General features: G+C 39.1%; 1 protein-coding gene across 2 annotated transcripts; it reads left to right on the top strand.

Annotated features, from left to right (window-relative positions):
• The first annotated feature begins 28,084 nt into the window (after nucleotides 1-28,084).
• On the top strand, nucleotides 28,085-106,936 carry RAB38 (RAB38, member RAS oncogene family). Of its 2 annotated transcripts, XM_055146558.1 has the most exons (4): nucleotides 28,085-28,322; nucleotides 55,907-56,187; nucleotides 84,997-85,082; nucleotides 105,996-106,110. In XM_055146558.1, exons 1-4 carry the CDS (start codon nucleotides 28,121-28,123, stop codon nucleotides 106,003-106,005), a joined length of 579 nt encoding a protein of 192 aa, XP_055002533.1. In that variant the 5' UTR covers nucleotides 28,085-28,120; the 3' UTR covers nucleotides 106,006-106,110. The 2 variants fall into 2 exon arrangements, with proteins under 2 accessions (XP_055002533.1, XP_004619095.2); XM_004619038.2 differs by lacking the exon at nucleotides 84,997-85,082 and having other exon boundaries at nucleotides 105,996-106,936.
• The last annotated feature ends 37,243 nt before the right edge of the window (nucleotides 106,937-144,179 follow it).

Genomic DNA, 144,179 nt, shown 5'->3' with positions numbered 1-144,179 from the left:
AGACTGGACTGGACCAGTGTTTCCACCCCGGAGTCTTTTCCTTTTGCTCCCCTTGTGACAACAAAAGCATATTCCATTTAGTTTTTCTGCTTTTGGGAATCATTCACATATTCACTGATTTCTTCAACAAATATTTACTGTCTACATAAGAGCTCCCACAATGTGGAAACTGGTCAAACTGAATGACTCCTATAGGGTGGAGTGAAAGGATAGAGTGGCAGGTGAACTAGTCAATTTCATTGGTTATTAAATTAACTTGATTATTAAAGTAACCAAGTTTAATAACCAACTTAATTTAATTGGTTAGATATAACAGGCTTAAAAGGCATCCAGTCAAAATAGGAATTGGTATGGGTGCAGGTGGGGGTGGGCAATACCAAGAGGCAAAATGAAACCCCCTCTCTCCCAGGCAATGCTCTCACTGTTCCCTCACCTACTCCCACAGTCGTCAGTGTAAGATTCTAAATCACACATGTGGCTTTGGTAAGAGATTAATAAAAGCCTCGGAATGGGAGCTGATGGGAGAGAGTCTTATGGAGGCCAATGACAGGTTAGAGAGTAGCAAGACTCAGCAAGAGGAAAAAGTGTGACAGGGTTCCAGCTACAGATTTCAGAATCAAACAGTTTGTGCTGGATAGAGAACTGTGTAGGCAGAAGAACAGGCCATTGTGCATTGGCGGTGAACACAAAACAGTGACACGCACAGGATTTTGTGCTCTGGATTAGACTGTGAAGGAGACAGTGATGTCATACATAGGCAATAGGAGAAGCCTGGGTGCTGGGGAGGGGTAAAGATGCATCTATTGAGACTGTACAATAAACTCAATTCTTAAGCATCTAAATTTTGTGTGCAAATCTTTCATCAAATTTTAATTATTTTTAATTGAGTAACTGAACGCACAGTTACAAAGATGTTATATTTGAGTTTTAGTCATATAATGCTCTAACACCCCTCCCTCCCTTCAGTGTACATTTTCCATCACCAGTGTCCCAAGTTTCTCTCTAGCTCCCCCCCACACAACCTGATTCTATGGCAGTCACTTTCCTTCTCTTTTTTTCTTTTATTCTGTTCTCTTTTTGCCTTTTAGTATAGTTGTTTGCAACAGTGTTACAAAAGACTATCATGCATGTCACTTTACCTCCTTCCAGCACCAAGTTCTTGTCCAAAGTGCTTATTTCTAGTTATCGTTGTCCTGTTCCCTTCTCTGTTCTAATTGCCCTCCCCTGAACCTCCCTCTTCCTACCATGGACCAGTTTTTTTTTATTGTCCTTGATAATAGTATTTTAATCATATCATCATCATGCAATTGATGGTCAATTTTCTCGAGCGGTCTCAGTAATGTCTCCGTTCATCCTAGCCCTGAAATTTTAGAAGCCTCACTTTACGCATCCTTCCCAATGGTGCCACGTTGGAGGCTCTTTCAGGGTCAGGAGAATGAGACCTATCATTATTACTGGTTATGGCATACGAATACACCACGGGGAGCTTGCCAGGCTATCCCATGTGGGCAGGAAGGTCTCAGTAGCTTGCCAAGTTTTCTGAGAGGGAGAAGTAGGCTATAAGATGTCCCTTCCGGGAGTTTGGTTTTATAGTCTCTGGATGTTGGCCGTTGATGGGATTACATGGCGCTGGGGGAAGTTTCTGGGTGTGACCACCTAGCTACTGGAAAACGGGGATCTGGCTGTAAAAAAGAGGTCCAGTCCTGATCTGAGCAGGCTTGGAGATCTCTGCCCCGGGTCCCACACACCTGGGTTCCTCTGCCAATTCCTTCATGCGTGAGGCTCATCGAACATGTGGAGAGTGGCCTTGAGCATGGCTGTGGCTGGGTTCCGGAGGTCTTCAACTGCTTGGGGCGGGAGGGGAAACTCAACCCACCTCCTCTGAGGGATTTTTTTCAATTATCCTTGAGTGTTATTTCAATACTTTTTATAATATCTCACAAACTCTGTCATACAAGCAAATTTCATGATTTCGTTTTGTCTAATAGCTGCATAGTATTTCATTGTGTAGATTGTGTAGCTGTACCATAGTTTCTTAAGAAACCCTGGGCTCAGTAATAAATTCAGTTTCATTATAACATTCCTACAAATCAGGCAAGAGTAAAACTCATAAAACATTCAGGCAATTTCTAGAAAATTAAAGTGAAATTTTGAGAAGAACATGTCTTTAAAGTCAAACGCTATTTAATTTAAAGTCCAATTAATTACTTTCAGGGTGGTTAATTATGAAATTAAACTGCAATTTTTTCATCTTTGAAGATTTAGGTAAAATCTATACTTTAATGTTCATGATAAAGTGAGACAAAACAGTATTAGTGAAAGTGCTTGGCGCAGAATAGGGTTGTAAATAATATATTTTCTTCTTTCCCTAATTTGTTTTCTAGGTAAACATATGAATGGCTATTTCCAATCTCCAAGAAAACAGATTCTAACACGTTTTAGCATAAGTGCACCAGATAATATGCTCTTTAATTAATTAAATATAATCAAAATAATAAGTAAGCTGTAATGATGATTACAAATAAATTTTTTTTAATTTGTCCTCCATTTCTGTTGTTAGATCCAAGGGTCACATACATCCTTGATTAGAGTTCTTGTATGTTTTATAATTAGTTCTCACTAAAAATTGCAAGGAAGCTGTAAGGATTGTATAATGGGATGTAGTGCACACCGGAAGTCAAAACCCTTCAATTTGGGCTCGCCACATCCTGGGTGTAGTGCTTGTCAGGAGACAATGAAGTGGGGTTACATCTGTGCTCTCTGGAGGTTGCACTCGTTTATGCAGTGCTCATACATTTCTAGTCGTAGTTCTTTCTGAGTACTTCACCCTTTAACTGTGATGTTTACAAGAATGTGACTGTAGACTGGCCAGAAGTTGTTTTGGGTACCCCAGGGATCTCAGATAGCAGAGCTTCCAGATACACACAGCCTATTGCCAGGATCACACTCAGTGTATGCGACAACACCGATGACCAAACTCATGGCCTCGTGCTTGCAAAGGAGACACCTGGGGGCATCATATACTGTTTAAGTAATCACTGTTTCAAGAAGACTTTACTCCCATACATAAATATGTACCAAAGACAGGGACAGCAAAGTTTACAAAGCAACTTCTAACAGATCTGAGTAAATACATTGGTGGTAGTGATTTGGAAGGAATTGGTGGAAAATTTCAATATCCCATAGATATGAACTACCTCTCAAGTCTCTAAAAACATTCCTTATGTGATCAGACTTACTTTCTGTACTTTCTTTACTATGTTACTGTATTTTCTTCTTCTGTCTCTAAATTACTGTCCAGTAGGACTGATGCTCAGTGCCACTTTCAGGAAATATTGTTTATAAATGTTGCTGATAAAACATAATTAGAAATTCCAAATAATCATCCCCAAAGCCCAAAAACTAACAAAAAGTGAAATACTATTAATGGAAAACTAAAATAAAAGAGTATTAGGTAAAGTTTTAAAAGTTATCTAGGGGCTGGAGCGATAGCACAGAGGGTAGGGCATTTGCTTTGCATGCGGCCAACCTGGGTTCGATTCCCAGCATCCCATATGGTTCCCTGAGCACCGCCAGAGGTGGTTCCTGAATGCAGAGCCAGGTGTAACCCCTGAGCATCGCTGGGTGTGACCCAAAAAGCAAAAAAAAGTTATCTAATTTACTATTCTTCATACAATTGATATTCATATTTTTTAGTACTCCAAAATTTAAAAAATATTTGGAGTATTAAAATAAACATGAATATCAATTATATGAAGAATAGCAAACTTTTGGAGTATCACGTTTCACTCAAGTGAGAGAAGGAATCCGGAGTTCGGACCTCTGTTGATGGTCAAGAATCAGGGACCCTGTCTCGTTTGCCAAGGCATCAAAAATCAGATGGGCCGGACACATAATGCGATTTAGAGATGACCGCTGAACTAGAGTTGTTACCAACTGGATTCCATAGGATGTCAAAAGACCGTGTGGCCACCCACCAATGACATTGTCAGACTTCTTCATCCGAACCCTGAACGAATGGTTTGAGGCTCTTCATGTTCCTGGAGCGAGCAGATACCATTGGACTACACTAGCACACGACAGGGACAAATGGAGATGTTACTGGTGCCTGCTCGAGCAAACCGAAGATCAACAGGATGACAAGTGATACAAGTGATTTATTTTAATAAGTAATTATGTGGCATTGGTGGTTCAGTGGGATTCCCGGCTAATGCATGACTCATGTGATTTTGGGCTGGAGCGATAGCACAGTGGGTAGAGTGCTTGCCTTGCATGCGGCCAACCCAGGTTTGATTCCTCCGCCCCTCTCAGAGAGCCTGGCAAGCTACCTAGAGTATCTAGCCTGCACGGCAGAGCCTGGCAAGCTACCTGTGGCATATTGGATATGCCAAAAACAGTAACAAGTCTCACAATGGAGATATTACTGGTGCCCGCTCGAGCAAATCGTTGAGCAATGGGGTGACAGTGACAGTGACAGTGAAATAATTATAATAGGTAAAAGTTAAGATAAATGAAATTTGGCTCCATTTACTATGCATTCATCTTGTAACAGAGAATTTATTTCAGTGTTCCATAAACTGAGTCAGTAACTATACATTACATGTAGCTTCTTACAAAGTATATTTTTATAGACTTTCTTTGTTTAATAGCACCCCAAATTAAATCTTTAATTAAAAAAACTTTGAATCTTTATTAAGATGTGTGAAATACTTTGATGCACTCGAGATAAGAAGTGCTAAGTGCTAAGTATAATTAGATGTAGGAAATTTGCATGTGCTAAAAAATATGTTCAAAGACTACATTGACTTTTTTGTAAAATTTGCATTTGGATGAATTCCCAAGTATAAGAAATATAATTTGTATAGCTCAAGAAAACTATTTTTATCACTATTTCCTATTTCCTTCTGGAAAAAACAGATGCTTTATATATTTTTAAAAGTGAAATGTGACCGGAAATATAGTACAGTAATTAATGCTTTTGCCTTGCATCCTGTTGGCCCCTCCTTAAATCCCTGGTACCAATTATGGACCCCTAAGCACCATCAGGAATCACTGTAAGAAAGAGCCAGGAATAGGACCATTGTGTGTGTGTCTCTTCAAAAGGAAACCAAAATATGAATTTTTTCTTAATATGGTATTTCTTTGTAAATTCAGGAATGTGTAAACACACAAAAAAGAGGAGAGGGGCACCACACCGGGCACAGGGCATGCCCGCATTCGGTAGTCTCCAGCCGCTTCCCCCACACTGGGGAGGTTGATGGCGATGATGAGGCAGGCGAAGGAAGGAAGGAGGGCCAGGCTGGTTGGTCTCAGTTGCAGTTTATTCCATTCCCATCTCCATTCTCCCCTGATTCTCCTCCTTCTTCTTCCTCCCCCATGCTACTTCATTCTCCTTCATGCTCTGGATCTGGATCTCGATCTGGCTTCTCCATATCTGGCACTGGTGACTGGCACCCCAGCCCACTCTTCTAGCCTAGTTAAATCCCCCAGCATGAGGGGTTGGGGCTTACACATAGGTGTGGTCACAATCATTAGGGGTAAAATTCTTTCCCTCAGGGGATGCTTCTTCTAGGACAGATTCTCTTTCAGCAGGACACCCACCCAAGAGCAGAGTCCCATGGGTGTGTTTCTCCTCTCCTTGTCTAACTAACATATAAGCATTCATAATATTAATATTTTGTATGGACACAGAAAGAGATGCATTAAGCTTATAGAATTGCTCTCCTGGGTTCATCTCGATCTCAGACTACAGTGCTCAGGCCAGATTAGTCTTTCCTATCCCTAGCAGGGTCCTAGTCTCGTCGTTGCTTTTATATCATGACAGCATTTGTCCATGACCAAACTCTTAACTTATGGTTAAGCATTAGGCACTTTGGCCAGGCCCATCTCGATGCCAGGGTAGCACATAACTCACCGCTTGCCCTGGGTCTGTCCTGTCCCTCGTTGGGACCCTGCCTTTGGGGTGCTAGGAACTAAGGGCAACTGAGGCTTAAGAAAGTAGATGCCCGGGAGTGAATAATATTCGAAACCAATTAAATCCCATGTTACAAAAGCATATTAACAACTGTCTTTCTTTGTCCATACAAAAAGGACATTGCTTTAAGGTAAACTATTCAAAAGACATAAGGAGAGGAGAAAGGCAATATTAACTTACAATACAAGTTCAGTGTCCTAGAAAGGACTGACCTTACAAATTTTTTTTTTTTTTTGCTTTTTGGGTCACACCCGGCGATGCACAGGGGTTACTCCTGGCTCTGCACTCAGGAATTACCCCTGGCGGTGCTCAGGGGACCATATGGGATGCTGGGAATCGAACCCGGGTCGACCGCATGCAAGGCAGACGCCCTACCCGCTGTGCTATTGCTCCAGCCCCTGACCTTACAAATTAACAGAGTCTGATTAGGGGAAAAGCTGATTAACTTGTTGGGGAAGAGAGCATAGAAGTGGTTACAGATAGACAAAGGAATGGAAGTGACTCAGGATCACTTTGATGGGTGTGGCCCGATATACCTAAGCTCCTTGTGGCAAGGGGAGCAGGACATACCAATGTTGTTTAAAAATGTTTAGAGATTATTACCAGATAAACCTAAACTCTGTGGCAAGGGAGAAAGGACAAACCAATGATATCCTATAAGGAAAACATGTTAAAATTAGAGAAATATGATCACGTTTTCAGTAATGATGTTATTCCTGGAAGACCCTAAGTTCAAAAGTCTTAGTTTACTAATAGAAGATTAAAAAAAAGATAGGGAGGGACATTATATACTGGATAAGTAGTCACTGTTTCAGGAAGACTTAACTCCCATCAACAAATTTATATTAAAAAAGGACAGCAAGATTTTCAAAGCAACTACTAATAGACCTGAGTAGATACACTGATGTCAGTGCAATAGCAGTGGGAGATTTCAATACCCCATTTTCCTCTCTGTACCGATAAGCTAGACAAAACATCCATAAAGAAGCAAGAACACTAAATGATGAACTGATGGACTGCTTAGATCACCACCCCCCAAATAAAATAAAATAAAAAGAATATTCATTCTTCTCCAGTGCACCTGGAAAATTCTCCAGGATAGACCACATTCTCCAGTGTAGGGCCACATCCACAAAATCACAAAAACAAAATCATACTAAATACCTTGTCAGACCACAAAAGTAGAAATCAAATCATACTAACTACCGTGTAACCTGGACAATCCATTGCATATGTCTCTGTCATTAGTTTTGACTAATCCTTCTGGACAAAGGTCAAAGGTGCCAATCTGATGGGTTTTATTGTGGAAAAACATCACACGAGAGAAAGATGAAATATTTGAAAAATTGAAAAAATATTAATGGTAATTGGGTCAAAATGGAAATTAAAGAAAAAAATATCCCTTGAAATAATTGAGAATAAAGACACTGACTTCCAGAACCAATGGGTCAGAGTAAAAACAATACTAATGGGCATGTTATTCGCTATTCATGCTTGTACCAGAAATAAAGAAAAATTTCATATCAATACCCTTCTTTCACAGCTAGAGAAAGTCGTAAAAGAACAGAAAGTAACTACTCTATATCAACAAAAGGAAAGATAAAGATAACAGAAAGATAAAGATTGGTTAACACAGAGAAGTCTTATGACAAAATCCAATATCCATTCATGATTTTGAAACACCCCTAAAACAGGGATACAAAAAACATACTTCAAGAGAGTAATGCTTAACTACAGCAAACCTGCAGCCAATATCATATGAAATGATGGACTCAAAGCCATTCTTCTGAGATCAGGCAAAGGGCATGGATGCCCATTGTCACCACTCTTACTCAATATAGCTTTAGAAGTGCTCCCCAAAACAATCAAAGTGGAAATAAATATCAAATTGATGTAACTTGGAAAAAAATTTGAACTATCACTATTTGCAGATGACATGACAATATACATTGAAAAGCCCAAAGACTCCACCAAAAACTTTTAGAAACAGTAAGCCAATACAGTAAAGTAGCAGGTTACAAAATTAAGACACAAAACTCTGCAGCATTGGTGTATGCAAATAATGAACCAGAAGAGAAAGAAACTGAAAAGATGGTCCCTTTAAAAATAATAACCACACCATCAAAGACCTAGGAATCAACTTAATAAAGGAGTTGGAAAACTTATGTAGTGGAAATAACAGTAACTACTAAAATAAATACTAGAGGGCACCAGAAAAATATTTCCTGTTCATAGATTAGATAAATAAACATTGCCAAAGTGACCTTCCTACAGAAATATACACATTCAATGCAGTGATCATTAGACTAGGAATAAATTCTACAAAAATTTATATGGAACCATGAAACTCTCTAAATAGTCAAGGCAATTCTAAGAAAGAAAAGAATATGGGAGGTATTTTTTTCCCAACTTTTAATTGTATTAAAGCTGTAATCAAACTTCATGGAACTGGAATAAAAACGGAACTTTAAGCCAATGGAACAGAGTTGATGGTGCTGAGTTAAACCCTCAGCTTATCTCTCACAAAGTAGCTAAGTTCATTAAGTAGAGAGAAAGGAATGTCTTTAGCAAATAGTGATGAAAAAACTGGATAGTCATATGTAAAAAAAAATGGCAAGTAATTTATACCATTCACAAAAGTAAATTCAAACTGGATTTGTTAGACCAGAATCCACAAAATACATTGAAGAAAACATTGGCAGAACTCTCAAGGAAATGAACATCAGAAGTGTCTTCAATAAGACAACCACAGAAGCAAGGAACGAAAACAAAAACAAGCAAATGCAACTATATCAAATTGAAAAGCTTCAACACAGCTAAAAGTAAAATTTAAAAAATCCTTCAAGCTAAAATAAAGACACCCATTGAATGGATAAAATATTTGCACATAGTACATCAGATAAAGGGCTAATGTCCAGATCTATGAGGCCTTCACACAGCTCAATAGTAAAAAAATCCAAGATTTCTATCTAAAAGTAGATAGAGAAGATGAACAAACACTTCACCTAAGAAGAGATACAGAAGGCCAATAGGCATATGAAATGTGCAACAAGAAAATATCATTCATAGAAATATGCAACAAGTATTAGATATCAGAAAACAGCATCTATCAAAAAGTCCTGAAACCACCAGTGTTGATGGGGTTCTGCATGAGAAAGGAGCCCGCATTCTGTCTTGGTAGGAGTATCATCAGATTCCACCTTATGGAAAGCTAAAAATGTAAGAATAGAATTATATCCCCCAATATAAAAGCATTACTTCAAAAGGATATATGCACACCTGTGATCACATAGCGTAATGCAATAGCCAAGATACAGAAACAACTCTAGTGTACAACTACAGATAAATGGATGAAGAAGTTGTGGTACATAAACACAATATAATGCTATGAAGCTGCAAGAAAGTACAAATCCATGCAATTTTCTGTGACAAGGGTAGAACTGTGAGTATTATGATGAGTGAAGTCCAGTCTGACGTAAAGGGATAGTTACAGAATGATGATCTCTAACATGTGGAATTTAAATATACATAGTTAGAGGAGCAATTAAAAACCAAACAACTGAGTTTTCTTGGAGGAATGCATGAAAGATTGAATGGGAAGGACCTTTGGAAACTTGTTCAGGGAAGTAGGTACTCTGGTGTGGTGTTGAAATGATGTTTTCATGAAAGAATTATTAACGATGTTGTAAATCATAGTATCTCAATAAATACTTTAAAATCATAAAAAATTGAGAAAGAGAACTGTAAGTGAAAGTTATCTAAGCTGTCTCTTAAATATACTTCTCAAGGCAATCAATTTGTCTATTTGGGGGGGGCTGGAGTGATAGCACAGCGGGTAGGGCGTTTACCTTGCACACGGCCGACCCAGGTTCGATTCCAGCATCCCATATGGTCTCCTGAGCATGGCCAGGAGTGATTCCTGAGTGCGTGATCCAGGAGTAAACCATGAGCATCGCTGGGTGTGACCCAAAAAGAAAAAAAATTGTCTATTTGGGGAAAATGATTTCATAATTTTAAAACAAATCATTACATAAACAAGTAGAATTAGAATAATGAAGTCAATGTAACAGGGATCAGAGCAATAGGCAGGTTCTTGTCTAATAGAACAGGGTGAACCCAGGTTCTATCCCTGGCACCTAAGAATGATCCCTGGGCATAAAGCCATCAGTAAGGCCTTAGCACCACTCTGCTGGCACAAAAAAAAAAGTCAAATGAAAAGAAAAACTTCAAAATACTTACGTTGCATTATATCTATACATTATTTAACTTTAAAATATAAATATATCGGTACACCCCAATAAATATTTATGTATTCCAAAGAAATAATAATAGGTGCCAGAGATATAGTACAGGAATTAAGGTGCAAGCTTTGATGTGGTCAAACTCACTTCACTGGTACCCCCTGGTCCCCTAAACATTGGCGGCTACAGCCCTAGAAGCCACTGAGGTCTGCTGCATATAACCCTGCAGGTCCTTGAGCAGCAACAACAGGCTTGGCCAAGTCATCCCCAACACCCTAAGGCCTGAGAAGCACCATATCAGCAGACCATTGTATCGAACCACCATTGGCTTGGTTAGCTGAGAATTAGCAGGGCTAGCCTCCAGGTCTTATGAGCACTGTTTGCGAGGCCCGTTATACCCTCTGAATTTAAAAATAATTCAATAAATGTTGGGTTTTATGTCAGATGATGAAGTTATGACTACTTTGAACTCGAGAAACATATTTTTAGTGACTCTATTTAGCTTTTTCATAAAGAGCCTTATAAAACAGATTAGTGAAGAAAATTTATGTAACACAATTGGTATTAATGAAGTATTTATTAACTCAGTGCTCAAAACAATTCTATAAGGTAGAGGCAGACTTTAAGAAACAGCAAAGTGAAGCATTTAGCAATAGTCACACATTTAGTAAGTGGTGGAGCAGACCAAACCCGGCCAACTTAAATCCTGTACTCGCTATTTTGCTTGAGCTTACTTGAATACCTATTACATACTTTGAGCTTTTATTAGATCTGGATGGTTTGGAGTTCAAGTCTCAGCTCAATATGTATATGTGTGTGTGTGTGTGTGCGTGTATATGTATAAATATATTAACTGTCTTTGGAAAAGGTACTTAGTGTTGTCTTTTAGACTAAACTTTTCATAAATAAATAAAAGTAAAAATATTTAGAGAGTAAAAATGAATGGGATAGACTAACATAATAGATTCATATATGACAATAAACTCCAAGACAGACCATTAGGTTCTTTTCCAGTTTAGTTTTTTTCTGAGCCCTACCCAGCAGTGCTTAGGGGCTAGTCCCAGTTGGGAGGCTGGGTTTGTTCTGGGCAGTTCTCGAGCATCCAGCCCTGCCTGCTTGAAGGCCAAGCATGAACTCTGTTCTCCTGAGTTGCCTCCTTGGTTCTCTAAGACACATGAAGTGGTTTCCCATCACGACACACAGTGACTGGTAGTGACATTATTTAAACTCAGTTCCCTTTCATTGATGAAGGGGCCCAGAACTGGCTTTCCTCACTGTGCTCATGGATCACTCCCAGTGGCCTATGACCTTGACTTGGGCGGCCACATACAGTGCCAGGGCTTGATCCAGGTGGGCGGCATGCACAACAGAGTGCCTTACCCTGTCCTATCTCAACTGTCTGTGGAATTTCCTTTTTATATAAAAAAAAGATTATTTTATTCACTGTGGTTCATAATACTGTTAAGATAGGGTTCCAAGATCGTCACATCAGCATCCCTCCCCAGAGCCACGGCTGGGGGGAGCCAATTACCTGAGCCTTTTCTCAGGCTCTCAGGACTATGTTCCCCTTCCTCTATAGTAATAGGCTCAATTAAATAGGTCAATTCTGAGACCAGTTCTCAGGTTCTGTTGCCTTTGGCCATTTTTATTCCCTCACCCTGCTTTATAAAAAAATTCCACATAGGAGAAGAGTCATTCTGTGTCTCTTCCTTCCCTTCTGGCTGATTCATACCAGGTGTTACAAAGTTTCGAAGAGGGACAGGGAGTTGCTTCTAGTTGAGGACAGCTGGAGACATACTTTTTTTAAAAATGGCATGACTTTAGTTTTACGGTTTTTACAGCATGGAAAATAGAGCTCATTTAACTGCCATTTAACTGTCTTTAGTCTTATAGAAAAAATTAGTATCCAGTCTTACAAGAGACTTATTTTAATCTGACAATGTAGGCAATAGAAGTAATGAGAAAGGGGCCGGAGCGATAGCACAGCGGGTAGGGCGTTTGCCTTGCACGCGGCCGACCCGGGTTCGATCCCCGGCATCCCATATGGTCCCCCAAACACTGCCAGGAGCAGTTCCTGAGTGCAAAGCCAGGAGTAACCCCTGAGCATCGCTGGGTGTGACCCAAAAAGCAAAAAAAAAAGTAATGAGAAAATACAAAAACAAACAATAAGAAATACCTAATTTTTGTATAGTACTCTTTAATTTCCTAAATGATTTCACAGTCATTTATCTGTTCAGATTTTTATACCTAGGTAGAGTGAAATAATATTCACGATATTTTATAATGATGTAAAAAATTTGAAGATAAGAGAGAACCAATGATTGTTTAAGTCATGGTTGAAATGATTTGCATGTCTAGACCAAATGGATCCCACGAGACTAGACTAACTATTTGTCTTTGTCATGGTAAATTTACGAGTTATTAGTTTTTAGTGCAATGTTAAGAATGACCATTTATCTTCCAGGTTAGTGTGTCCCAGGAATCTACTATGTTTCCTGCTATCAACAAGCCTACCGTCTTGTCCCTTGCAGGGACTCATGGTTATAGGCTTCTTAGTAATGCTTGTCAGCCCAGTGTTCCAAACCCTGCATTCCCCAGTTCTACTGATGTCCCTGTCTAAGAAACGCCAGGAACACTGACTAGTTAGCAAACAGCAATGCACACTGATACATAACTCTTACTTTCAACACTTTTCTTTGCTGCCAATGACTTGTGACTTCACTGTGAACCCAGGGGACAATAAAGTTACCACTGTGATTAGATATTTGTAATCTTCTTCACCAGGGAATAAACAGTGAAAATCCTTTCATCTTGAATTATCCATTTCTATGGAGGGCAAACTGGGGCTCTATAATTCCTTGGGCAGAGTCTCAGGAGTCTGTAGCAACAGAAAAGCAATCCATATCTGTATACCAGGAGGGAGTCTGTGATCTAGGCTGGGGAGACCTTGATTGTGATGAAGTTAGAAACGCCTTCTAGTGAGTTTCCAAGTGAGCTACTTTAAACATGACTCAGGATAAGATCATGGCAATTTTGAATTGCTCTAAGTGGAAAAGAATTATCATAAAACAATGTTTTACTAAAAATTAATAAAACTATATATGACAAGATAAACTGAGATACAGTACGTTTTTTGCACACAGTTGACCTGGGTTCTATCCCTGGCACTACATAGAGTTCCCTGAGCACAACCAGGAGTGATCCTTGAGCACAGAGCCGGGAGTAAGCCCTGAGCACCACCAACTGTGGCTCAATCCCCTCTCCAACGAAAACTGGAAATGACAAATGTTAGCAAGGAAACGAAGATAACAAAACCTTGGATCACTGTAGGTGGAAATATAATTGGTGCAGAAATATAACTTAGAAAATGGCAGAAATATTTCTTTAAAAAATATTGAGATATTTATGATCCATGATACCACTCGTAGGCCCTGATTCAAAGGGCATACAGGGGACTGGAGTGATAGCATAGCGGGTAGGGCGTTTGCCTTGCACGCAGCCAACCTGGGTTCAAATCCCAGCATCCCATATGGTCCCCTGAGCACTGCCAGGAGTAATTCCTGAGTGCAGAGCCAGGAGTAACCCCTGTGCATTGCCAGGTGTGACCCAAAAACAAAACAAAACAAAAATCAAAGGACATACAAAATACTAATGCAGGAAGATATTTGCACCCTTCTGTTCACAGCAGCATTATTCACAAGAGCTCGAGCAGGGAGTAGCATGAGAGCACATCAACAAATGACTGAATAAAAGAGCTGTGGAATATTGCTTTGTAATTAAGAAAAAATGAAGATGCATCATTTGGGACTTGGTGGAAACTGTGATGATTATCAGAGGAAAAAAAGGGTGGAAAGAGATATAGGTAGAAGAAAACAAACGAAAAACCATCGTCAATTTATACTCTTAATAAAGAACTCATTTAAAAATAATAAACACTATACAAAGTCCACATAATTTTCTTTAATAACATAGATTATTGCTCAGAGATGAGAAATATTAAAGCAGCATATAATTCCTGAGCTATTTAAACATTTTCAATATGGGAGGGAGGTGGTGAGATGTCATGGAAAATAATGTTTCTAATAATTTTTGGAAGCTTTTAATGATATTATTTTAAAAATTGGTGAAAACATCTAAATTGGTCAAGTTGAAACTGTTCCTTTAAAAAATAAAACAAAGGGGGCCAGATAAATAGTACAGTAATTAGGGAGATTGTCTTGAACGTGGCTGACCTAGGTTCAATCACCAGACCCATACATAATACCCTGAGTATGACTAAGAATTAAGTCCCGAGAACAGCCAGATCTGGCCCAGAAATTGAAAAAAGAAGCACTGTAGCACTGTAGCACTGTCATCCCGTTGTTCATTGATTTGCTGGAGTGGGCACCAGTAACATCTCCATTGTGAGACTTGCAGCTTGCCAGGCTCTGCCGTGTGAGCGGGATACTCTCGGTAGCTTGCCGGGCTCTCCGATAGGGATGGAGGAATTAAACCCGGATAGCCTCGTGCAAGGAAAATGCCCTACCCACTGGGCTATTGCTCCAGTCCTAAAAAAAAGAAAAAAAAAGAAAAAAAGAAAGAAAGAGAGAAAGAACGAAAGGCAATTAAACCTATTTACAGAGCTCTTGGAATTAAAGCAGCTAATAAAAATCTTTTAATGGAAGCTTTGCTAAAACAAGTTAAACAAATCTTCCAGAAAGTAGCATAAAAATGGAAAAGAAGTAAAACTTCTCATAACTGTTAATAATGATGCTTTAGATTTATATTTTTGAAAATCAAGCTAATAAAAAGACAGAAACTCATACAAAATATGAATAACACAAGTTTCTGAAAAAGAAAGGACAGGTGTCAGAGATTATGTGACATTAATATAATCATAGTTTTGTAAAATTTCAAAATACAGGAGTAAATAAAAAAGAAGATTCTAAATATTTTTCAAAATAATTGCACTTTAACTCTATAAAATTTATATCTTGTAAGTTATATATAATGGTGCAAAATAGTACTTATTAGTATGATATCACTGGCTATAAATTACTTTTATTGACAATCCTTTGTCTTTGTGGGGAGGTATCTGAGCCCTACCTGGATGTGCTCAGGACTTACTCCTGGCTCTGTGCTTAGAGATCACTCTTGACAGTGCTCAGGAGACTGTATGTGGTGCCAAGGGTTGATCTTGGGTCGACTGTGTGCAAGGTCAGTGCCATATCCCCTTGGACTATCTCTCTGGCTCCCGATTTTATTCTTTTTAGCCAATTTTCTAATGACTTAAACTTGGTTTGCTACAAAAAGTAGAACTGCATTAAATGTCTTGTGCATAATTCTTTTTAAAGATCTGTAAAAGAGGAACAACTGGGTAAAGGACATTTGCCATTTGTGTTAGATAATTATGTCTATATTTAAGACTCAGAACATAAGAACAGATTTTGCCAAGATCTTATCAACTTATAGAAACCATTCAAAGGGGATTGGAAGAGTATGCAGTGACATGCCAACTTCAGTGACATTATAAATAAAGAACACTCCCTGCTCATTGCTCTCTTGGAAGCTGAAATCTATGATAAAGTTCTTTGTAGAAAAAAAATAGGCAGAGGACAGCATATAGGTTTCAGCGTGGTTAACAATAACTCATGAGACCTGTGGTCAAATGTTATTCATATTTTCCAATGTTTAATGAGTATCTATGCAGGTCTGAGTACAGACATAACCTGGCCTGAATGAAGATAGAACATGTCTACAGCCCACAGGTATGCTAAAGATGATATACACCATGCAGATTTTTAAAAAAATATTGAATCACTGTCAAATAAACCATTACAAAGTTATTTGGTAGAGTACATATGTGGTAGAAAATGGATTGGAGAGAATTAATTCAAAGGAATTCTCGGAACACATAGTCTTATGACAAGTTTGACATATAAGCTACTGTTTTGAAGGTACACAGGAAGAGTAGTAACGTCTTTGTACTGGCTTCACAGAAAGTTTGATGAGGATTTATTGAAACCCCACTGGGGCCTCCATCGACTCTCCACCAACCAGACGGGTCATGAGAGTACTGAAGGATGCAGTTCAGCATGGGTCCTGTGGTATCGACCTGGTGGTGTTTAGGGGCCTCTAGGGCCATCCTCTGAAGTATCCAGGGCTGCATCACTTGACCATTGCATAACTACAAGTGATAGATATCCAACTGGGATTGACTTCGTGCAAGATATTCTCCTTTACTCCTGGACTATTTCTCTAGCCCAAGACTCACAGAAATTTATCTCATAGGATTGGTTTGGTAGCATATAATGGAAATCACAACTCGACAAAAAATTGAATGGGATTATTTCTCTCTCACAAAAACTACCTTTAGAGTCTGTGAGCAGAGACTACTGAACCAATTTATTTTTGAGGAAGATGAGAAAGGAATAGTGACAAGTGCAAGCAGGGAAAATGAATTTAGGGAGATTTCCTTAGGAAGCAATATCTGGTGAGCTGCTAAGAGGGACCAAAAAAGAATAGCATGGGTTGGAGAAATAAAAGAAGAATAGGAAAGAAGAGCATAAGAAGAAGGAAGCATGATAAAGAACAAAGCTTTCATGCTTAAGACCTGGGTTCTATTCCAGCAATAAGTAAATAAGAAAATAAGAGTTTGGAATCAAGCCTTTGGAAGGCTGTGTATCTGGGTGGAGACACCCTGCTTTCTTTCAGACACACAGAGCATCAGGGCATAGTTTCTCTCTGCCAGTCCCTTGGGCACCAAGCCTGGGCTCTCAAGATATTCAAAATCTGTGTATCTCGAGTACTATCATTTGAAAAGGCAAAAAGTTCAATGTTAACAGCAGTGAAATTAGGAAGAGAAGGATTGACTGAAAAATACAGAAACCTCAGCACTGAAGCTGAGTTCTAGTATAGGGATCTAGGAAGTGAGTCAAGTTCAGGACTGAGACTCCTGGATTTCCTGTAAGACACTTTCCATAAAGTTATCATTATCCTTAACATATTTTGTATTCTTTTGAAATAATAAGTGTTCTTATTAAAATATGGAATATTAGAAAAATGTCATGAAGCAAAATAGCCTTCTTATCATACAGAGACAACTTCTGATAACACATGGCATATTGTTTTCTATACCTTTATTACATATATGTGTATATATGTGTATAATATGTGCATTTATGTTTATAAAATAATGTATTTATGACAAAGTAAGTATTATACCTTGTAATTTTTTCCCATTTAAGAATTATGGTGGAACATACTTTGAACATCTTTCCAGGCTTCTCAATATTTCTTGAAACATTATTTGTAAATAAGTAATGAGTTATTAGATATTTATAACAACATGATACTTATCCTAAAGTTTATTTAGAAATTTTTTTTCTATGATAGCAAAATAATGATATGCACTTCTGAAGTCAAATATGTGTAAGGTTCTTTCTTTCTTTCTTTCTTTCTTTCTTTCTTTCTTTCTTTCTTTCTTTCTTTCTTTCTTTCTTTCTTTCTTTCTTTCTTTCTTTCTTTCTTTTCTTTCTTTCTTCTTCCTTCCTTCTTTCTTTCTTTCTTTCTTTCTTTCTTTCTTTCTTTCTTTCTTTCTTTCTTTCTTTCTTTCTTTCTTTCTTTCTTTCTTTTCTTTCTTTCTTCTTCCTTCCTTCTTTCTTTCTTTCTTTCTTTCTTTCTTTCTTTCTTTCTTTCTTTCTTTCTTTCTTTCTTTCTTTCTTTCTTTCTTTCTTTCTTTCTTTCTTTCTTTCTTTCTTTCTTCCTCTTCTTCCTTTTTGCTGTTTAGGTCACATCCGGCATTGCACAGGGGTTACTCCTGGTTCATGTGCTCAGGAATTACTCCTGGCAGTGCTCCAGAAACTATGTGGGATGCTGGAATCAAACCAAGGTTGTCCGCATGCAAGGCAAATGCCCTACTTGCTGTGCTATTGCTTCAGCCCCTATGTAAAATTCTTTCATGTTTTTAATTTTTATTTTTTTTTTGCTTTTTAGGTCACACCCGGTGATGCACAGGGGTTACTCCTGACTCTGCACTCAGGAATTACTCCTGGAGGTGCTCAGGGATGCTGGATGCTGGAAATTGAACCTGGGTCAGCCGCGTGCAAGGCAAATGCCCTACCCACTGTGCTATTGCTCCAGCCCCCTTTCATGATTTTTAAATAATAAATTTCTACAAACAGAATTGTTAGGTCAAAGAGCGCATATATTGTTAAGGCTCTTTTGATGCATATAACTAGTTTTTCTCCAATAGCTTATCCTAAATTATGATCCCACAAGTATTAAGTATTAATAGATTTTTTTTATCTTAGTTAATATTGGGTATTTTTGATATTAAAAATTCATCGTTTGAAAGCAGAGATGCCTAACTTCTGTTCAATTTTTAAATTTCTGTTGTTATCAAACATTTTTTATATTAGTTTTTATTTTGTGTCTGCTTTGTTTTTTCATATTCTGTCCCTTTATATACTTTTATATACCTGGATGTTTTGAAATAACTAATAATTTGGGAGTTGGCCCACACATGGCCATGTTCAGGCCTTACTTTTGGCTCTGTGCTCACATGTCACTGCTGGTGGGATCATGGAACTACACGGAGGGCTCTGGATCAGACCTGGCCAACTGCATGCAAGGCAAGCTCCCTGCCCACTGCACCATGCATCCCTGGTTTTGAAATACTTTATAAAAGATTTATACATAAAATATGTTCCTTTTGGCCTATTATAAATGTTGCAATGCCCTCTACCATTTTGATTCTGGTGACTTTAGTGTATATGCACTCATACACATTTTATGATTTTTGCTTTCCATATGAAGCCTAAAAATCTTTTTATCACATTACTATTTACTATGTATTTGCCTTTCTTGTCCATAGCAATTTGAAGGACCAGAGAAAAATGTATGGAATTTTCAGAAGCTTGTTTGAGAAGGATCAAAGAGCATGTGGGAAATAGAAGAGAGGAGTTGGAGTGATGTTAGATTTTAGGCTCAGTAAACTTCTAAGAGGGGGAAACCACTGACTAAAAACAGGAATACATGAAAAGGAGCATGTCTGTGTGGGTAGATAATGATTTCAGTTTTGCACATGTTGTATTTGAAATTTCTGCCAGAGAATCTGATAGAAAGGCCCAAAAGACTGTTGGAACAAGGGTATGGAATGCAGAAGTGAGGCTGCATCAAATACAGACCTGGAAATCATAAGCAGACATCTGATATTTTAAAAACATTTTCTTTTCCATGCATACCCCTGGCAAATGCTATGCTGAGCACTTTACAACATTATTTTATTTAGACTTGCTAACAACTTTAGGAAGTAGGAATTAATATCCTCATTTACACAAGAGAGCACAAGTTTAGAAGATTCTAATCTCTTTACTGAGGTCAGAAAGCTAGCCAGTGATAGAATTTGAATGTAAAATCAAATATGCCCGTGTGATTTCAGAGTTTATTCTCTATCTGTTATGCTGCTATGAGAGCATATGTTCTAGCAGGAAAACTCAGCATCTTAGGAATGGAGAGTTAAATTATATGAAGAATAGCATATTTTACTGTAGGCAGCAGAGAAGAAGGCGCAGTGGCGGTATCTGAGGGGGAAGCAGAGGGTTATGTGTCTATATGCCCACTAACAACTTTTGGTTTGTCTTTGGAGCCACAGCTATGGTGCACAGGGGTTCTGCCTGGCTCTGCACTCAGGAATCACTCCTGGCAGGTGTGGGGGACAGTGTGGCGTGCTGGGGGTCAAACCCAGCTTGGCCCCACTCGAGGCAAGCATCCTACCCTCTATCCTATCACTGGCTCCTGCTCACTGACCATTTAATCAGAAAGCAAACTTGGGGTAGGGACTTACAAATTTTACATTCTTTAAGACAAATTTCAACTCTATTCCTGATCTGCCCCTCAAATTTGTTCTAGTATTGTGCTTTGTGTGTATTTCTAGATCGAAACAGTTGTGGTCTGTAAGTACATTTGTTTTCTTCTGAGTTTTCCATACCAGCCCCTGAATCCTTACAAGTTAAGCACTAGAGGTTCATTTGCAGGGGAGCATCAGCTTATTAAACTGTTGCCCTCTCAAAGAGCAAGGAGGTTGGGACTCTTGATGGATCCTCTCTGCATATACTGGGTGTGTTGCCTTTTGCCAGAATTGTTGAGAGAGTATAAAATTATATACTTTTTATTATTAAATTACAGGATTTTGTCTTCCTCCTGTACTGTTTTTCTCCATATTAGGAAATCAAGCTCTTTCATTCAGAACTTAATTTCTAGTAAAATAGTAAAAACAAAGCTAGAGCATGAACTAAAGGAGTGTGATACAGTAGAAAAGGCTTAGGCTTAGAAATCAGGGACTACAACTTGCATTCTTTTCTCTGGGTGAATTATTTATTTAAGTCATATTTTCATTATTATACTGTGTGGAGGGGATACTTAATAACAGGGAGGTTTGTGAAGGAAAGCTAAATTAGGCAAAAAGAGGACTTAGTCTTTCATGGGCATCCAACAAGGAAGCTAAAACTCTCGAGTTCATGAGAATTAGTTTTCTCCATGTTCTTCACAAGTGCTTGCCCTTAGGCTACTCAGTAGCTCATTTCCACTAATTTCAACTCATTTTCTGTGTGAGGAGGTAATGAATTCCAACTCAGCCACATCTGTCTAATGCAAGTCTAATATAGGCATCTGTATTGCATAGTTTTAGTTGGTAATAAGTCTGCTGAGGTGGTTTAGGATATAATCTGGTTTCCCTGGTTGAGATGAATGGTAGGTTTACAAACCCACCTGCAGCTCATTTCTTGTGATAAGTAGAGATATCCTACTGTAGAACTTCTTTTTGGAGAAAAAAATTCAACATCAAAATCCTTATAAACTGAAATGTATGTATTTCAAATGCTTCCCATACAGAATCCATTTTGGTCTTTCTCCAAATAACCTAAACATTATTGATTACTTTCAGACGACTCCTATAGTTCTGAATCAATACTGGCTATAGCTCCCAATGCAAGTCAGCACAGGATTCATAAAAGGCTTATAGATAAAAGATGACAAAAGGATATGAGTAAAGTCTCTGTTGTTCTTTGTCTCTTTTCTTCTGGAGGTAATGGATAAATACCCAGAGGTAACGGAGGGCCACACTCCTGTTCAGGTTCCTTCTGGTGTGCCCTGGGTACCCTGAAGTGCCAGGGATCAAAGTCAGAGTTCCTCCAGCAAAGTAAAGTATGCACACCAGCATACTTTCGGCAGAACTATTTATGAAACTAGTGATCTAAATTTTTCCAAATACTACTTCCAGCTGTACATCTCATTTAAGAACTCTGACCCTCTGCTTTGGGAATGGTAATTCCTTATAACAGTTCTGCTTGTTTCTGTGGTCTGAAATAACTACTAGATAAAGTCCCTTTTCACTTGCTAGACTCCTGTTTAGATGATAAACTTGTTATCATTTCTCCAAGCTCTTTCCAGAATAAAACTCATATCATTGTATTAATCTGACAATCATGACCTTACCTTTTAATAGTCTTTGGCACCCATCTTACAATTGTTTAATATTTCTTCAACACAATAACTAAGAATCACAAAGAACATAGCAGCTCTAGAAGCGAAACACAGAGCTGCCAGTGTGTCTGAAGAGCCACATCCAATTATTTAGATTGATTTTCTATTTTATAAGCACCTTAATAAATATCCACAAAGGTGGCCTGGAATGGAGACTTAGACGATTTGACTGTATAGTCTCTGGAACACCGGAATTCTTTATGTCTCATGTGACTTTTACACGCTAGATCCACCTGGCTTTCTGTTCTTCAGGAGTAGGCGTGCTGTGTTTCAGCCATTTAAGGGCAACAGGATTGCCATTGCCAGAGATACTTTGAGGGTTACCACAGAACATAGACTTTTATGGTTCAAGGCAGATTCTGGAGAGAGGAGCCTTGTGTGGAGTAGGGTAGACTTGACGGCTGAAGATGCATACCCTTTTAGAGAGTATCTAGGCGGCAGAGGGAGATGGATGTTCAGATAGATGGATTAGACTATCTAATAGACTATTAGATAGGTTGGTTATTTATATTTATTTTCAATTTTTAAAGTCATACAAAGTTCTCTTCCATGTGCCAAGTAAAAACAATAAAGCCAAACTGGATAGAACCACAAAGAAGGAGAAACATGCGTGTGGTAAGGACTGTCCTTGGAGTGAAAGTAACAAAACACAAAGATGACCTTCTGGGTTCTCAGGAGAGACAAAGGACAATCCTAATCTTCATTTACCCTCTGCTTTTGCCTCCCCTGGGGGTCTCCTCGTGAAGCTTGCTCCATAAACTCCAGGTCCCACTCTCGTCTTGGGGCCTGCTCCTCCTTTCCTTTCGCCAGGGAATGTCCTAGTTGCTTCTGGTGGAGTCATAAGAACAAAATCTACCAGGGAGCTAGAGAGGCAAGGCATGAGGACTGGAAGTTCCCAAGTGATGAACAGTTTGGTTCTTATGAAACCTCATGATCTGGCAGTAGAGGGAGGACAGGAGGTAAAGGATGGCTCATTTTTTGCATTGCATTTTTAATCTAAGAATGCAATGCCTGAATCTCATTTATAGTCTGTCCTCAGCTAACTGGCTTCTTGTTTGTAGCCTAGATTTGACAGAAGGAAAAAATTCAAAATAGGGCAAGAGATTCCAGAAGAGTTTTCCATCCAAAAATGTGCTTATAGAGTCCTTTCTTTGGGGAAATACATGTAGCAGCTGAGCAAATAACAGTCATGTAATCATAAGGGAATTACAACAGAAGCTTTGCTTTGAAATGGCCTTTCCACAACCAATGCTCCTAAGAGGAGGGCAAATGGGCAAATGGAACACAAAGCAAGACAAAACTCCACTTCCTGTAAGCCAGAAGAAATATAAACAGAGAATGATATCACTTATATGTGGTATTTTGAGTAACGGAATGAGGAAAGACAATGTTTTGTGTGTGTGTTTGTGTGTGTGTGAGTGTGTGTTGCTTTTTGGGTCATACCCGGGGTTACTCCTGGCTTTGCACTCAGGAATTACTTCTGATGGTGCTCATGGGGCCATATTGGATGCTGGGGAGTCGAACCCAGGTCAGTCATGTGCAAAGCAAATGCCCTGCCCACTGTACTATCACTCCGGCCCAATATTCAAACTTTAATAACCAATTTTTAAAGGATACAGTTGAGATCACAGGCTGGGGTAGGGTAGGTAGGACGGGAAATCTGGGAACATTGGTGGAGGGAAGTTGACATTGGTGTCAGTACAAGTGTTGCAATATTGTGTGTCTACAACCCAAGTATGAATAACTTTTTAAGCCATAGTGCTTCAATAAAATAAAGTTTGGAAAAAGATCCACTTCTTGTGTATTTGTACCATCCTGGGGTGCTTAGAATTGACAGAGTATCACTCCACCCAGAGGATGTCTAGAAGGCCCAGAATACATATATTTTAGCAACGAAAGTACTCCTAAAGATGCTGCAAGCCAAATTCCTCATTCCTCATACCCTGCCTGGTAGACCCTTCCTGGAATTTTCAGATTCAGAGAAATTAATTGTCTTCATAGAGATGTCACTGGACTGCTAGCCTCATGTTAATCAAACTTTTTGTTTTCTTCTGTTTCATATTGTTTTTGTGCCATGCCCAGTGGTGCTCATGGGCTACTCCTGGCTCTGCAGTCAGAAATACTCCTGGTAGTTTGTGGGGCCGAATTGGGATACCAGGCATAAAATCTTGGTCTGCTATGGGAAAAGCAAGCACCCTACTTACTCTAGTATCTCTTGGCCTTTCCCAAACTGTTTTACTTTAAATGATTAGACTAAAATATAGATAGATGTCATTGGACTGCTAACCATGTGTTTACCAAACTATTTTAGTCTAAATGGTTCAAAATTTGATCCTAGGGCATTTTTATCTTACTATGAATATTTTTAAAAATAATTTATTTTGAAAAAAAAATAATTTTTGGGGGGGTCACACCCGGCGATCACAGGGGTTACTCCTGGCTCTGCTCTCAGGAATGACTCCTGGTGGTGCTCAGGGGACCATATGGGATGCTGTGAATCAAATCCGGGTCGGCTGTATGCAAGGCAAATGCCCTACCTGCTGTGCTGTTGCTCCAGCCCACTATGAAGATTTTTTTGAAAGCAAATCAGATTATTTCCTACTTGGCTACCATCATCTGTCGCTGTCCTTGACAAAAAGGCCCTTGAAGAGCTAGGGAAGTTAAGATTCAAGAATCACTCTTAAGTTTGTATTCTTTAGCTTGAAACCACTCTTTCCCCAATTTACAAGCTGTAGGTCCCAGGTCCCAGAATGGTGGCCAGTCTGATACAATAAATTGAAACATCTGACGCTCCCACACACTCCTGAGGAGAAGCGGGGACAGGTACGTGTGATGGTGACTCAGCCTGACTGGCTGGAAGCAGGATAGGGCCTGTGAAGAAGCTTCATGCGTCTCTGACAACACAACAGACTTCCACCTCTTCCTGTTTTTGTTTTGTTTTTGTTTTTAACCATTAGCCCTTTCTCAGAGCAAATTTGTTTTATAGATCTGGAATGTTAAGGGTGGCAAGGTTCTCTGTGTTTTCATGCTCCCATTGCTGAAACACCTCCTACTTACTCAAAACTCAGCGTTTTATTGTTACATATAGCCTTCTTAATAGCTCTAGCAGGAAGATATAATTATTGGCATGCTGCTGCAGAAACAGATTCTGAGCGAGACGCCGTGTCCTGCGCAGGTGTGCGTGGCACTGCTCCTCTTGTACAGGGCTTGTGGAAGCACGGGACGGGGCATGCAGTGCCTCAGAAGGAAAACAGTCGACTGCTAAGCCTGCGGCCCTGTTCCAGGAGATAACTAAATCCCAGTTCCAGCACTGTGGCCAGGCTTTGGGAAAGTGCTGTCTGGTTTTTATCCATATAAATTTAGCAATTGATAATGTGACTGGAAGAGTGAAATGAAACAACGTGAACGTTGCTCAATTCCCAACACGTTCAGGCGCTAAGCAGCTCCTTTTAGCACAGAGTACTCACCCCTCCATCAGCAGGGCACTTTCTCGCCAACGTCAGGTTTCTCAATAAGGCATCCTCTGATTGCCCAATCCAAAAAGTCAACCCACTCTCACTCTCATTCTCCACATCTTCTTTTTCTAAAACTAACCACTATATGACAAATTGTACTTATTTTTATCCTGCCTGTCTTCACCCAAAAAAATAGAAAATAAGCTTTTTAAATCAGGAATTTTTGCATTGAAAGAATGACTATTAAGAAGAAAAATCTTTGGCACATGAATTTGGGTTTAAAAAAGCATTAAGGGGCTAGAGCGATGCTACTGTGGGTAGGGTATTTGCCTCAAATGCAGCTGACCCAGGTTTGATCCCTGGCATCCTATATGATCCCTGAGAACTGCCAGGGGTAATTCCTGAGTGCAGAGCCAGGAGCAGCCCCTGAGTATACCAGGTGTTGTTCCCCCAAAAAATAAATAAATAAAAATTTAAAATTAACATAAGGGCCAGAGAGATGTTACAAGAGGTAAGGCTGACTCTGTTTTGATGCCTTTTATAGCCACCAAACACAAAGCAAATAAATATTTGCTCACACTGGGCCACCTCTGATGTTAGGGTCCCTGACTGGCCTTGCTCAGGCCACTTCTATCTATAATGTCAAGGGTCGAGCTGGAGTTGGTGGCATGAAAGGTAGACAGCTTACCCCCTGTAGTCTCCTATGACATCCCCTCACACAAAACCATTTATGTATTTATTTCTCTCTTCCCTTCCCTTTGTTGCTGTTATTGCAATGATCAGGTGTCACATACATGTGGTTGTGGTGCTCAGCAGCAGGTACTGGAGGTATTCATACACATACCTGCCAGAGGCTGTACCCGGTGGTGGAATTCACATACCTTTGGTTGTGGGTCTTGCAAGCAAGCTTACTGGGTTAGGATCCTGAATGCAGAGCTCAGGTGCACTGCTCGGCAGGGGATTGACATCACACACTGTTCCTGTAGGGCTGACACAGTCTTTGCTTTGCCTCACACTCTGTTGTGAGCTGAGGTCCCAGACAGTCCAACCACCAAGTGGGGGCTGAGTACAGTTGGACAAGGCGTTCCCGATCAACTCAGTGCACCTGGCTCCATGAATCAAACTTGTCCCAGCAAGTATTTAGAAGGCAGGCCCTTTTTAGAAGGCAGGCCCTCTTCACCACCATCATCCAGGTCCCTTGAATCCGCCTCTTTCCTTACTGGCAGCTTGACCCTGGCTGTATTACTTGAAAGGCCTAGACCTTGCTTTTTCATTGGCAAAATGGGAAAAGATAATGCCATCAGTTGTTGAGACAGCTGAGATGATTGGCATATGTAAAAAACCTGGCACTCAGCAGGTGCTGAGTAGTATTACTGAAACCAGTACGACCTGTTGTTTAAAATTCCGTTCAACTTTTTTTCACCGGTACAACAGCACCCGCAGCACACGCTGGTCCCTGTACCAGCAGCTATAGCTGAGTGGCAGGCCAGAGGGCTGTTCTGCCCCTCTCCACCTGCAGTGCTGATAATGAAATGGGGTACTCGCTTGGGTGTCTACAGCACTCCTGTCTTGTGAGCACCGTGTCAAGCCCATGCCTGGGCAAGCAGCGCCAGGGGAAGACAGGGGGACGGAGGACAGCTGCGCTTCCCTCCTGCCCAGACATAACTCTCAGCTAGAACACTTAGTGTGGCGGAGCCCAGGGAGAGCTTTGGACTTGAGGTCAAGTACTGACTGCTTTAAAATGTGTTAGGGAGCTGCTGCAAGCCTTTAGGGTATGAGAAAGGGTGGCTAAAAGCCCTCAGCACTCTCAGGTTTTTTTTTTTTAATTGAATCACCATGAGACACATAGTTACAAAGTTGTTGATGATCCAGTTTAGTCATACAATGTTCCAACACCGTCCCTTCACCAGTGCACATTTCCCACCAGTTTCCCTCCTGCCACCCACCTTAGCTTATCTCTATGGCAGACATTTTCCTTCTCTCTGTCTCTGTCTGTCTCTGTCTGTCTCTCTCTCTTTCTCTCCCCCTGTCTCCTCCTCCTCCTCCTCCTCCTCCTCCTCCTCCTCCTCCTCCTCCTCCTCCTCCTCCTCCTCCTCCTCCTCCTCCTCCTCCTCCTCCTTTTGGGGTTTGCAATACAGAAACTGAGAGGTTATCCTGTTTGTTCCTTTACCTGTTTTCAGTTCTTACCCAGATTTCCAACTATCTTTGTCATAGCGGCCTCTTCTCTATCCCAACTGCCTTCCCCCCACTGCAACTGTGGACCAATCCTTCTGGCCCGTGTTTCTACTGTCCTTGGGTATGGGTCATATTTTATATGTGTGTGTATATATATGTATGTATATAATATAAAATAGCCACAAATGAGCGCAGTTTTCCTGTCTGTCCCTCTCCTGGTTCTCAGCGTTTTTAGCCCAACTGTGCCCATGGTGAGAGATAAAAGCCCCGCTCGGCCCCTGGCTGCTGATCATTAGCCCCCCAGAGCAAGGGGGACCAGGCAGCTCAAACACTGGCCCTGTCCCCCTCGCACAAACCGGGGCAGGCGCAATCCCACCCGGACACGACACCGCCTGCTAATGTCTTCTGCGCCAGGAAGGGGGCGTGACCCAGGCAGGCCCTGTCCCGCCGGCCACGGCACGCGGGCGCCCAGTGCACCGCCCCCCTCTCAGATCCCGGGCCCAGGGGAGCGGCCCGGCCGGGCCGGGTGCCTCCCCCGGGGTAGCCCGTCCCTCCGCGCCCGCCTCGGTCCCTCCCGGCCGCCCCGCTCCCGGCCGTCCCGTCGGTCCCTCCCGTCGGTCCCTCCCGGCCTCGGTCCCTCCCTCGCGTCTGCCCCTCCCTCCCGTCTCTCCTTCGCGTCGGTCCCTCCAGTCCCTCCCGTCCCGTCCCTCCGGCCGCCCCGGCCGCGTCCCCGCCGCGCGCCCGTCGCCGGCATGCAGGCCCCGCGCGCCGAGCGCCTGTACAAGCTGCTGGTCATCGGCGACCTGGGTGTGGGCAAGACCAGCATCATCCGGCGCTACGTGCACCAGAACTTCTCGTCGCACTACCGGGCCACCATCGGCGTGGACTTCGCGCTCAAGGTGCTGCCCTGGGACCCCGACACCGTCGTGCGCCTGCAGCTCTGGGACATCGCGGGTGAGCAGCGGGCCTTCGGGGGTCCCGTCCCGCGCAGCCTCCCGGACACGCGGACACCCCGGGCGACCACTCCTGACGCTCTGCCCCTGTGGCCAGGCCCGGCAGGTCGAGCCACCGCCCCCTCCGCCCGCCCCAGCCGGCCTGCCCGCCTGACAGAGCAAGGGCCCCTCTGTGCAGAAGGGGCTGCCGAGGACGCGATTCCCTCCTCTCTCTCTCTCTCTCTCTCTCTCTCTCTCTCTCTCTCTCTCTCTCTCTCTCTCTCTCTCTCTCTCTCTCTCTCTCTCTCTCCCCTCCTCTGTCTCTCTCCACTCTGTCTCTACTCTCTCTGTCTGTCTCTCTCTCTTCTCCCTTCTCCCTTTCCTCTTTTCTCTCCCCCCCCCTCCACCTCTCTCTCTTTCTCTGTGTCCCTGTCTCTCCCATATGTTGCATATATTGTAAGGCCACTTTTGTCTAAGGGTCCAGGACATTAGCCGCGAGTTCTCTTTATTTGATTCTTAGCTTTTCACTGAGAGGCTTGGACAGAAACACTTCTCTAGACCGTTTGAAGCCAGCATTTGCTTGGAGAGTTCTATGGAGTTAGTCTCAGGCAACCGGCAGAGTCCAACACTGCCAACTGCAAGGGTAGATTCCTGAAGCCCGGCTGGGGCTAACCCCTCATCGCAGATTCTGGCTCTGTTGCTCTCTGTTTCCATCCATGGCTTCAGACAAGTCCCTTCAGTGGACAAGGATGGGGAGCTTGGGGTCCATAGCTGGCACTGGATGTGCTCCTAGCCCCAGAACTGTGTAGTGTGGCCTCCCTTATATCAATTTGCAAAAGAATTAACTTGACTCAACATGACACCTTGTATTTCCATCCATGTAGTGGCAAACTGCATGATTTCTCCTTCTCTTATAGTCGAGTAATATTCCGTCATGTGTTAGTCAGAAAGAGGGCCCAGATACAGAATAGTGTCTCTTATAGGTGAGATATAAAGGACATAATAAGAAAATAATGATAATGAACAAACACAACAGAGCCTAAGAACTTCCCTACAGAACTGATTTTACCAGGGTGGGTGAGATGGTAGAGAAATAGGAGTGAGCCCTGGGACCCTGGTAGTGGGAATCAGACACTCTGGTGGTGGGTGTGGTGTGGGAATGTGGTATGCATGGGACCCTTCCATGAAGAGCATTGCAAGTCACAGTAGCTCAAATGGAAATTTAAAAATAAGGAAGGGTGAGATAGTGACAGCTCAGCTCTCCAGCTAACAAGCGTCAAGGTCCTTTAAAGGTCTCCTTGAGCTAGTTCTAACAGAACTGTTTCTCCTGTTTGAACCCCAAGAAGCTTTTCTAATGCTGGATCCAAACTCACCTCTTCTTTTTCACAAAACAGATTAATTTTAGCTGATATATTTGACTGCAAATAATTTACAATACTTGAAGCAAGAATAACTATAAAAAATTTTTTGAGGGAACTTCTTCTGTTTCTAGGGACTCCATGGCTATGTCTTAAAAATCTCTAGACATTTAAAGTCATCTTCAGCAGACCCAGGAGCACAGAGTTTATCAGAAACTGAAAGATATCATATCATCGGCTACTATCTTTTGGGGCTTTTTGTGTAGAAACACACCAGACATGGAATCTGTTGTATTTGTTGGTTTTATAGACATCTGTGGGACTCCAGTTTAGGTTTAGTTTACCATTTGAAAGAAGCAAACTGTAATTTGTGCTTTTTTTGCCAAATGCAAGTAATGTTATATATTTCATATAACTTCAGGTATATTATCTATTGGTGTCTGTGAGTCTCAGAGTTCTCATAACTGGAGAGCTAGAACAACAGTGATTAAGAGCCTAAACTCCTGAGTCCAAAACTCTGTTGAATTTCTTTATTGCATAAATCCAGGACTTTCTTAGGGCCAATTTCTCTAAGATCCCTAGCTTTTCTTTGTCACAGTTCCTTTATCTGTAAGTAGGTTGAGTACTTTCCTCCAACAAATGGGAAAATGAGCACCAGAGGTTGAGGATTGCCGCGAGGGTGTGTTACACTAGCATTTCTTACCTAAGTGAGAAAGTTTCAGTGGGGCTGAACTAAATAATGAATTTCTCTTACGCCTTAAAACAAGGTCCAACTTACAAGGAAACTAGTTTCCTGTAGGGCACATTAGTACTATTTTCCATAGCTAAGGCTGATGACTAGGAAACTGGATGATGAGGGACAATAACTACCCAGATTTAGGAACCCTTGGAAAACAATGGCTTTGAGAATTATCTGGGGTATATTGGTGTGTTGTTTTATTTAATTACTTATTGACTTTTGCTTTGGGGATGCACCCAGTGATACTTCGGACTTTCTTCTGCGTCTGTGCTTAAAGACACTCTTAGTGTGCTTAGAGGACCATATAGGATTTGAGGGAACAAACCCACCTTGGCACATACAAGGCAACCACCTTACCCTGCTCTAATATCCATAAGGCCCTGGTGTGTTATTTTAATATTTGCAATGGGTGTTGCTGTTTCTTCTGTGGTAAGGGTTTAGACTTGATCACCTCTTCAGTAACAATTTCTGAAAGACTGTAATCCTCAAGGGGTTTTAAAAGTGTGTTAAATATCAGTGAAATAGATATAGAAATGTGTAAGGAACTAACTCTGGCAATCAAGATTTAGTTAAATCAAATAAATAAGAAATGCGTAAGGAACTAAATCTGGCAATCGAGATTTAGTTAAATCAAATAAATAAGTAAATAAATATGTATGTGAAGTCTGGGAAATTCTCTTTTGAGAAGTTTATTGCCTTGTTTCAAGGATTATTAATTATAGATGCTGTAAATACCCTGTGGAATAATTCAGTATATGTTGTTTTAGATCAATAATGTGTACACTGATCAAAATTCACGACTATTTAAAATCAGATGAGGAACATGTAGGGCAAGCACCTCAGGGATTATTGTAGGGCGATTGTTAGACTCTTATGTGCCAAGGTATCTTAGGCAATTGAGACATGCTCCATTTTTCACTGGAGATCATGCAACAGCTTGGCCAAGGAATGCTAAATTGTTTGAGTGGAGGGGGAATGGAGAGGAATGGCTCTTATATGTGTGGTTTCCTCGGCAAATACGCATGTTAAGTGCCCAATATATGTGAGACACTGGGCTGGATAAGGGGAAAGCAAACAAGGTTTAAGGTTTAAATAAGTCGTGATTTCTGACCTCAAGGAGTTCACATGAATTGACATTCAAAAGGAAGGCAAATAAATCACTGCAACCATGCATAAAGTATATTGATACAAGTTACTTCAAATCACTTTTGGAATGCAGAAGGGATCCTATTCATGGTATCCGGTCACTTTCTGAGATTAGATTTGGGTATGTAGAACCAACCCCTGTGCTGTACTTAGCACCTGTTTACTCCCTGTGTGTGTGACTTCAAGGCTGTACAACTTAAGAGAGAACTTATTCTCTCACCCTGTTTAATTTGGTCTCCTTTCCTTGAGGATCTTATAATTGCAGAATTTAAAATTCTATTCTATTCTCTGTTCAATTTTAACTTTACATGAATTTCAGTTACTACAATTTTAGTTGTTTGCTGGTCATCACCTTTATGATATCTTGTGTGTGCTGCAAGATCAATATGTCACAGAAAGGTTGCATAAAATTATTGTTTTCATTAATGAGGCAGTGCATGCTCCACATAGCAAAACTGGAAAGTACAAAAGAAAAAATGGCATCAGAAATGTAGAAATGCAGGGAGCTGGTGCGGTAGCACAGCGGGTAGGGCTTTTGCCTTGCACGTGGCCAACCCGGGTTCGAATCCCAGAATCCCATATGGTCCCCTGAGCACCGTCAGGGGTAATTCCTGAGTGCAGAGCCAGGAGTAACCCCTGTGCATTGCCAGGTGTGACCCAAAAAGCCAAAAAAAAAAAAAAGAAATGTAGAAATGCAGACAGAGTACCTATAATCATCTCTGTGTTAAGTAGTAAAGGATGCTACATGTACACCTGAACTAAATATCTTTCCTCACACATATTTTTAAAATTTTATTTTATTGAATCACCATGTGGAAAGTTACAAAGCTGTCAGGCTTAAGTCTCGGTTACACAATGCTTGAGCACCCATCCCTTCACCAGTGCACATATTCCACCACCAAGAACCACAGTAAACCTGCCCCTCACCCCCAACTCCCCTCAGCCCCCCACCCTGCCTGTATAGCTGATAAATTTCACTTTACTTTCTCTTTATTTTGATTACATTCAATATTTCAACAAAAAAACTCACTATTATTGTTTGGAGTTTTCCCCACCTCCAAAGTCGGACCTGCTGGAAAGGAAGCATTTGATAATTTGTTTTCCATTGCTGAGAATGAAGAGATATTAGGTCGTGTGGCCACAATAGCAGCCTTGAGATTCTGGATTTCTGTATTTTAGTATTTTAGTAACTAAGTCCAGAGTTCCCACACATTTTATATATTACTTTTCTACACTTAGACTTGAAATTTGTCATATTTCTTCTTCTTTGACTCTTATATGCCATGAATCTCCAAATCAGATCATGATTATGCCTTTCTTATCCCAGCCCTAAATCAGGAATAGCACTATTATTATTCACTCATCCTGCTGTGAGAGATATCTCTCCCAGCCTCTTTTCCTCAGACCAATATTTAGAATTTTCTCAGAATATCAGTTTGGTGATTCCTGGTTGCCTGTAGATTGCATGAATCTAATGAAAATTAAATGTTGATGAAGTAACAAGAGGACAGATTCCAAGTCATAGAAGTATTGATAGAGGAGTTTGGGAGTCTAAGAAAGTAAGTGATCAGAGTCCATGAGATGAGGCCTCAGTAGGTCTAAAGGAAACCCAGAATATGTCTGTTTGTGGTCTTGTTTTAAGAAACAATATCTTTCACTGAGTGTTATAAAAACATTTTTTTACTTTTAATATATTTCATTTAAAAATTAGTTAACATGTGAGTATTTAAGAAATATAAGATACTGCCCTGGGAAATGTGTTCATCCTCTTCATAAGCAGTAGATAGCTAGGAAAGGACCTTTGTATTAATATAAAGGTTAAGAGCAGTAATTTATTACATTTATTAATCTGTCTAAGTGATCTTTGTAGCAATCTAAACAGCACAAAATTTGGCAAAATTCTAGTTTCATAGATGTGTAAACTACATCATGCACAGGTTGAGCACAATTTTAGCACATGAGTTATTCAACAAAAGCATGAATGTGAAGCAGCCTCAATGTGGTTGATACTACATTGTTATCATCTGATACAAACTTTTGACGTAGAGCTCTTTCTCTTGTTTTTTGATATCTCCTTTGTCAAATCTGAAAAACTTTCGAATCATTGAGAGCTTCCTTTTTATGTTCTCTCCATCTCTCTCCATCTCTTTGATTCTCAGATGGATATTTGTGGAATATGTCTGGACTGCTTCCTGTCAAGGTGGTGAGGGAGGTAAATCAGCTTTAGTTCACCAAGGAAGACACTAGTCCTTTAGTTTATGTACCTCAGTGGTCTACTTAAACTTGGCAAACTCTAAGATTATAGCCTGGGATCCCAAATATTGCTAAACTAAATGTTTATAGCTGTTAAAGAATTTGTTTAAGACACCATAATACTTAAATTATTCTCTGAAAATTAGTCAAGTTTAAATGGACACAATTCCATATTTGCTTTATTTTTCACTCTTTGGTGTTAATCAAACCCTGTATTTTCTACATTGAAACATAACTCCATTTATTTCTCCTGTCAGTAGTCATGTCTTCTTTAAGTTCATCTGAGATACAGGAGAGGCCTCTAGTTCACAACCTCTTTATCCACAGGGTGTCATTAAGTCCCGTTTGGCATCTGCCAGTAGATTCCCATCACTTTCAGAATTGAAAAAGCAAACCTTAAAGGATGAAATTCAAAGCCTTCACGAGCAAGTCTGTCATCTATCCAATCCCAGTTCTCAGGTCTCTGATTCTTGGCTGTTGCAGAAAATTTACACCATTTTCAATTTGCCCCTTTTCCCTCTATGTCGTGGCACACAGAGTTCCCGCCCCCCCCCCCCCCCCGCCAACTGCTCCTCTCTTCTTCCCTTCTTTTGTGGGGTGGTCACATCTGGATGCTCACCTATTACTCTTGGCTCTGCACTCAGGAATTACTCTCTGTGGTACTCAGGGCATTATATGGGGTGCCAGCAATCAAACTCATGTTAGCCGCATGCAAGGCCAACATCCTATCCACCGTACTATTGCTCTGGTCCCAACTTACTGTTCTTTATACAGATATCTCCTATGGTCATGATGTAACCCCAAGATTACTAGATCCTTCTACAAGTCTCTAATGAATCCAAGAGGCTGGAGGAGCCAACAGTTCCCTGCTCCTGTAATACTCCATGCTTATTCTAGATTACACGTGCTCTAATAGTACTGCAATGGAATTTTGAAGGGGAACTTTGTTATCAGTTATGATCTTTGAATTGCAAAAACACTTGCTATTATAAAAGCACTAGCTATTATAAAGTGAATAAAAATACAAACATATTATATCTCATGCCAAGGAACACAGGTACCCAGATCCCTGACTTGGTTAATCTGCAGCATATTGACACAAATTGCTCTGTCTTTCTTTCTGCTCCTTCCACTCCAGCAGCGGTGTGTGTGGCTCCCCCTGACAATGACTGAAGAGTGGGAGCAGGGGATGCTTTGTTTCAACAGATTTTTCTTACCAAGGCAAAACAGTCTTTCTCATAAAAGTAGGTTACTGGCACTTGGGACAGTGCTCAGGGAACTGGGGTTGAATCTGAACTTCTTGTGTCAAAGCAGGCATTTAACCCATTGAACGTCTATTGGTCCCTATTAGAGACTCTTTGGAAGACTTTTTTTTTCACATCATTTACCAGAGCTGTCCTATTGGTTACTTCTAAATGTGAAAAAGCTTTAAAAAGTCTTGGTATGTAACCCTTTCTCATGGGAAGTGGGAACTGCTAATTAGATCAGGTGGGAACTTCAATAGAATCGTCAATAGAAAGGTCCTAGTTCATAGCATAGTACTTGGCACATAGAACCAGTTACCTTAAGTGTTCCATAAAATGTTTTTAGTAAACTATTTTATTGTTGCCTTAATTCTAGCAAATATGTTTGTTCTAAAAATATCATAAATATATAAAGATTAACTTACTACCTCGACATAAAATGTATGCACTTCTATACTTGATAAATAAGGTTGTGACTCTTCTTAAGGGGAGAATCTATTTTATTTTGCACCCTAAGAATTGGAGAGTGATTTTAAAAAGATAATTTGGCTTTATTAGTTTTCCTAATTTAGATTTAAATGTCATTAATTTTTTTGAAAAATGGTAAATCTGTCTCTTTTTAATTTTTTATGCATTAGATGAAGTAATAACTTCTTTTTTTAATGTATTCTTTTATTGAATCACCATGTGGAAAGTTACAAAGCTTTCAGGTTTAAGTCTCAGTTATACAATGCTCGAACACCCATCCCTTCACCAGTGCACATATTCCACCACCAAGAATCACAGTGTACCTCCCCTCCACACCCCACCTCCCCAACCCCCCACCCCGCCTGTGTAACTGATAAATTTCACTTTACTTTCAATTTGAAGTAATAACTTCTTGAAGGATAAATTTTACTAAGATAAGACTTTGGAGGACCAGTATATCAAATTCCTCATTTTGCGGATGATGTAGATAGATTCTAAAAGGGAAGAGTCTTTTAGTTCTTCATGTCCATGACTATCACTGGAAGAGTTGGATTCAGAACTAAAACATCTCTGGTTTATTGACTATGAAATTTAAAGAATAAAAATACTTATTTTGAACATTAAATATTTTGATGTGTGTTAAATATTAGGGCAATAGGACAATTGAATTGAGTAGAAACCCAATCCTGAGGGAGGGAATTTATATGATGAACGCATGGCTTGGACATATTCCAATCCCAAAGTCTTTCATGTAATGATTCAAATAATGTTTCTTCTCCTTATTGTTCTCCTTCTTCTCCTCTTATCTCTCTCCTCCTCTTCCTTCTCCTCCTCATTTTTTTATGGGTCATGCCAAGTGATGCTCATAAATACTCCGTGTTTCATGTTCAGGAATCATTCCTGATGGTGCTCAGGGTGCATATGTAGTGTCAGGTATTGAACCCAGGTTGGCGGTGTGCCAGGCATGTGTTCTATTCGCTGTACTATCACTCTGGCCGTTCCTATTACTAATTCTCCTACTCTCCAACATCCATTATGATGGTTAAAACATGACTATGTGAACTCCCTGCTCTTCCTTCTTCAGGTTCTGTGTTACTACTTCTGTGCCTTTCATGTAACTCTCCTTGCTGGCCCATAAGCCTTCCCTTTCACACATTCTACCTTATTTCACAAATTCTACCTTAGACTCATGATCTGAGAGGTAAACTCCTTTGGGAAGCCATTCCTTCAAGTGTGAAGTTATTATTTGAAATACATGCACTTTCCTTCATTATTCTGAGGAGATGCTTGCTTAGAGGGGTTGGGAACTGCAACTGGTGACACATGGAGCAGCAGAGCCCGATGGTTTGGGTGCTAAGGTCAGTGATGCTGTTCTGCTGGGGGCTGAAGGGCCACACTCACTGCCTGGGAGGCAGCATCTGGTGTGGGGGATGGAACTAGAGGTACTGAGGAGATCAGACATGGATACCCTTCCTTTGAGTTATCTCCCTGCTCCCCACCACACACTCTTTCTTTTTGATTCTGGCTGTATCTGGAAGAAAAAAAAAGAAAAAGAAAAAAAAGAAAATTTTTTCTTTATCAGTCTACATCAGCATTTAAGTACTCAAGAAAAGCAGATTAAAAATTTAGCTTTTTGTGTAACTTGTCAGCCAGATATGTATCTATGGTGTAAAGGATTTAGAAAAATTTAACTTAATTTATTGGATGAAATTTAAAGCAAATTTATTTAAATTACCTGCTAGGACTACTGCTTCCACTTTTGGTAAAATGAAATATCAATAGCTTTTATTTGTATGAATAGGAAATTTAACATATCATTTCATTTATTGTCCACAGTGACCTTTTTGGGTAGGTACTATTAGTTGCTAACTTCTTTATAGAGCTGAGAGAACTCTGCCTACAATAGGAAAAAGGTAAACAAGTGAACAAATAGAAGGATTATCAAAAGTTGTACAGATGGTAAGTGAGGTTCTTGCGTGTGAAATGATGCTTGTCTATGACAGATCCTGCTTTCTAAAACTCGCATGTCCTAACGTGTGTGATAGGAATATATGGCAGCTTTGAAACTTGGTAGATTGTTTTAGTTACCTTAGCAAATACTGTTTTTATTATTTTTTATTTAAAAAAAACTAATGTGATATTTGAAACTTTGTATATTTAGGTAGAGCTAAAATTTGAATGAGTTGAATCATATGCATATTTCTTGCTGAAATTGTGTGGTTAGTTTGGTTAGTAAAAATTATTTTCCTATACTACTTTCTGGTAAGAAAACTGTAGTGTCTGAGGAACACACGTTTCTTGTGTGATAATTAATGTTCAGAATAGTCTGATAGGTATTGGAGTAAAAATAGTTATTGGTGGTAGAGGAAAATGTGTGTGTGTGCATGTGTGTCTGTCTGTGTCTGTGTGTAAGTCTGTCCATATGATATAATTTTAAAGAAAGCAACTCTACATTAGGTTCTAGAAGCTGCATAAGACAGTCTCAAATTTCCTCATTTCATGGTACCCTTAATTTAAAAGCACTTTCTTCATGGTGCCTGTAGGTCAATAGAACAACTTATTATGTTTAGTAACTCAAACCAAATCATTTGTTATTATACTCTAATTACTTAATAGCTATATTAAAGAAAATACATGGTTAAAGAAATTATTTTTATTTGGTTTTTAATCATTACAATTATTTAACATAGTTATATATCTTTCAGTCATCAAGCACCTCAAAAACTTCATGTCATAGTGGACACTGCAACCCTGATTTCATGGTTCATATTGTTTTTCAGATGACTTTTGCTTTTTATCACACAAACTTCAAAAATCAGTTTCAGGAAGGTAAGATGGGGAACCTGGGTGGTAGTACAATGTGTGGGTCAGATCCTTGTCTTGCACACGGCTGACCTGAGTTTGATCCCTGGCATCCCATATGGTCCCCTTAGCACTGCCAGGAGCGAACCCAGAGTGCAGAGCCAGAAGTAACCCCTGAGCACTATCAGGTGTGTTACCAAAACAAAGCAAATTAAAAAAAAAAGAAGACAGGATGGTATTCAAAGAAATGCATCATGATATAATGTTAATCGATTGAACTACCTCAATCCAGTAGATTCTGTGATAGAAGATCTTGGTTCCCAGTGTGTTTGCCAAAAAATTTTTAAATATGCCTTTGCATCTCTGTGAGTTCACTGGGGTACCCCAGAACACCTGAAACACATTTTTTTCCCTTTTATCTCTAGATGAATATGAACTTCTGTTTATTTGGGGGAAAGGTGATGTGGGGAACTCATGGCATGCTCAGGGAGCCTGGGGGCTACTCCTGACATGAACCAGATGATTCAGTCACTAAACGCTCAGAGCCAGAGATGCTGTATTGTTTGAGCTCAGCAGTGATGGTTGATGAGGACCGCCTGAATCAGACTTGCCTGTGCTTGAGGAACCATTGGATACTCAGCATCAAATGCTGGGTCTGGCACATGCAAAATATTCACTCCAGCCTTTGGGTCATCTCTCAGGGCCAGTAATCCAGATTGAACTACATGGAGCTCATCTCCCTTGTGAATTATTTACAAATTGTAGGCTACTTAGAGGTGATATCTCAACTGCTTAACAATACAATTTATTGTTTTACTTAATACATTTGAGCTTCTAATTCAGTGGTGGGGGTATTTATAGGTAGTCTGGTTATTTTTTAAATTGAAAACATAAGGTGAAAATTGCAGTATTTTCATATATGCTACCTCTTTATCTGTAACTTGTTTTCATTTAATACCTTCAACCAATATGGTATTATATGACCTTATTTCTCCACCCAAATGAGTTCTTTCATTTAAGCTTAACTCCAGATGCCACTTAAAATTTTCCCCTCTAATTTCCTGATGCCACACTAGCATGTATCCCATATATACATAGTGCCTAAAATATAAATTCTAAATTTAGTCTTTTTTGAAATTTAATCTAAAAATTACAAATCTCTATAATGAACTGCCTTCATTTTTGAAAATATTTTAATTTATGGACTCCTTTGAAAATAACAGCTAATTTTTATCATCTTATTCTCTTGTATGGTTTGGTTTAATCAGTACATCATAGCTACCTTTATCTTCTTGTTGAATAGAAGCAAGGTTTGTTTATAAAAGATGAAAAACAGTAGAAAGATAAAATGGCAAGCACTCATAATAGGAGAGCTAAAGAAACCTCACAAAGACTTCAATGGCTCTAGATTTGGGGAATTACTTTTTTCATAATAGATTTTAAGAATGAGCAGGAGTTTGGGAGGCATTAAAAATGACTGAGTTGGAGCAGAGATTCTGCTATATTAGGTTCACTCCTGTCCTCACAAATAAAAAAAATCGATATTAATTGTTAAATCATTGCGTAAAGAATACTTGTATTACCAGTTCTATTCTATTTCACAAGTCTACTGTGAACATAGACTGAGAAGCTCTCAGAATAAGTGTGTGTGGAAACAGGGGATTACAGTTGAGTAATTCCGCAGTGGCCTTCCAGAGCCTGCGGGTGGCTGGGGACAAGGAGTGCAGAGGTTTGCAACACCCTCAGGATAGTGCAGTTACCGGGGAAATGACTGGACATGTCGAGGGCCTCTGCTTCGATCTCAGACACCACATGCCACTGTCCAGCCGCCTCCCAGCTTCCCAACCCAACACTGCTCCATCAGTCTTTCATCAGTAGGAGTAACCCCTGCACCCTCGCTCTCGTGCCTCAGCGCTGTGGCGGGTAGGCCTCACAGAAAAGCAGCGTGGGCAGGACCTGTTCAGTGCAGTTTGTGGTATAGTGTGAAGTGCTGTATCAGAGAGAAAGAAAGCATTTAGCTTGGGGCCACGTAGTCATAAAAGTTCCCAGAAGAGAGGCTTTGAGTAAAACCAAGATGGTTTTCTTTCTACTTCTGACCTTGATTCCCGTAAGCCATGCGTCAGTGCTGAAAGCCTTGTCACTTCTGGACACTCAAGCTTTGCACCGCCCAGAGCCCTTCAGTTCTTGTTCTTTGACATTTTTATTATGGTCTGCAGCCAGCCGTACTCAAAACTGTGAGCTGCTTGCTTCGCTCCAGGTGGATGTTCTCTCTAATTCAGTTAACTTCCTCTAGCCAACCCTGTCTGCTCACTGTTCTCCGCTGTTGGCGGGGTGTATTTCATGTAGCTGCTGCTTTTCCTCTTTCTACTTTTTATTCTAATGAAATCTTCTCAGTGTACTTTCACTGTTGCAGGGTGAACTTGACACTCCACCTAACTACATCTGTTTCTTTTCTTCCTATTTATTTTTCTCCATAATAATTTTGCTTGGTTTGGGGACATACCCAGTTTTACGTAGGAGCTACTTCTTCTGTGCCAGGAGTTATACTGGATAATGCTCAGGAGTCTCTTTGTACTACCAGAGACCAAATCAAGGTTGGCAGTATGCAAATAAAGTACCTCAAGCCCTGTCCTATTTCTCATGCCTTCTCCATAATAGTTTTGCCAGTTAATATAGAGAGTGTAGTATTAGCTATATGCTACTTCATTGTGTTTTGTTTTTGTGGTAGGGCCATGCCCAGGTATTACTCTTAGACTTGTGCTCAGGGATCACTCCTGGCAGTGCTCTGGAGATCATGTGAAGTGTCAAAGACTGAAGCTTGGGCCAGCTAAGTGGAAGGTAAACAAGCACCTTACTAACTGTAGTATCGCTCTAGCTTTCTTATTGTTTTTATTGAGATATCTTCCAGTATAATATAAGATTCATATGGGCAAATATTTCTTTTTATTTCTAGTTGTTAGAATAGTATCTAGAAAATAATAGACACTCAAAATGTTGTAATCAATGAATAAGATGAGATAAGGCAATGCTAGCTAAAGTTATTTCAATGGAAGTGAAAAGAAAGCCTGGATACCAATGATATGAGAGGAGGAATCTCTCAGGCTTGGTAAATTTGAAGTATCTACTGGCAAAGGATTAAGAGTTATTCCTTCATGCAGAAAAAATATATTAATGAACACCCACTGTGTACAGAGCACAGAGCTTATGAGAGAACAGTAGAAACGGTTCTGATGATGTTGAAACATCTAGCGTTTTAAGGGAATTTTATGCAAGGTTAGTGTCAGGATATATGTTTAGATGATTTTGTAAAAATAGATAAAAATAGATTACAGATTACACTTTTCTGTCACTGATTAGTGATTCATGGTAGACAGAGAAGGTAAACGAGTTAAGAACCACCACAAGAGGGCAAATAAAATCTTGAGAAAGCTGAGTTCATGGATTTCAACCCGATTTTGATCCTAGTCAGTGTGTTTTCTTGGCCTTTTCAAAACTGTCATTAAAGTGTCAGTGTCTGACTATCACAGCAGGCAAATACATTTTATTTCTCCAGATCATTGTGCAAGCGTCAGATGGCCTTATTCGGCTCATATTTTTGGTTTCTACACTGTTGTTCCCTAGAAGCCACTGTAATTATCATCCCGTTGTTCATCGTTTATTCGAGCGGGCACCAGTAACATCTCTATTACACTCAGCCCTGAGATTTTAGCAGGCACCAGGAACGTCTCTACTACACTCAGCCCTGAGATTTTAGCAGCCTCTCCTTACTCATCTTTCCCAACGATTGGAGGCTTTTCTCAGGGTCAGGGAAATGAGACCTATCATTACTGTTTTTGGCATATTGAATACTCCATGGGTAGCTTGCCAGGCTCTAGAAGTAAATAGCATATTAATTTTTTTTTTACTGATTGAGGAACTGTGATTTACAATACTATTAATTTCACTTTTTATTAAAGCCCCATGGTTTACAAAGCTACTTAGTTTAGTTTTAGACCTACAATATCACAGCAACAATCCCACCACCAGTGTCAACTTCCTTCCACCACTGTCCCCAGGTTTCCTCCCATATGCTCCCCCTGCCCAACCAGTTCTGCCTGTCCTATTAACAGGCACCTTTCTAAACCATTTGTTAAAGTTTGGGTATCTTGACTTCAGTGCTGTTCAAACTGTGTCTTGGATATTTGCTCTAATATTTTTTGACTTAATTTTTTTAAATTGAATCACCTCAAGATATATACTTACCAAGTTGTTCTTGACTGGGTTTCAATCATGCAATGTTTCTACGCACATCCCTTTACCATTGTAAACTTCCCACTATCAATGTCACAATTTCCCTTCTGCCATTCCCACCCCACCCCAGCCTGCCTCTATGCCAGGCACTTTACTCCTTCTCTGTCTCTCTGTCTGTCTCTGTCTGTCTCTTTCCATCTGTCTCTTTCTGTCTCTCTGTCTCTGTCTCTGTCTCTCTCTCTCTCTCTTCCTTCTTTTGAGAATTACGGTTGCTATACAGGTACTGAAAGATTATCACTTTTGTTCCTTTACCTACAACTATCATTCCATCATTTCTTAGTACAACCTTTATATTAAGAAAGTCAACCTTTGACTCCCCTCACCTGGTTCCCGTTGCTTCTTTCTTTCTTTCTTTCCTTCTTTCTTTCCTTCTTTCTTTCTTTCTTTCTTTCTTTCTTTCTTTCTTTCTTTCTTTCTTTCTTTCTTTCTTTCTTTCTTTCTTTCTTTCTTTCTTTCTTTCTTTCTTTCTTTCTTTCTTTCTTTCTTTCTTTCTTTCTCCTCCTTATACATTGGGGTCAAGATTGATCAGGGAATCCCCCATTTAAAACATTGCATTCCCTCATTTAGTTATTTGAAATATCACATGTAGTAATAGGCTGGAGCGATAGCACAGCAGGTAGGGCATTCTCCTTGCACGCGGCCGACCTGGGTTCGATTCTTCCACCCCTCTCGGCGAGCCCGGCAAGCTACAGAGAGTATCTCGCCTGCACGGCAGAGCCTGGCAAGCTACCCACGGCATATTTGATATGCCAAAAACAGTAAAAATAGATCTCACAATGGAGATGTTACCAGTGCCCGCTCGAGCAAATCGATGAGCAACGGGATGACAGTGATACAGTGACAGTGATAAGTGATGACATCCTGTGTTTATCCTTCTTCTTCTGGTTTACTTTCTTTAACATGATGTTTTCCAGTTTCAGCCATGTTACTGTGAATTGCATGATTTCATCATTGCCCAAAACTGTGTAGTATTCCATTGTGTATATGTGCCACACTTTCATGATCCACCATCTGTCATTAGACATCTAAGTTGATTCCAAATCTCAGCTATTGTACTGAGTGCTGCAATGAATAATGATGCATATATTCTTTTGAATAAATGTTTTTTTTTGTTTTGGGGATAGGTACCCCAAAGTGGAATTGCTGGGTCTATGGGAGCTCAATTCTGAGTTTACTGAGTTTACCCTCCATACTGTTTTCCACAGGGGTTGGACCAGAAAACATTCCCAGCAGCAGTTTTGGAATTTTTTTTTTACCATCCTTGCTAATACAGATTGTTCCCAGTATTTTTGATATGTTCTATTCCCAGTGGTATAAGATTATATTGTATTGTTGTCTCAATTTGGGTTTCCTTAATAATAATTGATGATGAGCATTTTTTCATGTGCCTGTTGGCTATTTGTTGGTCTTTCTCAGACAAGTGTCTGTTCATATCCTCTCCCCACTTTTTGATAGGACTTTTGGAAATTTTGTTGATCTTTGTGACTTTATTCATCCTGGATATTAACCCTTTATCTGATGTGTTGAGTGCAAATATTTTCTCCCACTCAGCTGCCATTTAGCTTTATCCCATGTTTATTTTGCCATACAGAAACCATCAAGTTTAATGTAGTCCCATTTGTTTAGTTTTGACTTTGTAGCCTTTGCAAATGGCATTGTATCACTGAAGACTCCTTTGAGGTCTTGGGTTTGGAGAATTCTGCCTTATTTTCCTCAGTGTACATTGTAGATTCATGTCTGATTTAGAAGTCTTTAATCCACTTCGGTTTACTTTTGTGTATAGTGTGAGATATGGATTCAGCTTTAATTTTTTGCATGTGGTAATCCAATTCTCCCAGCGCAATGTGTTGAAAAGGCTGTATTTATTCCATCTCATGATCTCAGCTTATTAGTCAACATAAGAGGGGGGGGATATCCTTGGATATTCTATTCAGACTTATTGGTCAGAGAGTAGTCTTTCTTTATTCCAGTATCAAGTGTTTGATCACTGTATCTTTATAGTATAGATTCAAGTAGGTAGTGAGATGCCCCCCAGTTTTTTGTTTTTCAGTATGGGTTTGGGCTATGTGGGATCTTTTATGATTCTATAAAAACTTTATAACTGGTCTAAGTCTTTAAAGAATGTTGTCTGAATCTGGATAAGGATTGAAATGAGTTTATATAGCAGTTTACTCAACACAGTTATTTTTACAATGTCGATTCTCCTGATCCATGAGCATGGAATGGTTTTCCATTTCCTAAGATCTTCAATTTATCGGGAGTGTTTTGAAGTTTTCATGGTATAGGTATCTCATCTCCTTTTTATGTTGATTTTTAGGTATTTGATATTTTTGGACACTTATTTTTAATGAGATAGACACTATGATCTCTTTGTTTTTTGAATTACCAATCATTTTTATGTAGGAATGGAAACTATTGTTGTGTATTGACCTTGTAGCAGGCCACTTGATGACTGTTTTATTGTTTCTAGGCTTTTGAGTGGACTCTTGAGGGTCTTCAGTGTGCTCCTGCTCATCATCTGCAAATAGAGATGATCTGACTTCCTTGTTTTCAGTTTGCATTTCTTTGATTTCTTTTTCTTGCCTGATTTCTGTTGCCAAGGCTTCTAATACAATGTTGAATTAGAGTAGGAACAGTGGACATCCTTGTCTTGTGCCTAATGCTAGCGATAATGCTTCACCATTAACAATAATATTGACTATGAGCTTTTTATAGATAGCAGTTACTAGTTTGAGGAAGGTTCCTTACACTCTTTTTAATTGAGGGTTTTTATAAAAATTAGGTGTTGGACCTTGTCAAGAGCTTTCTATATATCAACTGAAATGGTAATATAATTTTTATTTATTTCTTTGCAGATGTGGTATGTTATGTTAATTGATGTGCATATATTGAGCCATCCTTGCATCCCTGAGATTCATCCTACATGATCATGGTGTATGATTTTTTTAAATTTTATTGAATCACTGTGAGATAGTTACAAGCTTTCATGTTTGGGTTACAATCACACAATGATCAAACGCCCATCCCTCCACCAGTGCACATTCCCCGCCACCAATATCCCCGGTACAGCCCCCCTTTCCCACCCTCCCCCTGCCTCCATGGCAGACAATATTCCCCATACTCTGTCTATACTTTGGGGAATTATGACTTGCAACAAAGACACTGAGAGGTCATCATGTTTGGTCCATTATCTACTTTCGACACACATCTCCCATCCTCTCCCATCCCGACTGGTTCCTTCAGCCATCATTTTCTTAATGATCTCTTCTCTATTCCATCTGCCTTCTCCCCTCTGCTCATGAAGCAGGCTTCCTTCCAGCTATGGGGCAATCCTCCTGGCACTTGTATCTACTGTCCTTGGGTGTCAGCCTCATGTGATGTTACTCTATACTCCACAAATGAGTGTAGTCCTTCTATGTCTGTCCTTCAATTTTTGACTCATTTCACTTAGCATGATACTCTCCATGTCTATCCATTTATTAGCAAATCCATTTATGACTTCATCTCTCCTAACAGCTCTGCATAGTATCCCATTGTATAGATATACTAAAGTTTCTTTAACCAGTCATCTGTTCTAGCGCACTTGGGTTGTTTCCAGATTTTGGCTATTGTGAATAGTGCTGCAATGAACATATAGGTACAGATGTCATTTCTACTGTGCTTTTTCGCATCCTCTGGATATGTTAACAGAAGTGGTATTGTGGGGTCATATGGAAGCTCAATTTCTAGTTTTTGAAGGACTGTCTGTATTGTTTTCCAGAAAGGCTGGACCAGTTGGCATTCCCACATGGTCTATGATTTCTATGATATGCCAATGAATTCAGTTTGCTGAAATTTTGTTGAGGATTTTTGCTTTGATGTTCATGAATGAAATTGGTCTGAAATATTCTTTTTTTGGTAATATCTCTGTCAGCTTTGGGTATCAGTGTAATGTTAGCATTATAGACAGTATTAGGAAGGGTTCCTGTTTCTTTGATATTTTGGCGCATCTTAAAGGTCAACAGCAGGAAGTTCTCTCTGAAGATTTGATAAAACATGGCTTGGAGGCTGGTCTTTTATTCTGGGCAACTCAGAGAAGGGAACACCAAGTAAAATGTGGTCGGAGGTCATGCGGGGGAGGAGTGACTTGTGCCGAATGTAGACTAGAGACTGAACACAGTGGCCGCTCAACACTTTTATTGCAAACCACAACACCTAATCAGAGAGAGAGAACAAAAGGGAATACCCTGCCATAGTGGCAGTTTGGGGTGAGGGGAGACGGGACTGGGGAGGGTGGGAGGGACGCTGGGTTTACTGGTGGTGGAGAATGGGCACTGGTGAAGGGATGGGTTATCGAACTTTGTATGGGGAAACATGAGCACAAAAATGTATAAATCTGTAACTGTACCCTCACGGTGATTCACTAATTAAAAATAAATAAATAAATAAATAAATTTTAAAAAAACCTCACCCATAAGCCCATCTGGTTCAAGACATTTGTTCTTAGGGATAGCCTTAACTACTGTTTTGAATCCTTATTTTTGACTGGCCTGTACAGTCTCTCCTCCCCCTCCTCATTATATCGTAGGAAATTACATGTTTTTAGGAATCTGTCCATTTTATCTAGGTTCTCCAACTTAACAGTTGTCCATAGTAAATTCTCATAATGTCTTGGATTTTAGGGAGTTCTGTTGTAATTTTTCCCCTTTTGTTTCTGGTCCCATTTATTTTAGCTATTTCTCTCTTTTTCTTCATGAACCTAGCCAGTGGTTTGTCTATCTTGTTTATACTTTTGAGGAACCAGCTCCTGGATTCATTGATTTTTTTTGTATTGTGTTCTTAGTTTCTATATTGTTTATTTATGCTCTGACTTTAAAATACACATATATATTATATACATCATATATATTAAAGAGCCATGATTTACAAAGTTACTAATAGTTGCATTTAGGCATACAATAATTCAACAGCAATCCTTCTACCAGTGTCAACTTACTCCACTAGTGTCCCCAGACTCCCTCCCCACCCCAACCTCCACTCCACCCCCTCCTTTCAACTTAATAGGTACATTACAATGTTTCAGTGCTTGCTGCTTATGTCTCATGTTTTCAGTTCTATTGAATCTGTGTTTTGGATATTTGACTATACCCCTCACTCGTACTCATACCCCTCACTCATATCACTGAAGCCCTGATGCCTGTTAACCCATTACTTCTTGTTCTCTTCTTCCCCCTTGATTTCTTTCCTTCTCTCTCTCTTTCCTCTTTAAACACTGGGGTTAAGGATGACATAAGCATCCCCACCTTTTACTACATTCAGAAGTCTGTATTCTGCAGTTAAATAAGAACATCCCATGCTTATCTTTTTTTATTTTAGCTTATTTCACTCAGCATGATATCTTCCAGGCTCAACCATGTTGCAGCAAATTGTGTGATATCATTGTTTCTTACAGCTACATAGTAGTCCATTGTGTATATATACTACATCTTCATATTCCATTCATCTGTTATTAGACACCTAGGTTGATTCCATATCTTAGCTATTTTACTGAGTGTAACAATAAGTAATGATGTAAATATGTCCTTTTGAGAGAGTGTTTTTATATCCTGGGAATAGGTGCCCCAAAGTGGAATTGCTTAGTAAACTTAATTTAATTTAGTAAACTTAATTTAGTAAACTTAATTCTAAGTTTACTGAGAACTCTTCATACTGTTTCCACAGAGGTTGTACCAGACAATATTTTCTCTGATTTTTATTATTTCTTTTCTTTTTTGAACTCTTCTGTCATTCGTTCCCTAGACATTTAAGGTGTAATTTAGGTTGTTGATTTTATCTTTTTTTCTTTCCTTGTGTAGGCCTGAATTGCTATGAGTTTTCCCCATATACTGCTTTTGCTGTGTCCGATAGATTTTCATAACTTGTTTCTTAGTCATTGTTAGTTTAAGGGAAGTTTTTTATTTCTTCCTTGATTTCCTCTTTGATCTAGCTGTTATGTGCAGCATGTTGTTCATAAGTTTCTAGTTGTTACAGTTTCTCCCCATGTTCTTTTTAAGGTTACCTTCTACTTCCAGTGGCATTGTGGTCTGGTAGGATGCTTGGTATGATCCTTAGGTTTGTGAATTAACATAAGTTAGACTTATGTTCTAAAATGTGATCTATTTTGGAGTGAGTTCTGTATGCACTAAAGAAGACTGTATTTTAGGCTTTTTGTGGATGGAATTGCCTCTCTAAATCCATTAGTCCCAGCTCTTCTTCTTCTCTGTGTGTCTTCTTGCTGTTCTTTGTAGGTCTATTTTGCTGGTACTCTTTGGCTTCTTGAATCTGTGCAGCTGTCTCCATACAGAGAGTGGGGAAGTTTCCAGCTCTTATCTCTCCCACCACACATTCTTCCCTTTTTCCCGTTTTTCTCACCTTCTGATATTCCTATAATTTAGAGATTATTCTTCCTGTCTTTGTTCATTAAATACCTTACATTATCTTCTATTCACTTGTTTATCTTTTCTTTTCCTTTATTTTCTCTTTGGGTCACACCCGGTGATTCTCAGGGGTTACTTCTGGCTCTACACTCAAGAATTACTCCTGGCAGTGCTCGGGGGACGATATGGAACGCTGGGGATCAAACCCTGGTCAGCCTCATGCAAGGCAAACACCCTACCTGCTGTACTATTGTTCTGGCCCTCTCTTTTCATTTTTGACCTCTTTATCAATGTTGGCCTGTGTTTCACTTTCAAATTTATTTAAATGTTTATCCTCCTGTGAGATTTTGTTTGTTTGTTTGTTTTGCTTTTTGGGTCACACCCAACGATGCGATGCTCAGGGTTTACTCCTGGCTCTGCACTCAGGAATTACTCCTGGCGATGCTTGGGGGACCATATGGGATGCCGGGGATCGAACCCGGGTCGGCCGCGTGCAAGGCGAACGCCCTACCTGCTGTGCTATCACTCCGGCCACCTGTGAGATTTTGTTACTATGTCTTGCTAGTGTTTTCTTTATCTCCTTCATTTTAATTTGTATAGAATCTCATCTTCTAAAAGAGTTCTTCAAGTTTGGTTGAATTTTCATTTAGTAATTGCTTAATTTCACTGGCAAGTGCTTGTGTAACTGCTGCTGCCAGTGCAGTGAGTATTGATTTTAGGTCCTCATTGCCCAGGTTCAAGCATTTTGGTGGGTTACTGTTCCTCATCTCCAACTGCAGCTAAGTTCCTTAGTTTCCCATTATTCTTCAAGTTTTGTGGGTACTAATTGTGGTGGTTTAGATTCCCAGTTACTTGATAACAAATGTTAGGTCATTAATAATAGGCTACTATGAGTAGTACATCGTCTATTTAGGTTATTTTCCATATTGTGCAATACTGCTTTTGTATACCTTCACAGTTGTCAGCTTGTTACTTAGCTAACTGATATGTGAACTCAGCTTTGAGTGTGTGAAATAGTAATGCTTCTCCCCACCTACCCCCAGTATAAGGTAAATATGAAATAATTTCTTCGTGTGGACACACTAGCATTTTTTCTAGTTCAGAGGTTAGAATGACACATAGGAATGGGATCTGGTGGTGCACCTACAATACAATGATGATTTGGCATGTACCTACATTCTAACTCATACCTGCATCACCGATGTGCCCACCTCCCTCTTCAGGAGGTTCAGTGCCCCTGATTTTTATCTCCCTCACCTATTTGATACACACAATCTCAGTTGTATGAACCAGTCCTCCCATTGTGTGGTCCTTGACTCTTTGCTGCTACTTGCTGTATATATGTGTGTCCTCATCAAGAGAGAGATAATTTTGTCTATATTCCTTTCCTGGGCTGGAGCAATAGCACAGTGGGTAGGGTGTTTGCTTTGCACGCAGCCGACCTGGATTTGATTCCTCTGCCCCTGTTGGAGAGCCCGGCAAGCTACAAAGAGTGTCCCTCCCGCATGCCATGCATATTTGATATGACAAAAATAGTAACAACAGTTTCACAGTGGAGACCTTACTGGTGCCTGCTCAAGCAAATTGATGAGCAATGGGATGACAGTGACAGTGATATAGTGATATTCCTTTCCTACTTACTGACTTCACTTAGCATGATATTCTCTAGTTACATCCATGCCATAAAAATTATATGATTTTGTTCTTTCTGTATAGCATTTGATTTGAATATATACTACAAATTCATAGATAGAAAAAGAGTTGGAGAATTTGATGCCTGAACATGTTGAAGATTGGTTAGAGGGGATTTTCAGAGACTCTAATAAATTAGTTTTAGAACATTCAATCAAGTTTTTTTTATTTTACCAATGAAGGAATCTAAAATCAGAACAGTGAAGTGACTACTCTTGGTTGAAGAACAGAAATAAACATGTTTCCTCTAGTTGCTTTTTAAATTATAATTTTTTATTTTTTATTGAATCACCATGTGATATAGCTTTTGTGATTGCGTTTCAGTCATACAATGTTCCAACACCCATTTTTCCTCCAGTGTACATTTTCTACCACCAATATCCCCCACATCCTTTCTGCCACCCACACCCATAGCCTCCTCTATGGCAGGCACTTTTCTTCTCTCTCTCTGTTTCTCTTCCTGTCTCTCTGTCTCTCTCTCCTTTTGGATATTATGGCTTGCAATACTGAAAGGCCATCATGTTTGGTCCTTTACCCACTTTCAGCACTCATCTCCCATCCAGAGCGATCTCTTCCAACCATCATTATCATAATGCCCTCTTCTATATCCCAACTGCTCTCTCCCCAGTCTTTGAGGGAAACTTCCCACCATGGACCATCATCCTGGCCCTTGTTCCTACTGTCCTTGAGTATTAGTCTCATACTATATTTTTTTTTATCCCATAAATGAGTGCAGTCATTCTATGTCTGTCCTTCTCCTTTTGACTTATTTTACTCAGTGTGATACTATATCCAACCGCTTATAAGCCAATTTCATGACTTTGTTTTTATTCTGATAGCTATATAGTATTATATAGCTATATAGTATTATATTCTATTGTGTAGATGTACTATACTTTCTTTAACCAGTTGTCAGTTCTTGGGTACTCAGGTTGTTTCTAGATTCCAGCTATTGTGAACAGTGCTGCAATGAACATACAAGTATAGATATCATTTCTGCTGTGTATTTTTTAAATCTGGGGGTATATTCCAAGAAGTGGTGTTGTTGGGTCACATGGAAGATCAATTTCTAGACTTTTGAGAATGCCCATATTGTTTTCCAAAAGGCCGGACCAGTCAGCATTCCAACCAACAGTGAATGAGAACCCCTTTCTTCCTGCATCTGGAAGAAATAACTGGTTGTTATTCTTTTTTTTTTTGCTTTTTGGGTCATACCTGGCGATGCACAGGGGTTACTCCTGGCTCTGCACTCAGGAATTACCCCTGGCAGTGCTCAGGAAACCATATGGGATGCTGGGAATCGAACCCGGGTCGTCTGCGTGCAAGGCAAATGCCCTACCCGCTGTGCTATTGCTCCAGCCCTGTTATTATTTTTGATGTGTGTCAGTCTCTGTGGCATAAGGTGATATTTCATTGTTGTTTTGATTTGCATCTCACTGATAATTAGCTATCTAGAGCATTTTTTTCATGTGCCTTTGGCCATTTGTATTTCTTCTTTGAGGAAGTTTCTGTTAATTTCTCCTTCCCATTTTTTGATGGGGTTGGAGGTCTCTTTTTAAATTTAAAACCTCTAGTCACTCTTATGCCTGAATTCATGATACCAGTGAAATATTTCTAGCAATTTGGACAAAGGTCAAGTGTTGATTTAATGGTGATTTCACAGTGATAGGAGGTGGCGGGGCAGTAAAGAACCTTAGAGACTAGCGTCAGAATTCCATTTTACAGTTGAAAAATTTGATCTCAGAGGTTCTCAGTATTCTAAGCATCTTTGTCCAAAACCTGATTCAAAAAGGGATTTGTTTTAATCAAATGGTCCCACAATTTACCATTTGTTCTGGCCCTTGTTTCTACTGTTCATGGGTGTTAGATCCCCTCATTTTCTGATCATTTAGTTTAGTACTTTTTGCAGTAAGGATATCCAGATTTGAACTGAAGTCCTGGGTTAACTTTTGGGATTTGATTAATTGCTTTATCATTTAATATCATTGATCTGGAAGCTGAGACACGAATTATTTCTGTATGACTATAGGTTATATGTTTAAGGAATAAAATAAGTGGGGTTCATCTGGCAAATTGAGTCATTTACAGTATATGAATCCCCTATAATACTTTGTTTATAATGTCCTTGGGGCAACAAATATTGGTCTGTATCTCAAAATGCAGAGCATAGATCACATTAGTTATTAAATGTGTGCTAACTATATGTAGATTTAGTATTACAATCCCAATGATGAATTCATTTATTTAAATACAAATGCCCTAATATTAATACTGTTAAAAATAAAGCTTCAGACATAAAATTTAGCAATATCACACTCACCACCAACATTAAGTGAATTTTGAACTTAGTCTTAAATTTTTTTTTTGCAAATTACCTATGATAAATTCCTTAGACCTTCATTTTACCCATATATAGGAACTCACTAAGAGTCATATGGTTCTAATTTCTTTGGAAAAAACAGCAGAGTGTATTGTCAGATGACATGGAAGATAAATGTGAGTCTTAGCAATGCTCTGGTCTGAACATGATCTCTTGCTGGAATGCCAAAAATATAAACTTTATAAATCTGTTAGCCAACTGACCTAAGACGCATAGTTCTTTTCTTTCTAGAAACATTTTTTTCTAGTTTTTCAAGATTTCACATGTGGGGACACACACAAATACACATACACCACACAAACGCACACACACTCAAACTTTTCTTTTCTAAAGCTCTCCGAAGGTATAAACCACTTCATTAGAATTTTTTACAGTCTTATAAAAAATAACATTTTACCACATATTTAAAGAGCAGAATCTTCCTTCTTAAGACTCTCTTCCTCTACTAGGAAAACCTCTCAACAAGCAAATTATTGAATAACTCATGACTCTGCCCTTCATCTGATTAGAAGAGATCATAAGACATCCTTAAGAGGGCTAGAGCCCGTCAGCACCCGGAATGATCACAGAGGGCTTTCTTTCCATCTCTCCTTTGAAATGTCAGAGCCACCCTAAGCAGTATCAAAGGAGATCACTGTTTGCTGTATCCAAAAATAAAGAGGGGGAAACAAAATTAAAATTCACTCGAAAATAATGAAAGTTCATCTGTAGGTTATATGTCATTCGAATTGTTTTGTACTCTGTTTCATTGACTGGGTGATGTGGGGAATTAAAAGAGCCTTCTGTGATGTGACCACTCAAGAAATATTGTAGGGTCATCATGTGCTGATCCTGGAAGCATTTTCTTTCTTGCAGTGTGTGTTGTAACACACAAGCTCACACAAAGTATGTACACCCTTCACATACTTGTTTTTCTATGTTTATGAATCATGACCTCTTGCAATCTATAGTGTTAATGGAGATCTATCTAGACATGATATCCTTCTAAAACCTTCCTTCACTTGAATTAAATTTCATTGTCAAAGACCCTAAACCTCCACATGGGCTCACTATGGTGTACCCTTTGATGTCCATTGACATGTATTTTCTTGACTCTCTACCCATTTCAGAATTGTATTCTTTTAAAGATTGGTTAGGTTATTAAATATGTATCTGCATTGGTTTAATCAGTATAACTCTATAGAACTCTTAAATAAATTCCTAAGTCTGTATAAAAATACTCTGTCTCATTTAACACCTTTCAGATCTTTGCATCAGAAAACATGAAACAAATTCTGGTGAGCTGTGAGATCCGCAATTACCAATTACTGGGAGCAAGTAGTGGAAAAAATGGGATTTTTTCTTTTGGATTGCACCAGTGGGGTGCCTCAGCCTCTGCTGATGGTGATTTACCCTGTCTCCTGTGTGAGAGGCATGGTCCTCTACAACAGGAGTTTGATGTTTCGTGTGAGATGGAATATTTATACTTTTCTGTTGTATGTTCTATGTGGAGACCTGTTCTATTATCTTTCATAGTATTTAATATGCTGCTAAAAGGTTAGCAAAACTCAAGTGCCAACTAGTTGACAGGTACTTTGCTTGCTGCTTTGTATAGATTTATTTATTTCACATTCATTGCCATTTTGCAGATAATTGGCTAACTATAGGATGCTTTTAAAGCTTGCCAAAATTCCCTTTAAAATTAAGATTAGAGGAAAATTGATTCTAATAGATTTTAATGCTAGTCTTTACATTTGTTTGCGTGTTAGTTTATTACTTAGGGCAGGAACTTTCCTTATCCAGTAGAGGTAATTTAATTCATTGTTGTATTCCTGGCATGGATACAATAGATATCCAATCAACTTTTCTCCTGTTGAGTTGAAGGGAGTGTGCATAAACTGAATGTGATGTGCATAAACCAGCAGTGATTGTGCATAAAGCTAGAAGAGAGAGGACATAACTGTGGCTGAGTAGTTGAGAATGTTCAGTGATGGAAAATGGATATGGAATTTGGATTCAAGCAGCTCAGACTTGAAATCTCACTCCTAACTGCATAATTAGAGCTTGTCACTTGCCCATTTTAATTTCTAACTTTAAAATGAGGACAATAATGTATCTTCATGATCATTTTTTCAAATTACAGTTCTGATGCATAGTGAACAGACAAAAATATTTCTTGCTATTATTATTGCCTTCATTGATACTATGGATGTCTTTTAAACATAATAGATTATTTAGTAATTTGTTATGTGTATAAGTTATCTCATTTCACTGAGATATATTCTATATATTCTATTCCATGGGATTTTACATTTTAATGATTGTAGCTGAAGTGATTGGAACAATAGAAACACTGTGTGTTGGAAATGTTGAAGATGCTACTAGTAACATGTAGTTTTCTGAGTTCTTGAGTGTTTAAATGTAACAAGCCTACCAGGCGTGTGACTGGGTTTGAGTCCCTGAACATCATTGGTTAGAGTCCCGGAGGCCTCTGTTGGGATGTGTTGGAGTCACACACTTTTTGTGGTGCTTCAGGTCACAGCAGCAGTATCCCTGCCTGGAATTTCACTCATTGATCTATTTGGTGACATCATGTCTCCTGGACATGCAGGCTACATCATATCTAGTACTAAATCATATCCCTGTTTCTTTTTGTTTATTTTAAATAAATAGGTTCCCTCTCTGTGTAAAGATTAAAAACAAAGCTACAAGATTATGTATGGAACTCATTCTTTACATATTAACACTGAAATGTTTAACTGAGTGTTCTGCTCATACTGGAAGCCTTGTAAAGCTTTGATGTATGATTAAATCTTAAATCATAATAAATTTTTGCTTTCTTTTTCATTTTTGCTGATAGGTCAAGAACGATTTGGAAATATGACACGAGTCTATTACCGAGAAGCTATGGGTGCATTTATTGTTTTTGATGTCACTAGGCCAGCTACATTTGAAGCAGTGACAAAGTGGAAGAATGATTTGGACTCAAAGTTAAGCCTCCCTAATGGCAAACCAGTTTCTGTAGTTTTGTTGGCCAACAAATGTGACCAAGGAAAGGATGTGCTCATTAACAATGGCCTCAAGATGGATCAGTTCTGCAAGGAGAATGGTTTCGTGGGATGGTTTGAAACATCAGCAAAGGTAATGTAACCTTATAAGATAAACTTATTGGCAAAATTCACAATTAAATGACATCATTATCAAATATGTTATTATATTTATCACTTATATTTATATTTATACATTTACATTTATATCTATCACTTGTTTATTTTAATAGGTAAGAGTTGAGGATTGTTCACTTATTTAATGCTTATTGAGTGTCATTAGTCATATTTTAACTTTAAAGATGGCAAATTTATACATTTTTGTAATTCACTTGTACATACAACATTTTATTTTATTTTATTTATTTAAATTTTTATTTTATCGAATCACCATGAAAAAAATACAAAGCTTTTAGGTTTAAGTCTCAGTCATATAATGATTAACCCCCCATCCCTTCACCAGTGCACATGTTCCACCACCAAGAACCCCAATATACCCCCCTCCCACCCTCCCACCTAAGCAGCTAATGATCTTCACTTTAATCTCTCTAAACTTTGAATACATTCAATATTTCAATAGAAAACTCACTATTATTGTTTGGAATTTTCCCTCAACAATCAGGCCTGCTGAAAAGGCATCATTTAATAATTTCTTTTCATTGCTGAGAATGAAGACTATGAGCTCATGCAGCCCCTGTTTCGGCCATGCGGCTTGGGATTTCTGATATTTTAGCGCAGTTCACAGTCTAGATGCATTTCTGTAAGAAGCCGCTCTGGATGCCAAAATTGGTTAGAAGACCTCTCAGATCATAGTCTTTAGGAGCAGAGGGTCCATTTCATGCACGGCAGCTCCAGATCTTAACTGGGCGGAGAGTGTGCTGGTAACGCTGCCCATTCCGTGAATATATTTATCACTCGTATCACTTGTCTTCCCGTTGATCTTCGATTTGCTCAAGTGGGCACCAGTAACGTCTCTATTTGTCCCTGTCGCTTGCTAGTGTAGCCCAATGATATCTGCTCGCTCCAGGGACAGGAAGTGCCTCAAACTGTTCATTCAGGGTTTGGATGAAGAAGTCTGACCATCTCGTTGGTGGGCGGCCATGCGGTCTTTTGACATCCTGTGGAATCCAGTCGGTAAATAGGTCTAGTCCAGCGGTCATCTCTGAATGGTATTACATGTCCGGCCCATCTGATTTTTGATGTCTTCGCAAACAAGATAGCATCCCTGATTCTTGATTCTTGACTGTCAACAGAAGTCAGAACTCCGGATTCCTTTTCTCACTTGAGTGAGACGTGATACTCCCAGCATAGCTCCTTTGATTCCTCTTTGGGATACCCTAATAGCATTCTCATCCTGTTTGTGTAGGGCCCAGGTCTCTGAGGCAATGTTAGTGCAGGAGGAATGGTAGAATTGAAAAGATGTGCCTGGAGCCGGAGATCCTTCGTCCTCTTAACCACTTCTTTGACGCTCTTGAAGGTGTTCTACACTGCTCTCTTCCTCCTGCACAGTTCTGGCAACAAGTCGTTCCTCATGTTGAATTCTCGACCAGGTATACATAGCTGCTGCATTCGGAGATGTTTGTTCCATTGAGAGCAAATGGAACGTCAGGGACTAGTTCATTTTTCATGATCATTGTCTTGTTGAGGTTTGGCTACAGTCCGACATTTCCACACTCGTGGTGGAAGTCAGCATTTGTGCCGCTTGGCTAATGTTTGGCGTTATGAGAATGATATCATCAGTGAAGTGGAGGTGATGTAGTTGCCGACTGTCTATCTTCACCTGGCAACTACACACCTCTGCTTTGCTGATGATTTATATTTATATTATATTTATATTATACTTTATATTTATATTATACTTATTTATTATATTATGTTTTGTGATTTATACTTACTAGACTTCATTAAGCTCCTTTTAATCGTAAGAGGATGGGTGGGCAGAGCAGAATGATTAGCCACACAATAAGATGAATGTGAACAAGAGAACAAAGTAATGTGTGCGCTGTCCTATTTATAATGATTAGTGGCAGCATTCAATTATTGAGTGCTTATTATTGTATTAGACATATCCCACACATATTTTCACATCTAATCCTTGCAATAACACTGCTGGGTTGTGTGATCCTAGACTAAATGGAAGAGATGAGCATTATATCAAGTGACATTTGATTATACATGTATTAGGATTTTTTGTTAACATTGAATATGTTCTTCAATAGACCAGGAATTTCTCTTTGCCTTAAAAATGAAGCTATCTGGCCTGGAGGTATAATATAGCTGGGATGGTGCTTGCCTTGCATGCAGCTGACTCGGGTTCAATCCTCAGTTATCTCATGTAGTTCCCCAAGCATTGCCAGGAATATTTCCTGAGTGCAGAGCCAAGAGTAACCCCTGAGTCCCACCAAATGTGACCCAGAAAGAAAAGAGAGAAAGAAAGAGAGAAAGAAAGAAAGAAAGAAAGAAAGAAAGAAAGAAAGAAAGAAAGAAAGAAAGAAAGAAAGAAAGAAAGAAAGAAAGAGAGAAAGAGAGGAAAAAATGAAGAAAGAAAGAGAGAAAGAAAGGAAGAAAGAAAGAAAGAAAGAAAGAGGGAAGGAAGGAAGGAAGGAAGGAAGGAAGGAAGGAAGGAAGGAAGGAAGGAAGGAAGGAAGGAAGGAAGGAAGGATGGAGGGAGGTAGGTAAAAAAGCAAACACAAGAACATTGAACTGCCAATTTTGCAATACATTAAGAAATTGAGAAAGTAATACTTTAATACTTGACTTAGACTCAAGTAATACTTGATAAGAAAGTAGAATGAACGTACAAATAAAGGTTCCGAACATAGTTTGGTTGGCATTACTGGGTTTCCTGTGTGTCAGAGGTATGGCAGGAAAAGGGTTGGGTTAGAATTATGGAGAATTTCATGTAACAGAATAAGAACATAGTAGTCCTCACTTTATATTGTCAATTTTGACAATATAATTTGTCAATAAGATCTTTGAAATTTCTACTTTGTATAACCACAAGTTTCAAAAGGCAGGTTTTGAAGTAACATCATTTCATTCAATCTTACCTAAGATTGCATTTTCTCATTTACATGACAATGTAACTACATTCAATGTAACAATGTTATTTTAGGATCTTTAATATTATACTTCCTCTTAAGTCCCACTTTGTATATCATTTGTCAGGTACACACTCTTTGGCTTTATTTTTTAATCAAAATGGTATCAAGGACAATAAAAAGTCCTGGTAAATTTATATATATATATTTTATTAAAGAGCCTTGATTTACAGTTACTGAAAATTAAATTTTAGGTGTACAAAATTTCAACACTAATCCCTCTGGTTTTAACTTCTCTCCACCAGTGTTCCCAGATTTCCTCCCCATTCTAATCCCCTCACTACCCCCACCTGTCAACTTGACAGGCACATTGCAAAGTTTCAGTGATTTCCACTTATATCTCATGTTTACATTGCTGTTGAACTTGTGTTTTGGGTCTATGGATACACCCCTCATTTCACTGATATAATTGAAGCCTTGATGCCTGTTCACCCATTGCTTCCACTCACTTCTTCTCCCTTGATTCTTTCCAGGATGTTTAAAATTTTATAATAAATACATAAATAAGATACATTTTTGGTATTTATGTATGCACAGTGGTTAGGGTGTTCGCCTTGCATGCAGCCAATCCGGGTTCTCTTCCTCCATCCCTCTCAGAGAGCCTGGCAAGCTACCGAGAGTATCCCACCTGCATGGCAGAGCCTGACAAGCTCCCCGTGGCGTTTCGATATGCCAAAAACAGTAACAACAAATCTCACAATGGAGATATTACTGGTGCCCACTTGAGCAAATCGATGAACAATGGGACGACAGTGCTACAGTGCTACATATGATATACATATAAATATATTACGAATACTTATTTTGAGACTAGGGAGATGGCTCAGAAGTCAGGGGCTCATGCCTCGTAAGTGCAAATACCCCTGTTTAAATGCAAGCACCTCTTCACCCTCTCAGGACCAAGAAGGTGTGCCCTGGAAACCCTGCAGTTCAGCCCTTTCCTCAGTGTCTATAGTAGTGAGTGACTCCTGGTCCTGTGCCTGCATGAAAACACAATGTGTATGATATGTAATGTTTATACATATTCATATATATGTACATGTATATGTACACACACATAGGATTTACATTATTAGGATGGCTTTCTGAACAGGCTTGCTATCATGATTTTTCTACTTTTATTTTTGGATCACAAACACTCTTTCAGTACTTACAAAACACTATCATTGTGTTATTTGGAATTAAGCTGTGAGTAATAGTCATAGTCCTGTAATTACAGAATTCACATTTAAACTTCATTGTGAATATTTGTGCACATCATTAGAAAATTATCTGAATGTTTAACTTTAAGCAAGCCATTGAAATATGTGAGGAGGAGCTTCATATCAATTTGTGTTAGAGAGAGAAGGGTCAGATTTGCCTGGAGTGTAGATGGCAGACTCCAGAGGAGGGAGGTAATCACAGAAACAGAGGGACCTTGTTACTATTGTGTTCTTGGAAAATTACCAGACCTAGAACTAGAGCAGTGCCTCTAGGAATTGGAATGAAAATCCTAATTCTAGAATACCAGTAAGATGTAGACAACAGCAGAATTTAATCAGTTTCTTAGCGGAGAAGAGGGAGAGGGAGAGGTTAGTGCTGTCCTTTTGCTGTCATAACTGGGACTTTATTTGTTTTGTTTCAGTAATTTCTTTGAGAGTTCAATGTTCAATTTCTTTCTGTGCCTTCTCTAAACTAGTCTTGCATTTGGAGGCTATTATTACTAAATTGTTTTTTCCCCTTCTTCTTGAGGCCTCTGCCCTCTAATACTCAATTTTCTTTTAAACTCAGTTATCTCTTGTGTTCCTTCTTTTTATTCAGGTTTCTTCCTTTATTTCCTTTTATTCAGGACACAGATTCCTTCATTTTCTATTTCTAGGGTGCCATTGAAACTTTTTGTTCATTTTTTGAGAATTGTGTTTCATAGAGCAAAACTCAAATATGATTAAATTTATCTTTGGATAACAATAGCAACAACAAAACATGGGTAAGATAGGGTGTTGGATAGTGAAAAATTGCTGGAAGAAAGAAAAAGGAAAAGGGAAGAAGCTAGTAATTTGTGTGGAGTGTTGAGATTGGTTGTGGGATGAATGATTCTGAATTTTTTTTCTTGATTTGTTTTAGAGTGCAACTCAAGACTTAGAGTGGGCTTCCAGTGGGGACACACCCAGCTCTGTACTTGGGGTTTCTTTTGGTGGCACTCAGGGAACTGTTCAGTGTGTAATTCAGGATTTAATTTGGCCCTCCCACAGGTAAATCATCCACTCAGCCGAGGTGAGCTATATCTCCATTCCTCTGGGTATAATCTCTGATGTTCTTTGCTCAACCAGCAGTGTCAATTCTGCTTAAGAGTCTGAGACTCAATTACTTAAGGCTTGGTTGACCTACTATACTTAAATACTGAATTTTGAATCTTCCAAGTTTCTGCAAATATCAACTTTGAAGGAAATCTTTATACTGAGAAATGGTGGGAACATTTCACAAGCCTGAATTAGACAGAATTACTAATAGAATAAAGAGGGTACATGACCCATGCAAATGATAGCACCCAACACATTTATCTTTCCTCCAAGTATGCTGTTGCAGTCAACTTCCCTGAGTGTCTTATAATTGAAATCGCTTGCTGGTGCCAGGTTAGGATTCAGAGCCAGTAGTTAGAACCTCAGAAACAACACTGCAGCATTGAGAAACTGAACTATTGAGTTACTCAATAACGCTTTCTTAAAGATCTCAGATAAGACTTTGCCTACTTTCTGACGATGGTATTACAGCATTTACAAAACGAAGGCCCACTGCCTACTTGAAGCTATGATAGCAGTGACTGGAGACAGCTACTGATTGGGTCTTTGACTGCATCTTGGACTGGGGAACCTTTCCCAAGATCTTTCTTTTAGAAAGTGGATCAGCTAAAAGTTAAGTTGTCATAATTGATATCATAGTTAGTGTGCAATAAACATCCGATTTTCTTTTTTGACATCTCTGAAACTTCCAATGAGCCTCCTAACCCATTTGTCCGCATCCTACAGGAATCTTTTGGGTGTTCACCCTCTGCTAGGCCATCCCCAAAGCTCAAACTTGTGTGACACACAGAGGCTCATCCCTGAGACCAGTTCGATCAGCAGCCCCTGAAGCTGACCTCACTGCCCAGAAACTTGCCCCTCCTATTCTTCCTTCTTGGGAGTAAAATTTCAGGAAAGTTTGCCTTGTGCTGTTTATAGAACAATTATTGTATCCTCTAGCTGTAAGTAAGAGAAGAATGTTAAAAAATAAATATGTCTTTGATTTTTTGTATCATTTCTTTGACTATTAACTGGATCAATGAACAGAAAGTCTCTTCTAAATTTGGCTTTATTTGCTTTTTAGCCTGTTTATTTCACACCTTCAGCCATGCTTATTTGTACTCTTCCTGAGGATTTATGAGAATCAGTTGCTGTATAATTGGGTGACCATCATCCAAGTTTCCTCCTACGTTCCTAGTTGTAACATGTTGCTCTAGATTCATGATGCTTATTCCTGATTTGTGATTTGCCTTTATATGGTTACTTGCTAGGAGATCAGGAGCTCGTACAAACCTCACTGTCTGCATCCGTCCTCAGCTGTTATGGTGGATACTATATTAAACATCCCTATTGTCAAACTTAGTCTTTATAATATAATTATATATTATTTATGATAAATTTTATAATGTATTTCTATAGATTTGTCTCTTCGGGGAAAAGTTTTCAATTAACATTGATCACATCTCAAGTCTCATTGGCTACAATATGGCAATGGCACAAAGCTTAGATTTGTCACTTTAGAATGAGAGCCTGAATTACTCCCTTTTTTGGGGGGTGGGGTTGGGGGAAGCACAGCCAGAAGTGACCAGAGGTTACTCCTGGCTCTGCACTCAGGGATCACTCCTGTAGTGCTTGGGTGACTAGATAGGGTGCTGAAGATCAAACCCAGATCAGCTGTTTGCAAGGCCAGCATCCTGTCTGCTATATTATCTCTCTAGTCACAGCTTCTGGCAAGGTCTTCACATCCTGTATGAAAAATTGAAATCATCTCTTGAAGTTTAGAGTAGTTTAAGTACAAGTCTCAAATTCTGACTACTCACATACTTAAGAATCCATATAAAAAATAAATAAAAGCATTAAAATTTTTATCCTTAGCTAATTAGTTCTCCAGAGGTTTTCTAGGTTTACATTTTATAATTTACTGGGACCTGAGATCTAACTTTAACTAAGACCTTATGGAAAAATAGAAAAATATCTTCAGAGGACTAACTCACAGTGTAGTACACAGAGGCAGTGTATCCCATACGTCACCCCCTCCTATAGGTCTAATACCTTCATTTCTTAGAGACAGGTGCTTCATGAACCATGCTTGGACTATTGTGATAATCTGTCTCTAGCCATCCCATGATAATCTGTATCAAAGGTCACTGAAAACTTATCATCCCCAAGGAATAACCTCCTGTCACTGTCTAATCTTCTCTTGACTATATTTTTTAAGTCAAATTAAGACACCTTTGAATGAGAGGCCCTAAAACTGTGGCTTGAAGACCAAATATAACCTGCATTGTATTTTAAAGGAAATTTTTTCTAAAATGCAATCATACTCATTCATCAATGTATAATGCGTATCTAAGATTTTTACATTACCATACATACCTCCACTACCCAGCCACTGCCACACTCCAGGCCGCTTTCTGGACACTTGGTCCAAGCCTCATGCATGAGTGAAGTGCCACAGAACCAGGTAAAGCAGGACTTTGTGATCTTCAGGCTCAACGGGATCCAGAAACAGAGATCCTCTGACTGCTTCCCCCAACCTCTGCCCCCCAGGGATTTTAACCAGAGGATCCCACCTTACCAGCACCATATAAAATATCTCATCAGCCAACCTCTACTACCTCCACTACCCAGCCACTGCCATGCTCCAGGACACCAGCTTGAGGATATGTCATTCCCAGCATTCTCCCTTCCGAAATCTGACACACCATTTTGTTGGTAAAGACACGTACAGCACCCAGTCCAGACAAAGTCAGACCCAAACACCTGAAGAATCTGCCGCCAGTACTCATCAATACACTGGCTCGGCTCTTCACATGCTACCTGGCTGAATGCAAGGTTCTGTACCAATGGAAAACCAGCAGGACCGTTCTATTGTACAAGAAGGGAGACATCCATGACATAGGCAACTATCGCCCAATCTGCCTATTGTCCATTGTCTACAAGTTGTTCACTTGAGTTATCCTGAATAGAATAGGCAGAACTCTAGACAAAGGACAATCATGCGAGCAAGCCAGCTTCCAAAAAGGATTCAGCATGATATATCATATCCACAGAGTGACCAAGCTTATTGAAGTTTCACGGGAGTTGAAGATGCCGCTCTATCTAATGTTCATCAATTTAAAGAAGGTCTTTGATTGAAACCCTAGCCAGACAAGGCATTCAAACTCAATACATCAAGATCCTCTGTGAGCTATATTACGGATTCATCACTAGGATCTCACCATTCTACAAGGAAGTGATCATTGATGTAAAGAGAGGGGTTTGGCAAGGTGACACCATTTCACCGAAACTCTTCAGTGCCACCCTTGAGAACGTCATGCGACGACTGGAATGGGAAGGAATGGGAGTGAATATAGATGGTTGGCAACTACACCACCTTTGCTTAACTGATGATATCGTTCTCATAACACCAAACATTAGCCAAGCGGAATAAATGCTGGCCGACTTCAACTGAGAGTGTGGAAAGGTCGGGCTACAGCTGAATCTCAGCAAAACAATGTTCACGAAAAAACAAAATAGTCCCTGACGTTCCATTTGCTCTCAATGGAATGAATATCTCTGAATGCAGCAGCTATGTGTACCTGGGTCAAGAACTCAACATGAAGAACAACTTGGTTCCAGAACTGCGCAGAAGGAAGAGAGCAGCGTGGAACACCTTCAAGAGCGTTGAAGAAGTGGTTAAGAGGATGAAGAAACTCTGGCTCCGGGTACATCTTTTTGACTCCACCATTCTTCCTTCACTAACATAAACCTCAGAGATCTGGGTCTTACGAAAACAGGACAAGAACACTATTCTGGTGTCTCAAAGAGGAATCAAAGAGCTATGCTTGGAGTATCACATTTCACTCAAGTGAGAGAAGGAATCTGGAGTTCCAACCTCTGTTGACGATCAAGAATCAGGGACACTGTCTTGTTTTCCAAGGCATCGAAAATCAGATGGGCTGGACACGTAATGTGATTTAGAGACAACTGCTGGACTAGGGCTTTTACCGACCGGATTCCATGGGACGTCAAGAGACCGTGTGGCTTCCCATTTACGAGATGATTAGACTTCTTTGTTGAAACCCTGAATGATTGGTTTGAGGCTCTTCCTGTTCCTGGAATGAGCAGATACCATTGGGCTACACTAACACACAGGGATGAATGGAAGCATTACTGGCACCCACTCGAGCAAATCAAAGATCAATGGGATGACAAGTGACAAGTGGTGCATAGTTAACTGTTGCAATAGAGGCCCAATGCTTGTAAAGTCTGAGCTATTTGCTATTATGCACTTAGCTCTTTAGTGCTTGCTATTGAAATCTTAAAATAATGGTAACTTTTCTCTAGCTGTATATTCTTCTATTGGATTTACATGATTTAGCTTATTTTTTAAACATTCTTTGGCAGTAATATTATTATTCCTGTTTCATGAAGTTTCAATTGGAGAGTATAAATTTAGTAATAAGGACCTTATGGTTGACTTGTAGTAGTGTTGGGGTTTCAGGTCAGGATATGTACTAATAGTATAGTAATAATATGTACTAGTACTTTAGCTTAGTTCACCAACTTCCACATTGGTCTAAGTTATGGTTCTTCTAATGTGACCATCTTAGTAGTCACTGTCATTAAATTCATTTAAACAAAGAAGTTCAATGACATGTTAAATTTAAGGCACAAAATTTTAGTAAAAAAGTTGAGTTTTTGGTAATCAAGCATCAGGGGTTCAGATATAAACTATGCTATTTTTCCTATGAGAACTCCGGAGACCAGGCCTATTAATCAGAGTTGTTTCAGAGAGCATCAAAAACAATTCTCATGTCTCTAATAGGAAAAGAATTTCAGTTCTAACAAACAAGATGTGTCATGTTTTTTAATGATTATTTCAGGATAATTTAATTGTGGTTCTTAATACTTGATTTTGACAAAGTATGAAAATATACATGTATTTGTCCTAATTGTTAGGGGGAAGTGTTACTCCAGTGAAGAAGGAGGGTGCAGACCTGCTGTGTCCACAATGCTCAGAATACAACCTGCCCCTAAGAATCAAAGATTATTAGAACCAAAATATTAATACTAAGGTTGAGACATCCCATGTTTTATAAATTCCTATGACCTATTGTATTTTTCTGTTAAGACAAACCAAATAGCTATGCCTTTTAATTTTGTATGGTTACAAAGAAACAGTTGGAATTGGGTTTAGGCACATATATGTTTGACGTTGGTTCATCTCTCTCGTCTCTCATCTTCTTTCTTTACTACCTCTTCCTCCTCCTCCTGCTCCTCCCTTCCTTCGTCTTCTCCTCCTCCTCCTAATCCTCCTCCTAATACCTTATTTCCCCTTTTTGTTTACTTGCATCCGTTTGCGATATTGCCTAAGACCGGCATATGTGTATAAGGTTCCTCACACTAGTGCTGTTAGCCTTCTCTTTTAATGGTCAGTCACATCCCTTAGAGAGATGAATCAGAGTATGACATGGATAAGCAACTGTGTCTTTCTGAACCCAGAGAATCAAACTTGTTCCCAGCTGCATCCAGGCTCTAAGACTATCACTGATCCTGAGGAAGAGCCTGGGGATGCACGGAGGGGCTCTTCATCAGAGAGTGGCAAGTGTGATTGTTATAGGTAGCCTGCAGTAAGAAACTTGCTTTGATTTAAAATTAAGTGCTTTTGGATAAGTTTCTGAATTCTGCTGAGACTCCTTTTCTAATGTGAAAAATAGGAATACAATGGAATAAGCATTCAAAGGTTAACAATGAGTATTGAAACTCAGGAAGTAGTTGGATGTTGTCAGTATCACCGACTGCTTAGTCTCTGAAAAATACAGCATTCATGCAAAACTTGCAAACAACTTCAGGAGTTTCTCAGGCAAGCTCACTGGCTGCGGTATGAACCATAGTCAGCCTGTGCCATCTTTAATCGCTTAAATTTTCTCCCAAGCAATTTTCAGAAAAATGTGTTAGAGTTAGGAAGATGTATTTGGAATTTAGGAATTTTTTGTTGGCGTAGAGGTTCATAATCAGGGAAAATGAAATGGAGAGTTCCTATAAAACTCTAAGTTTTACAATGGCCACTCAACACCTTTATTGCAAACCACAACACCTAATCAGAGAGAGAGAACAAAAGGGAATTCCCTGCCATAGTGGCAGGGTGTGGTGGGGGGAGACGGGACTGGGGAGGCGGGGAGGGATGTTGGGTTTACTGGTGGTGGAGAATGGGCACTGGTGAAGGGATGGGTTATCGAACTTTGTATGGGGGAAACATGAGCACAAAGATGTATGGATCTGTAACTGTACCCTCACGATGACTCTCTAATTAAAAATAAACTAATATATAAAAAAATAAAAAAATAAAAGAGTAAACCAGATAAAAAACTCTAAGTTTTAAAAAATGCCTTGGTATAAGGGGCACCCTTCTTTGTTAACCACTCTTACCCCTTATTCCTTAAAAATCGCTTTTGTTTGTTGAGAAATAGTGCCTGTGGGATTTACTTCTGCAGAGTATAGAAACCACAGTGAAGGCTGCAAAAGAAAGAGCTTATTTAGACTGGAGACCGAGGGAAGAGATATAAACTCTACCTTAGACATCTGTTTTCTTGTGTTAAAAAAGGGGAATAGGAACTAGACATACAGAGGTCATAAGATATTTGTCAAGTTTCTAATATTTATACTCAAAAATTTCTCATAATATCTATTCCTATAAAATATTTGAAGGAAAAAGACCTATATGCCTATATTTCAGCATTTCAAGAGGAAGGATGCTCCAAATGTGTATATTTTCTAAATTTATTCTGATCCATAGATAAAGTGTGTGAAAAAGCGCAGGTCATGGAAAATTAGGGAAACATGAGGATTCTTGGTTTCTGGTCCAAATTCCCTTGTGAATGAAAACATTGCCAGATGCAGCTGGGTCCACACATGATTGAATGTGGACTCCAGCCTTCACTAGTAGACCAGGCTCCATAAACCAATGCCAGATTCTGCTTCCTCATGGCCATGCTCCCAGCCACAACTTCTTTTTTTTTATTAGTTTATTTTTAATTAGAGAGTCATCGTGAGGGTACAGGTACAGATCCATACATCTTTGTGCTCATGTTTCCCCCATACAAAGTTCGATAACCCATCCCTTCACCAGTGCCCATTCTCCACCACCAGTAAACCCAACATCCCTCCCCCCCTCCCCAGTCCCGTCTCCCCCCACCCCACCCTGCCACTATGGCAGGGAATTCCCTTTTGTTCTCTCTCTCTGATTAGGTGTTGTGGTTTGCAATAAAGGTGTTGAGTGGCCATTGTGTTCAGTCTCTAGTCTGTATTCAGCCTGCATCACCCTTCCCCCACATGACCTCCAACCACATTTTACTTGGTGGTCCCTTCCCTGAGTTACCCAGAATGAGAGACCAGCCTCCAAGCCATGGAGACAACCTCCTGGTACTTATTTCTACTATTCTTGGGCGTTAGTCTTATAGTCTATTATTCTATATTCCACAGATGAGTGCAATCTTTCTATGTCTGTCTCTCTCTCTTTCTGACTCATTTCACTTAGCATGATACTTTCCATGTTGATCCACTTATATGCAAACGTCATGACCTCATTTTTTTCTAACAGCTGCATAGCCACAACTTCTGCCCCCAACTTCAGACATCTGCATCTCTCTGAATAGCTACCTGAATGCCATCTGAATAGCTCTATCAAACCAACATGACTGAAATTCATTACTTTTCTGGAAATGGTTGCAGCTTATCTAACAGTGACTATGTAGCTCACAGTGACTCAGTAAGCCTGTCTGCAAGGTCGATTTCCCTATGACCAGGATAGTCATCCTACAGGACCCCCTTGCATAGCATACAAAACTCTGTGGCACCTTTTGCTACTTATTCCCTTTAATTACTTGCTGATGTCATGAGATTGCATCAAGTGGTCTGTCACAAAGTGTTCTTCCTGCCACCTCACACCTGGAGCACACTTACTGTTATTCACTTGTCTCTCACATTTACTTCAAACAGCATTTGTTCTGAGAGCTCTGCTAGTCTGTGATTTTTCTTACCATATCGAGATCAGTGTTTTTCTTTATGGATCTGGCCACTGAGCTGTGCATGTCCCAGGCAGCCCCATCTGGTAGCTTACAAATGAACAGTGATTATGATCATGTGAACAGTGTTTATTGGATAAAACTTTTGTTTTCTGAAAAAGTACTGTTTTTTCCTTTTCTTTCCTCTTTGTTGGGGGAATTTCTTATACCCCCAGCTTATAGAACTGTACAATTTATAGAACTGCACAGGGAAGAAAAAATCATTTACTGTTGCATTTCCCAGGAGGGCTCTGTGTTACATAACTTCTTTCATCTGAAAAGCTCTGCAGACACTTTTCACAGCAGGGAGATTATAGTGTCCTGAAATGTGGAGGGAATAGCAGAGAAAAAATATGGGGGTGAGAGAAATAGCACCCTTTCATGACTTGGGCACTCAACTAGAATCCAGAATTCTTTATTTTGTAACACCTCAGAGCACCTGCCAAGAACATACCATTAGCTTGAATCTTACGATCTGTTATCTCTCTTTCCTACATGATGATGATAAGTTAGCAGATTTCTCCTCGTTGAAAATACTTATAATAAAAATATTTTAAAAATTCTTTTTTTTTAAATTTTATTTTATCACCATGTGGAAAGTTACAAAGTTCTCAGGTTTATGTCTCAGTTATACCGTATTCAAACACCATCCCTTCACCAGTGCCCATATTCCACCACCAAAATCCCCGGTATACCCCCCACCCCCCACCCCAACTGTATAACTGATGAATTTCACTTTGTTTTCTCTTCACCTTGATTACGTTCCATATTTCAACACAAAACTCACTATTGTTGTGGGAGTTATACCCCCAAACAAGATAACCCTATTAAGGAAGCATTTGATAATTAGTTTTCCATTAAAAGATTGTATGTTTTCAGGTTTTAGAAAAGGTCGCGCGGCTCGGATGTGTCCCAGTCCCGAATCCTGGAGCCTTATTAGTTGCTGCTCAGTGTCGCCAGGGCTCCATCTGGAGAAGGTGTTGTGGCTGCACCTCCTCCTTCCGGCTCCCTGGTGTTGTTGGCCCCAATTCGGGTCCGGAGCATTTTCCAGGCCGCGTTGCTCACCAGAATGCCTGGCCGCTTCTCTGTTGATTGTGGCAAGATGGCTAAAAATTCTTATAATCATTTTTACACATATTGCATTTGTCATAGTGTCACTTGAAGCACAAGCACATTGACTATGTGGTTATCAGATTTGTCTTTTCTTCAAATAAATAGATCCAGAAGAATTTTTGAGGATTTTCCTTGGAAAAACCAGGCTGAAATGCCAGATTTAGTCTAGAAATCTATTCAGTGACACTGATTCTTGAACAGTGTTTTATATACATATAAAACAGTTGAAAAGCTTGGTGGAAGTTCAGATGCCTCAGTATTGTAGAGCTATCTGATATCTGGGGGTAAGGCAGTGAGGGGAGGATAAAATAAAGGCTTTTGGAAACTGTCATTGGTGATTTTGATATGCCCTCAACTAAAGGTACATTGTATATTGATTCATTCATTTATCAGTCATGAGTTATTTCTTAATATACATGATATATTGTGTGATAGATTCAGGCTGAGTATGGGGATACTATGATAAAGCTCATAGTTTGTTCATATACAGAAGGGGCTGTGACTTAGTTTAGAACACTTGTCTTTACATGAGTCCCTGGGCTCAAGCCCCAGTACTACTTGGGGAGATCCCTTAGCACCAGTGGAATAGTAGCCTCCCAACAACAGCAGTGTAGCTGCAGAAATCTTAAACAAAGATTCATCAATCAATAAAATTAAAACACACTTCCAACCTTGGAGACTGGTCTTTGTCTTTTTTTTTTCTTTTTGGGTCACACCTGGCAATGCACAGGGGTTATTCCTGGCTCTGCACTCAGAAATTACTCCTGGCGGTGCTCAGGGGACCATATATGATGCTGTGAATCGAACCCAGGTCAGCCGCGTGCAAGGCAAATGCCCTACCCACTGTGCTATTGCTCCAGCCCCTGTCATTTTTTAAAAAATAATGTATGAGTACTGCTATTTATTCAGTCATTGATTAAGCTGATTGAATTGGCATGAACTCCACATTACTTTTTAAAAATTCTATTCTGAATGTTAACTTAATTTTATTATTATTATTACCCCCTCCTTTTTTTGATTCACCATGAGATACAGCTACAAAGATTTGATGTTTGAGTTTAGGTCATATAATCATCAAACTCCCATTCCTTCACCAGTACATGCTTTCCACCACCAAAATCCCCAGTATTCTCCTCCCCTACCTCCCATTCCAACCCTTCCCCTGCTTGTGTGACAATTTCCCCCATACTCCCTCTCTGCATTCAATAATTTGACATCAGTCCCACCACCACTCAAACCTGCCAAAAAAGCAATGCTACGTGATTTGTTTTATATTGCTTGTTATGGATAAAATATAATGTCCAGGAAATTCTGTGTCATTCTCTTTTGGGAGCTTTATTTTATAATCTCTGGGTCTTGACCATTGATGAGATTACATGGCGCCAGGGGCAGTTTGTGGGGTATGACATGCCAAGCTACTGGAAAACTTGGGACCTGGGGGGAGGAGGCCCAGTCCCTATCTAAATGGGCTTGGAGATCTCAGTTCTGGGTTCCCGCATATCTGGGTTTTCCTGCCGGTCCGCTCTCTGGTGAGGTTGATCCCATTTTGGGTGAGGCTCATCCAAGTATGTGGAGAGTGGCCTTGTGCATGACGGTGGTTGGGTTCTGGAGGTTAAACTATAAACTAAAGCTCCTGGAAGAGAGCACTGTAGAATGAATGCCCTGACCCCACGCCAGGCTGTTTTCACCAGGGCACCTTGGAGGGGGGCGAGTTGAGTTTCCCTCCTTGCCACAAGCAGAACCCCAGCAGCCGAAAACCTCCAGAACCCAATCACCGCCATGCCCATGCCTTTGTCTTGATATGAGATATGTACTTATGGCTTTTTCCCTTCTGGAGAAGCCCATGTTCTCTCTTAACATCTCATTTTCTCTCTCTTGCCCCCTCTCTCTCTCTTGTCATATTACTCTAATTAAATTATTTATAATAAAACTAATTTTTAAAACTTCTTTGTCTCCTAAAAGTTAACACATATCAAGGACTAATTACAATACGAAATAAAGTTCCTTTCAAAGTAGCGGCTTCAGTGAGCACTCTGACATATTTGTAGGTGGAAGTGTTTATCTCCACCTGAGAGTGAGAGAGATTTTATGATTTAATTTGAAGAGATTTTGAGTTGATTCATAAACAATAAGTGACTTCCCGAAGGAAGGTCCTAGGAGAATTTTTTTTCTTAATGGAGTTTTTGCAGAGAGATAGTAGGAAAACAACTTAAAAACTCCCCAGGCATTTTAAAAAGCATAGTCAAGCGTTCATCTTTACTCTAAACTTTCTAAGTAAAAATATGTCACTTCTGTAGAGTTACCAGTTTTAATAGTCATCAGAAAATTGTCAGTGTAATATCACAAAGAATCTTACAAATTATACTGTAAGCTTAAGAATAATAGTCAAAGCTGTTGAAATATTGTCCTGCTCTTAACATGATCTGTTATTAATACTTTTTCTTTTATTTATTTTTTACAAATGCTTGTGAAGTAAGTACTACTATTATATACATTTTACAAAAGAAGTAGCTAAAGCTTAAAGAATCAAATGATTTACCTCAGACCATAGGGTTAGGATAGCAGAATGAAAATTAGAAACAAGATCCCTCTTCTTAGAGTCTTTTTAAAAAGTTTTTTAATCATCAAAAATGAGTTTTGCTTACCTTATTTAAATAGACAATATTTAGACATTCATTGATATTCTGCTATAGTCAATAATGATCTGATCATTACCTCTTTCATTAAACAGTAGATCTCTAGTACTGCTTTTAGTTGCATTATAACAAAAATCAGGGGCCAAAGAGATAGCACAGTGGCATTTACCTTGCAAATGGTCAATCTACACTCAATCCCTGGAATTCATCTAGTCACCCACGCCCCACCAGGACTGATCTCTGAGAGCTGAACCAGGAGTAAGCCTTGAGCACTGTCAGGTGTGAATTCTCCCCCAAAATTATTGCATATATCATCATATAATCAAGTATTATTCATTCAGTTTATCATCATTATCCCTTAGTGTTTTAGAAAATCCTAATCATACCATTTATTCTTTTGAGATAACTTTCATCCTGATGGTCTCCATGCCACTGTACTTTTCTGATTCAGCTCTGAAATCTTAACACAGTTGGAATTCTGAGACTTTTCTCCATCACAGAGACTGCTTGCTACCTGAGGATTAGACTAATTCCTAGTTTTGCTTGGATAGAGTCTCTTAAAACTACTTAAGAAATTCTGAATCTATGAATTTTTGATATCTTTAACTGTTTTTAATACTCACAGTTTTAGTTGTATATCACTGTATCACTGTCATCCCATTGTTCGTCGATTTACTCAAGCAGGCACCAGTAACATCTCTATTGCACTCAGCCCTGAGATTTTAGCAGCCACTCCTTACTCGTCTTTCCCAACGATTGGAGGCTCTTTCATGGTCAAGGGAATGAGACCTATTGTTCCTGTTTTTGGCATATCGAATATGTCACGGATAGCTTGCCAGGCTCTGCTGTGCGGGCGGGATAGTCTCGGTAGCTTGCCGGGCTCTCCAAGAGGTAGGTAAATATCTATTACTGTATTTGGGATATGAATATGCCATGCGGAACTTGCAATTCTCTCCTATGCGGGCAATAGACTCTTGGTAGCTTTCAAGTTCTCCAAGAAGGAGAACAAGGCTACTAGATGTCACTTCCAGGAGCTTGGTCTTATAGTCTCTGGATGTTGGCTGTTGATGGAATTACATGGCGCCAGGGCAGTTTGTGAGTGTGGCTGCCAAGCTACTGGAAAATGGAAGGTTTGGATGGAGAAGGCTCAGTCCCAAATCAAGCAGGCTTGGAGATCTCAGCCCCGGGCCCCACACACCTGGGTTCCTCTGCTGGTTCCATCATGCATGAGACTTGTTGTATATGTGGGTATATGATTCCAGGTTGAAAATTATTTCCTTTGAGAACTTGAAGGTATTGTTTAGTACAGTATTTACTGCAGTTCCTTATATGTCTCATACCATTGTTAAGCTTTGTATGTAAACTGTCTTCTTTTAATTTGGGGAAAATTTTCAGAACAATCTCTTTACCTTGCATAGTTTAATTTGAATTAACACAATTCTATATTGCATGTAAGCTTTTTTTGTTCATTGTGCTGAGCCCTTTGTAAACTCTTTAGACTTACAAACTTATGTGTTAAGAAATACAGATATTTTTTATTGTTATCTTTTTTGTTCTTTTAATTGCCCTTTACTGGTTTCCTGGTTTGATGTACCCTTCTGAATTAAATCTACAAAGTTACTATGATTTAGTTTTTCTCATATTCTCAGAAATTCATTCTATGTGTTTCTTTTGCTTAATATTCTATTTTGGGAGCAGTCAAGATCAAGACTGGGCAACAGCTGTCAGTGCCTAGGCATTACTCCTCATGTTGTGCTCAGGGGTTACTCCCGTGGTTCTTGGTGGTGGGGAGGGAGGTGGGGGCATAGGTGGTGCCTGAGGTACTAGCTCTCCAGTTTCCTTAGTTTGAAACTTTTGTTGCAATTTTTAAGTCAGAAATAATCATTTTAACTTTGAGGAATATTTTTGCTATCTTTATTTTCTTTATATTATCTTACTTCTTAGCTAAGAATTCCATATTCCAGACTGGAAAGGTTAAGGCTGATTGTACAGCTTGCACTAGGCTGAAACTGACCCCATCACAGATCCCCTTGACTGCCAGGAGTGATCCCTGTGGGCAGAACCAGCTCAGATAAGCCCTGAGTAGCTCAGGGTATTGGCCCCTCAAAACAAACAAAAATATGATAGCCTTTTATATTCCTGTAGCTAGTAGTTTTCTTTCTTTCTTTTTTTTTAATAATGTAGGAGTACTGCTATGTATTCAGCCATTGATTAAGCTGATTGAATTGGGCATGAACTCCACATTACTTTTTTATATTCTATTCTGATCTTGGTCTTGTAGTTGGCGAAAGACAGATGAACATTGTGAATACTTTTACCGGCTTCTACTGCATTGGCCAACATTGTTGCTCTTCTCTCTTTGAGGTCTTCCTTTATCGAATCTCTGCACAGCTTTGTGAGCTCGGACTTAGCTTGTGGTTGCCTGAGTCTCGCGCCAAACCATGTTGACAAATGAGCTCGAGAGTTTCCAAAGACAGGCGCCTGTTTGTGGCTTTCTCACTCTCAGCATTCTTTGCACAGACATGGAGGTGCTGAACCAGTTGATCGTGTTCCTTGTCGATGTTGTCAAGGACGGCATCTTCCCACATTGCTGCAATAGTGCCAAAGAGCTCCCAGTTGGTGGTCATTCTGGGACTTGCCTTCTTAGACTTAAATTTTGCAGACTTTTCTCCCTGCTCTGTGAAGTAGAATTTCGCACGAAGGAGATGGTGGTCCAATCCCATTTGGAATTTTGGGACAACAACGACATCGGTCAGGCAAAACCTTCGATTGAATATGATGTGGTCAATTTCACTGTGGAACTGTCCACCGGGAGACTCCCATGTCCAGCGTTTAGATTCGGCCTTCTGGAACTGTGAGTTACCATGGATGGTCTTGGTCAACATGATGAATTCAGACAGTCTCTCACCCTGATCGTTCCATTCTAGGCCATGTGTCCCAATGTGGAGTTCTTTGGACGACCTTCTCAGACCTATCTTGGCATTAAAATCACCAACAATGGTCTTGTAGAAGGTGTGGTCTTCTTTTTAGAACTTCTCCAGTTCCATGTAGAACCTCTCAGTTTCTTCATCATAGTTGGAAGTTGGTGCGTAAATGATGAAGATAGAAACTTCAGGCAGTGAGCCACATCTATTCAAGCATAATCATCTAATTCGGGTTGTTAGGCATTTGAATGAATCGATGCTCATGGCCAAGTTTTTGTTGACAAGGACACCAATGCCACCAGTGCCTCTGTTGTTGCATGTTCCGAGGAACAACTCTTCTCCAGTGTCGAAAATGGTATGATGTGATTGATGTCTCCTTGTTTTGGTCAGACCAATGTTGTCGTACTTGATCTTCTGGGCTTGCACCATCAGGTCCTTGATAAATGCTTCTGATGCCAGTGTCCGAGCATTGAAAGTACAGACAATCATTTTAGTCTTTCTTCGTTTTGGCAGTCTAGTTTGTCCCCGAGATTTTTTTCAGCCTCTCCTTGCTCATCTTTCTTAACGCTGCCATATTTGGGGCTCTTTCGGTGACAAGTGAATGAGGCCAATTTTTGTCACTGTTGTTGGCTCTGCCATGCGGGCAGGATAATTTTGGTAGCCTGCCAGGCTCTCCGAGTGGGATGGAGGCTTTTAGGGTGGCCTCCACTCGCCCATAGAAGTGTTACCATGGTTCACACCAAATTTGAAACCTACCAAATATGGTGCTGGAATAATGGATATTAAGTGTTTTATGGTGTGTTGCGCAACTGTGCGGTCTGGAGAGTGGCCTGGAGCGTGGCGATGGCTGGGTAGTGGTTGTAGTGGGGGTCGACCAGTGAGGTATTTATCTGGCTTGGGTAGGGTGGGGCGTCTGGGTTTGACCCCTCCCTCAGATGCCGGAGATTGGAGGAGGCAGACAGAGGATCTTGTTTCCAGGTCTCCTTGAACCTAGAGTTCAAGGTCGCAACGATGACTGCCCTCCAACATCCCAATCGATCTATCACTTATTCCAGAAAGGCAATGGAGAGGATTATTACAACTTCTACTCGGATCTCTTTGACAGCCATGTCCACCTGCCCACATACCAAATTCCGCAGGATAGATATGTCATTCCCAACGTTCTTCCTTCTGAAATCCGACACGCCATTTCGTTTGTAAAGATGCAAACAGCACCTGGTCCAGACAGGGTCAGACCTGAATACCTGAAGAATCTGCCGCCAGTACTCATCAATACACTAGCCCAACTCTTCACATGCTACCTGTCTGAATGCAAGGTTCCATCTCAGTGGAAAACCAGTAGGACCGTTCTGTTGTACAAGAAGAGAGATATCAAAGACATTGGCAACTATTGCCCAATCTGCCTGCTGTCTGTCATCTACAAGTTGTTCACTCGTGTCATCCTGAATAAAATAGGCAGAACACTAGACGAAGGTCAACCATGCGAGCAAACTGGGTTCTGAAGGGGATTCAGCATGATAGACCATATTCACACAGTGACCAAACTCATTGACGTTTCGCGAGAGTTCAAGATGCCGCTCTGTCTAACATTCATCGACTTAAAGAAGGCCTTCGATTCTGTTGTTATTGAGGTGGTCATCGAAGCCCTGGCCAAACAGGGCATTCAAACTCAGTATATCAAAATCCTCCGCAAGCTGTATTGTGGATTCACCACCAGGATCTCACCATTCTACAAGGAAGTGATCATTGAGGTACAGAGAGGGGTGCGGCAGGGTGATACCATTCACCAAAACTCTTCAGTGCCGCCCTCGATAACATCATGCAATGACTGAAATGGGAAGGATGGGAGTGAAGATAGATGGTCGGTAATTACACCACCTCTGCTTTGATGATGATGTCATTCTCGTAACACTAGACATTAGACAAGTGGCACAAATGCTGGTCAACTTTGACCACAAGTGTGGAAAGGTCAGATTGCAGTTGAGTCTCAACAAGACGATGTTCATGAAAAATGAACTGGTCCCTGAAGCTCCATTTGCTCTCAATGGAACGAACATCTCCAAATGTAGCAGCTATGTGTACCTGGGTCGAGAAATCAACATGAGGAATGACTTGGTGCCAGAACTGCACAGGAGAAAGAGAGCAGCGTGGAATGCATTCAAAAGCATCGAAGAAGTGGTTAAAAGAACTAAGAACCTCTGACTCTGGGCACATCTTTTCGATTCCACCATTCTTCCTGCAATAACGTATGCCTCAGAGACCTGGGCCCTATGCAAACAGGATAAGAATGCTATTCGTGTATCCCAAAGAGGAATCAAAAGAGTTATGCTGGGAATATCATGTCTCACTCAAGTGAGAGAAGGAATCCGGAGTTCTGACCTCTGTCGATGTTCAAGAACCAGGGACCCTGTCTCGTTTGCCAAGGCATCAAAAATCAGATGGGCCGGTCATGTAATGCAATTCAGAGACGACCGCTGGACTTGACCTGTTACAGACTGGATTCCACGGGACGTCAGAAGACCTCGTGGCCGCCCACCAACTAGACGGTCAGATTTCTTCGTCAAATCCCTGAATGAACGGTTTGAGGCTCTTCCTGTTCCTGGAGGAAGCAGATATCATTGGGCTGCACTAGCACGCAACATGGACAAATGGAGATGTTACTGGCACCCGCTTGAGCAAATCAAAGATCAATGGGACTACAAGTGATACAAGTGATTCTATTCTGAATGATAACTTTATTTTATTATTTTATTATTACTCCCCCTCCCTTTTTTTATTCATTGTGAGATACAGCTACAAAGCTTTCATGTTTGAGCTTGGGTCATGGAATCATCAAACACCCATCCTTTCACCAGTGCACTTTCCACCACCCAAATCCCCAGTATTCCCCCACCACCCCTGCCCCTTTCCAACCCTTCCCTTGCCTATGCAGCAGACAATTTCCCCCATACTCTCTCTCTACTTTGTTTACACTTGATATTTTGACATCAGTCTCTCCAAACCTGCCAAAAAATCAATGCTAGACGATTCGCTTTATATTGCTTATTATGAATAGAATATAATGTCCAGGAACTTCTGTGTCATTCTCTTCAGAGAGCTTTTATAGTCTCTGAGTCTTGGCCATTGATGAGATTACATAGTGCCGGGGCAGTTGGTGGATGTGACTGCCAAGCTACTGGAAAACAGGGGACCTAAGGGGAGGAGGCCCAGTCTCAATCCAAGTAGGCTTGGAGATCTCAGTCATGGGTTCCTGCATATCTGGGTTTCTGAAATGAGGCCAATAAATGAGCTTATACAGCTGAACTGGAGGTGGTTTGTGGGTGTGTCTCCCACATACCTAACTTTTGGCTGTTTAATTCTTGGTAAACTTGGCCCCAAGTTCTTGGGGTCAGGCCAAAGGTACAGCAGCAATTTGGGGATATCTGGAAGTCTGAAGGCACCATCAGGCTGCTGATGTGCTCACCCCACAGGTGTAGGTTTACCGGCTATCGACACCATACCCATTTAATTGGTCATAAACTTAAGCTTAGTTTTTCTGTTTCTTAAATTTCTCTTTCCTTAGAATTGTTTTTAGCCTTTTTTTTAAGTTTTGTTTGTTGTTGTTGATTTCCCCTTGAAATGTCCAATGACTCTTAAAAAAGCATTTATTTATAAGAATATGACAACTGAAAGTACTAATAAGCTCTGAGTTGATTGGTAGACTTGTTAGTGACTGTGTTGACTATTGAGTTGCACAACAATAAAAATTAATATTAATATAAATATTAAATTAATTAAAATTAATATTAATATAAATATTAAATTAATTAAAATTAATATTAAATTATTAATAATTGAGTGCTCAAGGACCAGGCAATTTAAATTGGCTTTTTATTTTTATTTTTTTATTTTTTAGAAGTTTTTTAAAAAAATTTTTTATCAATGAATCACCGTGGGGATACAGATACAGGTTTACATATTCTTGTGCTTGTGTTTTAGTCATATACAGCTTGAGTATCTATCCCTCCACCAGTACCTGTTCTCCACTGATGACTCCATCATCCCCTCACCCCCCCACCTCATTCCCCTCCCCACCCAGCCTTTTTGGCAGAGCATTCCCCTCTTTTCCCTCTCTCCCTTTGGGCGTTGTGGTTAGTAATGGAGGTCTTGGGTGGCCAATGTGTTTGATCTATAGTCTGTTCCCTGCACCCCTCCTGAATAGGTCCTCCCACCACATTTTTGCTTGGTATTCCCTTCTCTATCTGAGCTGCTCTCTCCCCCAGCATGTGAGGCTGGTCTCCAAGCCATGGAGCAAATCTGGTACTTATTTCTGTTATTCTTGGGTGTTAGGCCTCCATTCTGTTGTTTTATATTCTGCAGATTATTGCAATTCTTCTATGTCTATCTCTCTCTTTCTGACTCATTTCACTTAGCATGATACTTTCCATGTTGATCCACTTATATGCAAAGTTCATGCCTTCATCTTTTCTGACAGCTGCATAGTAATCCATTGGGTAGATGTACCAAAGTTTCTTTAGCCAGTCATCTGTTCTTGGGCATTCGGGATTTTTCCAGATTTTGGCTATCATAAATAGTGCTGCGATGAACATACATGTGCAGATGTCATTTTGGCTATATCTTTTTGACTCTCGGGAGTATATTCCCAGAAGTGGTATTGCTGGGTCAAATGGGAGCTCGATTTCTAATTTTTTGAGGAGCGACCATATTGTTTTCCAGAAGGGAATTCACCAGTTGGCATTCCCACCAGCAGTGTAGGAGGGTCCCTTTCTCCCCACATCCTCTCCAACAGCGGTTGCTTTTGTTCTTTTGGGTGTGTGCCAGTCTCTGTGGTGTGAGGTGGTATCTCATGGTTGTTTTGATCTGCATCTCCCTGATGATTAGTGATGATGAGCATTTTTTTCATGTGCCTTTTGGCCATTTGCATTTCTTCCTTGAGAAAGTTTCTGTTCATTTCTTCGCCCCATTTTCTGATGGGGCTGGATATTTTCTTCTTGTAGAGTTCAACCAGTGCCTTATATACCCTTGATATCAACCCCTTCTCTGATGGGTATTGGGTGAATATCCTTTCCAATTCTGTAGATTGCCTTTGTATTCGGGTCACTGTGTCTTTTGTGGTGCAGAAGCTTCTAGTTTAATATAGTCCCATTTGTTTATTTCTGTTTCTACTTGATTGCCTAGTTCTGTGTCATCTTTGAAGATACCTTTGGCTTCAATATTGTGGAGGGTTTTACCGACCTTGTCTTCAATGTACCTTATGGATTGTAGGTACTGTTGAGGTCTTTAATCCATTTTGATCTGACTTTTGTGCATGGTGTCAGGTCGAGGTCTAAACCCATTCTTTTACATGTGGTTATCCAGTTATGCCAGCACCATTTGTTAAAGAGGCTTTCCTTGCTCCACTTCACATTTCTTGCTCCCTTATCAAAGATTAGGTGTTCATACAATTGGGGTGGTGTGTAAGAATATTCCACCCTGTTCCATTGGTCTGTGGCTCTGTTTTTGTTCCAGTACCATGCTGTTTTAATTGTTACTGCTTTGTACTAGAGTTTAAGCTTGGCGAGGGTGATGCTTCCCATCGTCTTTTTCCCAAGGATTGCTTTAGCTATTCGTGGGCGTTTTTTGTTCCATATGAATTTCAGGATTGCTTGGTCTATTTATTTGAAGAATTTCATGGGTATCCTTATGGGGATCACATTGCATCTGTATAGTGCTTTAGGGAGTATTGCCATTTTGACAATGTTAAGTCTTCCTATCCATGAGCAGGGAATATTTTTCCATTTCCTCGTGCATTCTTTTACTTCATGGAGTAGGGTTTTGTAGTTTTCCTTAACCTCTTTGGTTAGGCTAATTCCGAGGTACTTGATTTTCTGGGGCACAATTGTGAATGGCATTGTTTTATTTTTTTGTCATTTTCCTCTATCTCACTGTTTGCGTATAGGAAGGCCATGAATTTTTGGGTATCCATTTTATAGTCTGCAACTTTACTTTGCAAGTCTACTGTTTCTAGGAGTTTCTTAATGGAGTTTTTAGGATTCTCTAGGTATAGAATCACATCATCTGTGAATAGTGAGAGCTTGATTTCTTCCTTTCCTATCTGGATGCCCTTAATGTCTTTTTCCTGCCTAATTGCTATCACACGTACTTTCAGTACTATGTTGAACAGAAATGGTGAGAGTGGGCATCCTTGTCTTGTCCCTGATCTTAGAGGAAAGGCCCTTAGTTTTTCTACATTGAGGATAATGCTTGCCACGAGCTTGTGATAGATAGCTTTGACTATCTTGAGGAAAGTTCCTCCAAAACCCATTTTGGTGAGAGTTTTCATCATAAATGGATGTTGGATCTTGTCAAATGCTTTCTCTGCGTCTATTGAAATGATCATATGGTTTTTTATTTTTACTTTTGTTGATGTGATGGCTAGCTCAGAGTTTTTGTAGAAAAAGAAATGAACAGATTTCCTGGGTCTGAATATTGACTGGAAGATGGTGATGAATATTGATATCTATTTTTTATTTCGTTTTAGTGTTAATTTTATAAAATTATAAATTTTCTATTTTTATTTCATTTTAGTGTATAATTAGACTAACTGCAGTTTCCTTTAAAATTAGAGACATAGAGTATGTGACTTATAGAGCTATATTGCTTGTGGACAGAGAGCAAACATTTTTTGGGGTGTCACACCTGGCATTGCACAGGGGTACTTCTGGCTCTGCACTCAGGAATTACTCCTGGCAGTGCTGGGGGACCATATGGGATCCTGGGAATGGAATTCAGGTCAGCCACGTGCAAGACAAACACCTACCTGCTGTGCTATCACTCCAGCCCCCAGATAGCAAACGTTGTGTGCAGGAGACCCAGGTTAGACCCATCGCATTACCTGCTCCTTGAACACTGTTGGGTGTGAGCACCAACTGGGCATGCATGCCCTAGATAAATAAAGTTATAGTTATTTTTTCCTCATACTATAATAAGCTAACATACAGCAGAATTTAGGTAGTTTATCCAAAGTTAAACAATAAATGAGTATTAAATAAACTCAGGTTTTATTTCATTAGACTTTATTCTTCTTATGCTAACTTTCTATTTTAAAAGGTATGCAAGGCTGGAGAGATTGTATACAGAGGCACAGGTCTCGCGTACAGCTAACCCGGGTTTGGTCCCCAGCACCCATGTGGTTCCCAGCCAGGAATGATCCTGAGTGCATGGACAGGTGTATTGCCTGAGTAATTCCAGGAGCGACCCACCACCCCTGCTAAAATAAAATTATAAAAATAAATTTAAAAAATTAAGAAATAATAGACAAAGACTATTTTCTATCAGAATCCTCTGGGAAGGGTTGCTTCCTTTGCTTGGAGCGTTATTGCTAAGATATGCTTGCCTTCTCCCTTCTCGTGTCGCTTTGTAGTTTTTATTATTGATTTTGTTGATTCCTTGTTTCCTGGTCCTTTACCTTCTTTGATGTGTCTCGTTTGCCATCTTTGAAGCACCTTAAGATTTGTGGGCAACAGTTTTGCTCTCCCGCAGCCTTCTGTTTCATCTTAGTCTGTTTCACTGCTAGTGAGCTATTGATTTCTTGGGAAAGCCTGCTGGGATTGGCGGGAAATCAATATCTCATCAGACATAAATGAAAAGCTGCAGCGGCAGCACCTCTGCAGCCAGTGGACCGACCTGACATGCAGGGCCTTGGGAAAGGCCACGACACTCTGGTCCGATCAGACCACTGCGGGGGTAATGTGGGCAAGTCCATCAGAGAAAAATCAGGAGTTGTAAATCCATTTCCTAGCACTAAATTAACTGGAGTCATCTTTTGAAACCAATTTTGCATACTAAAGGATGCTCCAGGGCAAGGAAGTTCTCTTTTGGCAAGTTTTGTAATTTCCATGACTTGGAGTTTCCTAGTTTAGGCAGTCTTTGTGAACCATTATGCAAGTCATTCACTGTATCACTGTATGACAGTCATACCGTTGTCATCAATTTACTCGAACTGACACCAGTAACGTCTCTATTACACTCAGCCCTGAGATTTTAGCAGCCTCTCCTTACTCATCTTTCCCAATGATTGGAGGCTCTTTCAGGGTCAGGGGACTGAGACCTACCGTTACTATTTTTGGCACATTGAATATGCCATGGGTAGCTTGCCAGGCTCTGCCTGTGTGGGCAGAATACTCTCGGTAGTTTGCCGAACTCTCTGAGAGGTGTGTATATATATATAGTCATTAAACTTTCCAATTCCATAGGGTTTACCAAACAGAAGATGCCAGCCATGAGTATCTGGAAATTACCCATACATTTTTTGTTGTTTATTTTGATAATTTTATCAAAAATTATTTTAAAAAGTGGGCTGGAGCAATAGCATGTGGCCAACCCAGATTCAATTCTTCCATCCCTCTCAAAGAGCCCTGCAAGCTACCAAGAGTATCTCACCTGCAGGGCAGAGCCTGGCAAGCTACCCATGGTGTATTCGATATGCCAAAAACAGTAACAAGAAGTCTCACAATGGAGACATTACTAGTGCCCGCTCAAGCAAATCAGTGAGCAATGGGATGACAGTGTTACAGTGACAGTGATTTTGATCATTTTAGTTTTGAGGTCATATTCAGTAGTACTAGTCCTAGTTCTGTGCCAAAGATTGCCTCGGCTGTGTATGAGAGACTGTAATCTCGTTCTCTCTCTCTCTCTCTTTATCTCTCTCCCCCTCTCTTTCTCTCTCTATGATATATATGCATATATATGCATGTGTATATAAACACATATGTATGTATACACACATATACATATTGTATATATACATATACATAATGATATATACATATATATCACTACAAGCTACTCTTTTGTCCTGGAAGAGAGCAACACAGAACAACCAGACCCCATGCCAGGCTGTCTTCAATGGAGCAACTTGGAGGGGGCGGGTAAGTTCCCCCCCTGCCCCAGCAGAGCCCTGGGAGCTAAAAGCCTCCAGAACCCTACTGCTGCCATGCTCACGGCAACTTTGATATTTTTATTCAAAATGATATATATAGCATTTGTATTGGAGAATTTCTAACATTTCTTATTTTTAATATGTTCTTTTCAAACCCACCACAGAAATTTTCACTCTTTTATAGGCATGTGGTGGTGGAGGTGGGGGTGGTTAAGAAACACCATCCTGTATTGAGAAATTTTCACATTATGTTCCCCTAGTGGAATAATTTATAATCTGTCCACCCGCTTTATTTCCTTTTTTAAAGTGAGTTTTCAGACCTGCTGAAGTATACTGGGCAGACTGAACAGAGATAGTGTAAATCTTGGCTAGATAGAGGCTACACAACGGATACAGCACTTGCCTTGCATGAGGCTGATCTGGCTTCAATTCCTGGCATCCCATATGGTCCCCCAAGCACCACCAGGAGTAATTCCTGAATGCAGAGCCAGGAGTTACCCCTGAATATCACTGGGTGTGGCCCCCAAACAAAACAAAACAAAACTCTTGCCTAGATGACATTATATTTTAAAAAGAATAAAAATTAATTAACATTAATTTATGAGCTGGATGAAACTGATTTTATATTGAGCATTAATCTTTGATTATAGTTTCTTTTTTGGTTTTGGTAGGGACTGGCGAGAGGAAGTGGGAGTTAGTCTTTGTTTCTTTCTTTACTTTGTTTTGTAGTGCCAGGGATTAAATTTAAGGCCTCACACATGTGAGCTAATACTGAGCTATGTCCTTGACCTCTCATGCTCCATTTTTTGGCATATGAAAGTAAAATTAAAACGGCACTGAAGCTAGGGTCATGCCCACCTATATTTAACTGATGCCCTAAAAATAGTGCCAGTTTTCTCTTGCTTAGGGCTGCTCTGAGCTTTCAGTCTGACTCCTGCAGGACTAGAAAGAATCCGCTTGGTCTGCTGTGACAATCTCATAAAAGAGAACCGAATTCAAGAATGACTTTCATATATTCAGAGGTTTTGTCTATATGCAAAGGTCACACTCCCCAGGGGGGTGGTTTCTTGGGGACTTAAACTCTTGCCTTCCTTACAGATTTCCAGGAAGAACAATTATTCTGGAAGACCTTTAACAATTGGGCCCACCCTCCCCTTCCTTGAAAGAGGAGGAAGAATTAATTTGGTGTCCCACTTATTAGACTTATTTTTTATATTTTATGACTAAATAAGGCGTTACTCTATTGGCACAGGGAGCCAGGGAAAGGTTTGGATTCCTATACATAATTAGAATTTTGTTTGAAAGGAAGAGGAGATAATGAATTCTGGGTCAAGGAATGAATCAAAACCTCCAAGAAAGATAAATCTTCTGAAATTCAAGAAAAAAGTGAAAGTTTCTAGTGAAAAAACTTATATGTGAGTCCCCATTCCTCACCCATGATTGATTTTTGAAGCTTTGGAGAGAAATTTAGCCCCACTTTGTGGAGTTTAGAGACCATTCCTGGCTCTGTGCTAGAAGTCACACCTGGTAGTGGCTGAAGCACCATTTGGAATTTCAAGCGTTTGAACTGGGGTCGACTGCATTCAAACCACCTCTATTATCTCTCCAGCCCTACGCTAATAAGTCTTAATATTAGTATGTTTATTAACTGCATAATATATTGTATAGCTTTCACATTTTTCATGTTTATATTTTTGTAGGACTGGAGTGATGCACAGTGGGTAGGGCATTTGCCTTGCATGTGGCCGACCTGGGTTCGATTCCTCCGTCCCTCTCTGAGAGTCCAGCAAGCTACCAAGAGTATCCTGCCCACATGGCAGAACTTGGCAAGCTCCCTGTGGTGTGTTCGATATGCCAAAAACAGTAACAGCAAGTCTCACAATGGAGATGTTACTGGTGCCCACAAGAGCAAATTGATGAACAATGGGACGACAGTGCTACAGTGCAGTGCTATATTTTTGCAAATGTAGTTTGTATGGCTGAATGCTATTTTATCATAAGGATGCACAATAATGCTCCTTGTATTTAACCCTGTTTCTTATTGTATACTTAGTATTCACTATTTAAAATTACAATGAATAACATATCTACATTGGTAATTATATTTAAAATTCTCCCTCTTTTGTTTTTTGTCTACGTGGGTAGATAATACTCGAGTGACCAGAGCTTACTCCTGGTTCTGTGCTCAGGGTGCACTCATGGCAGTGCTGGGGAACTATATGTAGTACTGGAGATTGAAATTGAGTCACACATGTTCTTGGCAAATTCACTGCATTGTCTCTTCCTCCATCATGGGTTAATTTGTTAATTTTATTCCTGGTAGAATTACTTGTTCAAAAGAAATTGTCATTTTTATAGTTCTTATCAGATTTTCATACATATTAAAAAATCTATGATATAATTAATACTGATCACCAATGAACATAGTATTTATGTTTTGATATTTTATAATTCTGCTTCAAATTCAACAAGTTTATTGTATATTCCTTTTTTTTTACTTCATTTGAATTTCTAAAAATAAAGGTAGTTCTAGTTAGTGGCTTCTATTCCATGCCTTAGAAATTAGATAAGTACTTGTTCTTAGACCATGTTTGAACCAAGAAAATTTTTACATTTTACTTTAGAACTAACTCAGAGACACCTTGTCCACAGGAGGTAGTGAGGGGTGTTATACAAAAGATAAGAAGTGGAAGGCATTCTCCTGATTGCATAAACTGAAATCCTTATTACAGAAGCAAATTAGTTGTGTAATGTCCACCTTCTCTGTGTATGCTGGTAACCTCATGTGTTATTCCTCAAGAACATGTTTGTCTATCCTTGATAGTACTTTTCTTCTGAGTAAGCTCTGCGTATCTCTTCTCTGTATGTAGAACTTTCTCCAGGCTTGTCTTTAGATTATATTTGAGTTTTTTGAATCAGTCAGAATGAATTCAGAGCACCCTGGATCTGTTGTGAGTTCACTTCCCTTTTCCTTTTATCTTTAGTGCATGTTATTTTTAAACGCTTTTCTGAGAAGTTCCTGTAATCAAACTGGTTTCCCTTAGATCTCTTTTCTCTTTCTTCCTCATTGTATTCCAGAGTTCAGCTTATAGAATAAGAATAATAGTTTCTGTTTTATATCATTATTTTTATCTAGGCTCAATCTTCTGTATCAACTTGTGGGGAAATAAATTTTTTCACTTATCATTATATCATTCTATCTTTCAGTTTATGAAATATTTATAGATGTGTTTTTTTACTTTCTTTATTCTGGGGTTCAGGAATAAAATCAAAGTATTAGAACTCCCAAAATTATTCATGGGTTTCAAAATCACTTCTTTATTTGTTCTGTATCTGTGAATATGAGTATTAATACAATATAGGATCCTTATGGAAAACTTATAAAATAGCTGAATTTATAAAATAGAAGACAAAAATTGTGTGCAATAATCAAACTATAGGTAATTTCACTGTTCCACAAAAAGTACTTAATGCTTATTGCTGAATAATAATTAATTATTTTGTTGGTTGTTACATGATATATTTTTTAAGATAGTAATTTCAAGTTATTTTATCTTTTTTTTATTTCTACTTTTGCAGCAATGGGGATGTGGGTCACACCTGGAAGAGCTCAGGACTTACTTGGCTCCATACTCAGGGATCACTCCTAGGTGTGCCATGCAAGGCAAGAGTGCTATCCCTGTATTCTTTCCAACCCTTGTTGTATAATTTTTATTTCCTGTTGCAGTTTTGAAGAATAAATGAAGGTATAGTGTTAGTCCACATTAAACAAATAGAAAAATTAAAAATATATGTTAAGTGCTGGCCCAGGAATGCTGCAAGATTAAGAATTACTGGTATCTAACATCTGTACTTATATGTTGATTGCAGCACTGTTCACAATAGCCAAAATCTGGAAACAACCCAAGTGCCCTAGAACAGATGACTGGATAAAGAAACTTTGGTATATCTACACAATGGAATACTATGCATCTGTTAGGAGAGATTAAGTCATGAAATTTGCTTATAAATGGATAGTCATGGAGAGTATCATGCTAAGTGAAATGAGTCAGAAAGAGAGGGACAGACATAGAAGAACAGCACTCATTTGTGGAGTATAAAATAACATCACATGAGGCTGACACCCAAGGACAGTAGATATAAGGGCCGGGGGGATTGCCCTGTAGCTGGAAGACTGATTTATGAGCGGAGGAGAGAAGGCAGATGGAATAGAGAAGGAATCACTAAGAAAATAATGGCTGGAGGAATCAGTCAGGATGGGAAATGCGTGCTGAAAGTAGATAACGGACCAAACATGATGACCTCTCAGTGTCTGTGTTGCAAGCCATCATGCCCCAAAGTAGAGAGAGTATAGGAATATTGTCTGCTTTAGAGGCAGAGGGAGGATGGGAAAGGGGAGGTATACCAGGGATATTGGTGGCGGGGAATGTGCACTGGTGGAGGGATGTGTGTTTGATCATTGTGGGATTGTAACCCATACATGAAAACTTATAACTATCTCGCAGTGACTCAATAAAATTAAAAAAAAAGAATTACTGGTATCTAACTTTGGAAGTTGGGAGTAAAATATTAAGAATTTGGTTTAACCAGAATACTGGTAGATAGCTAGAACCAGAGATTTCAAATTCTAAAAGACAAATTTGCTTAGTTTTATCAACACATTTACTCTTATACCTAGACTTAGTTCTATATGTTTTCTCCTATGTTAATGATAGAACATTAGTTTGTTGATGTAGCAGAGTTTGATTTATGCTTTTGGGAAAACAAGGCTTTTAAACTCTACTTAAGTATTAGCTGAGTTCTGGATAGAGTGCTACAAAGAAAAGTTAAGGTAAGCTAAAGATTCAAAAAGAACCTTTATTTGTTTGTTTGTAGTTTTGGGGTCACACCTGGAGTTGCTCAGGAACTACTCCTAGATTTGTGCTCAGAGATTACTCTTTGTAGGCTCAGGGATGATATGGGGATATGGCATTCCAAAGGCCAAACCCACGTTGGCCACATGCATGGCATATAGTATCACTCCCACCCCTCAAAAAGAAAATTTGCTACTAAATTTGGCCATATTGTTTGGTAAACATTGTTAGGAGAAGATGATATTAAGATAAATGTGTATAATATATGGTGATAAAATGTGTTACCAAGTTTTACTTTTGCCTTAAATATATTTATAATCTTCATTATGCTATAAGTTAGATGCTATTAGCATTATCTTATACGTGAGACCTCAGAAAATTGAGTGTTTTGGTTAAGCTATACTCACTATTAAGTTATTGATGCTAATTGGTATTATTTTTTGAAGAACGATATAAAGAATTATGACCTTTAGAAATTGTTTATTGTTGTAACACTGCAATTATAAGCATGTTGCAGGTATGCATCATTAAAAAATCAACATATTCTTGGGCCAGAGTGATAGTACAGTGCATAGGGTATTTGCCTTGCATGCAGCTGACCCAGGGTTGAGTCCCAGCATCCCATATGGTACCCCAAGCCAGGGGTAATTTCTGAGTGCAGAGCCAGGAGTAACCCCTGATCACCGTTGGGTGTGATCCAAGAAGTAAAAGAAAAAAATCAGCATAAACTATACCGCTGTTTCTCAACATTTTTTAGATCAGGGCCCCTTCCTCACTTAATTTCCCTCCTGTTGCCTCCTGTCCTGTTGATTGACTCCTAACATCAGGATTCACCCTGGTGGTGTTCAGGAGAACAATATGTGGTGCCAGGCATGGAACCTAGAATGGCCTCATGTCAAACAGGCACCTTGACCACCATACTGTCTCTCTAGCCCCTGGAAGAATGATTTTTGGAGCAACAACAGCAAAAATGCTCTTCAAAGTGGGAAACAAGGCTCAGATTGGGGGAATCCACCCAGTCAAAGCTCATTGTGGTAGTAGGAGTTCCCTAAAGGAAAGGGAGTAGTGTTCAGGAAGCGACAAAAGTGGTAATGTACAGCACTGCACTGCACTGTAGCAGTGTCGTCCCGTTGTTCATCAATTTGCTCCAGCGGACACCAGTAATGTCTCCATTGTGAGACTCGTTTGTTACTGTTTTTGGCATATAGAATACACCATGGGGAGCTTGCCAGGCTCTGCCAAATCTCAGGGTACTGTGTCCTTATTGCATCCAATGGTTGATTAACAAAATATTGGCACATTGTTGATCTGTTCATCACCCCTTGTGGCAAAACTGTCCACTTATATCTTTTAGTAGGATGTTTGTTATTTAAAGAAGGCACAGTAAAAGCAAATTTCTCTCTATCCTCTTCCCTTAAGGAGATGTTATAGAAACAATCTTTTAAATCAATTTTAATAATATTCCACTTCTTTGGAATTATGGACAAATTAGGCAGGCCCGGCTGTAAAGGGTACATTGATTTCATCAGACATTGACTTTTCTTAAATCAGTTAACAGTCTCCCTTTACCAGTCTTTTTCTTAATAACAAATACAGGTGAGTTCCGAGGACTAGAGGTAGTAATGATATGTCCCAAATCAAGCTGCTCTGTAACCTATTCATGCAAAGTTTTTCTTTTGCAAGGACCACTGCTTGACCCAAACAGGCTAAACCTCTTTCCAGACTATTTGGAGACTGTTTTTCCAGCAGCAAATTTTTTGGAAAATGTGACCAATACCCGTTTGCTATGGGTCCTAGAAGCATTAAGTTCTGTAGAGATAGAATATACAGTTTGACAACATCATGTCTAATTAAACCTTGATTTTCAATTATCTAGGAGCACTACAATAGGAGTCCAGATACTAAAACAATTCTGCAGATATAATTTAGAGTTCTTAAGATTGCTAATCATTCTCATTTAGCATGACTAAGTTGTACTCTGTAGTACTCTTTCAAAAGCATTACATTAGTCCTATATATATCTTCAAAAGGTATAGACAAAAACAATGAATGCACTGTGCTTATTCCCATTTGAAGTGTGAACTAAAATAAGAGAGGTAGAAGTAGTCTTATTACTTATGTGCTCAGTAAACAAATGGTGAATCTTAGAGAAAGAATTAAAAACCCCTGTTCTCTGTCAAGCTTCTTACAGTGGTGTTTTACTTTGCAGGCCATCTGCACTAATTAAATTTCACAGTACTGAGGAATTTAGTGCCCTAACTTCAGAGCGTCTGATACACTTGGTGTTTTGTTTGAGGTTGATATTTTTGAAAAGATTAGTAGAAAATAAACTTTTTGTCATTACTAATTAGGCAGATATAAAGGTTTTTCTGCTAGAAAATCCTTGTTCTTTGGCACTGGAGGTCAGAGATTAAATAATTTGTCACCAGACAGATGTTCTGAAGAGCAAAATCATAGGTATGTATACCCAAGACCCCTTCTAGTGAGATTTATATGGTTCCTATAGAAAGATAAGAAATAGCATAGCAAGGCTGGAGTGATAGCACAGCAGGTAGGGCATTTGCCTTGCACTCAGCCGACCCGATATCAATTCCCAGCATCCCATATGGTCCCCCGAGCACCTCCAGGAGTAATTCCTGTGCATTGCTGGGTGTAACCCAAAAAGAAAAAGAAAAAAAGAAAAAAAAAGAAATAGCATAGCTTACAAATCACTAAATGATATTGCCAAAAGTTTACAATGAAAATGAAATGAAGTAGTTTTAAATGCATTTTTTATTCCATGGATGTTTCTAAAACCTGGTTTCACATTTTATATAAGTATAGAATCTAAATAACACCCACAATTGACATATCTAAGATGAATCAAATACATATCTCTAAGGAGGAAACTGGTAGCATTTTTTTAATTCTCCAAATGATTTGACTGTGCAGTCAGGATTGAAAATTACTGGGTTAGAAATGAAGCTATGGAAACACACACACACACACACACACACACACACACATATTTCCCAGGGCCTCAACTGTAGACTCCTAACCTTATAATCCTGGAAAACCATGAGTTGTCATGTTGTTTCCCTTTTGGTTTATATATCTTGGCAAAACTGAGGTAGCAAAACAGTTTGGTTCAAGTTATGTTTCAAAAACACTCTGCCTTGCTTTATGTGGCAAGAATATGGTAAACATTGTAGTTATTGTATACTATTCCCTGGGCTGACATCTGATCTACTACTCTACAGTCCAGTCCAGTTAGACTTCCTCAGTCTGTTTTATTATCATCAAAGTGAAAGAGTAATTGTGCATTATTATGCTTTTCTGACAGCTAAAGTATTGTATTTAGTTCATTATACAAGGTATACAGACAACATTGATACAATATATATTCTCTTTCCCAATGTTATGTTTCACATGTTCAAAGTATTATTATGTGAAAGTAAATTCACAATCACCTGTTATGTGACTCTCTTAATTCCTTTGATACAGTGAGGGAATTGAGGCAAATAATTTAAGTGATTTTACCAAGGTCATGCATACAACCAAGAAAGCTCTTAACAAAAGAGTAAAGAGCTTAGCTGCGGTCCTATATGCTATATGTTCCACACTGTACTTGTTCTACATAAATCTTAATTTTTTTTCTCTTCCATAAGTTAGAAGAAAAGCACATTCATGAATTAGAAAAATATAGTTTACACATGAAACAGAGGCTCTCTATATTAGATTTGCCAACATATATTCAAGACCTCCACTCACACATTAATGAGTTGAGTAGGGTTTTCTTTGATTAATATACATTGACAAAACTACTAATGAGAAGAGTGAAATGGCAGTAATTTAAAAAATTTTTTTTTATTGAATCACCATGAGAAATGTTACAAAGCTTTCAGGTTTAAGTCTCAGTCATAAAATGATCAAACACCTACTCCTTCACCAGTGCACATGTTCCACCACCAAGAACCGCAGAATAACTCCCATTGCATCCCCTCCCACCTGTGTGGCTGATGATTTTCCCTTTACTCTCTCGTTACTTTGATTGCATTCAATATTTCAACAGAAAACTCACTATTATTATTTGGAATTTCCCCCCAACAATCAGACCTGCCGAAAAGGCATCATTTGATAATTTGTTTTCCATTGCTGACAATGAAGTGCTTATGAGGTCTGTCGCGGCCATGCAGTTTTGGATTTCTGGTATTTTAGTAATTAAGTCCAGAGAAATGTCTGCCAGAAGTCACATCACTGCAAACTCGTACCTCTGTCTCGTGGGCTCTAAAAGATGGCAGTCGCCACACTGCCGCAACCTAAAGGCAAGGCCGAGAGAGAAAAACCTTTCCCTTCCAGGGGCGGCATGGGGCCATAGCTTAGTTCACAGTCTAGTAGCATTTCTGCAAGAAGCTGCTGGGTTCCAAAAGTAGTTAGTGGGCCTCCGGGATCATGGGCATTCAGGAACAGAGGAGCCGTTCATGTGGGGCCGCTCAAGGTCTTGTCTGGGTGGAAAGTGGTGCTGGTACCGCCCCCCCCCCCAACCTGAGATCTCATCACTGCAAGCTTGTACCTCTGTTTAGTGGACTCTAAAAGATGGCGGTCACCACGTTGCCGACACAGTAAATTATTTTTAAATAATGAAAATTATTTATTTAATTATTTAATCCAGAAACAGAAGTCTGACAGGATGGTTTTAGTCAAAGATAAGGTGATGCTAGTGATAATTTTTGTGGATTTTAACACAACAGGTAATGGTTAGTTGACATTAGAACCTGAAAATGTGTAATGTCAACTAATGTCAAATGCAGGGCTTTTGACAAATGGAGCCATCAATGCCAACACTTATGCTATGGAGTATAAGTGTTTGCTTTCAGATCTCATATTGGAAGAGAGTAGCAATTCACAGTGATGGAGCCACCATCATTTATCTTATCATATCATTTGCATGCCCACCAAGTACAAAGCATAAAAAGACAAAGGTGATGCAATAAATTCCATCCTAACTGTGCCTACACTACTAAGATCTGTGTAAATAAGAATTGTTAAGGCTTGAAGTGTCATTTGGAGCCTGGAATGCTATAGCCTTGGATGCGACATTTTCCAGGTAGACTCATTGCTAGGTAGAATCATTTTGAAGGTGAAGTATCAACACATATAATATAAATCCAATACATGGCAGAACTATACACACCCTTAGTGCGTTAACTTTAAAAGTTAATCTTTAATATAAGATGAACTCAGGATTGGGCTTGATGTATAGGGAACATGTTAACAAGTAACTGTACATCTAGTGTCGTTATCCAGAAATGCCACTTGAATGCCATTATTACTTTTTCCATTTTTCCATGCAGTATGACTTTATGTAATGATGTCAAAATATATCAGCAACTTTGAATATGTACAACAATGAAGGATAAGCCATTACATTTCAGATTAAATAATAAGTCCCTATAATAAAATAATCTGATATTGGGGGAGCCTCCTGATAGTGCAGTGAATAGGATGCTTGCCTTACAGCTGACTTACGTGGGTTCAAACCAAGCATCTCACATGAACCCCTAAACACTACCAGGAGTTAATTACTGAGTGCAGAGTCGAAAGTAATTTCTGAGCATTGTGGGGTGTGACCCAAAACATTAATAATTAGTAATAATTAATATTAGTAATAATAATAATGACTTGATGTGAAGTTTTTTTATATTTACATTGAAATAAGAAAAATCCAGTTCTACTAATTGCGGTGAAATGGTCATATTTGATTATACTGAAGTTTTCCATTTGGTATTCTCACATATATTTTGTTCTCTCAGTAGTATAACTTAAAATTTTATGTTAATTGAATAAATGCTATATTTAATATTTAAATATTTTCTCCAGATTTTCTTCAAATTACTATTTATTTCATGCTTACTTCTAATTTAATATTTTTCTTTAAGTAGCTATGTTCACCTGTGTTTTTAGGCAATGCGACAGTGATAAACATTTCTAAATATTAATGACTTAAAACAGCAAAGCTAAACCCTGGCTCAACTCTATTCAGCTCCCATCCCAGAAAACTGAGAAAACTCAGTGGCATTGGGGGTCCCTATTTTTACTCGTCATCATTGTTTTGGAAGGAGGATCCACCCTTCTTTCCCTTCCACAGACACACGTTTCTTCACCTCTTCATAACTCACTGTCAACATACAAAGACATTCTAACTGTAGGCACCTAACCACATAGCAACACACAAGAAACAACTCCAGACAATAAAGGTCACAATGGTAAAGCAATGCAGATCCTATCACATGCTAGGACACAATACATACCTGCACAAAGGTAAGAGCATAGAAATCATACCAGCTCTTTTTTCAGACCATGATGCAATAAAAGTAAAAGTAAAAGTTAACCACAAACACAAATGGAGAAACAACTCAAGCTCCTGGAAATTAAATAGCTTACTACTCAAAATATAAACCAGTGGGTCAGAGAGGATCTTAAAAGATTGATGGAAATAAACAAGAATGAGGACATTGCCTACAAGAGCTTATGGGATGCAGCAAAGCATGTTAGGAAAGTTTATTGCTATGCGAGCATTTATCAGGATGGAATAAAGTTCACACATTAAGTAACTTGGCTGCATAACTTAAAAAACTGGAAAATGACAAACAAAAGGAACCTAAAGTAGGAAGGAGGAAAGAAATAATATAATATAGAGCAGAAATCAATGAGTTGGGTCCCTCCCCCCATCTTCCCCACCACCACCAATTATCTAAAAAAGTCAGTGAAACCCAGACCTGGTTCTTAGAAAAAATAAAGAAGATCAATAAAATGCTGGGAAGATTTACACACACAGAATGAAGGGGGGTGGAGAGGGAGAGCTAATAAGATGAGTCATAAATGAAAGAGGGGGATCACAACAGACTCTACAGAAATCATCAGAGATTACTTTGAGAATCTTTATTACATGAGAGAACTTAGTAAGAAATGAAAAACTTCATGGACTACAACATCCCATATCTGAACCAAGAATATTTGAACAGACCTGCCGCTATTGAGGAAATTAAAATAATCAAAAGTCTTTCCAGAAACAAAAGCCCAGGGCCATATGGATCCATTAGTGACTCTTAAATCTTTCCAGAGGTCTTACTGACAATTCTTTTCAGGCTCTTCCAAGAAATTGAAGAAACAAAAGAGCCCCAGTTTCTATGAAGCAAACATCACACTGATACCAAAAGCAGATGGAAGAAGTACAAAAAAGTGAATTACAGGCCAGTATCCTTGATGAAAACAAATGCAAAGATTATCAACAAAATACTAGCAAATAGAGCCCAATTCATCGAAAGATCATACACCATGACTAAATAAGATTCATCCTGGGAATGCAAGGATGGTGTAACAAATACAAGTCATTCAACATAACATACCATATTAATAAAAGTAAAAAGCACACGATCATATCTGTAGATTAAGAAAAAGCATTTGACAAGATCCAATACTAATTCATGATAAAAACTTTCAACAAGATGGGAATTGAAGGAACATCCCTCAATATAGTTAAGTCTATTTACCACAAGCACACAGCTTGAGAAAAACTAAAAGCTTGTGTCTATAAGATTAGGCACAAGACAAGGTTGCCCTCTCTTGCTATTTATATTCAATATGGTACTGGAAATACTTGCCAGAGCAATTATGCAGGAAAAAATATTAATAGCATACAGATAGGAATGGGAGAAGTCAACCACTCATTGTTTGCAGATGACATGATACTATGTTTATTACATCGTAAAGATTCCTCGGAAAATCTCCTAGAAACATGGTTTATACTAAAGTAGCAGACCATAAGAATAATATGCAAGGCGGCTCGGGGCTTCTCCTGAAGCCCCTGCCTGGCACCTTTCCGCCGCCGCCGTCGGATCCTGACCAATCTCCATCCTGCAGGTAAACAGGCAATCCCTTGGAGAGCCTGCCTCAGCGCGGAGAAGCCCCCCTCCCCGCCCCCTGCCCGCCGCGGCTCGGGGCTTCTCCTGAAGCCCCTGCCTGGCACCTTTCCGCCGCCGCCGTCCGATCCTGACCAATCCCCACTCTGCTGCTTAGGGGCGTGTCCTCATCTCAGGGGGCGTGGCCTAAAAAGTGGGCGTGGCCTCTTTCCGGAGCGGCCAACGCTAACGCGGCCACAGTTATTTTTCTTTTTACCATTCCATGCCTTCTCCTTTGGCCACAATTGATAGAATTCATTCTATCTGTGTCTTAGTGGGCGTGGTCTAAAGTGGGCGTGGCCTCCTCTCAGAGCGGCCAACGCTAACGCGGCCGCAGTTATTCTTTGCTACCTCAGCTCAATCCGTACTGTGTATTCCTTTGAAAACTCACTTTTGCGATCTCAAACATTTACGCAAAATAGCTATTAGCTTAGGCTGACAGTATAAAAGCTATCAATGAATAAGGGAAGTTTAGCACAATCGGAGCCCCTTCTTCCCACAAAAAGGAAGAGGAATAAATAACTACAAGGTTCCAACTCTGCACTTCTGTGACAATATGAAGAAACAGCGAAAATCCCCTCCACGAAGAGAGGGAGAAGAAAAGATACTAGAAACCTCAAAAGAGTCTCCCAACATCTACGACCTCTCAGATAAACAATTCAGAGAGGAAATATGGAGGAGAGTCGACCTACTCCAAGCAACTATGGAACAGACATCCAATAAATTAAGGGAGGAGATGAATTAAGCGCTGGAACGGTCTACCAAGAAAATACAGGAAGAAATGAGAGCAGAAATGAGAGCAGAAATTTCAAACCTTCGAACGGAAGTCTCACAAATAAAGGAATCGGTAGATGAAATAAAAATCTCACTAGATGCCCTCAACAGCAGAATGACTACAGCCAAAGACAGAATCAGCGAGCTTGAGGATGAGCTGCAGAAAGCTTACAGACAGCAACAAATCATGGCCAAAGACCTCAAAATGGCTATAGAGCGAATCAGAGCCCTGGGGGATGACTTCAAGAGGAACAACATAAGAATCATTGGAGTACCAGAACCACAGGGAAGTAACCCCAATGAAAAAAACATAGTCAAAGACATCATCACTAAGAAATTCCCAGAGCTGGAGAAGGCAGGCGTCCAGATACAAGAAGTCCGAAGAGTGCCAGCAAAAAGAGACCCAAATAAAAAGACTCCAAGGCATATCATAGTCAGAATGGCGGATGCTGTAGATAGAGACACAATTCTACAAGTAGCAAGGTCAAAGAGGGAAATCACATACAAAGGAGCACCCCTCAGATTTACGGCCGATCTGTCAGAAGAAACCCTCCGAGCCCGAAGACAATGGTGGGACATAGTGAAAAAACTCAACGAAATGAATGCCTCACCAAGAATACTTTATCCAGCTAAACTCTCACTCAAACTCGAAGGAACCATACACTATTTCTCGGATAAACAACAGCTCAGGAACTTCATAGACTCAAAACCAATCTTGAAAGAAGGTCTAAAGGGGCTACTGTAAGACAAGGAGGAGCCCCATAAGAACAACAAATCCCACAGAAAGATGACACAAAACCACATCACAATAATCTCTCTCAATGTCAATGGCCTAAATGCACCTATCAAAAGACACAGAGTGGCTAAATGGATCCGGAAATTAAACCCAACATTCTGTTGCCTGCAAGAAACACACCTGAACAAACAGAGTAAACATAGACTCAAAGTCAAAGGATGGAAAACAATCCTCCAAGCAAACAACCCCCTTAAAAAAGCTGGAGTGGCCATCCTGGTATCCGACAACATAGATTTCAGGATGAAAAAGATCAAAAGGGACAGCGAAGGTCATTTTCTGTTTATCAAGGGATATGTACAACAGGAAGAAATCACACTCTTAAACGTATATGCTCCTAACGAACGACCGGCTAAATATTTAAAACGACTCCTAACAGACTTCAAAGAGGACATCACTAACAGCACAATTGTAGTCGGAGACTTCAATATGGCCTTATCACCTCTAGATAGATCCACAAGAACAAAACTCAACAAGGAAACACTGACGCTGAATGAAGAAATTGAAGAGAGAGGCCTAATAGACCTATACAGGGCCTTACACCCCAAAAAGAAAGAATACACATTCTTTTCCAGTGCACATGGAACATTTTCAAAAATAGACCATGTACTGGGCCCCAGAACATACCTCAATAGAATCGGAAAAATAGAAATTGTATCAACCATCTTTTCAGACCACGATGCGCTGAAGATAGAAGCTAACCACCCACAAATACGGAAAATCAAATCAAACACCTGGAAATTAAACAATTCCATGTTGAACAATGAGTGGGTCAAGAAGGAAATCAAGGAAGAAATCAAAAGATACTTAGAAACAAATGAGAATGAAGACACGAGCTACCAAAACCTATGGGATGCAGCTAAAGCCGTGTTAAGGGGAAAATTTATAGCTCTTCAAGCATTCCTCAGGAAGGAAGAAAGGATCCACATAGATAGCTTGACTTCACGACTCAAGACCCTAAAAAAGGACCAGAGAAAGGACCCCAAACCAGACCGAAGGAAAGAAATAATAAAAATTAGAGCAGAAATTAATGACATCGAAACCAAAAAAACAATCCGAAAGATCAATGAAACAAAGAGTTGGTTCTTTGAGAAAATAAATAAGATTGATAAACCGCTAGCAAGTCTCACAAAGAAAGAAAGAGAGAAAACTCTAATAAATCGAATCAGAAATGAAAAGGGGGACATCATAACAGAAACCAGTGAGATTCAAAAGATCATTAGAGACTACTTTGAAAGCCTTTACGCCACAAAAAAGGAGAACCTAAAAGAAATGGATGGATTCCTTGATTCCTATAATCTCCCAACACTGAAGAAAGAAGACCTGGAATACCTGAATAGACCCATCAATGTTAAGGAAATTGAAACGGTAATCAAAAACCTCCCCAAAAACAAAAGCCCAGGCCCAGATGGTTTCACTGGCGAATTCTTCCAAACATTTAAAGAAGACCTATTGCCTGTTTTCCTCAAACTTTTCCAGGAAATTGAAAAAACAGGAACTCTCCCAAACAGTTTCTATGAAGCACATATCTCCCTAATACCAAAAGCAAACAAAGACACCACTAAGAAAGAAAATTACAGACCAATTTCCCTGATGAACACCGATGCGAAGATCCTCAACAAAATACTAGCAAATAGGATCCAACAACTCATCAAAAAGATCATACATCACGACCAAGTGGGATTCATCCCAGGGATGCAAGGATGGTTTAACATTTGGAAATCAATCAACATAATCCAGCATATCAACAAAAGTAAAGATAAAAACCATATGATCATATCAATAGATGCAGAGAAAGCATTTGACAAGATCCAACATCCTTTCATGATGAAAACCCTCGCCAAAATGGGGTTTGGAGGAACTTTCCTCAAGATAGTCGAAGCCATCTATCACAAGCCTACGGCAAGCATTATCCTCAACGGGGAAAAACTCTAAGGGCCTTTCCTCTGAGATCAGGCACAAGACAAGGATGCCCACTCTCACCACTCCTCTTCAATATAGTACTGGAAGTACTTGCGATAGCTATTAGACAAGAAAAAGAGATTAAGGGCATCCAGATAGGAAGGGAAGAAATCAAACTCTCATTATTTGCAGACGACATGATACTATATCTAGAGAAGCCTAAAACCTCTACTAAGAAACTCTTAGAAACAATAGACTTATACAGTAAAGTTGCAGGCTACAAAATCAATACCCAAAAATCCATGGCCTTCATATATGCAAACAATGAGGCAGAGGAAAGGGACATGAAAAAAGCAATCCCATTCACAATCGTGCCCCAGAAAATCAGGTACCTCGGAATCAGCTTAACCAAGGAAGTAAAAGACCTTTACAAAGAAAACTACATAACGCTACTCCATGAAATCAAAGAGGACATGAGGAAATGGAAACATATACCCTGCTCGTGGATAGGGAGAATCAATGTTGTCAAAATGGCAATACTCCCTAAAGCATTATACAGATTCAATGCGATCCCTATAAGTATACCCATGACATTCTTCAAAGAAATGGATCAAGCAATCCTAAAATTCATATGGAATAACAAACGTCCAAGGATAGCTAAAACAATTCTTGGGAAAAAGATAATGGGAGGCATCACCATCCCCAACCTCAAACTTTACTACAAAGCAGTAACAATTAAAACGGCATGGTACTGGAACAAAGGCAGAGCCGTAGACCAATGGAACAGGGTGGAATATCCCTACACACAACCCCAAATGTATGACCATCTAATCTTTGATAAGGGAGCAAGAGATGTGAAGTGGAGCAAGGAAAGCCTCTTTAACAAATGGTGCTGGCACAACTGGACAACCACATGCAAAAAAATGGGATTAGACCTTGACCTGACACCATGCACAAAAGTCAGATCAAAATGGATTAAAGACCTCAACATTAGACCACAAACCATAAGGTACATTGAAGACAAGGTCGGCGAAACCCTCCACGATATTGAAGATAAAGGTATCTTCAAACGTGACACGGAACTAAGCAATCTAGTAAAAACAGAGATCAACAAATGGGACTACATTAAACTAAAAAGCTTCTGCACCGCAAGAGATACAGTGACCAGAATCCAAAGACTATCCACAGAATGGGAAAGGATATTTACACAATACCCATCAGATAAGGGGTTGATATCAATGGTATATAAAGCACTGGTTGAACTCTACAAGAAGAAAACATCCAACCCCATCAAAAAATGGGGCGAAGAAATGAACAGAAACTTTACCAAGGAAGAAATACGAATGGCCAAAAGGCACATGAAAAAGTGCTCTGCATCACTAATCATCAGAGAGATGCAGATCAAAACAACTTTGAGATACCACCTCACACCACAGAGACTAGCACACATCCAAAAGAACAAAAGCAACCGCTGTTGGAGAGGATGTGGGGAGAAAGGGACCCTTCTTCACTGCTGGTGGGAATGCCGACTGGTTCAGCCCTTCTGGAAAACAATTTGGACGACTCTCAAAAAATTAGATATTGAATTCCCATTTGACCCAGCAATACCACTGCTGGGAATATATCCCAGAGAGGCAAAAAAGTACAATCGAAACAACATCTGCACATGTATGTTCATCGCAGCACTGTTTACAATAGCCAGAATCTGGAAAAAACCCGAATGCCCCAGAACGGATGACTGGTTGAGGAAACTTTGGTACATCTATACAATGGAATACTATGCAGCTGTTAGAAAAAAGGAGGTCAAGAATTTTGTAGTCAAGTGGATGGGCATGAAAAGTTTCATGCTGAGTGAAATGAGTCAAAAAGAGAGAGACAGACATAGAAAGATTGCACTCATCTATGGTACATAGAATAACAGAGTGGGAGACTAACACCCAAGAACTGTAGAAATAAGTACCAGGAGGTTGACTCCATGGCTTCGAGGCTGGCCTCACGTTCCGGGGAAAGGTCAACTCAGAGAAGCGATCACCAACTACATTGTAGTCGAAGGCCATGTGGGGGAAGGGAGTTGCGGGCTGAATGAGGGCTAGAGACTGAGCACAGCGGCCACTCAACACCTTTATTGCAAACCACAACAGCTAATTAGAGAGAGAAAACAGAAGGGAATGCCTTGCCACAGTGGCAGGTGGGGTGGCAGGGAGATGGGATTGGGGAGGGTGGGAGGGACACTGGGTTTACGGGTGGTGGAGAATGGGCACTGGTGAAGGGATGGGTTCCAAACTTTGTATGAGGGAAGTATAAGCACAAAAGTGTATAAATCTGTAACTGTACCCTCACGGTGATTCTCTAATTAAAAATAAAAAAAAAGAATAATATGCAAAAGCCCATAGCTTTTTATATACAAATACTAAAATAGAAGAAAGGGATATTTTAAAAATATCTCGTTTACAATTATGCCTCAGAAAATCAAGTACCTCAAAATAAACTTAAGATGTGAAATACTTATACAAAGAAAATTTCAAAATACTACTTCAAGAAATAAAAGAGTACACAAGAAAATGAAAACACACACTGTGAAGCTTCTGCACTTTAAAGGAAATTATGACCAGAATACAATGACATCCACAAAATTGGGTAAAATTATATACCCAACATTCATCAAATAAGGGATTGCTATCCAAGATTTATAAAGCACTGGTAGAACTTTACAAGAATAAAAAGAATGCAACGGAAAAATGGGGAGAAGATACGAACAGAAACTTTTTCGAAGAACAAATACAAAAGGCACATGACAAAGTCCTCTACATCAATAATTATCAAAATAATGAAATATCATTTCATACCAGAGAGACTGGCACATATCAAGAAGAACAACCAGTGCTTTTGTGGCTACAGAGAGAACGGGACTCTCTTTCACTCCTGGAATTGGAATGGAATTGGTCCAGACTTTCTGGAAAACAATATGGACATTCCTCAAAAAAAAAAAAAAGAAAAGAAAGGAAAAGAAATTAGGCTTCCATATGACTCAGCAACACCAATTCTGATAATATACTCTAGTGGCCCAAAAACACACGGAAGAAAAGCCATCTGCAGCCCTGTGCCCTGTGTTCATTACAGCATTCTTCACAACAGCCAGGATCTGGAGACAACCGAAGTGAACAAGAAAAGAGGAGCAGATAAAGAAACTGTGGTACATCTACACAATGGAACACTACACAGCTGTCAGGAAAAATGAAGTCATGAGATTTGTTTATACATGGATGGACATGTAAAGTATTGTGCTTTGTGAAAAAAGTCAGAAGAAGAAGGGCAGAGTGATTTGCCTCATCTGCGGGCTATGAAAAAAACATAATATGTGAATTACACCTAAACATAATATGTGAATGACACCCAAAGAACAGTAGAAACAAGAGCCAAGAGGACTGCCCTTGGTAGGAAGCTTGCCACAAGGGGAGAGGGAGGGCAGTTAGGACAGAGAAGGACCACTATGACCACGATAGTTGGAAATGATCACTCTGGACAAGACTGAGTGCTGAAATGAGAGAAAGTTATACTCATGGTACCCTTTCAGTAACAATATTGAAAACCATAGTGCCTAAAAAGAAAAGAAATGATAAAGAAGGAGAGAGAGGGAGGATAAAAGTGTTTGCCATAGAGGTGGGCTGAGGGAATGGGGTGGGAGGTCTGGTGGGAGGAAATCTAGGGACATTAGTGCTGTGAAATGTACACTGGTGGGACAATTCCACAGGCATTGGAATCTGGTATGGTGAAATTCAGTCATGAATAACTTTGTAACTATATCTTACAGTGATTCAACAAATTTCAAAAAATAACAGCATGGTTGTTTGCCTGAAAGCTAGTTCAGAAGTGAAGGTCCTTTCTCTGTTGCAGCCAACTTCCAGCACCTCACATGTTCCCCTAGCTATTGCTAGGAGTTTGGAGGGGCCAAAATCCTCACTCCAACCCCACCTCCAAACATCCATCAAGTTAATATTTCTCCTTCATAACATTTAGATTAACAGCTGTACTTTGTTCTGGGCCCTCATTACTAGAGGACCAACACAATTTTCATCTTGTGAACACAAGTTTACAGAGGTAAGGAAAAATATGTGATGCATTGAGCTTTCACTCTGACTGCTTCCATATGAAGTGAGCTGCCTTTCTTCTCATTTCATTGTTCAGTGAAAGTTCAGAAGGAAGAGAGATATAAATTTTTATGAAACCATTAAGAACCTCTGCAAGATATTTCTTATTGTTTCTTAACAAGCTCATAAAAGTAGTATGTGAAAGAGTGCTATAAGTTGCATTGGTCATATTTCTTCTACAATGTTATCTTGTAGCAAACTAAAATAATGTAAAAATAAAAATGTTCCTCTTTAGCTCAAACTGAACCCACCGAAGGAGCCTATCAATCACTAGTTCTCTTAAGTGACAGAAAAAAACAAATATTCTTATGTCTACAGGAACTAAAATATAAAATTCATTCAAGGAGTGAGAGGAATGGATAGAATGGATAGAGTATAGAGAGGAATAATTAAATAAACTACCAAAATCTACTGCTTTTTCATCAATATAGGTCTCTGCTCCAAAATTAATTTAGAATAGTGACTAAATAAAGCTGTTTATTTTTTCCACAGGAGAATATAAATATCGATGAAGCCTCCAGATGCCTGGTGAAACATATACTTGCAAACGAGTGTGATCTAGTGGAGTCCATTGAGCGAGATGTTGTGAAGCCCCATCTCACCGCACCCAAGGTCGTCAGCTGTTCTGGCTGTGCTAAATCCTAGTGGACTCCTCTGCTCGAAGGGGTTAGAAATATTCCCACCATCTCATGAATTGTGCCTCAGTTTGTATCACGTTGGGTAAATGCCAGGGTGGGAATACACACATCACAAACCAAAAAGTCTCTCCCTGTATCTATCCTACAAGAGAAAGAAATATAAAATGTTCTTACAGTCTCCTCAGCACCAACAGTGTTTACAACCTCTAAATATTTAGTCTGTTACCAAACTCTGTTCTGCAGCTGAGCAAAATTCTGCAGGCCCAGAGTCTGTCCTGTTATTTCTTTCTTTCCATCAGTTTAGGTCTCAGATCACAACGAGAAAGATGGAAGAACAGATGTTCTGTCAAGCAAAGCTTTGTGTTTTGCTTTACTTCTGGTGTCTTTGCCAGATTTCAAAACCTTCTCTGCTGCTCTGACAGCCCTGTTAAGAAGAAATAGTATTTTCCTTAGAAATGGCCTCTACTCTCACAGCACTAAGAGTCATCTCATTGACAACTTCAGAATCATGTCAATAGTCTTCCTGAACTTGTGTAGCTGTTACTGTCCCTTATCATGCCCTGGATGTTGGTCTAACTGAACATGAATAAAAAAAGAAACTGCCCCAGTATATGTGCTGTCTTAGCTTTCTCAGACTCAAGCTGTGGGGCTCCTTCTTACATGCAATACATATATATGTGAATACATATGTATGTTCATATATATATATGTGTGTGTCTATTCAAAAGTGAAAAATAAAACATTAAAAGATACTATTTTCCTGTTACTCGATATATTGAAAGTTGCATAATATTGGAAAATTTTTACCATGTTATCCATCTATGGATCTCAAGACCTATTTCTGAAATTTTGTTTAAGAAAATATGCACTTTTATTGGGATTGGGAGCCCCCATGAGGGGACATAGGTTCACTCTGGTAATCCCCTACCTCCCAGGCCGTGGAATGATAGGGCCTGAGGTTTTTCTGAAGAGGAAGAAGTCTGTCATCTAAAAGGGAACACAGTGAAGGTTGCACTAAATCTACATTGCTACTACTGTCCACAGATCTGCAAGTAGAGAAATTAGTGACTGTAAAGCCAGTGAAAATTTATTAATATTATCAAGAGTAAAAAAAGTGCTGCTGTTAAGATGAAGCAGGAAGTCGTGTGTCTGAAAAATATTAAATTCACTAGAGACCCTCTTGATACATCCATCCCTCAGGAGAACTGAAAGGCAACTGCAGCCAAACTTGTTTCAAGTTAAACAAGATAAGTTTGTTTTTCATGGACTTGGAGATTGGAAATTCAAGATCAAGCTTTGAAAAGCTTCTAGCTGCCAGTAAACTGCTTTTCCTCTGTGTCCTCAGAAGCAGCATAGCAACAACATCTTGATGAGCACAAGTAGTGAGGCAAATACTTCCAAGATTTAAGCATGAAGTATTGCTCCATGCAATAAGCCTAGATTAGAATTATCCTAGACTAGGGTCATCAAAGGAATGAAAATGATACAATGGTCATTTATGAGTATGATTTGTAGTGTCATGGTTGATCAAAACAGTATAGATCATAGACTAAAGCTTATCCCTTCAGGCCCCTCTTGTTAATTGTTTGTCCATTCTCTCTCATTTTTTTATCTCTCTCAAATAACTATTATCTATGACCAGTGGCATTCTTAAGAAACCAGTTAAAGAAGAGGAGATAATTAACTTAATATTCAGCTTGAATGAGTAAACTTCTAGTAGACAACAGCAGAGGGACATATGTATCTTTCCAGTTTATAGCTTCTTACTGAAATCCCCTGAAATATGCCTAAATATTTCTCTGGATGTCATGTTTGCATGCTGAAAAGAACACAGTGTTGCAATTAACCTTCAGGAGCGAGCTCATCTAAGGTGGACATAAATTATTAGATCAATACTCTAGCTTCCTTGTCCCTGAGGTGGGAAATGCCAAGACATGATCTATGTACTGTCTTAAAGGTCTTCGGAAGAAGTGAGGCAAAATTTAACTGTCTCACTTCTATCTCCTGTACCATGCTTTCAAGGATCACTTGTATCACTTGTCACTTTCAAGGATCACTATCCAGTTAATAAGTTTTACTCTTTGAGTTTCAACTAACTTTTAGAACTAATGGCTCTTTAAGAATGTGTAGAAAAAATAGAGCTTTTAGGAAGTAACTCATTACAATGAACCTTTCTCTATTCCACTGTTTTTCTTCTGAAAGATTCACTAAAACATAACATGTAAGATATATACATATATATTATTTGATTAAAGCTGTATTATATAGCTCTTTCACCACTAGATGTTGTTAATTATATAGTCTTAAAAATAAATTTCATCAATAGTCTCACTCCCTCAACTAATATGTATTGAATAATTATTATATTCCCAACACTTCAGTAAGCACCATTGACGAGAAAAAAATGATGAATCATAGCCAGATCTTAGCTTGCTCTAGGTGTTACAGACTTTAACTGCTACAGGAGACTGAAATATGTAAATAATTTACAATGTTCCAAGAAATAAGTCCAAAACAAGATACATATTTTGAACATCATGAATTCAGAGACAGTAGCTCAGAGATTGCTAACGGAAATATATGGTTTGCTAACATTCTTTTCCTAGAACATGGGATCTGAGCAGATTGTATTTTGATTCAGCTGCATATTCTTACTGATTATGACATTCTCTTCATCATTTTTGTTATTCTGGAAATAATACCCATCCTTAAGGACAAACACAATGACACAGACTGGTAGTTCTGTCAATCTTTGTGGATATTATGAATATTTTCCACAAATTTTTTAGTTCTCACTTCTGTCATCTAACACTCACACTCTGTAAGTTACATATTAATTGTTATTTGAGCCAGAGTGATAGCGCAGCAGGTAGGGCGTTTGCCTTGCACACGGCCAACCCGTGTTCGATTCCTCCGTCCCTCTTGGGGAGCCCGGCAAGCTACCAAGTGTATCGCCCACACGGCAGAGCCTAGCAAGTTACCCATGGCATTTTCAATATGCCAAAAACAGTAACAACAAGTCTCACAATAGAGATGTTATGGTACCCGCTTGAGCAAATCGATGAACAAAGGGACAACAGTGCTACAGTGCTATATACATCATACTCTATTGGACATGCACTGATATAAAACTACTGTTACCCTCAGTTACTCTATACAGAAATACTGATTTCATTTTATTTATGAAGAAATTAAAGTACAGAGATAATAAATAATTTGCTAAGGTTCACAAACTACCTGTTGGCAAAGAAATTATTCAAAACCAGATTAACTCCAATGTTTTGCATGCAATTGTTATGTTAAACTCAGAGAAGGAACTTATAGCTCATACATGTCAGTTACTATTACAGTTTCTCTTAACTACAGTGAAAGATATTTTTGTCAATAGACTATGCATACAAAATACTTAGCATAGTGTCGACCACTTACTAAGCAGTTGATAATTGTGATACTATTCTGTCTGCTCAGTTATTTATTAAGTTGAAGTGATGAAAATAAATCTAGCAGAGAAAAATGTTATATGTTTTTGGAAATGTTAAAAATGGCACTACGGCAAATCTGTAGACAGAAGGTAAATTAGTGGTTGTCTAAGCTTGACAAAATTGGGACTAACTGCAAAAGAGCGTAAGTTTGTTTTTAGGTATAACAAATGCCATCAAATTTATTGCAGTGAATCTTAAGCAATAAATTTCACAAACATAGTAAAAAATGACCAAATGAAATGTTTAGAATGAGTGATATATATGGTATGCAAACAAATATAGTTATAACCAAATAAACTTGAAACTATTGGAGAAGCGAGGTGGCTATTGTTTCCCTGACACATTATCTTAGTCCTGCCATCGAATATGGTCATGGAGTCATGCCATTGTTAGAAATACTAGGACTCTGTGTGTGTTTGCTTTTATCTTTATTTTACCTTGTTAATCTACCTTGTTAGTCATCACTAACTGGATCAATTGGTTTTCCCCAAATGTTAGCACTTGCATTATGCATGGGTTTCATACATGCTGCATCTATCTGTTTCTCTGAAAAAATACCGTTGCATTTTTTGGACTTCTTGGTCATGAGATAATTTGAAAATAATATAAAAATATCACAGTAAGAAAGGTCAGAAATGGTGATGAACTATGCCAAAGTGTCTCTCAAAAATGAGGGCAAAAGCCCCTGAGGAGTAGGCACCCACAGTTAAACTTTATTGAGAATACGGAATTTTCCATTTCAATCAAATAGCTTACTTTATTCTATTTGATTGATTTTTAGACTATTAATCCTTAGACAGAGGCAGGATATTCCTAAATATAATGCACTCTATGCAATTGTAACAAAAGATGTGGAATTTATAATTTCAGAATCACTGATTAAGCTTTAGAAGCATAGAACAAAAATTTTTTAATTATATAAAAGAAATGTGAAAATGTTTTTAATACCAAACACGAAAGACTTGCTATTATTTGTGACAGAATACAATAGTTTTTATTTTGTCTTTATCTAAGCTTTAATAAAATATTTTATGACAGATTTATAACATCACTCAATTTGTATTCACTTAATTCTTTAATCAAACAGCTATAAAAATGTTGAATTTTTTCATCATTTAAGCAAGTTTTTTTTTCATCATTTTTCAACTTTAAGCAAGTCTATGTGTTTGGTACATTAAGTAGGTCACATGTCAAAGTTTCATCTAAAATTTATATTGCAATATATGTTACTTTTTCTCTTTTCTCTATGATAGTTGTCATGGAAATATGAATGAAAGTCAAAGTCCTTGCTTTTCAAGCTTGATGTTTTCTTATGGGAAGGTGGGGTGTGTGCTAACAAGACAGAAAAAAGATACAGATTCTTTATTTTTATTTTACAATAATAGATGTTGTCATGGGCTGGAGAGATAGTACAGCGGGTACAAATTTTGCCTTGCATGCGGCTAACACACGTTCTATTCCTCCACCCCTCTCATAGAGCCCGGCAAACTACCGAGAGTATCTTGCCCACACAGCAGAGCCTGGCTAGCTACCTCTGGCATATTTGATATGCCCAAAACAGTAACAAGTCTCACAATGGAGACATTACTGGTGCCCGCTCAAACAAATCCATGGCAATGGGAAGACAGTGATGACAGTGATGACAGTGATACAATAATACAGATGTTGTCATATAGTACCTATTATAGTTATAATACCTCATAATTCAGGTCCCAGAGCATATATTATCTATCTTATCTAAAAATATGACACTTAATCGTCACAGCCACCCTATTGGGTGGTAATTTTAACAATTTTAGGATGAAGAAAAGGATGATAGAAAATAATGCCCATCTGTGTCATATGCTGTGACAGGATCCTGGTTTCTGGTCACAGTTGGCTAACCCATGTTCCTCTGGGTTAAAATGGCAGATTTAGGGCTATTCTTATAACTCATTGAGGTGGTCAGAGTCCTTTCCTCTACCCTATGCCTTAGGGAGAGTTAGTCAGGATGAACAGGCAGGGAGAACAGCTTGGTTTAGTTATGCGCGAACCCTGACGTAGCCTTTAGCTTCTCAAAAAAATTAAAGCAAAGCTTCTTTGCTTTCATTGTTTCAGGGCACATCAAGTTACGTTTTTGCCACTTGTCAATCAGAGTTTCATGACAGCCAGTCATTACATTGGGGTTAGACTTTTTCCAGTATGTCTGTGTGCATGGTCCTCTAAGTTCAATATAGAATAGCAGCTTGTTAGTATGCTTATTAATATACAATTATAGTCCCACTCAAGTGGGATATTTTTATAGGCATGGAGGTTTTGCTTCAAATATACTACCATTAGGGAAGTATGTAAAAGCGTTATTGATAAAAGAAAAGGTGCTTTTTATTGATCAAAACTGCAAATTATGTTTAGCTTATTTCAAAATTATAGGTGAAACAAGTAGCCTATACAATATAAACAATGTGCTTAAATGCTTTTATTTATTTTTTTTCCTTTTTTTTTAATTTATTTTATTGAATCACCAAGTGGAAAGTTACAAAGTTCTCAGGCTTATATCTCAGTTATACAATGCTCAAACACCCATCCCTTCACCAGTGCCCATATTCCACCACCAATAAAAACAAAAACAAAACAAAACCAAAAGCAAAAACAAAAAAAAACAGTATACATCCCACCCCTCACCCCCAACCCCCCCGTGCGTGAGTGATAATTTCACTTCCTTTTCTCTTTACCTTGATTACTTTCCAGATTTCAACACACAACTCACTATTGTTGTTAGAGTTTCAAAACAGACTCACTATTTTTGTTGGAATTTATCCCCCAAGAATACAGCTCTATTAACAAGGAAATATTTGATAATAAGTTTTCCACTGATGAGAATGAAGAGATAAAATGGCGGCTACCGAGGCCGCGTGGTTTACAATTTCTGTATTATAGTGATTAAGTTGGAAAATGAATCATTTCCCTTCCTGGACCAGCATGTAGCAAAAGCTTAGTTCACAGTCTCCATACATGGTTGCAAGCACTTGCTGGAACCCCAAATCCTAAAGCTGTCTCTGGTTCCCACTCGTTCCACATCCACCAGCTGTACAGAAGCATGGGCACCCGGGCCGAAACTTGGCCGGAGCCGAGCACCGGCCCCGGCTGGGGCTGCCCCAGTATCCCGCGGCTGTTTCAAGTTCAAAGCACTTTTTTTTTTCCCCGCACCAAAAGTTCATACCTTCTCAACGGACCCACAAAATGTCGGACACCACGCCTTCTCCCGGAGGGGAGAGAGACCAAGAAGGAAGGCTATTTCCTCCGTTAGCCAGCGTGGGGCAAAAGCTTAGTTCACAGTCTCCATTCATGGGTGCAAGCACTTGCTGGAACCCCCAATCCTAAATTGTCTCTGGTTCCCGCTCGTTCCACATCCACCAGCTCTGCAGAGGCATGGGCACCCAGGCCGAAACCCGGCTGGAGCCGAGCGCTTTTAAATAAATATGGCATATAAAGGAAGTTCTAGTACACTATTATGACACATGTTTTAAAAATTTTAAGTAATTTAAGCAGATAGTGTTTGCACACAAAAGTTAAGAGACAGTTATTTAGAGACACTATTGAAAGGAATCACAGAATAGATAAGGATGAAAAATAAACAAAAGTAATTGTCAAAGTAGAAAGAATTGTGGAATAAAAGAGTCTTCCAAAAGGGACATGAGAAAATTTTGATAATGTCTTAAAGGATGGTTAATTATAAGAAAAGTTATAATCACTACTCTCTTTGGCAAAGGAAAGAAAATGAGAGGACAAACACTAGCTGCATTCAGAAACATGTTGTTTAATTGTAAATACGCACAGACCTATAGAGAGTACATGAGGGCCACTGTTTGTAGTGACAAGTAAATTGAATAATTCTCACCAAGACTGAAAAATCATTGTAGTGAGTTAGTGAAAATATTCATTCGGGTCAAAGACATAGCTCAGGTGGTAGAGCACATAACTCAGATAAGTCCTTGGTCCCCCACAAGTGCCTCTGGAGTATTTAGAGCCTATTTTGTGCCAACTACTGTATATTGCTACTCAACACCAATAATCATTATCGTTGATCGTCGATTTTCTTCAGCGGTCTCAGTAACGTCTCCATTCGTCCTAGCCCTGAGATTTTACCAGCCTCTCTTTACTCATCATTCCCAATGTGCTGCATTAGAGGCTCTTTCAGGGTCAGGGGAATGAGACCCATCGTTATTACTGGTTTTGGCATTTTGAATGTGCCACGGAAAGCTTGCCAGACTCTTCCATGTTGGCAGGAAACTCTCAGTAGCTTGCTCCAAGAGGGAGAACTAGGCTATAAGATGTTGCTTCTAGGAGCTTGGTTTTATAGTCTCTGTAAAACCAGATACACCAATAATAATCATCATTAATCCAGTTGTAAAGATGAAGAATTAACCGGTTCTAGAGATGAGGGTATTTGAAACTTTTCCATGTTCCCCCAGCTATAAAATAACAAAGCCAGGTAGTATATAATATCAGACTAGTTGACTCAGGAGAGATCTTGTATCATGATTTCATCCAGATATATTGTCACATGAACATAGGTTAGATGGTGCTATTTTCATGATATATTTTTATATTTTACATATACTGAAAGTTGAGTAAAAAGGTACAACACAAAACGAATATTTGGCCAGGAGACAATAAAAGGGATTAACTAATGAAAGATTAATTAAAAATAATTAAGTGCATTGAAATATACAGGAATGGCAGGGAAGGAAAAGTCACTGCTTTATGGTGAGGGAGTAAAGTAAAATGCTGGAAATGTCTCCCTGCTCCCCAAGACTCAGCTCCGACCTCTTAATGAAGAAGGCCTTGCTTAGGGCCACAGTGGGTAGCTAAGTTCACAGGGTGACTGGTGCCAGTGCTGGTGAACTGGGATGCTGTGTGAGCTGCCGGTGAAGCCCACTGAAAGTGAACATCTCTGAATCCCTATCACTCCCTGTCTCCTGGCAAGAAGCAGGTCATCTTCTGAGAGAAAGAACCCCTTTGGCAGCAGGGATTCTAAAAAGGAAATCCCCTTCCTCCTGTCTTGACCTCCACTGACATTTCTCCCTAGTCTTCTGGCAAAGGAGAAATGTTTATGGGACCCAAATTTAAAGTTGCTGGCACCCGGATGAGTTATCTAAAAATAAACTAATTTACTGGCATGTATTCTGTGCCAGTAAACTTTTAGGTTTGTGTCTGCTTTCTGTAATGAAACATATTTTTAAACCGGAGAGGCAGTACAGAGCCTAAAGAACTTCCCTTGCATGTGGCTGACCCTAATTTAATCTCCAGCACTACATAAGGTTCAATGCCAGGAGTGATCCCAGAGCAAGCCCTGGGCATGGCTGGGTGTGTCCTCAATGCCAACCACTGTCCCACTTTTTAAACAAAGTTTTCTTAAAAGAGTGAAAAGTAAAAGCAAGGAATAAGGGATGAATTTAGAGTACAAAGACAATACATTTATATCTGTCACCATGAAATAATTTGGGCAAGTCATAGCAATGACAGGAATGAAAATTGCAAAATGTCAATGACTTCATATGATAAAGGATTGCTTCTCACTCACATCAGACTCTGGTGTTAGCCAGTTGACTCTATAAGGCTTCTCTTCCACTAATAGAAGTTAAAATATTTTTCTTTGATTATGGGTCTACCCAACTATATTCATTCTTATCCAAATGGAAGAGAACACAGAATATTAATGAACATACTTTTAAATGAATCCTGTATATTATTTTTATAACATTTATTCATTGTGAGCTGGCCAGAACTTAGAATATTTACATTGAAAGAGTAGGACATGAATAGAGAACAATTGAGTGGACATGTATCCCTGTCCCTGTCACATTAAATTTCAAATGCTTATTCTATTAATACTGCTAAGCTATTCTGTCTCAGTCTTAATTAATTCACCTATAATATAAAAATGTCTTCTTCCTCAAAATATGCTATTTTGATTTCCTCAAAATATTTCCTCAAAATGCTATGAGAGTTAAATATTATACAAACCACTATTGAGTAGGTAAAACACATACTTGTACATAATGATTTGATTCTGGATGTCCATGATAATCCCACAGAGTACTTATAATAAAATATTCAATGTAAAAAATTTTAAATTTGTCAAACATTCTTTGCAATATTTTTGTAACAAATCTCAGAAAATATAGACATCGTTGTTGGTGGGATGTTCAAAGTCAGAATTTTGGCATGGATTTGCTATAGGAAGGAATTGCAGATGGGCATAATATAAGAGAAGTAGAAAGGATTGCAGTTGAACCAGTGCCTGGTATATATGCCCTTGAGAATAAGAAAGCGAGAAGGAGAGAGTGATAATACAATATCACTGAAAACATGGTCAAGGAAGATTGAGACGCACTACAGCAAATGCTTGCTAAATGCCTACTTGAGTTGCCATATCATTAAGTCCATTTGATTAAACTGACAATGCTTAAGAATTAGTTAAGACAACTGGAGTTAGAGTGCCCCAGTTATGAATGGCAATGCCTACATGAAAATTCCAGCTTATTAATTAATATCCATGTATTCTTGAACAATCTACTTAACATCTTAGTGTCTTAGTGGTGGATTACTGATTTCCATATGCTATGGTCTAAACGTTTGTGTTTCTACAAAGTTCATATGTTGAAATCTTAACCCCTAATATCCTGGTGTTCAAAAGTAGAGTCCTTGAAAAATGATTAGGTCACATACGTAGAGCTCTTGTGAGTGGAATTCTTTTATTTTTTTTTATTAAATCAACAGGAGATACAATTACAAAGCTTTCATGTTTGAGTTTCAGTCATACTATGATTGAACACCCATCCCTCCATCAGTGCACATTTTCTACCACCAATGTCCCCAGTATCCCCTCTCCATCCCACTCCTCCCCCTGCCTCTATGGCAGACAATTTCCCACAGAGTCTTGCTCTATTTTGGGCACTATGGACTGCAATACAGATACTGAGAGGCTATCACCTTTGGTCCTTTATCTGCTTTCAGCACACATCTCCCATTCCGAGCGATCCCTCCAACCATCATTGACTTAGTGATTCCTTCTCTATTCCAGCTGTCTTCTCCCCAAGATCATGAGGCAGGCTACCAACTATGTGGCAATATTCCTGGCCTTGTCTCTACTCTCCTGGCATACCAGTGTCATTATATGTATTTTATATTGCACAAATGAGTGCATTCCAAAAGTGCACTCATTTGTGGAATATGTCTGTGTCTTCTATGTCTGTCTTTTGATTTCTGACTCATTTCACTTAGCATGATACTCTCCATGACCATCCACTTATAAGCAAATTTCATGACTTCATCTCTCCTAATAGCTGCATAGTATTCCATTGTGTAGATGTACCAGTGTTTCTTTAACCAGTCATCTGTTCTCAGGTCCTCGGGTTGTTTCCAGATTCTGGCTATTGTGAATAGTGCTTCAATGAACATACAGGTGCAGATGCCATTTATACTATGCTTTTTTGCACCCTTGGGATATAATTCCAGAAGTGGTATTGTGGGGTCATATGGAAGCTTAATTTCTAGTTTTTGGAGCAATGTTCATATTGTTTTCCAGAAAGGCTGGATGAGTCAGCATTCCCACCAACAATGAAAGAGTGTCCTTTCTCCCCACATCCACGCCAGCACTGGTTGTTCTTGTTCTTTTGGATGTGTGCCAGTCTCTGTGGTGTGAGATGATATCCATTGTTGTTTTGATTTGCATCTCCCTGATGACTAGCGATGTGGAGCATTTTTTCATGTGCCTTTTGGCCATTTATATTTCTTTTTTGAGGAAACTTCTGTTCATTTCTTCTCCCCATTTTTTGATGGGGTTGGAGGTTTTTTTCTTGTACTAGTATCTTGTATATCATGGATATTAATCCCTTATCAGATGGGTATCAGGTACATATTCTTTTCCATTCCATGGGCTCTCTCTGTATTTTGTCACTGTTTCCTTTGAGGTGCAGAAGCTTCTTAGTTTTATGTAGTCCCATTTGTTTATGTTTTTTTCCACTTGCTTGGTCGGTGCTGTTTCATCCTTAAAGATGCTTTTAGCTTCAATGTCATGGAGGATTCTGCCTACATTTTCCTCCAAGTACCTATGGATTTATGTCTGATATTGAGATTTTTAATCCACTTTGATCTGAGTTTTGTGTCTGGTGTTAGACAGAGATCAGAGTTCATTTTTTTTGCAGGTATCTTGTCAACCACTTGTTAAAGAGACTTTCATTGTTCAACTTCACATTTCTTGCTCGTTTATCAAAGATTAAGTCATCATATATTTGAGAATCTGTGACAGAATATTAAACTCTGTTCCATTGGTCTGCAGCTCTGTTTCTAGTCCAATACTTTGCTGTTTTACTTGCTACTGCTTTGTAGTACAGTTTGAATTTGGGGAAGATGATGCCACCCATCTTCTTTTACCCAGGGATTGCTTTAGCTATTCATAGGGATTTTTTTTATCCATATGAATTTCAGGAGTGTTTTGTCTATTTCTTTGAAGAATGTCATGGGTGTCCTGATAGGAAGCACATTAAATCTGTATAGTACTTTAGGGAATATTGACATTTCAATAATGTTAATCCTCCCTATCCATGAGCAGGGGCTGTGTGTAAATGGAATTCTTATGCTTATAAAGAGTTCTGGAAACATTTCTTGCCTTCCTCCCCTCTGGGGATAGAATGGAAAGATGACTGTCAATGCAGAAGGGACTCATCAGATAATGAACATGGTGAGTCCTCTAGAAACTGAGAAATAAACGTGTTTTCCTTTTTATAAGACTCTATGATATTTCTGTTAGAGTAGCCAAAAGAGACTAAGCTATGACCTAACAATCTCTCACTGCTTCAATACACCTTACATACTGTGCACATGGCAGGGTTAGCAGCAGTCATTGGTAACATCTGGAACCAAATATATGCACTATAAGTGCTCTATAGCTGAATTGTATCTCTGTTTCTGAAAACATATTTTGCAGCAGGGGACTGGACAGTAAGATAAATGATAAGTTTTCCAGTATTCCTTATAGATAGATATCAGTATATGATCAAATTTTGTCAATATTAGCATGTAGCACTGTTGCCCCATTGTTCATTGATTTCCTCGAGCGGGCACCAGTAACATCTCCATTGTGAGATTTGTTACTGTTTTTGGCATATCGAATACACCACGGGTAGCTTGCCAGCTGCTGCCGTGTGGGCACGATATTCTCAGTAACTTGCTGGGCTCTCTGAGAGCAATGGAAGAATCTAACCCAGGCAAACGCCCTACCCGCTGTGCTATTGCTCCAGTCCAATTTGCCAATATTAAGTGAACAAAACATAAATTTGGTCTTGGTTTATAGTTTGCTTGTTTGGGCGGCACAACCTTCTCTTACCACTCAGGAATTACTACTGGTGGTTCTTAGAGGACAGTATGGGGTGCCAGGGATAGAAATTGGGCCTGCTGCATGCTTGGCAAAAGGCCTACATGCTGGCCTATTTCTTTGTTACTTATAACTATAACTTAGTTACTTGGGGCCAAAGAAATGGATTTCCAAAGATAATATGGATTTCCCCTACCGGAATGTAGATTTGACTCAGGGTACTGGCACAGTCAACTTCTGAAACGCAAAATTAAAAACCCCTATTGAAAATGAAAAGGTGAAAATAGATATGGATTTGGAGCACCAGAGGAGAGCATTTTCCTATAAACATGGACATCTACCTAAATTTTTTAGCAGAGAAGAAAAGAATTATATATTGTAAAAATTATTATATTGGAAATTTCTGATTGTAGGCTGGGATGTATTCTATCCCCTCTGCCTCTCTGCTTTTAAAAAAATCAGTGAAATTCAGACAATGATAAAAGTATTTAGTATTATTCACTATTATAAAGATTAAACAAGGCCTACAATAGCAAGATAAGATATTTATGTAGAATTTATTCTGCACTAGAACAGTTCTGAAGGCACTACTTGAAAAACAAACAAACAAATAAAACCCCAAATACGATTTCAAACATATTCATGACAATATGTGGTTCCAGGGATCAGGGAGTTAGCACAGTTGTTTGCAGTTGTTTTTCCTGCTGTCTCCAGGATCCCTGGATAATTGTTCCAATTGGTATTTTGTAGTATCTGACTTTCATTGGATTTATTAATTTAGAGATCCAGTGTATTCAATTACATCTTTATGGACAGCAAGCTATAGTATATGATTTCATGTATATTTGATCATGTATAATATGATTGCATGTATAATTGGATTTATTTACCAGTCACCTGATTTCCTGCTATTGAAAGTGCCATTTTCAAGATTGTTTTCCTGAGAGTCAAAGAAGCATTTCTCTGTAGTGTGAAAAAGCAGCAATGTCTTTGTAACATGTTTCCTCTTATAGTGACTTTTAAAAAATGTAGTATAGAAATTAAAACAAATAGAAAAGTCATAAAAAATTGCTTTTCAGAAAATTCTGTACTATACAAAGTAACCATATTTTTTTCTGTGTCTGAATAGTATTGCATTAATATGTTTTGGAGCCTAATGTTTTTAAAAAATAATTTATGATTAAAATGCAATTCAATACACATTTTATATGCTATAAATATTCAGGGTGTTGGGACCGGAGTGATAGCATAGAGGATGGGGTGTTTGTCTCGCACACGCCCAACCTGGGTTCGATCTCTGGCATCCCATATGGTCCCCCAAGCACTGCCAGGAGTAACCTCTGAGCATCGCTGGGTGTGACCCAAAAAGCAAAAAAAAAAAAATTCAGGGCGAAAAACTTCTATTATTTACACTATACTGTGATTTTGAATACAACCACTAGTGCTAGAACTTTTATATCATTGTCAACAATATGCCTTTACTTAAGTAGCAAAGATAAATTTTTTTGCAAATAAGTAATTAATTCATCAGACTAAGTCCTAGTAGTAAAATTGCTTTATCAAAGGATAGACAAAATTTTAAAAATTACTTTCAGAAAATTCTGTACAAATTTCCATTCTCACTAGTACTGTTTAAAACTGCTTGGAGAGCACAGCAGTTTATGGTTATCTCTTCAACATACATCATAACCACAGCAGATCCCCTGAGAAAGCCTTCCAAAATTGTTATGAAAGATGGGAGAGTTAATATCCGAAGGAAGAGAAAGCCTTACGGACACCAGAAACACGATGTCAGATTATGGCAGTGTCACTTTCAATTGGGAATAGATTAAATTTAAATTTTTGTCTTTCCCTCTCTATTCTGCAACCCTGTCAAAAAGATGTTTGCTTTTCAATATGAGAAAACTCTATGACAGTAAATTTCAAAAAAGAATTCTAAGTAAAAAATAGTATATCCTGACAACAATTTTGTCTGCCTGAAAGATGAAACCTGAAGTTTCCTGTAAAACTAATGGCCATAACATTTCTAAAATTAATATCAAGGCTTTGTTTCACAGTTAGCATTATATTATATCCAGTCTATCAAATCTGTGACCACAATTTTGATGACCACTAGAATTTCATTTGTTTTAAATACACAGAAATAAAAGATGCCTCCAAGAATGTTTTGAGGTTGTTTAATTTGGCATAGACTAGAAATAAAATAACAATAAATATAAACCTGATCCTCGCTCCTGGAATGTTGTCATACGTTTTTCCATCTGTTTGATTTTGGGCCAAGCACTGCAGGGCTTAGGATTTACTCATGGCTGTGTCTCAAACGTCTCTTCAGGCAGCATCTGGGGACCATACCGGGTGCAACGGACCAAACCTGGTTCAACTGCACACAACTAAAGCACCCTACCAGCTGGATTCTCTCTCTGGTCTCCCAGTCATCTATTTTAATTACAAAATCAAGTTGAAAGGGCAGAGAGTCTCTTGCCCGCACGCCTGGCTGTCTTCCCTGGGGCCCCTCGGAGGGGATGGGCTCCAGCTTCCCTCCCCACCCTGAGCAGAGCTCCCGGCAGCCAAAGACCACCGGAAACCTAGCTACAGCCATGCTGGAGGCTCCTCTCTACACGTGCGGACAGGCCTCATGCATGAAGGTACCGGCAGAGGAACCCAGATGTGTGTAATCCCATCAACAGCCAACATCTAGAGAGAGACTTAAAAGCAAAGTCTCAGAAGAGAGCCGCGCGATATCTTTAGCCTTCTTCTCCCTCTGGGAGAAACTGGCAATCTTCTGAGAGTTTCCTGCCCACATGGGACAGCCTTGCAAGCTTCTCATGGTGTATTCATATGCAAAATCCAGTAACAAGCTGGATCTCATTCCCCTGACCCTGAAGAGCCCCCAGTGCAACATCGTTAGGAGGGCCAAGTCGAGATGGACTTCTAAGATCTCAGGGAAAGGATGAAATGAGGTGTTACTGAGCCCGCCCGAGAAATCGGTGATTAATAGGATACTGTGGTACTGTGACTGTGAAAATATGAAATATCAGGAAATATTGGACATTGGTTATAATTATAATATGCCATTTTAAAGTACGACTCACTTTTTCATTTTTTAATACAGTGTGATTTAAAACTTGTTTTATTTTCCATTTTTATTGAGATATAGTAATTTACAATATTGTTAATAATAGTTCCATGCATACTTTGTTCTAGCACTGCACCCACCGCCATGTCCATTTCCCTCCATCCATGTCCCAAAGACTCCTCTCACCCAATCTTTCTGCTACCCCGGGTAAGTTCAGTTCTGTAGACCAGCTCTCCATCACTCATTTGATGAAGGGTTAGTATTCAAGATATACAAAGTAAAAATTAGCAATAAGAATAACAACCTAAAAAAAACCTATTTAAAAATGGAAAGAAGACATGACAAGACTCTTTCTTAAAGAAGATATTCATGGTGAATAGGCAAATGAAAAAATGCTCTATATAGCTTACTCTCTGGGAAATGGAAATAAAAACAACAATGAACTACCTACCGTCTTACAGCAAAGAGATTGACACAGACAGTCAGATGGAGAGAAAAAGGAAAACTCATCCCCTCTTGTGGGAATGTCAAATATTTGTTTTAAATTTATACAGTATTGTATCATACAGTTGTGTCTCTTAATATTTTACTTCATAAAATTCCAATCATGCTTGGCTTATCTCCCTTTATTGTGGTGGGCAAAAATACTCATTAAGTCACTGGTGGTAACCCACTAGTCAGTAACCTACTGATACTTAAGCAGTAAGAAGTCTTCCCCAGTTGCACCAAAGCTGCTACCATTTACCACCTCCCTGAAACTTTCTAAAACCCTAGAACTCACCCCACCAGGAAATGGTTTCCCTTTGGGAAAACTGCTTTAAAAGAATAATCAACTCCTATAAAAGGGACATGACATAAGCTATTCAGTTCACTTTAGCTGACCTTGAGTCAGAGATTATGACATCTGTCAATATTGTACTGGTCTTATTTGAATTAGAGAATTAAAAAAGTAATTTTGTTAAAGAGCCATGATTTACAAAGTTGATGATAGTTCCATTATAGGTATACAATAATTCAACACTAATTTCTCCATCAGTGCCAACTTCCCACCACCAGTGTTCCCAGATCACTCCCCACCTCAACCCCACTCCATCCGACCAGTCAACTTAGTAGACACATTACAGTTTCAATGGTTGCTGCTTGATCTCATGTTTTCAGTTCTGTTGAATCTGTATTTTGTATATATGCCTACACTCCTCACTCATGTCACTGAAGCCCTAACTTCTTTGTCTGTCTCCTCTCTAAACACTGGGGTCGAGGATGATCTGAGCATCCCCCTTTTACTCCATTTCCTCATACAATATTCTGTATTCCACAGAATAAGTGAGATCATCCTGTTTGTCTTTCTTCTGGCTTACTTCACTCAACATAGTATCCACCATTTCCAGCTATGTTGCAGCAAATTGCATGATTTCATCACATCTTGCAGCTGCATAGTATTACATTTTGAGTGTCCTTTTGAGTATTTTTATTCCCCAAAGTGGAATTGCTGGGTCAGATAGCAGTTCAGTTCTAAGTTTACTGAGAATTTTCCATATTGTTTTCCACAGGGCTTGTGTCAGACAACATTCAGCATCAGTGGATAAGATTTCCTTTACCAGCACCTTCCACCAATACAGATTATTCCTACTACTTTTGATATACCTACTATTTTTGATACACCTACTATTTGATATGTCTACATATTTATACCTGCATATAGCTATTTGGTGTACCTACTCTTTTTGATATGCTATTTTTAATGTCCTGGTGTGAGATGGTACCTCACTGTCATATTGATTTGGAATTCTCTGATGATAAGTGATTCTGAGCATTTTTTCATGTATCTGCTGGTAATCTATCTGTCTTCCTCTGAGAAGTATCTATTTACTTCCTTTCCCCATTTGTGGATAAGGGTTTTGAATTTACTTTTGTTGACCTCTGTGTTTGTGTATGTGTTTTATTGTTATGGAAGCCATCAGACATTCTTGTGATTAAATTATTAAATCTATAAGAATAAAATTCCTAAACATGGACTTTCTGAATGGATTAAATGAGACAATTTGAAGAATTTAGAAAAGTCTCTGGATTCTTTTAAACTAGGAAGTATTAATGATTATCAAATTAAATTTCAAATTATCACCAAACAAAAGTCACACTTCTACCTTGAGCTCCAAGGTTCTGCTAAGTGGCTACCATTTATTTAGAGTTAGAGAGATTAAGTCTCACACATTTGTCCTAAGAGATCAAGCATTACAAGTACTGGGGTAGGTTTCTTAAGCATTTCTTAAGATTTGTCCCACTCATTAAACTCCCTTGAATGAGAGTCCTGTGTTTGTGACTCATCTGGAGGAGGCTTGGGGTGGGGTGGGAGAGCATGCATGCTCTCTGTGCATTGTGCAGTGTATCCTCACTGGAATTCAGCTCTAGCTTACACTTTATTAATTTAAATAAATGCCTATATTATTTTTTATATGAAATATGTAAATATGTTTCTGAGATATATTGAGATATATTCACATACAGCATCATGTAAATTTAAAGTATGCAGCACAGCAGTTTTATTTACATGTGTTGTGAAATTATGTCTCCATAAATTAATTAATATTCATGTACAAGAGATACAATTAAAACAAAAAATAGCAACTTCTGATGACAATTCTTAATATCAATATCTCTACATCAGTCCTATATGTCAAGCAGCAGTATTAGCTACAATCATTATGATCAAGTGATACTATCACTTGTACTTATTTAACATGAAATTCTAAATTTGTACTATTTTTGTTTTAATTGTAGTTGATACAGTATGGTGACTACAGTAAAAATGCTGATGCTTTGGTTTTATGAAGTTGCTATATCTCTGCCAGCACTCAAGTGCCTGACGCCCTCCCTGCTGCCAGGATGATTCCAGTTTGCCCTGCTCTTTCGTTTTCATTTTTTTTTAGTTGAGTCACCATGAGATATGGTTACAACGCTTTCATGTTTGCATTTCAGTCATACAGTGATCGAACACCCATCCCTCCAACAGTGCACATTCTCCAACACCAGTGTCCCCAGTATCCCCCATCTCAACCCTCCCCCTGCCTCTATGGCAGACAATTTCCCCCAGACTCTCTCTCCTTTTGAAGTTTGTCCTGCTCTTCCCATTTCATTACCCCCCCACCCCTTGATAGCCTCAGTTCTGTTGTAAGAGATCAAGGGTTTGATTTCATTGAATACTGCCAATTCCCTTCCTTTAGTTATATATTTCTATCATTATTGTCATCATTAATCATCATCATCACCATCATTCTTGCTATGATAGTTTAGATAACATGACTAGAATAGAATTCATATTTATGGCATGACTCACACAGTATCTTCACACACCTCCAAAGTGCCCAAGATCCTGTCCCCAAGTCCCTATTTCACTTCTAGTTCATTTCTTCATTGCCCTCATCCAACACTGGTTGGTAATTTGAGTTTTATAATTCAATGCCAAAGATTTGTTTTCTTTCACTACTGTCTATTCCCTTGTCTTTTTTCTCTCTATACCACAGATGCATGAGATCATTTGGCATTCTCTTTCTGATTTATTTCATTTAATATGATGACATTACATTTCATTTGCCTGGCAGTGAGATGCAAAATATTTTCTGTTCTTTTAGCTGAGTAGTATGCCATTGTGTAGAATACTCAGTGGTGGAATACCACTTATTTATCTGATTGTTAGTTGTTGGACATTTGGGTTATTGTCATACACTGGTCATTGTACTAAGTGCTACAGTGAGCTTCTTATGCAACCTACTCTCAAAACAAAAAGATCATTAATTTTAACAAGATATATGATTAAAATTTCAATTTTTCCCATGGATATTCTTATTAATAGTAATATGATTTATATAGAATTTTCAACTGTGTTAATTTGAAGTTTTTTCTTTACCTACTTTTTGACTTTTAGAATGTCCTACCAAAACAAAACAAATAAAAAACCTTATTGACTCAAGAAGAATTTGTAATTTCAGAGCCTGGAAAGCTACCTGTGGCATATATGATATGACAAAAACATTAACAACAAATCTCACAATGGAGATGTTACTGGTGCCTGCTCGAGCAAATCAATGAGCAATGAGATGACAGTAATACAGTGATGCAGTTGTAAAAATTGAAAATATAACAAGCAAAGGAATTTCAGTGTGCTCTAAAACATAAAATCTCTGAATATTTAATTATAAAATGAGATGTTTTTATCCCAAAGTCTATTTCTATTATCTGTTGAGTTATAAGTCAAGCATAATCATTTGTGTAACATAAAATTTACTAGATAGGCACCTGGGCCATAGTTCAGGGGATAGGACATTTCTTTGCATGCAGCTGACCTGGGTTCCATCCCCCGCATCCCATATGGTCCTCCAGCACTGTCAGGAGTAATTCCTGAGTGCATAGCTATGAGTAACCTCTGAGCATTGCCAGTATAATCCAAATAACAACAACAAAATAATAAAAAATTAATAGATAAATTTCTAATTCTATTGAGGTTATGTTAAATATGGCTACAACTCATTTCATATTTAACTATAAGCATTAGAACAAGCAGAAATAACTGAAGTGATATATTTGAAACAAGACAAGCATGTAGGTAAGGATTTTCATTTTAATTGGTCTACTCTGTATTCAACTAAAATTAAAATTTGGGAGCTGGAATGAGTGTATTGCAGGGAGGGCTTTTGCCTTGCATGTGGCCAATCTGTGTTTGAATCCTAGCATTCCATATAGTCTACCAAGAATTTCCAGATATAATTCCTGAGTGCAGAGGCAGGAGTTACCCCTGAGCTCAACACCCCCACCCCAAATAAATAAATGAGATTTAGATAGTAAGTTTTTTGACAATCCGTATTCTTTACAAAAAAGCACAAGAATATTAATTTGAAATACATTCATCACACTTCTATGCATTGTAGTTCTAAGTAAGACAAACAGAGAATGGAAATCACCCAAATGTCCAATGATAGATGATCACATATAGACACTGTAGTATATATACATAGTAAACTATAGTACAGCTCTAAGATCAGATGCAATCTAGCAGTTTGCTGTAACTTGGATGGAAACTGTAAATCATCAGGTTAAATGAAATACATGATAGGGAGAAGGGCAAGTACCAGGTGAGCTCACTAATGTGTGCAGTATAAATAAGCAAAAGAGGAGAACAGACAGCATCAAAGGATGACAAACTCTTGGTTTCAGATTATAAAACTGTGATTAACAAGCAGTGGTCGGGGAAAGAGACAGACTTGCTGGGGACCCCAACATGCCCAGACACGTTTCACAACAGGTCTGGGCAGACGTGGAGTGAAGGATGACAGGTGATCGGAGAAATCACTCTGGGAGACAGCTGGTAGCCACTTACTTTATTGCCAAATGCACACATATTTTATAGGGGTCTCAGATTAAGAGATGGTCCAGTCACATAGAGCTCAGCATCACTGACCTGTCACCTTTCCAGCTCTGTTTTGCCAGGCCCAGGCCCAAGTAGGGCTAAATGCTGCAGTCTGGACTGACTCTTGAGGGAGAGGTGAGACTCAAGGCCAGACACTCCCCACTGGTGCTGTGCAGAAGCGGGTCTCATCTGCTCCGGCACCTGCCGCTGGCTCCACGCAGAGCAGAAGTGGTATAGGGACAGTGGTGAAGGGCACAGGATAGTTTGATTTTGACTAAAGGTCAGTAATTTGTACATCAGAGCCAGAAATATAGATAATATGTTATCTAAAATATAATAGAGTTTTTATTTATTTATTAAGAGTAGAACAGTTTGTAACTGTATCTATTATCTGTATGTCAGAATTCTAATAGGAACTACAAAGAGAAATAACAAAAAATATAGACTAGTTTTGATTCTTTTATTGCAGTCTAGAGATACTTTGAAAAGGCACAATTAAAAATTAAGAACCCAGGGCCAGAGAGATAGTACAGTAGGTAGGGCACTTCTCTGGCCCACAGCCAGCATGGATTTGATCCCCAGCATCCTATATGTCTTCCCAAGCCCCACAAGGAGTAATTCTTGAGAACAGAGCCTCGAGATTCAGCCTACAAAATTTAGTTAGCAAACTAAATTTTGTAGGCTGAATCTCAAGTGTCTATTGTTACTGATCTTTGTTTATTATTTTACTATGTATCTTTATATTATGTGTAAAAGTGATCACTGTCACTGTCATCCCGTTGCTCATAGATTTGCTTGAGCGAGCACCAGTAACATCTCCATTGTGAGGCTTATTGTTACTATTTTTGGCATATTGAAAATGCCACGGGTAGCTTGCCAGGCTCTGCCATGCGGGCAGGATACTCTTGGTAGCTTGCCAGGGTCTCTGAGAGGGATGGAGGAATTGAACCTGGGTCAGCCGCATGCAAGGCAAACGCCTTACTCGCTATGCTATCTGTTTGAGTCACTTTGTTCAGCATGATATATTCATGTAGCAAAAAATGGAGAATTTTTTCTCAAAGTTGAGTTTCATTTCACTGTATTTATATTAAATGAAGTAAAGTCAGAAGGAGATTGTTCTTAACTGTAGTATACAAAATAGCATGGTAAGTAAATGCAGGATACTAAAGTGGGGAAAACCTTTGATCCTGGGTGTAATGAAAAGGCAAAGAAAAGAGAGAAATGAAGTGGGGAACTAAGGTGAGGTAAGTGTGAGGTAAGAGGTGCAGGAATCAGGAGCCTTGGAGACGGTGGTGTATCTGTCTAAACCATTGCTCTGAAGCCATCAATGCCAAAGCATGAGCTTCAAACTGCAATAATTAATCTTAAAAACATGACTGTTAAGGAAGAAGGTTAGGGTTAGGAGATGATACTTGGGAACATTGGTGGAGGGAAGCTGACTCTGATGCTGGGATTGATTTTGGAGCATTGTATGCCTGAACATCTAGTATTGCACAATTGTAAATTATGGTATCTAAATAATTATTTATTTAAAATGTTTAAGCTGTAAATACAGCATATCCTCACCAGCACAGGTTCTTCTCAATCTTTTTGATCTGTGCCATCTCGTTGTTGTGAGATGAGATAAGTATATCACAGCTTTTTGATTTGTTTTTAAAATTATTCATTCATTTTATCTGGTGTACTTGTGTTGTTCAGTCCTTAGTCACTATAAATATTGCAGCAAATAAGCATAAAATCTTTATATATATTTTTAAATATCTTTGGTTACCTTAATTGGCCATCGAGGAGACTGGGGGGTACAGACAGAGACACAGAAAGACAGAGAGACAGAGACAAAGCAGAGACAGAGACAGACAGAGTGAGAGAGAGAGAGAGAAAGGGAGAGCCTGCTTTGACAGAGAGGCAAGCTGGGGGAGGGAAACTGGGGACATTGGTGCTTGGAAATGGGCATGTGTTGGGTCACTGTATAACTGAAACCCAATTGTGAGCAGCTTTGTAATGGCTTCTCTCATGGTGATTAAATTTTTTTAAAGTTTTAAAAAACCCCAAAACAAAAACAAGTACTGCTGGTTGGAATGTGGATGTTGCAGTACAGTTCTTATAAGAAACAGGAAACCATGATCAAAGAAGACTACACACACACACACACACACACACACACGCACACACACACACACACACACACGCACGCACACACACTTGCACAAAGAACGAGAGGACATGAGAAATTGACATTGGATTTTCAATGATATGAGAAATTTGCAATGCACATAAAATTGACCTGTGCTGACTCAGAAAGGGCTGTGAGACAAATTCCAAAGGTGCTTAACTATTCTTCTTGATCCTCCAAATCAGCAAAGAAGGTGATGGTTGCTGAGAAAGGTTGCTTTCAAAGAGAGAATCAGCAGTGTATTGATTTTTAAAAATATTCTTTTGTTGTATGTTCTTATGTATTTATATTTGATCCTCACAACCACTTACTTTATGAAAAGAAAAGAGAGGCTTTGAAACCTAAATGTACTTGTGTAAGAATTTAGTTGTTTAGAAACAGAACTGTATGTTCTTCACAAATCCCCATCCTGGGGCTGGAGCAATAGCACAGCGGGTAGGGCGTTTACCTTGCACGCGGCAGACCCGGGTTCGATTCCCAGCATCCCGTATGGTCCCCTGAGCACCGCCAGGAGTAATTCCTGAGTGCATGAGCCAGGAGTAACTCCTGTGCATTGCTGGGTGTGACCCAAAAAGAAACAACAAAAAAAATCCCCATCCGCTCCTTTTGGTTTTTCAGGACTTCAGCGTACATAGAAATTTCTTAGAATCTGTAAGTGAAACAGGCCGGAATTGAAAATCCAGAAACTGCAGGGAGAATTAGAGAGTGTGTGACAGTAAATGAATTTTCGTCAGTGTCCATGTGGCACCTTGGTGGGTGAGGCTGCCCGGCACCACAGGGCTCCCAGCGATCTCGGCCCTCAGCTGGGCTCCAGCGCGGACTGACTTACCTCTGACTGTGCTCCTGCAGGACCAGACACATCTGTTACGGTCCCCAGGACTGTGGAACTTTCCAGTGCTGCCCAGTAGTTTCCTGGAGAGTGTGTGAGCTGCTTGGGGGTGAGCGTGTTCCGCCCTTGGACGCCGACTGGGCCAACTCTGAATACACGCTGCTTCTCCCACACGGCTGGCCCAGGCCGCACACACGGAGCTGTGCTTGAAACACGCCTATGACATACGGATACAAAGATTCTTTTCTGTTTTTCACATATCTCATTTATTTTAAGGTTTTTAAAAAAATTTTTTACAGGTAGAAATTTATGGGTTTTAGGTTAAAAAAATAACAAATTAATTAAAGAGTAGAACTACTCAACCCTCACCACAGTCACATGGCTGAAAGATACTCTTGATATTCATTTTTGCATATCTCTTTCTTCTTGTGATGTACATTCTTATTTTCTTTCTAAAACTTTAATAATAAAGTATAAATTATGCACACCGTGACCCCAAATAACGGTATTCTATGTGAAGAAACGTCTTTTTCCATTTGTATTCTAAAAATTATTTAAAATATGACAGAATGAGGTATCAATAAGAAACAGAGTAAAATGTATTTATGACCTTCAGTGATCAAAGATTTTTTCCCTCCATTTTTATTGAGGACTGAAATTAACAATAAAGTTAGGGAACAGCTTCATGCATACATTGTTTCACATCACATCTGTCCCAGAGTGCTCACATCCGTCTCCTAATGTCTCAAGGACCCACCCATCCAACACTTCCCTTTCAGGAAAGCCCAGTTCTGTACTTTATATACTAATGATACAAAGAATTACTATGCCCCGTGACCGCCAAAGTGCCCAGGACCCTGTAAGAGTTTCCACGTCTCTGCTAGTCTGGCCTTCTTCTCTTCCTTCCCCTCAATATCTGATAGTTGGTTTTGTTACAATACCCAGGGTCTATCGTTATTCTGTGCTGTCTTCTCTAATTTTGATTTACTATATCCCATTGAAGAGTGAGATAACCCAGTACTTTGCATAACAAGGTCCACTCCAGTTCCATACACATTGCAGCAAACTGTACGATTTCCTCTTTTCTAACAACTGCAAGGTATTCCATTGTGCGTACTACAATGTGTTGATCAATTCATCTGTACATGAACACTTAGATTGTTTCCATATTCTGGGTTTTTTTATTATACATTGCAATAGACATAGATGTGCAACTATCATTTGAATTAATGTTGTTTTTGTTGGGGGAAGGGGCACTTTATGCCAGAAGAGGTACTGCCTGGTTGTATGGGGGATTATTCTTACTTTTGGTGGGAAATATTCATACACATTTTCATAGAGGTTGAGACAGATGGCATTCCAACCAACAGTGTCATATACCACAACATGCCAGTCTTTTTTGATACATGCCATATATAATTATGATATACCTTAAAAAACTGTTATCTTATTGTGCCCTTCCTTCCTTCCTTCCTTCCTTCCTTCCTTCCTTCCTTCCTTCCTTCCTTCCTTCCTTCCTTCCTTCCTTCCTTCCTTCCTTCCTTCCTCTTTCCCTCCTTTCCTCTTCCTCCCTCCCTCCCTCCTTCCCTCCCTCCCTCCTTCCCTCCCTCCCTCTCCCTCCTCCTCCCTTCCTCCCTCCATCTCTTCTTCCCTCCCTCCCTCCTTCCCTCCCTTCCTCCCTCCATTCTTTCCTTCCTTCCTTCCTTCCTTCCTTCCTTCCTTCCTTCCTTCCTTCCTTCCTTCCCTCTTTCTTTCTTCCATCCTTTCTTTCTCCTTCTTTTCTTCCTTCCTTCTATTTCCTCTTTTCTCCCTTTTCATCTCTTTCTTCATCTCTTCCACATTCATTTTATTATTTTGATTTTAATGGATCGTTTCTACAAATGCAACTTATTTTTTTCAACAGGAGTTAAAATTATAGAAATATTTATAAAGCAAAGTTTTTGCTCTCATGAAGTTTGGAATCTCATGGGCTATAGCAAACAATATACAAACCAACATACAACATATGTTATATGTTAGGTGTTAATGAATTTCCTGAGAAAAATGAAGACACATACAGGGGAGAGAGAATGCGGGGACTATGATTATGTGCATTGAGCAAGGAAGTCTTTTGTAAAAGCCAACCACTGAACAGGGTTTGGAAGCAAATGAGAAAGACAAATGGTGTCAAAAAATTCAATACTAAGCAGAAAGAATAAGATATACCAAATACTGGAGTAGTATAGAATATTTAGGAACATCAAAGAAGCCAATGTGACTTGAAAACATGAAGGGGGCAGAGAGTCATGTGCATGGTAAGAATGTTAGTGGGGAGAGAAGAGATTTGGGTCTTTTGACATGAATAAAGTAGAAAAACATTAAAGATTATTGAGAGGAAAAAGTGTCATGATGATATGTTAACATTTTAAGAGGAACTATATGGAGATATGTTCAAAGGGTTTAGAGATAGTAACAGAGAAATTAGGGAAGAGGATCCTATGATAAAATCACTGTCATCCCGTTGCCCATCGATTTGTTCGAGCGGGCACCAGTAACGTCTCTCATTGAGAGACTTATTGTTACTGTTTTTGGCATATCCAATATGCACGGGTAGTTTGCCAGGCTCTGCCTCGAGGGCGCCTTACTCTTGGTAGCTTGCTGGGCTCTCCAAGAGGGGCGGAGGAATCGAACTCGGGTCAGCCATGTGAAAGGCGAACGCCCAACAGCTGTGCTATCACTCCAGCCCATGATAAAATCAAGAGTAATAAATCTAGTGTCAATTAAAATATCAGTGGTAAGAAAGGTAAAGAAGTATAAGATTATTTTGTAAAAAGAAAGAACATGAGGACTGAAACTGGAGAGAGAGCACAGCAGATAAGACACTTACCTTGCACATGGCTGGCCTGGGTTTGAGCCCACCCTGAGGACCCTCAGGAGTGATCCCTGGAAGCCTGGAGTAATCCCTGAGCATCACTCTGTGTGGACCCAAAACAAAAACCAAAAATGGGAAATGGAGTGACTAATAAAATATATGTTGATTCCTGCCAGAAGAAACCATTCACTTGAATTTGGTGGTTATGAATTTAAAGTAAGATTAATAAGTATGATTTCACTTTTTCCATTAGTTATTAGTTATAATCATTTGAGCAGGTTCTGGTAGGATTATGTATATATTTAAATTGAAACTATTTTTATGATTTAATAAGAAAATACAAAAGGGGAAAGAGGAGCACTGGATGTGGGGACACATGTGACAGAGCTAATAAATGACTGTCATTTGTTCAAGCGGGCACCAGAAAAGTCTCTCATTAAGAGACTTATTGTTACTGTTTTTGGCATATCCAATACGCACGAGTAGCTTGCCATGCTCTGCCGCGTGGGCTCAATACTCTGGGTAGCTTGCAGGGCTCTCCGAGAGGGGCGGAGGAATCGAACTCGGGTCGGCCAAGTGAAAGGTGAACACCCAACCTCTGTGCTAATAAATGACAGTGCAATTTAATTTGAGAAGGAAGAAAGAAAAGGCATAAATTTTTGAGGGACAGAATGGAGGGGATAAGATGGTGATAATATGGGACTGGAGCGATAGCACAGCGGGTAGGGCATTTGCCTTGCACAATCCCCGAGCACGCCAAGAGTAATTCCTGAGTGCAGAACCAGGAGTTACCCCTGAACATCGCTGGGTATGACCCAAAATGCAAAGAAATTTGTTTTAAAGATGGTGATACAACACCTAATTAGAGAGAGAGAACAAAAGGGTATACCCTGCCACAGTGGCAGGGTGGGGTGTTGGAGAATGGGCACTGGTGAAGGGATGGCTTCTCTATCTTTGTATGAGGGAAACTTGAGCACAAAAATGTATAAATCTGTAACTGTACCCTCATGGTGATTCACTGAATAAAAAAAAAAGATGGTGATAATATGTAGGTATGGGGGAGTATGAAGAGTCGTTTTTGAGGAGTTATTCCAAGGAGAAGACAAACCTTAGAGGTGAGTAGTTGATGCAGATAAATAAGATAGGGTTCCTGGTAATTAAAAAATTCCCTGTTAAAACCACAAAAGTCTTAAAATCCTTGTGAAAATTAAAATCACAAGTAGAGTATTGAATGTATGTTGAATGAAACATTAAAATATTTAGTTTAAAAAAACAACAGTTTTAGAAGATTCATATCTGTTCAGAAATACTGGGAGAATGATGGTATGTTGGAGATGATTACCAAATCTGACTTTATTTATTTAACTAATTCCTTAATTCCAAGGCCTTTAATGTTCTAGGGATAAAGATGCTGCTTTCTGGGGTAAAAAGAGAAAAAGAAAAAAAGATTATTACATGGAAATTACATCCTGTGTTATCCGATATTCATGGAAGCAATGATATAGTGTTTTATTTTATTTAAGAGTTGTAGAAACTTCAAGGTAATAAGGCACTGCAGGTAAAGTATATTCTATTTCAAGATAGATGCAATCATCTTGAAATGTATGCTAGCAGAGAGTATGCTAGCAGGTAAGAATGCTAGCAGAGAGTATATATAGAAATGAAGGGAAGGATAAAAGGTTGTAAAATTGGCAGCTGTGGTGGGTGCTTCCTGTTTATGTAGAATAGAAGCTGTCTAGAGACTGAAACATAGGTTGAAGGCTTAGTAAAGAAGTCTTATAATTTAAGAAGTTGAAGTCACCATATGGTTTTAAAAGGGGGATTTGTTGAAAATCAGAAAGCTTCTTTTGACTATGAGGATGATGATACTGGAAGCAGTGTGCAGGTAGAATTTTTAAAGTACACTTAGAAGATTAGTTAGCCAAGCAGCACAAATGCTGGCCGACTTCGACCACAAGTGTGGAAAGGTCGGATTGCAGCTGAATCTCAACAAGACGATGTTCATGAAAAACTAACTGGTCCCTGAAACTCCATTTGCTGTCAATGGAATGAACATCTCCGAATGCAGCAGCTATGTGTACCTGGGTGGAGAAATCAACATGAGGAATGACTTGGTGCCAGAACTGCGCAGGAGAAAGAGAGCAGCGTGGAATGCCTTCAAGAGCGTCGTAGAGGTGGTTAAGAGAACAAAGAACCTCCGACTCCGGGCACATCTTTTCGATTCCACTGTTCTTCCTGCACTAACATATGTCTGAGAGACCTGGGCCCTACGCAAACAGGATGAGAATGCTATTAGGGTATCCCAAAGAGGAATCGAAAGAGCTATGCTGGGAATATCATGTCTCACTCAAGTGAGAGAAGGAATCCGGAGTTCTGACCTCCATCAACGGTCAAAAATCAGGGATGCTGTCTCGTTTGCCAAGGCATCAAAAATCAGATGGGCCGGTCATGTAATGCGATTCAGAGATGACCGCTGGACTAGAGCTGTTACAGACTGGATTCCACGGGACGTCAGAAGACCTCGTGGCCGCCCACCAACAAGGTGGTCAGATTTTTTCGTCAAATCTCTGAGTGAAAAATTTGAGGCTCTTTCTGTTCCTGGAGCGAGCAGGTATCATTGGGCTACACTAGCTTGAGACAGGGACAAATGGAGATGTTACTGGCACCCGCTTGAGCAAATCTAAGATCAACGGGACTACAAGTGATACAAGTGATACTTAGAAGATAAAAATAGAAATGCATGACTCAATTTAGCACTGTAGCACTGTCGTCCCGTTGTTCATTAATTGTGAGACTTGTTGTTAGTGTTTTTGGCATATCGAACATGCCACGGGTAGCTTGCCAGGCTCTGCCATGTGGGACTCAATTTAAAAATGTATAATTTATTTAAATGAATATTTCTTCTTTCAATACATATAAACAACCAATAAACACATAAGAGCACATACAATTTAACACACAGAAAAATAAAATGTAGGAAATCTGAATAAGATTGTTGTACTGAATCAATGTTTATAAAGCTATACATATAGCTGTCAAATGAACCAGATACACAACTTCTAGATATTTACCTTGAATAAATAAAAGTGTATCTAAGCAAATATATAAATACATGCACATTGGTTTGTTTAAGCTGGTTGATATGTATTTTACCTAAATTATGCATCAATTAAAACTAATTAAAAAGCATATTTAGATAAACCCAGAGTAGACTTTTAATTATACTGGGGTTTTCTGAATCAGATAGTTTGTTTTAAATCTCAGAATTGAAATAAATCTTATATTAGATATTTGAAGCACTCTCTTGTTTTACAGAGAATGAAATTAAGATTTAGCAAAGAGGGGGGGGGGAGGCGGTGGAAAGGAAGGCTGTCCTTAGCTCCATAGGGCTTTATAAGAACTTTAGGTTAGAAGACATTCTCCTGAGCTCTATATATAGATGTTAGGGGTCTTCATTCTATAATAGCTTCTAGTGAGGGTGCTGAATGCCCGCTCAGAGAAAGAAAGAACACTCCAGTACCCTACCTGCAATTGTTTGGCTGTGCCTCATGGATAAGGCATTCAGAGTTGTGTATGTTATACGAGTCCTCCTCAGCTGTGGCTGGGAGCCATAGACTGCTGCTGCTGTTACTTGACCATACTGCCCAGCCCAATGGGTCCATGTATGGGCTTGTCAAGACTCGAGTTGATGAGCTGCACAAGTGGAATCTGGAGGCCACACAAATGGGGAATCAAACTTGGAGCCTCAGGCATGTGAGACACACCCTTTGGTCTAACTCCCTAACCTCACAGTTGAATATACTATGAGTATAAGAGTTTAAGAGCTAGGAGATGTGAGAAAGGATACTAAAGGGAAAAGAGACCCCGTCATTTGTTATTTACGTATTGTCATCACATTACTGCATACAAAAAAAAACCTTAAGTTACAGTTTTCTTTTCATTTAAAACTTTACTTTTTGTTACATTTAAATGATTTTATTATACTTTATTCATGCACCCTAACTCTGACCCCTGCTATGCACATGTTAATAATGTCATTAGGGTTGATGCAAAATATCCCTTACCAAACCATGACAGCTACGGACTTGTGCATCTGTTCCTGGTACCTGTCTTTCCTGCTGTGTTGTTTTTGTTAGGTGTTTTTGTTAGGTAATCTTATTTTAAAATTGAAACTACAGATGATATTATCTTATAAACTTTCTTTTTGTTTAAGGCAGGTGGAGTGGGGCAGTTATGCACAAAATTAAATAGACTTTTATCCAGTAGTCATAGGCAGTTCTGAGTAAATGTTGATTTATAGTATTACTAGGTTTATTTTATTCCCAGATAATTTATCCCCTGATGTTTTCGAATATTCTTCCCTCCCAATCTGAACATAGAAATAGAATCTTTGTGGGGCTGGAGCAATAGCACAGCCGGTAGGGCGTTTGCCTTGCACGCGGCCGATCCGAGTTCGAATCCCAGCATCCCATATGGTCCCCTGAGCACCACCAGGAGTAATTCCTGAGTGCAGAGCCAGGAGTAACCCCTGTGCATCGCCGGGTGTGACCCAAAAAGCAAAAAAAAAAAAAGAAAGAAATAGAATCTTTGTTGCCTGTAATGACTAGAATTGCCTGCTCAGATTTTTTAATCAAAACACTGTGATTTAGAAAGTTATTCATAGTTAAATTTATTAGTAGTTTTTGCTTTGATATTTTTATTATTTTTCAATAATACAGTATTAATATTTTATGCTTGCAGTGCTGCTATACCATGCCACCACCAGGTCCCTCCACAATTATCTCAAGGTCTACATCTCTCCCCTAAAAAACACACAATTCACCAATACCTATTGACTAGATCACAGAATTGTTTCCACTGAGGATCATAAGATGACAAAACATAATGCCATGCCTTGTTTCTTTAAAAAGCATCTAGTGCTAGTCTTTTTCTTTCATCTAAATTCACTTATTAAGACTTAGTTCCAATTTAATCACAGTTGCAGAAAATTTCAAGATTTTATCTTTTTCCATGGATGAGTAAATATTCCTTTGTGTACATATACCACAATTTTTTTATCCTTTCATCTGTTGTCGGGCACTTGGGTTGTTGAGAGGTATCTAAAGCACTCTCGAAGCTCAACAACCAGAAAAGCACTATCAAAAAATAGGGAGAGGAGATGAATTAACACTTGCTCGAAGATGAAATAACTTTCATATGTAGATCACGGGCATATGAAAAAACATTTATAACTGATTATACAGGCATTCAAACCAAAATACCAACAAGGTTCCCACCTCACAACAAGAAGAATGGTCTCTATTAAAAAATGTCTAGAATAAATCAAGATTCTTCTGGAATAAATAAGTATGAGACAAAAATAAAACTCTCTTTAAAAAGTCTAGAATAAATAAGTAAGAGACCAAAAAAGGAACTCTCATTCACCGCTGGTTCAGCCTCTCTGTGAAATGGTTTAAAGACCTCAGAAAATAATAGAGTTTTCTTATGACCCTGTTATTTCATTATCAACTCCAAAAGCACTGAAACATTAACCTGTGAGAGCACGGTCACACCTAAGGTCCTTACAGAATTATTTACAAGGTGCACTTTGATATTTAGGCTCATGCCCTGCAGTTTGTAAAATCCCAAGAGCAACATTGGCAGTGAATTTTATGCTCTTCCAGTTTTCTCCAAATATTCTGCACACTAGTGAAGAGATGGGTGTTGGAATATTGTATGACTGAAACCGAATCATGAACAACTTTGTGACTGTGTATCTCATGATGATTCAGTTAAAAAAATTCTGCTCGTTTCTTTGTGTCTAAATCTAAAGATTCAAGCCTGGTTTATCAGTCTGAGGCCCACCCACATATGATCAAAATCAGCACACACACACCCTGAGGCAAAGGAAATCATGGAAACGTATGAATGCCTTTAGCTCTTCCTCTCAAGAATTTTAGTACCTCCAGTTCATCAGAGACCTTCTAAAAGATATTTTCTATATTTTAGTTTTACTTTGATTCTTTAGTCAGAAACACTAATACATCGGTAATTAGAAATACAAGTCTTATACAATGAAATAAAATTTAATAAGTAAAATGTATTTAATTGATGTACTTCATATATTTTTACAGAATGTAACTGCAGAGCCTGAAATTCAGGGTCTAGAAGATAAATGCAGTAATGCCTGTTTTCACTAATAAATAATTTGTATTTATTTACATTAAGAATAATATTTACCTTTTTTTTTTTTTTCCTCGCGCCAAAAGTTCATACCTTCTCAACGGGCCCACAAAATGTCGGACACCATGCCGTCTCCCGGAGGGGAGAGAGACCAAGAAGGAAGGTTATTTCCTCCATTAGCCGGCGTGGGGCAAAAGCTTAGTTCACAGTCTCCATACACGGGTGCAAGCATTTGCTGGAACCCCAATTCCTAAAGCTGTCTCTGGTTCCTGCTCTTTCCACATCCACCAGCTCTGCAGAGACATGGGCACCCGGGCTGAAAGCCCGGCCGGCCGGAGCGGAGCCCCGGCCCTGGCGGGGGCTGGCCCTGTATCCCGCAGCTGTAAGTTTTTGTTGAAATATTGAAGGTTTTTAATGTAGCAGCCAGCTCTCTGGACTGTGAACTAAGCAAAAGCCCCACGCTGGGCGACGCGGTGTGGCGTACACCATACTATGAGGTGCTGGAAGGAGGATGAGGGGAAAAAAGGAAAAAAAAAAGGAAAAGGAAAAAGGGGAAAAAAGAGAGAGAGAGAGAGAGAGAGAGAGAGAGAGAGAGAGAGAGAGAGAGAGAGAGTTATGTACTTGTAGCAGTGGGGCTACATATCTCTTCATTTCCAGCAGTGAAAAACTAATTATCAAATGTAGTAGGTCTGTCTCTCTTGCTTGGAAACTCTAACAACTATAGTGAGTTTTGTGTTGAATTATGGAATGTAATCAAGGTAAAGATAAAATGAAGTGAAATTCATTAGTTATATAGTAGGGGGTAGGGGTGGGGGCGGGGGGTATACTGGGGTTTCTGGTGGTGGAATATGGGCACTGGTGAAGGGATGGGTGTTTGAATATTGTATAACTGACATATAAACCTGTGAACTTTGTAACTTTCCACATGGGGATTTAATAAAAAGTTTTTTAAAAAAAGAATAATATTTACCATTTTATTGACATTTGTTATATATAAGCAGTGTGATGAACTTTATATACATAATTTCTTTTCATTCTCTCATCAACACCATGAGTTGGTCAACTAATGACATTTTGCAAGTGAGATTATTAAGACCAAAGAAATTGTACAGTTTGTGAGAGGGAAAATAGAGACTGGAAGCTGAATCTTCCCTCAGCCACAAGCCAAGCTATCCATATTATAAACCACTTTTAAAAAGACTGCTTATTATGATGACCCATAGTTATTCTTTCAATGATGGAATAGGCTTCTTTGAACTAATTCATATGTTGTATCACAAAACCAATGCTTGTATCAGAAGAAAGAACAGAATCCAGCTATAGAGATGGCCCTTAGGGTCTCTGCAGTTACGGTCACATTGACTAAAAGCTCCATTGTGGAAACAGCACACAGGCCTTTAGTCAGGAACTGCTGATCATATTTTCCTGGAATTCATTTGCCAAAACCCAGTCATTCTAAGAAGATGGATTCTGCATGTCAATTGCTTCTAGTTCCCAAGACACTGTATGTGTTCATTAATTTCTGGATCACACCAAATGGTTCCCAGAGTTTCCACCTGGCTCTTTGCTCAGGGATCACTCCTGGCAGTTCTGGGGGCACCATATTCCATGCTGGGATTCAAACAAAAGTAGGGCACTTGGAAGGCTAGCACCTGAACACTGCACTATATCTCTGTCCCCGAGACACTGTATGGATAGATTCTTACCTTCTCTGTAGCACATGTGGCATAGAAATAGTAGGAGAGGAAAATCTGATACAGGATCAGTAGAATAGAATCACCTCAAGAGTAATTGATCATGTTAACACCTTAATTTAGGCCTTCTAGCATCTACAAGTATATAATCAATTTGGGACTTAGTGTGATAGTACAGCAGTTTACGCACAACTGACTGGGTTAAATCCCTGGCACCCCATATATGGTCCCCTGAGCACTGCCAGGAGTAATCCCTGAGTTCAGAGCCTAGAGTAAACCCTGAGCACTGCCAGGTATGGCCCCCAAGCAAATCAAAACAAAAATATATTTTATTTTAAGCCACCAATTTTGTTGTGGCTTGTTGTATTACCCTAATACAAGGCTAACACAGAGAAAACAATATGGGGCCAATATGGGAAATTAATACAGCTACCATGAAGACTTGCATTCATAAATAAATTATAAGTTTTTTAACAACTTACAAATTTATTAGCTCATCTAAATACTTAGAAGGGAAATTATTGGGTGGCATAACAAGTCAAATTTTTTACACAGATTTCTGAACTCTTACAGAATAGCTGTACTATTTTTCATCTCAGCCAGTAATATATGACAGTTCCAGTGCTTTTTGTATGTGTCATCATTTGGTGTTGTCAGAACTTTTAGTTTACTTTAGCCATTCTAGAAGATGTGTAGTGATTTTAATTTTTTAAATTTTACTAATGCTAACTATGAAAATCTTTTAATGAGGGTCTGTTTCTGTGATGACATTGTATGAGACTATTTTTATATAGTATCTGCTCAAATGTTTTGTTTATTTTTATGTTATATTTATCTATATATCTATTTATGTTTATATGAGTTGTAAGAATTCTACATACTCTAAATATAATCTGGTATTTCATCAAATTTATGTTTCGCAAAAATTTTCTCCTAGTTCATGATTTTCATCATTCTTATTTAAGTGCCTTTTAAAGTGTTTAAGTAATCAAATTATTCCCAAAATGGCATATGCTAAGTCTCACATCAGCAAACAAACTTAACTAAGCTTCTGTATCAGGTTGGCCAATCATTACTTGCTTGATCTGCAAAAGTTTCTTAATAAGGCTTCAAGATTTCTCTTTGCTCCATAAAAGGAAAGTGAACCAGCATAACTTCTTTGTTCTTGCTGAGTTGGGTCTTTAAAAATACATTGCTTGAACAACTCTTCAGAGCCCTTTTAGCTAGATACTGTTTGTTAGATTTAATACTGCTTGTTTTATGAATATATGAGTAAATATGTAAGCAATATATAAGTAAAATAAATAAGCCTAATATATAAGTAAATTTTAGAAAGTTTTGTGTTAAAGAAAGAATAGTTTACTGTTGATTTGGTCCAATTTACTATTCTAACTAATTTTTAAATACCAAGTCTAAAGAAAGCCATGAGAATATTGCCTTATATTTTCTTTAAATGTTTTTTTCAAATCTTTAATTTTATATTGAGGTACAATCAAAACAGTTTTAGGTTACAATAAAATTTGATATTTCCATGTATTGCAAAATGTAACCACAATAAGTTTACTCAGTGTTCATTTCAGATGTAGGTCTTCTTACCATATAGTCATTGCATTGTTGGGTCATAAGTGGTGGTGCTAGGTGCCATGAGCCACTGGAAAAGAGCTTGGAGTCTTGAACGTGTGAGACATGTGCTCTCATGTGTGTGCCACATCTCCTATTGGTGGTAGGGAGTGTGCACTGGTGGAGGGATGGGTGTTTGATCATTGTGTGATTGTAACCCAAACACGAAAGCTTGTAACTATCTCATGGTGATCCAATAAAATTTTAAAAAAAGAATTCCTTGTATATTCTGTAAACAAATACCGTATTAGACTCATGAATTGCAAATATTTCTTCCAGCGTGTGGGTTCTTTGGACTTTATCTTTTATTTTTGTACTCTTCATTGACATATTCTTGGTTTTTCTCCCACCCCTCTCCCCTTTCTCTCTCCTAGCCACTTTCTCTATCCTAACTTTCATGAGTTTTTGTTGTTTCCTATCAGTTTTCATAGATAATTCTTACTCCACATGAATGAAAACATCTGATAATAGATTTTAAATTCACTATTTCACTTAGCATAGTTGCCACATAATTGCCCAGTTCTGTCCATGTTTCCCCAAGAGGCATGATGCCATCCTGTTTAATGACAGAGTTGGACTTAGCACTTAACACCAGCAGTGTGCCCACAACCCTCCCACAAGGTCCTAACATTACTACCCGCTTTGTCAGCAACCTCACTTTCATAATACAAGGCTAAGGATTGTCATTTGATATTTCCTCGTTTAGTTTCTCCATTTGCCACAGAGGGCCTTATTCCTCTGACTTATTTTACTTAGCAAGGTACCTTCCAGTTTCATCCATATTGCAACTGATTGCAAGATTTCATTTTTTCTTACAGTTACATAATATCTCATTACATTAGTATGCCACAACTTTTTTTTCCATTCATGTGTAGTTGAACATATGGTTTGTTCTCATATCCTAGTGGGTACATTATGTACTACAATGAACGTAGTTGCATACCTATCTTTTTGAGTTAGTGTAGTTGTGATTTGGATGTAGATACCAAGAATAGCTGGGTCACATGGAATTGACTACTCTTACCATTCTTAATATTTACCCCCATAAATACCTGTACTGTTTTCTTTTTTCTTTAAATATACGTTCTTAGCTTTTATTTAATTTAATTTTTATTGATTTGAGATTCTGTGGCTTGCAATACTGTTAATAATGGTTTCTTATGCATATAATTCCAACACTATTTTCCACAGAGGCTGAGCCAGGTGACATTCTCACTAACAGTTAAAGACCCTTTTATTCACCATATTTCTAATAATGCTGGATTTTTCCATTATTTTTGATGTGTTACTCTGATAATTCATTGTCATTTCTTTTATACCAAGTTAATACCATCTTTAACCTAAATTGATTTTCACATGTTGAAGTAGCATTATTTTCCATGGATTAACTGG

Source organism: Sorex araneus, chromosome 1 (genome assembly GCF_027595985.1).
Source record: "Sorex araneus isolate mSorAra2 chromosome 1, mSorAra2.pri, whole genome shotgun sequence".
Taxonomy (NCBI): domain Eukaryota; kingdom Metazoa; phylum Chordata; class Mammalia; order Eulipotyphla; family Soricidae; genus Sorex; species Sorex araneus.
The sequence above is the reverse complement of the archived record's forward strand: the minus strand, read 5'-3'. Positions and strand labels throughout refer to the sequence as shown.

Coding starts and splice junctions, on each gene's coding strand:
- RAB38 (XM_004619038.2), top strand. CDS start 28,121: ATGCAGGCCCCGCGCGCCGAGCGCCTGTACAAGCTGCTGGTCATCGGC. Junction 28,323..55,906: donor GCAGCTCTGGGACATCGCGG/GTGAGCAGCGGG, acceptor TTTTGCTGATAG/GTCAAGAACGATTTGGAAAT. Junction 56,188..105,995: donor GGTTTGAAACATCAGCAAAG/GTAATGTAACCT, acceptor TTTTTTCCACAG/GAGAATATAAATATCGATGA.